This window comes from Lagopus leucura, unplaced genomic scaffold (assembly GCF_019238085.1).
Source record: "Lagopus leucura isolate 7727_CA_CO unplaced genomic scaffold, USGS_WTPT01 Super-Scaffold_100065, whole genome shotgun sequence".
Lineage (NCBI taxonomy): Eukaryota > Metazoa > Chordata > Aves > Galliformes > Phasianidae > Lagopus > Lagopus leucura.
Window position 1 is genome coordinate 66,447 of NW_024962309.1, and position 144,179 is coordinate 210,625.

At 41.9% G+C, this 144,179-nt stretch overlaps 1 long non-coding RNA gene across 2 annotated transcripts; it reads right to left on the minus strand.

The window, feature by feature from the left end:
- Nucleotides 1–24,238: 24,238 nt before the first annotated feature.
- Nucleotides 24,239–84,088, minus strand: LOC122188523. Of its 2 annotated transcripts, XR_006181600.1 has the most exons (6): nucleotides 83,934–84,088; nucleotides 81,599–82,013; nucleotides 46,407–46,530; nucleotides 45,518–45,567; nucleotides 36,677–36,831; nucleotides 24,239–24,302 (listed from the first exon to the last, which is right to left on the minus strand). It is a non-coding gene; the product is annotated as an uncharacterized LOC122188523 (long non-coding RNA). The 2 variants fall into 2 exon arrangements; XR_006181599.1 differs by lacking the exon at nucleotides 45,518–45,567.
- Nucleotides 84,089–144,179: the final 60,091 nt, after the last annotated feature.

Below are 144,179 nucleotides of genomic sequence, written 5' to 3' on the forward strand. Positions count from 1 at the left end.
ACCCTGGATGCTGACTGTGAGAAGCTGAATGCAGAGGGGTTTGACTATGAGGAAGCAGCAAGCATTCTCCATCTGCATACCAGCCCCTAAATTAGCGAGCTGACGGATGGCATGTCACTTTGATATCAATTTACATGAAATATACTCATTTTCTTTGTGGATTAAAATACCTGCAGCACCCAGCAGCAGAAACACGTGCAGTGTTGGGATTGCTGCTGTTTTTTTTTCTTTACTAACAAAGCAGCTCTCCGATGCAGAAAGCAGACTGGCAGCACAGTGGGCTTCACCACCATTCTCTGGCCACAAGAAATCTTTTTCCTAATTCCATGTCATCTTCCCCCTTCTAATGTTCTTTGACAGGTGCTAGCTAAATGCGGGAGCAGGAGAAAAGGCAGTTTTCACTGTTGGAAAGATCTGTTGTGAACATCTCAGCGTGCTCACGATGCGACTTCTCACACGCTGCTACTTGGTGCCTGGAGCCTTGGCAGCTCCATCCTGCCTGGTGCTGGGCCAGCAGCTCCCATTGACCGGGGGATGGACCACAGCAGCGTTTGACACTTGGCAGGATTGAGTCTTTACAGCCACACACTCACACCCAAGTATCACATCTCATTTGCTTGGATGTTTCGAACACATCAGAGCGCGAGGAGCTTTGCCAGCCTGTGTGAGCTTCAATATACTACTCAGGGTAGCACATTCGTGTGGCAGACTGGAGGCCGCTGTTCCCGGGATGGTTTGGGATTTGCTGGAGAATTATGTGCTCATTGGAAGTCCAAACTTTTCCTCTTCCCCAGCAGTGGATCACAGAATCGTGGAATCATGAAGGTTGGAAAAGATCACTAAGATCACTCAGTCCAACTCATCCAACATTGCCCACTAGCCATGTCCCTAAATAGAATCACAGTATCATTAAGGCTGGAAAAAACCTCTAGGATCACCAATTTCAACCCACCTCCACCATGCCCACCTCCCTGGACAGCCTATGCCAGTGAATTACCTCTATGGGTAGTGGCTGAGGGAACTGGGATGGTTTGGAGAAGAGGAAGCTCAGGGGAGACCTTAGTGCTCTCTGCCCTGAAAGGAGGTTGTGAGGAGGTGGGGGCTGGCCTCTTCTCCTGGGTAAAAGCAGTAGGATGAGAGATGATGGCTTCAAGTTGTGCCAGGAAAAGTTCAGGTTGGATGTTAGGAAAAATTTTTTTTCTCAGAAAGAGCAGCGATGCACTGGCATAGCAGTGGTGATGCCCAGGGAGGCGGTGGGGTCACTGTCCCAGGAGATGCCTGAGAACCTTGGGGATGTGGCACTGAGGGACGTGGGCATGGTAGGATGGGTTCGGTTTGGAGATCTTTTCCAGCCTTAATGATTCTATGATTGTATTCTATGATTCTAAGGAGACATTTTGCTTTGTGTGTCCTGATATCCCTTCTGCTCACAGCAGGTCTCCATGCCCCTCCTGTAAATGGCTCTTGGATCTCAAAACACTTGAGCTAGCTCAAAGGCAGAGAAACCAGTGAAGTACTTCAGGGCACTGTCAGCGCAGAATAATTATCCCACAAGTTACAGCAGGGCATCCTTCTTCCCCTGAATAATTAAGACACTTTCAATTTCTGGGAGTAGGACATGGGATCTGGGGAGAAACGTTTGGAGGTAGCACAGCAAATCCTCTCCTCATTCTCCTCCGTTATTGCAATCTCCTCTTGCTATCTATCTGGGGATGCTGCTAAATGAAAAGGTTTATGACAGCTCTTCAACACTCAATCATATAAAACACTCTCTAAAAATTTTTCAGTAAGTTAAAGGAACTGCCAGCACTTTTTATTTTATTTATTTATTTTTCAATCATAGATAGGGATTTTCACAGAAGTGAATAAAGTTTACATGCCTAAATTCGGTTGGATATCAATAGGATTTGGGTTCCTAGCTTCCTTAGCTTTCTGCAAAAATCCCTGTCTTATTCCGGATTTGCATTTCATCTGAGCAAGGAATGGCTTCTGGTTAATGCATGGAGATAAGGTTAGGAGTGCTTCTAAATGAGCATGGATTTTAAAGTCAATGAGTTGCTCCCAGTTTACACCAAAGCAGCTGAAACAAGAATTTACAGACCGCCATTTTTTTTTTCCTTCAAAAATAAAATGAAATTTCTGTTACAGAAGGAGAAAGCTAACGTTCATATTAAGCTTATTCTCTGGCAGTGACTGTTTTTTCTAAGCAAAAATAACTCTTCTGGACCAAATTCTACTCCCACGTCAGCTACCATGAAACTCCAGGGATTTCAGAGCAGCTCCTTTCTGGAGCCACAAGAAATCTCTGGATTTTGTTTCTCTGATCCTTGGTGATGAAGGGAGAAATTTACCGTTCCATGAAGCAAGACGCATGAGAGGATACTGATTCCAGCATCAAGAACTAAAAATAAAGAAGTAAATATATAAATAGAGTAGGGCTTCTGATTTGTTGTAAGCAAAAGAGAGAAATCACAATCTTTCTTCTCTCTATTACAGGCAGGTCTTTTGGAGGTGAATTCTCTCACGTTTGCACTTGTATAAACCCTGAGTAATTTAAGTTGCTGTTTAATCTGTAATTTTTTTTTCCAGGAAGAGAATCTGATCTACAGAAAATCTAAATCAATATCAGCTGGCTTTAGGTCAAAGAACTGGGGCCTCAAGCACTAAGAATACCTGTCAGCTAGATATAAACAGACATATATCACGGCCTGCATGAAAATCACCTCTTATTCCCCCAAGGCAACCAGAGGGTAAGTTAAACGTAATTAATTATTGTATCATTCTGGCCTTCGATAACAAAGACAATCAAGTCAAGCGTATTTTTGCTCTGCCTTATCAAAACTACTTGATTAAAAAAGCAAAATTCCTTTCTTCCCCTTTCTTCTTTGCCTGGTTGAGATCATTTGAACAGAAAGGGACATGCCAGAAATGGTTCCACTGAATGCAATCAACTGGAGTTGAGTCTCCTGGAGACAACCAGGAGTGGCACAAATCTGTAGAGCATCCTTCCTCCTGATCTGAGCCTCCACCCAGTTGCTCCCACCCCCAAACCCAACATATTTTCCTTGCTGGTGACAAGAGACAGTAAGTTAACTTCTTCATATTTGAAATGTGCACTGAGGGACACGGTCAGGGGGATGGTGAGGATATTGGGGATCTTAAAGCTCTTTTCCAGCCGTAATCATTCTGTGATTCCACAATATCCAGATACTGCTGCATGGCTGCAACTCTCACACCAACACAATTAAGCTCAGCATTCTTCCTGTAGAATAGATCTGGTATTTTTACAGGTTTAAATCACCATTATTCAATAACTATCTCAGAACTATGCTCTGAGGATTAATAACTACGCCCAGAACATGAGTAAGTTGAGGTTTGGTTGCTGTCATGCCAAGAACTTCCTCTGCCATTTCGGGAAAGTCTTCCAGTGGTATATAAATATGCAGTTGTCATTTGCCTTCAGTAGAGCCCCTCTGCTCTCCATCATGGGGGTAATAACATGTGCCTACGTCAGATGGTTCTTTGGAGGAAAATTCACACCGAAGCAAATGTGCTCTGCAAAGGACTGGCAGAAGATAATGGCCACATAAATATCCACGTCAGATTTTTTTTTTTACTTCTGCTCAGTGATTTGAACACGATCCACTGGATTATACCAGCACACAACTAACAGCCATGAATCTTTGTGGTCTAGCTTTGCCTCTGTCTGCTGCAGAGGTACATGAGGGATTCGGTTCGGCCTTTTATCTCTTCGTGTGCATAGCTGTATTTTATGGCTCTTGTTTCCCTTCCCAGTCGGGAGTGGGAGTCTGGGGGGGAATGGGAGTTAGCACCTGGTGTTGCCAAGTCCAGCACATCATGTGCCAAGAGGAAAAATTTATTTTGTTGACGATTGTTTCTGACTTTCACTTTCCCCAATTGGCTGGAGATGAAATTTTCAGATCTGCCCGAGGCTATCCTCTCTGTTCAGAGAAACAACAATAAAATCCCCAATACAAACTTAACTGCTATGTATGAGCATGTTGTGGGAGCTCACATTACTTGCAGCTAACACTGTTTTAGGGAGCTCATTGACTAATTATTTTCCAGCGAGCCAGCAAGGTTCATCAGATAAAACGACAACTCTACTAAAGTTTTGGAAGCTGCTTATGCAACATTTAGAAAGGGGAGAGCACATCTTAGATAACCACAGGGCTATTTCTGGATAGCTAGTGCAAAACTTGGATTTATTCTGACTTAATATGCTTTCAGATTGCATTGAGAGAGCTGCCTGAGGGCACGGGACTGGGTTTTCATGGGATCTCACAGGACGGCTGATATTGGAAGGGAATCTTCCAGCTGAAAGCAGGGTCAACCCTTTGAACACCTTTGTTCCCTTACGCTGCGTTTGCTCCACTATTTTCATGTATGTCTTGTAACTGGGAGCACAGATGGGTCCAGATGGGTCTCAGCAGCACAGGGGGAAGGGGAATAATCATCTATCACCCACCTATGCCTTTCTAATCAGGCTTCAGGGTGCAATGAGTGCAGCTGGCTTCCCCAGCAAGCAATCCTGAGGCAGTTTCTGTCATTAAGAGTAGCAGACTCATTTTCTGTGCATCAGGGCCAGGGAGCTCAATTTCACATCCTCTTAGCTACCACGTGGCCACAGTGAACAGGATGCTTAACCATCGCCAGTGGGGTGGGTCCCAAAGAAGATTCCAGAAAGATTACTGTCTGCTGGGCCATTTTCACTGTATGTTTCCACTTATACATTAGTCACAATTCTCATGCCTTTGTAGATATCCATATTTTAGCACATTATCTAATTCACAGAGGTCTATTGATTCCCAGCTTTGCTCTTGAAGGGCAGTGACTCATCTTTCAGTGCACACAATAGAAGAGCTGCTAATAAAAAAAACATTTAACATTTAGAGCCAGAGTATCTGGATGAGAAATGCTCCTACATTGCAGACATCCAGGCTTCGTGAGCTGGATTCAGAATCTGATGGCTTTTTTCCCCCTCTCTGATGCTGAAAACACAAATGCTCTGGATGTGCTCATTTCCTATGGAGCTGGATCTGCCCTGGGCGTGCAGAGCTCTGGATTAACATGGTCATTTGATGTAATGCATGACCTCAAACAGTTTATAGGAACTTTCTGTTTGTGTGCACACATTGGAGAGGGTGGAGAGAGTTTCTAGAGAAGGAAATTCACCCCTGCTCTCAAAAGGACACGACTGGAGCATTTTCATTCTCTCTAGGCCTTCAATTTGGGATCTGAACACAACTGAAGGAACACGCTGACCTCACACTGAACTGAATCTTACAGAATCAGTCCACTCTTAAACTCCCAGAACCGGTTTCTTTTTAAAGCTGAAAGGACGAGAAACTGGCTGGGGAGAGAAAAAACTGCAAAGGGAGATACCGCTGCTGGAAAACATACAAATCATCAATCAGTCACCAATCAATAGCACCTGAGCACTACCACTTGCAAAACTCACATTGATTTTAATAGGAATCCTATCCAAAGAGACTCAGAGCCACCTATTGTGATTTTCTCTTAGACTTGTGGTATTTTTTCTTAATAAGCATTAAAACATCTTTCATTTTTCAATGCCAGTCCTTAAGAACCATGAGACTGAGCGAGCATCTTGGCTTTTTATACATGCTTGTCTTGTGGCCTTGTGGTTGCAGAGGAAAACCCCACAGGGCTCTGAATAACATCACTCAGAGTTCAAAACCCAGAAGGCAAACTACAAAAGGGCTATAATGCCTTTTTTTTGGTACTCACCTCTGTTATCCTCTGCCATGATCTCATAGAATCGTAGAATCATAGAATGACTTGGGTTGGAAGGGACCCCAAAGATCAAGTTCCAACCCCCCTGCCACAGGCAGGGCCTCCTGATCTGGTACTAGACCAGGTTGCCCAGGGTTCCATCCAGCTTTGTCTTGAGCACCTCGAGGGACAGATCCAAGAGCTGTCAAACTTGGGATCCTGGGTTCTGGGGAACATAGTTCAATGCACACTGTGCTTAATTGGCATGGTTTATATGATCATAGAATCATTAAGGTTAGGAAAACCAATAATATCATCTAGTCCAACCACCAACCCATGCTCTAGATCATGTCACTCAGTGCCACATCTACTCTCTTATTGAACGACTCCAGCACCACCCTGGGCAGCCTCTGCCAATGAACACTCTTTCTGAGAATAAATTTTTCCTAATACCCAAATCTGAACCTCCCCTGGTGCAACTAGTGACGTGCATACATTCTGGAAAAGGCTATAAACCATTCATCCTGCTGCTTTCCTCATCTGGGGGAAAATAAACGCACCCAGTCAGAGCCAGGGAAACAATATTGCTTGCTTCTCCAAAGGACTGATGCACATGACTGAAAAAGCATGGCAGTGCTAATGCTTCTTCAAGGCAGTGCTACAGGTCTCCTTGTGCACCCTACGGGGTGGATAGGTTGGAACATCTTTTCCTCAGCTTTCTTTATCAAGTCCTTGATACAGAAATATACCAACAATAAACCTTCCAACAATTCATCTCCCACGTACCTGCATGAAGGTGTGCATCCTTCAGTCCACCTCTGTCCCAAGGCAGAATTTCACCACCCACCCTACGACGTGGCATTCCTCCCAAAGGACAGCAGCGCAGCATTCGTGGATCCAAAAGTCACCCCATGGAGCTAATTTTCCAGCCAGTGGAGCAACCTAAATATCCAAGCATTTTGAGTTTGACACTTTGTCGTACTTCACATGCTGTCAAATGGGAGCCTTTGTTACAAAGAAGCCCAGATTTGTTAGAGTAAACGAGCCTTGATATGTTGAATGTGCTGTCTTAATCCTTCAGATATTTCACCTCTTCTCTGTTTCCTTCACAGAATACTTGCTGCTCGGGTAGATTTTAGCTTCTTCTCGATCATAAAAGAGTGACTTTTTACAAATACCACTACAGCTACTGGAATAAAAGAAATGCTGCAATACTGACTAATGCTACTCATTCCAACAGAGGATTTTAAGTGAGCTTTTAAGAGTCAGATCAGCTTAGCAAACTGGGAACAATTATGCAAAATTTTCCCAATAGCTCCGCCTTATTTAATCAAATACTTAACTCCATGCCTATCCAGGCCAGCAATTAAGCATGGCAGGAAGAGAATTAAGCATAGGCTTCAATACATTCTTTAATGAAGATGTTTTCCAGGACTGGGGCCAAATGAGCTGAAATTCATCACTGCTCCAAGGTAAGTGCAGTACTGAAAAAGGGAAAGGAGAATCGTTAAGTTTCCTATTTGGACTAAACCCGACGCATTAATTAGGGCATTAATTTAATTTCTCTTCCTATGTCAGCTTTTAATTAAGCATTAAGTTACCGTACTTCGTTGGCTTTGGGCTGTGCACGGAATTGCCATGGGGTCCGTGGCATCCTACTGAGTGTTGCCAGCATGGAGCTGAGGTGGTGGCTGGGCTGAGCAAGAGAGGAATGGGAGATGGGCACTTCCATCACCAGGGCTCGTTGTTGGGCAGGAGGAGGATGGCAGTCTCTAGGGCTGCTACTTGGACTCCATTTCTGAATACAAATGTGCAGATCCTCTGCTAGTATCAGTCCCTGCAGATGCACAGGTTTACTCCCGTTTCATTTCTGGCTCTAAAGTTAATGCAGAGAAATTACTAATGGTGTCTTAGTTAAATTATCCCTCAGTTAAACTCAACTCTTTAAAGTGTAATATTAAACTAACAGTGTCTGGTGGCTCTTATTTCATTACTCCTCCATTTCAGTTTCTTTAAGACTTTCTTTTCATTTCAGGATATTAGATTTGATATAATAACAATGGCCTTAGTAGATAGAAAAAAAAAAACCCACAACTTTTTCCTAAATAATCTTGTACTGCTTTGGAAAGATAGCTCTTTATGATCTTCATTTTCATGGTACGCTTCGATTCCATTACCCATTTCTTTTATGCGCTGCAGTTCAAAGAAGGCACAGCTCTCAGAATACAGAAAAACTTCAGTTATCTTCCCATTGAGAAGCTTTTAGGCAGTTAGGACCTTGCTGTGGATATGGCACCAAATAGGGTTGGGTAATCCAGATTGTAAACCTCTTCCTGCCCCAGTCTCCCTGGATGACGTTGGTTGAACCATTTCACAGATTTCTTCTGAGATGGGAATAATGCTTTCTAGCTCCAAATGGTTGCTAAGAGGATCCATTCATAATCCTTGTGGAACGCTGGAAATACTTCTGCCTCCTACACAAAAGCATTTATTCAGTCAGGAAGCAGAAAAGACGCCGCATGATCGAACTGGAAAGGTTCGTGATCGGGGAAGGAACTGGGCGCACATTCCCTGTTCTCACAACGAGCGATGAACTGGAGGCGACTCCGGTCTTTTGCTGTGTTCCTATGCCAAAATTAATCATACATTTCAGTTCTACCAACCTTCTTCCCACAGTGAGTACCATGAGGAACCCGAGGATGGCGGGGACCTCTTGGGTGGGAATCACGGCGTGCGCAGAACAGCACAGTGGGGTCTGTGCTGAGCAATCTATGGGCTTAAATGCTGCTGCAGAAATTACTGCTTCCATCTGTAGCCCCAAGAGCAAATCCACAGGGAGAAACACGTGGCTTGAAAGACCTATTCTTTTCATCTCAGAAGAAATCAGTCGACCACCACTGGGGTTCTCTCCCAACCCATTTAAATCAGTGGGAATCTTCCAATGAATTTAATAGGGCTAGAATTTTTCTCATTGTATTTCCACTGTTACAGTAAAGAGATTATTAAAGAGCACAAGCATGATTCAGCAAATCCCACCCCCTCGTCACCCTCTTTGGCCAAGCACACACTTTGGCAAAGGAGTTCAGGAGGATATTCAAGTGAATTATATTTGGTCATATTAAATTAAGAGAGGAATCAGTTAAAAATCATTTTAATCAAGGAAACAAATGGAAAAAGAAATGGAATGATCCCTTGTAGACTGCTTTTGACATTTGTGGATTTGTTTTGTATTCCCTCTCACTCAATAAACTGAAGGATGACTGAGTTCATTTCACAGAAGATGGATTGCATTTTCTTCTCTCAGCTCTGCAATGTCCATCGAATTCAACCAGAAAAAAATTATTGTGCTTTAAAAACGCATGATTCCTACATTATTAGAGTCAAACTGCACACCTGGGGCAAGGGAGAGGAAATGAACACAGTCTCCACGTACAACAGCAGTGGTTACCTAATAAAGGGCGTTAATATTTAGGATGACTTTTAAAGCAAATATGCACTGGGAAATGCAGAATGAACAAAAATGGAAAAGCCCCGTTTACGAACAAGCCTTCATCCAAGCCAAATTTCTCCTGCTTTTTTTTTTTTGTGGGACAGTTTGAAAGACACAAGGGTCCATTCTGGTCAGTGGGAGGGGTGTTGTGTCCCCATCTAACTCAAAGATCTCTCTTTTACACCTTTGGGGTGAAAAGCCTTGTATCAGTTATATATATAACTGACCAGCTTTTCAGGACCATTCTACATCCTCTAGTGGCACAGCATAAGGGAAGTGGTCTGTCACTGCAGCTCCTACCAAAGCCAACGGCTCTGCAGTGACTCACATCAGCTGGGGTTTATTTCCACCATGAAGGGCAGCAGAGAAGGAACGGAAAAGAACAAAACAGGAGAAATAAATAAACATAAAAATGAAACCTGTCTGTTCCTGGCAGGGGCTGGAAACAGAGGGAGAACATGTTGTTACACTCAGAAGGAGGTCCTTATGTGTAATGGAGATGGGTGCCAGTTTAAGATACTGCAGCTGCAGCCCGGATGGGAGATCTGCAGTACAGACCACATAAAACAGATTTCTGTTGGAGGGTTTGGGTTTTTTGGTAGATGTGGGAGATACGCATTTGTCAGCAGAAGTGGAACGATTAGTTACATCATCTCCTGTTTGTAAGCTTTTGTGCTTACTTGTTTTGTTATTTGAAATCCTCAGGTGCTTAAGGACATCAGTGGTGCCACTGCTGTGAAGATAAACCAGAGCACGCTGCCAAACCTGAGTCCGGCTTCAAAGTCCTGTTCTGCAGCTCAGTGTCACTCAAATCTCTGCAGAATCAGGGCACAAAACACAGCCGAGAGCACCTCTCCCTGCCTTTTCAGCTGCACAAACCACCCACCTCCACACACACGCTGGTATTTTCCTTCAGCAAAGCTGTAATGTCAATGCAAGTACTTCCATTCAAGTTTTCCCACCAGGATTCCTTTATCATCTCACAGGTGGCAGGCGCAAATGGTGCAACGAGGGAGCTGCCCACAGGCTGGGGCATGCAAGCTTGTGCATGCAATCCCTCACTGAGGAATCTGCAAATCGGCTTCGCTGTTCAGCAGCAGAGAAGGCTGTCAAAGATTTAGCAGACCTATTGCCAAAGAGCTACTTTGGGAGATTGTTTTTTTTTTTTTTCCTTTTGATCAAGTCTGTCTTCCATAAAACCTCATCTGAATGCTGTTAACACACATCACAGACACTGACGACACTGAATTATTTAATGCTACACACCTATCTCAGATGAAATCTTGCAGATCAGAAGAAAATGTTTACTACAGTTGGACAGAGCTCCTACAGACACGCTCTAGGGTGATGAGACAGGAACTAGGAAACACTATGGGAACCATCTGATGGGAAATGAGTATGAATTCCTTCTGGCAATCCTTCTCTGCCTCTTACACACCCATTCCCATTTCTGTCCTCTGGTAACATTGCCTACCTGCTGCCACAGCAGCTCTCAATTCACAGACCGATGTCCTTAATATTATTTCTGCTCAAGTCCCCATGTGTTTTGGTGTTTACTTGTTCTGCAATAATAATAGATGATACGGTTATCCACAGAGCAAACAGAAGGGCTGTATTTTCTCCTCTTGTTCAGGTGAGCGGATCATTCAGAGAATTTATGAGACAGAACTTGGCCTGTGGGTAATTGGTGTTCATTCCCTCTGGCCTGACAACCACCATGTCACCAGCCCATGTCTAGTCCACGTGAAAGCAGCTTGCAGACTTTGCTCGCTGGCTGCTGAGACACTGAATTATGGTTGATCTGCAAGTTCAGCTGGCTCTTACTCCAGTATTTTATCCCCCCATCTCATTCATAAGGCAGATAAAGGACATGCCAACAAAGTCCAGGGAAAAAAATAAGTGGGAACCATGCCTTTGCCCCCATTTCCCAATGGTTTGGATATCACACAGCAAAAGGACCTTCTAAATGGGCAAAGCAATGGGGTAATGGAACAACAGTGAGGATGGAGCCAATCACACTTTTAGCAAGATGTCATTACTTCCAAAATTTGCCCTCTTACCTATGTATGAGCAACAAAAATACTGAAACCTTCCCTAGAAAAAAATCAAAACAGCTCAAAGGAGTCACTGGTGCCCTGGCCCTGCTGCAGCTCTCAGTATCTTGTGATCCAAAACTACACGAAGGCACGAGGAAAGATAAGGGATGATCAGATCAGATCAAAATGCTGCATTTGTCTGCTCTCTCAGCTTCATCGGTCTCCCATTTTCTTTCTGAAGAAATGCAGGGCATGAGTTCAATCTAAAAAGCTCTAGCCAGTCTGTTATCAAGCTGCCTTCTCCATCTACTACAGCAGAGGGGCAATTACGGACTTTGGAAGCATCTCTTTGACATGCAGTTTCAAATCCTCACACAGAGGAATTTCAGAAAGGATGCTAGAGCATGGGGAATCCGTTACCTTAAGGAATGCAGTTTTGAAACACATTTTGTCACACAACTCAAGAGAAGTAAGCTGTGAAGCTTTAAAAGGCCCTGCAACCGAAACCAGGACTTGCATATTCAGAACACTGTACTCTTTTGATTGGACAAAGAGACAGTTTTCAGATGTATTCAGCACACACTGAGCTGGTCAGAAACATTAAGCTTTTCTGTCAGTGCAAAATTAGGCTGGAGACCTTGGCTTAAATGTCTTTGTGAAGGCAGCTGCAAGACCAATGGACTCACAAGTACAGGAATTAATTTTAAGTGTTCTTCCTCATTGCCTAAAGTTGTTGAAAAGGAACTGTTGAGCATGCATTAGCACAAAGGCATTGCTTTTGGATGTTTTGAGAAAAACTCCTCCATCAGATCTATCTTTGGATGCCTTGTATCACCAAGTGGAATCCATGTAAAGCCAATTAAAACTTATTTGTCAAAGGGTAGAACTAACATCATAATACGCATGGCCTGCTCACAGCTCGCTAGCTGTTACTTGAAGCCACAAATCACAATAACTATTCTGCTGAAATTATAAAAGAGAAGCTAGAAATCCTGCTAAACCCAATGAGCCATTAAATAGTTGACAATATTCTTTATAGAAACCTAGAATAGTTAATTAGTCCCCAAATACGAATGGTGAGCGTGAATAATTGCCACCATAGATTCCAATCAAGATACCCAAGGCTAGATCTGCAACTAGCATAAACTGACATTGCTTCATCCACAGCGCCAGCTCATACCGGCTGTGAAACTGGCCCCAAAAGGTTGGGTTTGTGCTGAAAGCATGGAGGTCTTTATGTTCCTTCATCTTCCTCTCTACAACAGTTCCCCCAGTCACTCTCTACCTATTCCTGAACCTTTTACTCTAGGTGTTCCATTCCCTTCCTCAGTTTTTTAGCATTTCCAGGCTTTTCTCTCTAAACCAGCGAGGCTCTGCTTACTGAGAGACAGAAGATTCCCCCCAAGTTTTGTGCTGATGAGATGTGACATTCAGAAGTTATTGCGCTATACAAAAATAAACAGAGAAACGCCATCAAATTGAATGCAGGGAATTGCTCAGCCAATTAATATTTGCATATCCTTGGATGAAAAGATATCAGTAGTACAAAGTATTATTATTAATAAGAGCCCACAGAGAATCTTCTGTCAGGCAAACACCACTAATGATGTGCCTTGATTTCTGTCTTGGCACCCCACCAAGTTTCACAGGAGCTTCATGAAATACCAGTTTCTTGCTCGACCAAGAAAGTTTGGCAGAGTTCGAAGGGGTTTGGATGATCAAACTGGGAGATAAAGCCATGAACAGAGGAAAGAGACTGCACCTCTATCACTGCAAAAATGTCACGTTGTGACACCATGCACTGAGCGTAACAGCAGAATTGTCCCTTCCTTGAGACCTCTGCTTTCTTTTCCCTTACACAGCCTTCATTTGAAGGTGACATTGCTGAACCAAAGCACTCAAAGATAAGCAAAACTTGAGCTTTTTTTTTTTTTTATCAGGACCGCAGGGCTTCTCATGCTGTAGGAAATTCATTCTGAGTCCCTTTCAGCACAGCACAGAACCTCCCCAAAAGACAGCAAAATGGTGGCCCTTGTCCTGCAGACATCCATTAATGCTACCAGCATCCAGCTTCTAGCCAGTCTGACTTGTCTGGTTGGTGCCCACAAGCAGTCTGGATGGTAGATATTTGAAGCACAGTCTTAATCAACTGAAAAAAATGCCTTCTAGTTCATTGCAGAGGCAACATGACCCATCGTGTATCTGTCTTTTATAATGTGCCTGTGCATGGTATATTTGAGGGCTCTTAAGCAGTTTTGTCCTCTTTTGCTGCCGCAGTGTCCATGGAGAGCCAACTGCCAGAATGTGCTTGTACAAATACACTCACTACAGTAAACAGCCCTGGGCAATCTGTTGCACCCAGGGACCTCGTGTTGATTCTGCACCGTTCCTTGGAGGATTTGTTCCTCCTTGCAAACTTAAAGATGTGAAGCAGGGAGGGACCTGAATTGCTCCTGAATGTTAGCTGGCCTCAGGCCAGCCGTGCAAAATGTATTAATAGAAACGGACGATTTTATACGACTACATCAGAAAAAAAACCAAAACAAAACAAACAAAAAATAACAACAACCCAGAGTGATGAAAACATCCAAGTGAATAATACTTGATGAGAAAAAAAGGGTGAAATGTTATTTCTTTTCAGTGGTGTTGCCATAGCATTGAATTTCAAAAACAGTTTGCTAAACTTCCTGAATATTCAAGAAAGATAAGACATAGAGTAAAAAAAATCTGAAAAATCTATATTAGTAATGACTTACTGTCCTCAGCTCGAAGCACGTAGCTCTCAGTCATCTCAACAGGAGTGCTCTTCTGGTTCCAACAGAATACATCCTCAACTTCCTCATTCATGGCCTCAAGGACAATGATAATGGTCCTTGGCAGTGGGCAGGAGCCAACCTGCTGGCATGAACTGTGATCTTAGAACTCAGAACCTGCCCGCCAACTCCTGACAAAGTCATGGTGATAAATGGAGGCACTATGTTGGAGAGAGCAGCTAGATCCTGTTTTGATATGACTATTTGGCTCTCTTTCCTTGACAAGCAATTTAGGAGCTGGATTTTAGAATGATAACATTCCTCTCTCCTCTTTCAACCATTGCCTTCCACCTTACTTCCACCTCTCCTACTCCTTTTTGGCATCTGTAAGGAGGTGGCACTGCTCTGGAAACATCAACATTTCAGAAAGGGAGTGGGAAAATCCTGGTAGTGGAGTAGAGTTGTAGCACCGCAGAAAGGCCTCCAACAGATAACTCCATCTGGACTCCAATGGCCCACATTGGCCTAGCATCATTAACTTCAGTGGCAGCTTGCTCCAGCTGAGTGAAGTCCATGTGGAAGAATACTCTGATTTGCTAATAGGAGCAAGGACTGAATAGAGTTCTGTTTGTGCAAACTATTTTTTGCTATATCTGAACATCTCTGCTGACCAAGTTGTCAAGCCTTCTGTTGAGACTGGCAATGAGTAGGTGACTGAAGCGAGAGTTTCCTTGCAGGCACCTGACTTTGGTTTCTCTTTGTAAAGATCCTATCATTTTCCTTATTGAAATAACATCAGATAAGCAGTACGTAATGCTTTGGTAGCTTAAAAATACATCTATGTTTAAAAAAATATATATATATGCAAATAAATCTGGGGTGGCAATAGCAAGACAGGCTGAGCCAGAAACTAGTATTGCTTTGACATGAATACAATCAAAACTTTGAGTTGCACAGTCCTAAGTTCCTACTGAAGAGGAATAACAGTACTGAAATTCCAGCAATGAGACTTAAGCCAAGAGGTGGCATCAACCCTCCTTGTCTTTGAAATAATGCAGTGCTACTGACTGGGCCATGGTGGTTGCAAGCTTTGAGTATCACACATTTCAAAGCAATGGGACTTTCCCTAGAGAAGGGCCCCTGACAGAAGGAGGAAATTAGGATGACACTGTACCCACAATAGGCAGAGAGCACTGAGTGTTGTTAGATTAAAACAGCTACACAGAGACTGCAGCTTGGGAGAGCTTTCAAGAAAAATTTTAGAGCATTTAAAAGAACAAAGGTTTTCAAGAAGGACATTAAAATGCAAAATAATAATAATAATACCACCTCATCAGGATAACCCTTTTTTTCCCCCTGTCGTTCACAACAACCAGACCAGAACTGCAGCAAGAAATTCTCAAGTTCATGCCTACAATTTCTTTAATCTACAGCTCTTGACCTCAGTTGTAACTGGTTGTACTGAGCAATGAAGTGCTGTCTCAGACAAAGCCTAATTAGCTCTGAAAAAGCTGATATGTCCAAAAGAACAGCACATATCCATGTGGAAGATCCAGCTTCTGTCCCAGAAGCTCAGCAGCCACAGCACTGCAGCATCAGTTTGGAATAATTAGTGCAATGCTGTTCGCAGCAGGGAGGCCAAATCTGGAATCCCTGTACAGCCTGCATCAGACAGTATCAATATAGCTTAGTGATAGAGAATCTGTCAAGTTATTTCCAGGGTTAACCACTCAGACTGTTAAAAATATAAATTTAATGTCTAGCCTGAACTTGGCTGCTTTCAGGTTGTTACTCTTGGGTCTTGTTACGCTTTTGTCAGATAGATTAAATAGTCTGCTATGAGCAGAAACGGCCTCCCTACATGGAGGGTGATAAACCATGGTCAAGTTGCCTTTAGAAGGGTTTTCCTGCACAAATATAAGTAGCAGGAACTCAACCACACTATGGCTTCTTCCACCAAGAAGCTAACTCTACAGAGAATGGTTTCCAAGGATCACTTAAATGCTCATTTCCATGGAAGATCAAGGGCTCATGGGTGTCTTATTCCATTTGTTGAACTCTAAACATTTTCTCCCCTATCCATGGAAAATAATAATAATATCATTTAATTGTGGAGTCTCAGAGAGGTGATTCAATTACCAGCCCTAGCTGTCACAGTTGCCATTAAGCTAGAAAGAGAAGAAATACAAAATAATCCTTTTCCATTTCCTTCTACTGTGTCACAACGGTTCCTCCCTCTTTTGAGAACCTTTCCCATTAGTCTCTGCTAATTGCCAGGTGGAAAACTGCTCAGAAAAGAATGGGGGTGAAGAGAGACAGAGGCAAAACTGTCTGTATTAGCACTTCAGCAGTGCTTGGCAGGATGCAGAGACAATCTATTACGGGATGTCTGATCACGTTAGGCATCCAGCTGCAAACACATGTGGTACAGAGAAAGGAAGGCGAGGAGGAGAGTGCAACCCAGATCTCTTCGGTGCCTGCTGCTCCTAGGGGACAGCTGTCAAGAGCTGATAGTTCCTAGCAAACCCTGCAGAGGAGAAATGCACGTCACAGAGGCTTTAAAAACAAACAAACCATGAAAATGATACACCGCAGGTGTACAAACCAAACCAAACACTGATTATCGGGGGGGGACAAAAGCCCACCTGCCCAGCTACTGTGAGAGCTCTGCCTGCTCAGGTGCCTTGATGTCTTTCTGGATGCATCTCACTCCTTCCATAAAGCTGTTTCAGTGTTTTCCATGTTGCAAAGGTGAGAGGTTCAACTCTGAGGGAGGACTTTGAAATATGCATTCCAAACCTAGGACTGGACTTGGCTGAGAGGCTTTAGAGGAAGCCAGGAAGACACCAGTGCACGAGTGAGATGCAACACAGAAACCCATTTTGTGCATCCTTGGGTGAGTTACTGAGCTTCTGTATGCCATGACTCCCATCCACACCGGTGATTAAAAAGCATTTTCCCAATTGAAGACCAGATAGCAGGAGCCTCAGGACTGCCTAGGATGAATCCTGTATTTAAACCTCTCCCAGTTATGTTGATGGGTACTCAGGGTTTGATGGCAATTTCTGTAGAGATCCATAGATAGGAATAATCACACAGGTGAGGTACCTTCATGCCCTTCAGCTTAGTGTGCATCCAGCAAACCTTTCTGAACAAAGCACTAGGTTGCAAATGCCACTTCGTGGTGCTAGAGCTACAGACTGTGCTGCCTTGGATGACTGCCCTGCTCCCTGCAATAGAGCACAGAACTCTGCAGAGCCAGCTCCTCACTGTCCCTGCCCACAGAGCCCAAACTCATTAACTGTACAAAAATACAATTACCTCAAATCCTAAAATCAGTTTGAACAAGAGTTGTTTGCTCTGGGCCTTTTGTTTCAAAGAATGGACACGAATTGCAATAGCATGAAGAGGAGAACATGTACAGGTTTGATGCCGTTTCTCACAAGCTTTCTGACCTCATCTCTCAATCTCTCCTACTTATAAGAGTGGCTTTGCCCCTTTCCAGCTGATTATTACACCTTTCGGTTCCTGTTAGCTGCCCTCCATCAGGTACATGCTAGCAAAGCACTTGTGAACTTTCCAAAACCAGCTGTGCTCTCCTCCAAGGAAAAGGCCAGATTCTTAATGACTGCCTACAATTTTAATGAGAAGAGGAAGCCTCTCTTTCTAGGTTTTTTTTTTCTGCACAGGATGTGGGTACAGGCCCAGTGCTGGTTAACAGAGAAATGAAAAAGCCCTCCCACTCCACAAGAAAAATGCATTTAATTAGGAAGCACGGATCTAACGCCTCCAGCACTCTTTGGTTTAATCTTCGCAGTTGTCCAATTTTGATGGAAAATTTGTGCTGACTTCATGGTGGCTGCTTGGACAAAAGTTACCATGCTTCGTGATGATATCATAGCTTGGGGTGGGGGCAATGGTGATCAGTGATTTAATTGGGTTTCTGTAATAGCATCTCAATTTCCAAATGGCTGCCCATATATATTAGTATGGAAGAAACTCAATTGCTGTATTTCTTCTAATTCTATAGCTTTACTGTTGATGGAAACTGAGAGAAGATTGACATCGTAACCTAAAACAGACACTCCTTGTCTTCAGAAGGCATCTAACACTCATTAGAGATGTTCACTCTTCCACTCTCAGCAGCCCATCCATGTGTAACATCTGTGCCCATACCCAACCAGAACAAACACTGAGAGCAGCCACAATGCTGCTGGGTCAAGCCCACCTCAAGAAGAAAAACTCTGAAGAAAGGAGAATCATTAAAATAAACAGCATTACAGATGAGGGAAGAGGTGAACTGAACTGAGGTGAACTGAAAAGCTTAGGTCACCCCTCTCCCTCTTGACTTCAATCCACCATCACAACCTGTCTTCCAAAATCCTCTCTGTAAGATATGTGCATTCTGCCAACACACACTGCTCTGTAAAACAGACAGAGCATTTAGTCTGTGAATTTCACAAGATGGCGTGTATGCAACTGAACAAGTCTGGATGTTCTGTCTTGTCAATAGGATTGGGTAAGAGTGTTTATGGATGTGCTACCAGTGACATAAATAACAAGGAAAATAAAACATAACTAGACCCCAAATTAAAACCCAATCAGTAGTGTCTGCCTTCTAATTCCTCTTTAGATAGAATGTCAAAGCCTCAGCTAATCTCATCTTACTGTACAATCACTCCATCTGTTCCAGCCTCTAATTTCTCTATGAATCGAAACAAACGTAATTCCTGAAAATGTAAAAACATCTCAGATTTCCAGGCTCCTTTGTCTCATCACAAATTTTATAGCCTCCTGTTTGGCACAGAGAGCTTTTCAAGTGCTACCAAGCTGATTATATTAGAGAATACTACAAATTGGATAACTCAAAACCCTCCTAGAGAGCTCTCATAAAACTCCATGGTTGGATGGAAACTGGAGCAGATGGGCAAACTCCACCAAGCGCTACATTAACCCTGCTGTTCTCTGACTGGTGGCCAATAACACATTCAAAAAGTACGGACCTAAAAATAAGTCTCCAAAACAGAAGATGATCCAAAGCATTTAATACGCGTCGGCAAGACTGATGACCACTTGGTGACATACTTCTGCTATGATTGTAACCCATTTCCTCCCCAGACAGACAAATATTTCAGCTTCTCAGTGTTTAAAAGAGAGAAAGTATTTAAAAGGGAAAGGCATGTGTCAAGGCAAATTGGTTGCCACTCGTCCATTACAGCTGAAATACTTCAACCATCACCTCATTACATATAGAGTAATAGCAAAGCGCACGCAACAAGGGCCATAATTGGATTGGAGAAATGGAGCAGGAGTCCTGGGGATAGATTTGCAATGCTCCAGTCGGCGTTGCTCTATAAAAATATTACTATTTTTGTTGCTGAGTACACAAACTCCCATTGAATTCCAAAGGAGCTCTGGGTGTCCAGAGTCCTTCAATCTCTGCCCATTTGAAGATTTTAAATACCATCTTCCCCCTGTGCCGCCGGTGAGCTGAATGATGTTTTCACAGTTGGCCTGTGAGTTCTTGGATGCCATGGGGTGAGGGTTTCAGAGCTATTGGAGGAATTCAGCCTGCCCCAAGGTGCTACAAAGGAGTCTGATTTGGAAAATCTTCTCTATACGGCGAGGGCTCTCCTGTTGTGGAAATGGATTTCTTCACATGCATGGCAGCAGCCCCAGCCCAGCAGTGGACTACTGCAGATCCATCTCTCTCATTCCCATTCCAAGGGCATTATTCAACCAGCTAAAGCATTTCCTGCTGGGCAAGCACCTGAGTGCTTTACCCCAGCAGCACAGTACAAGCCATTCAGCACCATGTGCCTTTGGTACTGTCCCTAAAAGCCAGCCCTAAGGAGATAGCCCAGCCTTGAAAAAATAAATAACAAAATCCCTATCTAAAAATCTATTGTTTTTCTAGTATTGGGTATCAAAAAAAACCTAATCCTGCAGTCTGCTGCAAACAAGCAGATCCCTGCATTTGTTGTAGATGTAGTTTGTATGAGGATCATTCCTGCAAATAAACAAAACAAGCTCAATTCTTCATTCTTTATGCTGACAGGCATGAAGGCTAATTGTTTAGAATTGCATTTCAAATGTCCCAGTTGAGATAAGTGCCAGGAGGCAGAGGTAAATCACACAACTACCCACTCACTGCCTCAGAGTTTAAATAAATAGAAATTCAGGGCTAATTAATATTTAGGAAATGCAAAACTTGTCATCTTAAATCAGGCTGAAACACAATAATCACATTAAGTGCTTACTTCAGCAAAATACCGCAGAAATGCTAAGTGTTAGTGAACTACGTGTGTATTTATCCACTTAATTGACTCCTGGCTTCGACAGAACTCTATTACCCAGGAGTTAGAAGGAAATTTAATTCTGATCTGTGTGTTTGCACTCAAGGACTTCTGTTTGACTTCAGTTTATTTCAGTGGCAGAGCTGAAGAGCTACATTTTTCCAGATGTAATGGTACTAAGTTGAGCAACAAATATGACATTTAGCTTTTCATGTGATGACCTTCCCTTCATCACTGGGAAATTCTTCATCCTGTTCTCCTTCGGTTTCACTTTCAGACATCCTTTAAAGCTGCTGCTTGGTGTATTCGTGCACATACAGCCTGATAGGAAGCTCAGGTTGGGAATTGGGAAGAATTTTTTCTCAGAAGGAGTGGTGAGGTAGTGGAACAAGCTATCCAGGGTGGTGGTGGAGTATCTGTCCCTGGAGGTGCCTAAGGAAAGGACAGATGTGGTACTTAGGGACATGGTTTAGTGGGCAATATTGGTGGTGGGCGGACAGTTGGACTTGATTATCTTAGAGATCTCTTTGAACCTCAATGACTCTGTGATTCTACCAATGCAAACGGCCAACTGCAGCCAATCCTACAGGCAGCCCCAATTTATTTGGCACCTTTTATTTGCGATATGCTGCGCCACTGATGTGCAGACTTCAGCTGAGTTTTCCCTTGGTCAACACAACTTCCTCATGTAAGAGCAAAAAGGAAAGAGAAGAATGGAAATAGTGACAGCTCCATTCATCTGACCCACTGCCATCACTGCCCAGAAAGGACATAGCCATGAAAGCTCCACACCCCTCCATTTTTGCAGGGTGGATAGCAGCTCTTGTGCAGACACCTTCAAAAGCCACAGTCTGTGTGACAGATTGACACAGCAGATAGCTGCACAGTGCTTCTTAGAAGCCAGACTGAAAAAAAAAAAAACACACACTTTTAATAATCTCTGCCTCAACAGGATGAAGCACAATCACAGAGTTCGTCTGACAGCCTTGGAGTGCCGAAAGGCTTGCTGCAGGTTACAGGGCAAACTGGGACCTCTGGCTGCAGGCAGCAAAGGGCTGCACGTCACTGCTTGGAGCACTGGGCACTTCCAGGGGATTTCTCCTCTCTCTTCCAGCGCGTGAGCTGAAAACCAATTGGTTCCTTCCCAGAGGCACAGGTCTGGAATGGCTCTGCTGCTCCTTTCAGTTCTCCTTCAACACATGACACGTTCAAATAGTGAACGAGTTCTTAAGGGTATTTATCACTGCTGTGTTAATGCACTATGAAAATCTTCACATTTCCTGCTTGCCACCTTTCAATACCTAACAAGATAGCTAAGCTAATTGCACCTCTTAAATTGAAAACTGATTCCAACAGACGTCGTTCGAGATCCATCGCGGACAGATGGAGCAGAGGGATGTAAATACAGCTGGAGGGCTGACAGGGCACAGGACTTCGTGTATTGAAGATGGTGTCTTAATTCACATCAAGAAATAAAACAGAAACTTGTGGACAAGCAGCTTACAACACAAAATCTTCCAGAACTGAATAGGGCTCCCCTTGCAGATTCAGCAGTGCTTGAGCCAGCTCTTACTTGAGCATCTCCTGAATATTTCCAGGGAAATAACCTGGCCTAGGAAGAGAAGTTCAGAATTCACAACCCCCAGCCAAAGAATACTGTCAAGGGGTGTAACTCACTATAAGAGAAATACTTGCAGGTATTGGGAGCACGTGAGAGGGATCATATGGAGAGAGTGCACAGTCTGCACCAGACAGGGAGGAAAAACTGCCTCAGAGTTGGGCAACACAACACAGGGGCCTCCCGTCCAGCTTCAGTGCTGTGAGACAGGTCAGCTACAACAGAGCTGCTCTCCTTCTTTGCCTGAAGGGAATAAAAGAAAATAGAAGGAACCATTTTGCGGCTCAATGAGGAAATTGAGATAAGGATCACGCACAAAGCCAAAGTGACACTCCTGCTTCACTTGAAAACAGAGATCGAAGTTTCAGATCCCTTTTACAAAACATCAGATAAAGGCAGTGCCTTTGATTTTCACTCCATGAAGACAGGTACAGAACAAAGCTTCTGATGGGCACTACAGCCCATGCCTAAGCCTTTACTGGTGGGGCTTTGCTGGCACAACACCACTGTCCCCCTTCCAGTGGCAGGGGATGGCCCCAGCGTGGGCACCGTGCACGGTAATACACTGCAGTGCAATACAAGCTGCTTTGCCTACATTTGGGGTGACTTCAGCGAGTTGTAGACCTTAAAGTTGTTTATGTAGCAATGCAGGCACTAACACATCACTTCAATAATCCTGTTCAATGTGCTTGAACTTTATTTTTTATGAAAATCAGCCACAGAAAAGGTCCTCAATGAGTTGCAAATACAGCCTGGAAAAGCTCATTAAAGGCAGAGCCTGGCAAAGTCATTATTATGTATGTGTCAAGTTTAATTCTACAAAGAAGCAAATGCCATTAGTGCTCTCAGGAATCAATACACACTGCGCATCTGTCCACAACAGGGAGCAAAAAAGATGGGGGGGAACTGAACAAACCAGCATGCTCGTTTACAAAGTCTCAGTATTCAGACTTTTTTATTTCCATACTATCCCTGCTTGAGTCATTAGGAGACATCTTGTACTGTTTCCAACCACGAAGCCTTCCTGCAGGCCAGGATTAATGAGTCTGACTTCTATTGACTTGATTGCACCCAGATCACAAGCATTGGAGCTCCAGCTGGAGTTCCAGACAAAACACAAATAAAAACCCTTGGTAATGGAAGAGAAGACCAGATCCACCAGGAGCTACCAAGGGCCCCATCACTTACTTCTTTCACTGTCTATCTGCACATCCCTGTGCAAACAGCTCCCCAGACTTTCCTTCTACAACTTGGAATAATTCTCACAAAGATGAGCCAAAAAATTCCACACACAGGGAACTTTCTTGTACTCTGATACGTACACAAAAGCACAGAAATACACATTTCTCTTTGGAATTCAGTGTTGAGTTAAAGGCACATTATGGAAAGGAGGCCTTGAGCTTGTAGCAAGGTGAGGGTGTACAATCAATGAATGTACAGATGTTACAGTTATGAGGTATACCAGAGAGCTTGGCTACATAGCTATTGCACCAAAGCAGAAAAGATAGGACACTTACTTGTATCCTGGGCTCACTTATGAAATTCCAGTGAAGTGGACCTCCAAAAGAGATCCTCCCTCACTGGCAGTCAGCTCTTAAATGAATCTAGGAGAGGTGGAACCAGGCTTCAACCCTTCTGGCAGCACAGCTGAATTGCCTTCACCTGTGTTCCCGTGGCTGGCTCATTGCTCACCTCAGGTGATCAATCAGAGGTTCAGGCCGTGATTCAGCAGTTCCCATACAGAGGGTCAGCCTCATTTCCCAGCTCACAGCGTTGGAAAGAGAGGTGACAACTCCGAGTTGCACCAAGGGAAGTTCAGGTTGGATATTAGGAACAATTTCTTCTCTAAACATGTGGTAATGCATTGACACAAGCTTCCCAGGGAGGTGGTGGGGTCACCATCCCTGGAGATGTTCCAGAACTGTGGGGACGTGGCAATGAGGGACATGGTTACTGGGCATGGTGGGATGGGTTGGACTTGCAATTGGCCATCTTAGTGTTCTTTTCCAGCCTTAATGATACAATGATTCTACGTAGGGATGTGGTCAGTGGTCATGGTGGAATGGACTGTGGTTGGACTTGGTGATCTTAGTGGTCTTTTCCAACCTGTGATTCTGTTATGTTGATGATGAGAGATAACACAAAGTGTTTGTTCATTTTATAGCATTAATTAAAAAAAAAATTCAACAAATAAAAACACAAAAGAACATCAACTTAGTCAAGACGTCAACAAAGAGACATATTTTGCTCACTGTGGATCTCACCATACAAGGCAAAGAAAATAAGATTGCAGTTCCCAGGTTCTCCAGTTAGTGTCTGTGTGTCCAGTTAGCTCCTGGTCCATGTGATCATCTAAAAAGGTCAAAAGAGTGGCTGAAAGTTAAAAGCATTGACCTAGGACAAAGGATTAATTCCTTACAAAAATCTTCTGTGTCAACTCAGAGTTTCCAGTGATACTTTCCTACCATACACATTCAAATATCAAGGTAGGATCATAGAATCACGGTAGTTGCTATGAACAAGTAACATACAACACCCTTAACATATACTTCCAATAATCCTTGTTCATTTAACAATACGTGCCTGCATTGGAACAAGTGAATTTATTAGTTGCTTGTTCTGATATTTTCAGTTGAAAATCCACTTACTTTCAGCTCAGTTTATAGGTAAATAAAGGGAAGAATGGCTGCATCCCAATGGAAGTTCCAGCCAAACAAGTGAAGGAGCCTATTCACTGATACATACATCTCTTTTTTGAGTAAAAACTGCCTATAGAGATAATTCAGCTGAACAAGTTTGTTTATAAACATGACGTCATTGCACACCGGATCTCAGATGAGCCCAAGACAGAATTCCTTGCACAATAACTTCCTTGTTCCACACACCCGTGTGCTTTGTAAATGGCTCCATATGCTTAATCGAAAATAAATCTAATTGCCTTAATTTACTTCATCTCAAAAGTAGACGAGTAAACTATATGTTTAATTATAAACTTTCCACTTTGGGCAGCTATAATTAATGAGTCAAGGAATCATGCAATATGCCTAGAGCAACCTTTATTACTCCTGAGGTGCCCGAGCACCACTCACGCTTTAGAGCAAGTCACTTCCTATTAGTATTAGGAACCAAAGTGCCTACCTAAGGCATTAATCATGGAATGCCACCGCTCTAAGACTTTTAATTATGTACAGTGTGTATGCGATGCATGGATTGCACACACAGTACGATGTTAATAAACAGCCATCCTGGGGCTACCAAGGGCCTTGGTTTGCTTTGTTTCACATTGTTAACTTGACGTAGACAGGGGATGGGAGGTTAGAAAAATGAGACTGTGCTATAAGGAGAGCAATACAGAATCACAGGATCATTAAGCTTGGAAAAGACCACTAAGATCACCAAGTCCAACCCCAACCCATCCCACCATACCCACTGCCATGTCCCTCAGTGCCATATCTCCATGGTTCTCGAGCACTTTTGTGGACACTGACTCCACCACCTCCCTGGGCAGCCTATGCCAATAGTCAGCCAGTCTTTCTGAGAAAGAATTGTTCTTAATATCCAACCCAAACCTCCCCTGGCACTACTTAAGGCTGTCACCTCTCATCCCATCACTGTTACTGGGAGTAGAGGCTGCCCTCTATCATCACCACCTCCTTTCAGGCAGTTGTAGAGAACCATAAGGTCTCCCATGAGTCTCCTCTTCTCCAGGCTGAACCAACCCCATCCCCTCAGCTGCTCTCCATAAGACTTGTGCTCCAGACTCTTCATAGCTTCACTGCCCTTCTTTGGACATGCTCAGGGGCATCAATGATTCAAACACATCACTTCTTGCTCCTGAACGAACAGCTTTTCCTTGGAGTTATTTTCCTGCACAATGAGGAGAGCTACTGCTCTTCTGGAGTGCCACTGGGAAAGCTGACCTCCAGAGGACTCTGCACAGCCATTAGCATGAAGAAGGAATAGTCTTCAACAAAATCTAGATACAAACAGAACAGATAGGGAAAGGGAGAGGAGAGGTTATTTGGAGAATTGCATGGTTTGTGTTGGTGCCAAATGGGAAAATTCAGAGCGATAATAGCTAGGGTGATTGCTAGTCAAAGGAAACAGAGCATCAGTTGGGCTTATCTTTGAACATAAAAAACAAACACAATTCAAAAAATGACCTGCAAGAAAATGCAGTTCAATATTTTCCCTAAGCAAAATAAAAGTCTCTGAAGTATACCTCCCCCAAGACCCTCAGCTGATTTTTTCTCAGATTTCCCTTTCATGCTTTTATGTAATTTTCTCTTCTAACACTGCAGAAAATGGTGCAAGTGCTTTCCAGGCACAGCCTGTGTGCTGGCTCTGTGCAAAGCAAGCAGATTTGCTTTGGCCGGCCAAATGTTTGATTGCGTTGGTTACTATTAGCTGCACTGATTTTAACAGGGCTTCAAAGGACGATGACTGCAGTCCACGGTGCCTCTGCCAAGTGCTGAGAGCTGAGGCTCCAGAGCTGTGTTTTGGGGTGCAAGCTTTCTGCACCGCTCTCACTTTCCTTGCTGCAATTGTGGTTGCCGGAACAGCTTAGTAAAGATGAATGCTGTAACAGTGGCAGAATGAAGCAGGTATCTAACTGGGAGGCATTTACTATTCATGACTGCAGATGGTGGCATCAGTGGACTATGGGTTCCCAGCCTTGTAAGAACTACTGCTACCTACCCGCAGCTGGGCAGAAGCCACCTATGAACACAGACACAAGTTGTTAAAAAATTTAACCACGCATCCTTCCATCTCCTTGTAAAATGTTACAAATGTGTTATTAGTCCCTATTTATGTCTCTGCTTCTGGTGTAACGCTGCCTGTAATGCCAACCTAAGCACGCTTCAACCCACACTGTTTAAGACTTAATTAAAAAAAAAAATAAAATAAATTATCGATGTGTTTGAGAGCATCCTGGACTAATTCTCAAGTCTTGTTTCATCAGGGCATCACAACAAGAACTCAAAGGATCCCTTTGCAATATTTATACTCTGCTACACCTCCTTGCCCAGGGCTGCTGAAATTTTCATTCCGAGACGAGACAGTAAAAGCAAGCAGTTTTGTAAACCTGGAACGAGTGCACCGAAAAGGAAAGGAGAGACCTCATTCATCTCAGTTCTTGTTGGAGTCTCAGCATAGATTTATACATAATTCTTTTATTCTTAACAGGTTCATGAACAAGAAACCTGCGATGGAAAATTCAATCAGCCATTCACTCCGACACTATAATCTGCCTATAGACTACCCTACGAGCACCTGTAATTGTAAAACCTCTCCTTTGAAACTCTGTAGATGACTCCTTTTTGTTCTTCAAGTGCATCCTGCATTATTCCCAGGTTCACGACAAATATCTCTGAAGAAAAGATCTCCAGAAAGCCCTGTCGCACTGACTGCATTCTCAAGAGCTCTACAATGCTGTGAAGCATTTCTGAGGCTGCCTTCACGCATCTGTTACTTAAGGCCACCCATTTTGTTTCAAGCATATTAACAGTTCCTCATGTTCTAGGTGCAAGACTGCCTCTTGATTTCACGAGTGCTCATTATACACCCTCAAAATGAGGAGGGAATGGAAGGATCATCTCTACAACAAATTGGCATCAGCTATACTTGTCCCAGGTTGCTCACAGTGAATAAATTGGAATTTAAAATACTCTTCTGGTCCCAGATCCCCTGTGAAGAATGTTTTCAACCCTCTTTTAGGGCTTGCAAGAAAAACTCAGTGACTTATCCAATGTCACAAGAGAAATGTGCCAGTGATAGGATGAGGGGTGATGGCCTCAAGTTGTAACAGGGGAGGTCCAGATTGAATATCAGGAACAATTTCTTCTCTGAAAGAGTGATAATGCACTGGCACAGGCTGCCCAGGAAAGTGGTGGTGTCACCATCCCTGGAAGGGTTCAAGAGATGTGGCACTGATGGACGTTGTCAGTGGGCATGGTGGGATGGGTTGGGGTTGGACTGGGGGATCATAGAGGTCTTTTCCAACCTTCAAGATTTATGAAAGCTTGAAACATTCTCTCCAGTTTAGGCTGGTGCCTAAACACCTTTGCTTTCTAACAGACAAATACAGAAAGCAAATAAAAAGGAGACAGACTAAAGAATTTTTACAACTAGGGGCTAGAGATATGTTGGTACGCAATATCTAAGAACTACTTTCGTCCTGCTTGAGTGCCTGGACTCTTTTTGCTGAGCTTGGGCTCTATTGATGTTTCACCAGGAGCTCTCACACATCTCTCAGCAAGGGCAGATGCCTGCATTAGCAGCCCCCAAATCATCCCAAATCCTATTTTCCCTCTTTTTGTGCTCAGCCGTCTCTGCTCTCAGCTAATTGCTCTGGAGGCACCAGCAGTGTGCAGCTGTGTGAACTCTGCCATGATGAAGCAGCAAGACCCAGGTCCCATTTGCAGGATAGGTCCCTTTTACTGTGAGAGCATCCAGACAGGCAACTGGTTTATAGCTGCAATATACAGTAATTCAGATAATAACTCTCAGGAAAGACTCGGTGCCAGGAAAAATGAGTACCATTGGCAGAAAATAAAGTAATAAGCTAAAGCAGACGTTTCACAGGTGATCTTTACAAGATGGGTAGCCTAGAGAAGTCCATTAAAGAGAACATGAGTGTCTTTCTTCGCTAACATGCCTGAAATCCAGCTTTCCATCTCAGAGTCTTTTACTTGCTGGCAATTTCTTCAAAGTGCAGTCAAACCACACTGACCTTGGCTTGCCCTTTACGAGGAAAGCTTTGTGGGCTGTAATGCTATAGTATCAGCCCCACCGGACTTGCTTTGGTGCTCACCCCACTTGCTCCCTGCTCTTGGTCACACACGTTGTCACCGTTCTCATTCTGCAGCACACTTCTTGAGTGCAAAGAGACTGCATTACAATAATGGTCTTGGTCACCCACTGCGCTGCTGCTTTCCATGGGACATGCAGCAAGATCTTAGGGCTTTTGTAGCTTCTTTTTAAGGATGGGGAAGCTCGGGGCTGCTTCTGCTGTCAGCATGTTACTTCAGTGAGAAATCTCAGTTGGGATTGTGCACGAATCCAGGAGTGATCTCTGTGCTAGAAAACAGACATAAGTGAGATACTGAACGGTGTAGAACGGCTCAAAGAGGGATGAGAACATACGGGCAAAGTGGCAGTGAGTTGTGTGACAGAGCTAAGGGCACAGCTCAGACTCCACTGCTCCAGGAATCTGAATTTGCTGAGAAACACTGTGCTGACAAGGGGCTCAGGCCAAGCAACAAGCAAAATGGGCTCCTTTGGGGACAGAGCACTTCTGTGGACCCATTCACATAGAAGTTTAACAAACAGTCCGCTAGTTACTTCCAGTGAATGAGCAGGCCATAGTTCATATTTTTCACATGGGTTCACCAGCTGACACCTGGATGCCCAAAGGCTGGCATAGGAAAGCCATTGAGATCACAGAGTTCACTATCATTATGCTACAATCAGAACAATCCAGATTTTAATTTATTATGATCTGAATCAGAAAAGTTTCCAAATATTTCTTGACTCCACTATGGTTAAAAACCTGCCTTCGGTGCCTGGAGATACTACTGTAAGCCACTCCAGTTACGTGCTCAATGATTCCATGATTCTGACCAGCACTAAAGTTGGAAAAGACTTCTAAGATCACCAGGTCCAGCCACCAACTCATCACCTCCATGCCCACTGACCAAGTCCCCAAGTGCCACAGAGGGTCCTTACTTTTCCAACGTGCCACATTTTCAGTCAGTACAAATTTGTTTGACTCCTGTGAAATCAATCGGGCTACACGGATTTTCATTAGCTGTACTCCCTCCCACACTGCTTCCTCCAGTTTGAGGAACAGACTTACGTAATGAATATCTGTAAATGTAAATTAGCACTTAATCACTAATTATTACTATATTTGATCGCCTATAAGCAGCCACAGTTATATTTGTGCTTCTTGATGTAAAGGAAAAAGAACATCATATAGGGCATGGTCGTTCTTTGCTAAGTATATCAAAGCATTTAAATAAGTTATGTTTCTGAGAGAATATTGGGAATAGTGAAAAGTTGACTGTTCCTTGGATATCTGAGATTTTTTTCCTTTGTATCTTCACTATTTCTATTTATTATATTTAGCAGGGGGAAAAAAGTATGATGGCGGTTCGCCGAAATGTATTAAATGTGTCCTCTAACCTCAAAAAGAAAATGAAAAAAGAAAAAAGAAGAGGAAAAAAGGAAAAAGAACAAAAGGAAAAAGAAGAAAAGGAAAGAAAAAAAGCTGTCCTTACAACACTTGAGAATTCTCTTCCACTAGATTTGTCCATTCTGAGAAGGATCAGGACTTTATGACTGAGTTTCTAAGCTGAGTCATCTGTGAAATAAGATGCACTCAATCTTTAACACTCTCCATATCAGGAATTATCATAAAATCATTGAATATCCCAAGTTAGAAGGAACCATAAGGATCATCAAGTCCAACTCCTAGCTCCATTATTTGCATTCAATAGATGAATCAATGAGGCCAAAAGAAATAAAAAGATTTGCTTGTAGTCCTTAACTTATTCAGCAGTAAATTCTGTGTTTAAACTGCCTCTAAGCTTCAATGAAAGGGCAGAAAAAAAATAATCATTCTCCACAAACAACAGTTCATTACGTGGTCAGGTTCTCATTTTGATATTTCACAGCTGGTATTTAGTGCTATATGCAAAGAATATGAAAAGCATCACTGATGGTTCTTTGCTGTTTTCTCTCTCTCACTCTTGCTTGAAAAATCTAACTTAGCCAGATTTTTCATGGTCCATAAAATCTGTCTCAGCTGAACAAGTACATTTCCACCTAAGGAACCATCTCACGCACACTTAACTGATAAAAACTGCATAGTTGATAACTGATTATATGCCAATCACAGCATCATGGTTTGTTGGTTTGCAGAAGACAGGCATGTTTGTGAACCTTATTATACATGATCCCTAGAACTAGTTCTTTCAAAACAAGTTCCAAGCGCTGAGTTGCCTGCAAACTTTGGAGAAGCATTTCAGACAGAAAGACAAAGATGAAGTTGATATTTCCCTGCTCATTCAGCAACATTTCGAACAGAAGAATAAAGAGAAACCCCACAGAGGAGAGGAAAACGCATTAAGGGCTGAATAAAGAGAAGAGGACTCAGACCTGGTGGTGCAACGTGGAATGAGACAGGCTTTACCTCACTGCGCTACGCTAGAGTGTCTCACTTCATGGGTATCTATTCCATTCTCTCTATAATCCTGTGAATTATTTTGAATTAGAATCACAGAAATCACTAAAGGTTGGAAGAGACCACTGAGATCATCAAGTCCAACATCCAACCCATCAAACCTGGGTCGCAAGAATGGGAATCATGCTTGAGAATCAGTTTATTGGGTTCTTAGTTGAAAGTTCTGTACCTTTTGCTCATATCTGAGCTAAAGATGACATTCACAGCATTTATCGAGCACAGTATCTCTTTTTTAATGCATTTTTTAATGGTTAATCCTTGTGTGAGCACTGGGAACCTTTGTGCTAGTCTCTTCATGCTTGCATTCATTTAGCCAGGGCCAGAGATTAATTTCCTTTGCATTATCATTGCAGTGGTGACCTGCAGTAAATGTTGAGTTATGGCCAAACTTATCACAAGATACTGTTGCTGTTCATCATATCTGGCAATAACTCTCATTTTTACTCAATAGCTCAAAAAGGAGAAGCGGCAAGATTCCTGCAGTAAATCTTGCAAGATATTGTCTGTTAACATTTAATGCGTGTCACCATGGTACAGTAAATAATTCCTTCTGTACAACACCTAGAACTTGTCTCATTTTATTATTCATTGAACACTGGCAAAGACAAAATCAAAAACCCAGCTCTTCTTGTGTATCAAACGATATCACTGAGATCATAAAGAACTCCTTGATTATGCCAGATTAACACTGTCCATCTCACGTGGTGAGATGGCATTCAGCTAGTCCTGGCATTCAGCTACGAAACAGGCATTCCTCAGAGTTGGACACATAAGCTTCACCATACTGCTTCATACTAATGACCCCTGTGCTCTCCCCTCATTGGATCTGTCGCTTCTAACAGTGTCCCAGCACAGCTCTCCCCTATCATTTTTCTGGACCCCATCTTTCTGCACGTGCTGTGAATTCCACCTTCTACAATCACCTTTAATGCCTGGTGCTACATGCTGAAATGAAACTTATTACGATCAGACGACAAAAAGTCATCATTTTAATGACTTCACAGAGCATAATTGGTATTGTAACACGTACCTTAAATGGCTGTTTAAGTGAGATACGGGCTCATTATCTTCACCCTACAGTCAAATTGCCCCCTTCCCAAATAAAACAACACCATTTAATTCAAGTAATTATTTGCTTCTACAACAGCTTTTCCGTAACATATTCACACACGATTTAAGGAAATAAAAGCCAAGAAGAAAGAAACCAGCACATTTGTAGGGATCTACCAAGTTATTTGTACTTTGATATACTGCAGGCAGAAAAGCTTACAGAACACCCTCCAGGCTCAGAACATCCAAGTGAAGCCACTACCTTGGTTGCTTTGGTGCCAGGAATTCCCTGTCCTCAGAGTGAAGAAATATTATCTGTTGTAAGCCAACCTCCTACTTTTTACAGTTCTGGAGTTACTCCCAAAGTATTCAGACTGCAACTTGAGTTTTCTAGAAAGAAAGAATGCAGTGGCAGATTTGAGGCTTTGCTCCACACCAAGGCAGCTATGCTGCTTTTCTTTAATCATACCCAATATCCTGCAAACATTTAAGAAATGAACTACTGTTTTTCATGTTGTTACAGGCACGAGAATGAGAAGCAGTGGGAAAGCACATGGGTGGAACTCACGAGTGATGCAAACACAAACTGCAGAGTATGCACTGGAGAGGATTGAGAAAGAAAATACCAACAGGTAGAAGGAGTTTCAACGTGGGATTCAATAACTGAAGTCACAGAAAGTTGATACTTCACAAATTAAGTGAAGCTACACAGGGCAAGAGAGAACAGCATGTGATGGTAGCAAAACAAACACCAAACTCGTGTTCCAATACATATTAATGACGTGTGTCTGATTTTCTTTGGGCCTTTGTGCCTTTAAAAGCAGAGGATAAATATTTACTGTGCTAGATGCATACAAAATTACTATGTTGTGTGCTACTTTTAGCCAAATTTTGTCGTCTTAGTATAGTAGTCAGCAAGATACCATACTGGATTTGAGCATATGCTTGCTTCGCTAGCACTTACACTTGCAGGGGAGAGAGATTGAATGCAATTTCTGTGAATGCTACAAAAGAGGTATGCCAGTATGGATGGAAATATACTCATACCGTGCAGTGAGAAATTATTGAGTTATTTTAATCTCAGAGATCTTTATCAGAGATTGAAATAATCCAATTTTTCATGAAAGATACTCCAGCGTATCCAGATCTAATCATCATAATCGGAAATAATTTTGTTGGAAGAATGTGTTAAGACTGATCAATAAGAAACCCTCATGGTAGGCAGCATACAAACAAATCAGAAGCAGTAGCCAACTCCCATCTTAAATTATGACCAAAGTATGAAAATTTTAAGGGAAGGTTCAAAAGTAGAACCTTCAAAAGGAATAAAAGAAGCCCAAACTATGGCCCTGCCCAGGATCCAGGGGTGAGACTTCAGAAAGGAGTAAAACACAACACTGACAACATACAGAGTGGTTTCAAAGCTTTGGAATTTGGGAATTCCGCGCTTGATATCACCGCCCACCAATGAAACACCAAGGCAAACAAACCTGCAAAAAAAAAAGAATATAGGTGGGAAACTTTCCCTGTCCCTAAATGAAAGTCAAAGGCTCCTCCTGAAGTTGCTTACACGTTTCTGCAGGAATTGTCTAAAGTGCTGCCTGTTTGCTTCTGATCCCACGATGCAACTTCCAGCCTTCAAGTAAGCTTCCTAATCCTAATTCCTAATTCCTAATTCGTGGTTATGGCTGCATGCTGCCAGTGTCATTTTGTGTTTGATCCCCCTGCTCTCACAACATGCTGCCGTGCAACTCCAGATGAACTCTGGTAGCGCTGGCCATGAAATCACTCACTGCAATTTGTTTGCATATATATTGAAAAATGAAGTGATGTTAATTGAGATCGGGTGTGGGGAGAGAAAAGAAAAAAATCCAACTCTTGCTTGCAATCCACAACCTCAGCAACCTGCTGCTTAACACTGCAGGGGGCTCTTCTGTCCTGTCCATACCTTGTCTCTGTCCGTGGGTCACACAGCAATATCTAGTAAAACAGAATTAACTTGGAGTTTATGCAGCACCAAGTTTATTGCAGAGATAAACAGAGTGGTCATAGGTCAAAGAAACATAATGAATGGGATCAGTGTATTTCAGTCTGAAATCACGAGGAGCACATAAGAAGCTGAGGCTCTGATGCCTGACCCCTGTCAAGCTGCATCCCTTCCATTCACAAAGCCCAAGATGACTGCTGGAGGATATCAGTGAAGTTGCACTGACTTCTGCAGGACTGTGCCAGCTGAGGGTCTGGCACAAATATCACAGTGTGAGGTCAGAGCTAACAGACTCAAGTGGAAGAAAAGGATTCAATCTTAGGGAAAGTGAGAAAACAGTATTAAAAGCCCCACTAGCTGAATGTTCCAAAGTGATGGAGAACAAATCCTGGTCCTGTATTGCACATCCAGACTGATGACTGCACAGCACCCGGAAGCATTCATTATATATCTGGGAGTGGTCCCAGCAAAGGGCTGAAGTGCTGGGACTTAGCCACAGTGCTATATTGCCTATGTTTATAATTAAGCTCCAGCTCTCATAGTCCCTCATCATAATCACCATGATGCACTGACTGATCTCTGCCAGCTTGGCAATAACTGCCTTCCTCCTGGCTTCACCATGCAGCCCCTCAGCTGCCATTTGTCCCCAAAGCATTGGCACAGGCTGCCCATAGGGGTGGTGGGATCACCATCCCTGGAGGTGTTCCAGAACTGTGGGGACGTGGCACTGAGGGTCACGGTCAGTGGGCATGGTGGGATGGGCTGAGGTTGGATTTGGGGATCTTAGAGTCTTTCCAACCTTAATGATTCAATAATTTTGTCTTGGGGAATGCTTTGCCAGAAGGTATGTTTTCCTGCTGCCTTTTTTCACTGTGCTTCATCTGATCCTTATGCTACACTCAGAGTTAAAAAGCACTGTGGCTGTGAAGGTTAATAATTGACAATGGACAGTGCAGATATCTCAGCTGAAAGCTGAAAGTCAGCGATGCTCAACACATAATTGTCCAGTACAGCTATATTTGTTTCAGGTATAGTGCAGAACATTTTCTCATGCCCAAGATATTACTCTCTTACGATCGCAGGAGTATCTGAACCAGATCAGCCTGCAAATGCTTCTTGAGGAAATTGGGTTTCTCCGCTCTATTAGGAGCATTCCATTTTTATGATTAAAATCAGAAAACAATGTTCTTCCCAGTTAAAGTGAAATGTGCAAAATATGACTTTCCTATAACTAGATTTCCAAATACTTATCTAAAGTGCTCTGAAAAGGTATTAATAAATAAGGATGAAAAATGAAAGCTGCATAGCAAACGTTTCATAAAGTGTATTTGCTCTCTGAGTTATGGACAACATGATTTAGAGAAATAATAATAATACTTTACACTTCTGCTCCTTTCAATTGACACGCTTCCATAAATAAAATGCTGAGCCTTAATCAGAAAGGAAGGTATCATGTTCTCCATTACACAAAATTAGGCAAAAATCAAGGCGAAAACAAATAATCAGCCAACAGTTAAAGCCACAGCCAAGACATTTCTGCAAAGACCCTTACTGACTAAAATTTGTTGCTGTGTGCTCAAACCAAAGGGACACCAAACTATTGTTAAAATTAAGTGTGTTAAGTGTGGTATGGTTGGGATGGTTTGGATAGGTTGTCGTTCCGTGAATAAAAAAGAGCAATAAAAATAGGTGGATTAACCAAGATTGTATCTCATTCTGAGAAAACGTACCATTTTGGAAGGTCTTGATAGCAAAATGAGAAAAGACAACTGGAAGATTCTAAAAAAGGTATCTAGCCAACTGGATCCTGCCATCACAATAGATGTTAGGCAGCAAAACACTTATGATAGTCTGCATTGAAAGGATTTAACCTAGCATCACACAGGCAGGTTGGGGCTGAAGTCCCTGGGGCACCACAGTTGGCTGGACCTATCTGCATTTGTATCTCAGCAGCTAAGCCAGCTAACAGTCAAACTTTTTGGGTGGTTGGTGACTCACAGAACACACTGCAGGGGAGGAAAATTATGTTTTCACTCTCGGATGTGACCGCGGGTTATACAACAGCCGCCAAAAAGAATCCAACAATGAGGTACGTACAAAAAATGTGACAAGTGGAAATAACTGAGAGGCCTTTTCCTCAACACAATCAAAAACCCCTTGGTTCCAGATCTTTGCATCTTCCAGATCACAAAAACAAGGGAGCAGTAGGCTTTTGCAGGTTACAAAGGCCTGAAAACGTGCCATGTGGCTTGCGATGAAGGGCAGCTGGGAGGAAAAGAGGACAGTTGAATTCTGCTACCAAAAATAATCATAAAAGTCCTTGAGGCAAAAAGAAATTAAAAAAAAAAAAACAAGAGGGGATTACTTGGCATACAGGGGTATGCAGGAAGCTCTGAAGGACCAGAATAATACACCATCAAAACACAACTGTTTAAAGAGTACCTTTTCTTCTCTGCTCAGGTTGTTGTCTTTTGTTCCATCTCATTTCGGTGACCATCAATACATCTGTCTTTTCCCTTCTCAGCTGGAAGAGGTTGACAGTAATCCAATTGGATACAAGCCCAGATGCACTTCTTTCTTCGTTCCTTCTTTGTAGCCTGTATAAAAAAACAACAAAACCCAGACAAGACAAGCATTACTTACAATTCAAAGTCAACCTCTATTTCAAACAAACCCCCCAACCAAACATGAAAATAACACCAAAAATCTACTACAGAAATTAAGCTGATAAAAATTATTTCATTTCTCCACAATTTTTGTTCACTCTTAATATTGAGCAGAGCAATGTGACTTGAAAATCGACTCTGCTAAGTATAGAATCATGGGATCAATAAGGTAGGAAAAGACCTCCAAGATCATCAAGTCCAACCATCAACCCATCATCACCACGCCCACTAACCACATCCCTCAGCGCCACATACACCCTTTTCTATATATATAGTGCATAGAAGCATTCTGATCCATTTTTTAATTAGCTAATAACACTGAACTCTGCAGAAATAGGCAGCCAGGTCCATGGTTTCACATGCACACATAGACATGCTGGGCTTGGAAAGGACCCTTCAGAAATCATCTGGTCCAACCCCTCTTGGCTACAGAAGGTTGCACACACCTTTGTCTCTAAGGACAGAGAGTCCACAACTTCTTTCTGTGGATTACCTTCATAATAAAAATATCGTATCTTTTCATATCAAAACTCACAAGATTCCAGCTGTCAGGAAACATTTATTGTCAGAAAGAGAGGTCAGGCATTGGCACAGGCTGCCCAGGGAGGTGGCATAGTCACCATCCCTGGGGGTGTTTGAGAACCGTGGAGATGTGGCACTGAGGGACATGGTCAGTGGGCACAAGTCAATGCTTGGACTTGGTGATCTCAAAGGTCTTTTCCAACCTAAAAGATTCTTAAATCTTTTCTGAACTGGCTAAGCACAGATTCTGCTGCACCTCATTCAGTGCAATTGGGGGTACAGGTAAATTTTGAAGCACTAGGTCTGCTCAGCCTCCTTTTCTTCACCTCTGATGATGCACAGCTTGCTGATTTCCTCCTCATCAAGGTCTCTGATGCTCCATTGCTGCAGATTTGGGTTGCTTTGGACACACAACTGCTGTGCTTGCTGATGCCTTGCCCCAGGCCATAATGCATGTTGGGCTCTCCCTCCTACCTGCTGAAAAGCTGTGTGACCCTCACAGTGACCCCCACTTTGATTAATCGCCTTTGTAAAATCTTTCTTCCTAATACAGCGTTTCTTTGTTGGAGAGACAAAACTTCAATCTTGCAGGTTTAGAAAAGGACAAGCTGGCCTTTAAAGCAAACAGATCAGAAAAGGACTCCTGAGAGGCACTTTCTGAGCTCCTGCACAATTTCGGCCCTGCTTGCAGACGCTGAGAAGATGTGCTGAACTATCTGGGGGCAAAGGGCTGTTCTTGATTGCCTTCTGAGATCTCCTCAAACTCAGTAGCTGCCTTGCCAATTCAATACAGCCATGCTTTGGTGCCTAAGAAAGCATTCCTGAGGACTCGCCTTCCTTTCTTCTTTTCAGAAAGGCATTAGCCATGAAGTTAGCAGAGAAAAGGCTGAAAACATGATTTTAATGCACCTTGAAGTCTCAGAAACCAGGACAAAAACAACTCACCCTCCTAGCGCTCCTCTGTTTCACACAGCTGATTTCAGATTTCTGAATATTCAGGACTGATAACGCTGCTGGATGTTTTTCAGCCTGCACAACAATGCTCTTGGGGTTGATGTGCTCCTGCTAGATTTTAATAGCAACCAGCCACATCTGCACCTGCGGGAGCTCAGCAGGGCTGAAGGCTGCACAGAAGGAAGCAGCACCTTGCAGATTTGTCTGAGCATCTGCAGCACGGGAGCAGCCTGCTTGAGCTGCAGGAGCACAGACAGTGGTGCTCTGAGCCTGTGCTCGGCAACACCTGCAGAGCCATGGGGACCCAGTAAACACAGGTTTCCTGCCTTCTGGAGCTGCTTTCATTTTGTTTTCCTCAAGTCGATGTCAGTCGGTAGCAATGTGAATGCAGTAACGGGGAATTTAAAACCTCCAGCCCCTGTCTGCTGTCAGTTCCATCTCTGCTGCTTTGTAGCTGTCTGCAGGACATTCCTCTGGCCTCACAAACACCGGCTAGCTGCACAGACCCCATAAACACCTCCTCCTCTAGCATATGTATTACAAAACACACCACTTTGTGCTGCTCTCAGCCAGCCAGCAGCTCAGCTCCTTATGTAAGCTTGGGCAGAGATCAACATTTGTTGCTTCTATTCCTTTCCAGCAGCATGAATTGGCGAATAGGAGGTCCCAAGTTCTTCCCTTTCCAGTTGAGTCGCATTTCAGTTTACTCAGAACCAAGGGTGGCTGAAAGGCTCTCTGAGGGAAGGTTGGGTGAAACAAAGAGCTGGAAAAGAGCTGGGGAAACATTAGTTAAATTTCCTCATCTTGCACAGATATCCTCTCATGACACGGAAGGAACGGTACAATATTTTCAGCTCTTACATTCTCAGTAGCACAAGAGGTACAAGGAGATTTCCATCATTGCTCTTGCCTCCAGCACTCAGTGCTTATTCACAGGACCTCAGGATGTCACAGCTCTAAGCACAGTGAGAGAGCTCACTGCTCGCAGGGAACAAGCCAGGAAACACAACTATTACGATTTCACAATCAGAAGTTCACTGTTAATGGTAGCATTGGGGTCTGCATCCAGCAAGAAATATCCCGATTTTCCAGTATCTTTCAACAGCCACTAATGCACATGGAAGATCCAATTCCCAGAAACCAGCAATAAATAAATCCCCTCATTTTCCATTCTGAACTTTACCTGCCCCTGGACCACATTTAATACAAAATATTTTAATTAGAGATGGTTAAAAGTCAACCTGATTATTCACAAAGCAGGTATTTTCTCCTCTTCTGCTGCCTCCTTTGCTCTGCGTAATCACCGTGGTCATTAATTTTAAATAGCGCTAATTACTGTCTTTTGGACTTTCACTAGACATCTCACCCATCTGCACTGGCAAGACCTAAACATGAAGAAAACAGGGTTTGAGTCTTGTCAAAGCCAAGGAGGACAGCAAGGGAGAATGTGCTAAGATACACCCAAGCTGGTGAAGAGGAGGTGTGAAAGGCACCATCTGGATAGCCTGCATCACAGGGCTCAAAATGAGGATAGATAACATTGAAGTGGCAATATTATTACTCTCCTTAAGGGCAGCCACAGCAATTTGAAGTTTAGCATTTCAGTGAACCATTAAAGCGGCAGGCTTGGGTCAGACCAAGGGGTTCATCCAGCCCCACATTAGCACAGTAGGTCAGGACAGCTGTACAAGAAACCCATGGAGAAAAGCTTCTCCCACTGCTCGCTCCTGGCCACCAGCAGCAGTGCTTTCAAGTATTGCCACATCTTAGAAGATGCCCCACTTCTACCCACAGAGGTGGTGGAGTCACCATCCCTGGAGGTGTTCAAGGAACGTGGAGATGTGGCACAGAGGGACAGTGGGCACAGTGGGGATGGATAAGGGTTGAACTTGGGGATCTTAGAGGTCTTTTCTGACTGTAACAATTCTGTGATTCTTATAAAACCCTCCATGCATACAAGCATTTGCTTTCACAGCACTTCTAACGTTCTGGAAACCTGCTTACTTCCTGGAGGGAACACCTGAGCTAAGGAAGCCCACCTGTTGCTTCTCTATGGAGAAAGACGTGCTAGAATGAAGATATCACACAGAATGAGAAGCTAATGCAGGGTAAGAGACTGGTGATGTCCCATCTCTGTTATTCAAAGATAATGAGCCCAACATCTTTCAAGACAAAAACCCCTGTCCAAAATCAGCCAGACAGGCTCATGTTAAATTAATAGATTTTAGGACAAAAAGGAATTATTAGCTCTCCTCCCATGACAAGCTATGCTCAGTATTGAGGTCAAGCTAAACAAATCCATTCCAAGGCCCTGATGTCACAGCGCAACTGAAATGGACTCTTTTTGTTATCTCTGTATTTGCAGAAAACTTTTTTTCATCCCTGGTCATTTCTTTGTGACAATTAGTTGCAAATGAGGGAAGAGGTGGAAACTGCAGCATCTTCCGACAAAATCTGTCTGCTGTTAAATTTACAGCTCAGATTTACACACCTTAAAAAATTCTCACACTTCAGGGAAGCCAAGGACAAACTTGAATATGTGAAATGAACCACCAAACCTTTTGAATTTTTCCCGGCATATGCATGGAAGACAGCTGCCAATCTCAGTATACATCTACTTAGACTGCTCTTCAGAAATATGGAGTAGCTATTTTATAACAAAATCTTGCTATGATTCAACTGAAGCTTCAGTTTCTGCATTCGAAGACTAAATATTGGTTACACAAGGAGAATTTCGGCCCAGATTTTCCAGTGCTGATCACGGCACCGATTCGCTCCATTAACTGTGATGCCTTTGGTTTGTCATCTGCATCTGTTGAAGTGCTGAACATAAATATGGAATGCTGCTTGCAGAAGCTGGGATACATTTGATAAGCACCAAATCCAGCTGCCACTACCAATTATGATTTCCTACAGAAAAATCAACCCATGACACCAGTCAGGCCATGTGGGATGGGAGAGAAACTCCACAATCCAAATTTGAGGTTGGACTTGATGATTCTTGACGATCTTTTCCAACCTGATTAATTCTATGATTCTCATCATTTTTGGTCTTAGGGGTGTACATTTCAAACCTTGCTGATGTCTCAAATACTTCCTACTTTGAACACAGGAACGCTGATTTGTTGAGCTGCTACCAAATCGTGTTTGCAAGCTGGAATCCAAATAGGAAAAGTAAAGACAAAACAAGCCAAGAACACCTAGTTGTCATAGCTTTGCTGCTAAGCTTTCTCCAGTTAAATTCAAGCTCAGCTGAAGGAGAAATGCAGCTTTTCTCCTGTTTCCCTGCACAGGGCTCCTCTACAAGTAAACATTTAAGAAACAATCTCTCTCCCCCTCTCTTGCTTCCTACCATTGTGATTTACAAGGCGAAATTAAAGATATACACATCCTAGAACTTGGGGTTTTCCATCTTGGGTCTCTGATTTATAAAAGCTGCCAGTGGATTTTAAATGCTTCATTTTGATTTAGAAATTGTTGCTTCCAAGTTGCATTTATCTCAAATATTCAGCTGTATTGCGCACCGCTGAATATCTGATTTATGGACTGCAAAATGTATGCAGATAGACTACAAAACATTTATAGATCACTCCCCTAATAACAATACATGCAGCTCACCACCCCAAACATACACAAGTACTCACACACGTGTAAATGTATGTATGTGTATATCTCACATCTTTATATTAAATCCTTCTCCCCTTAATTGCCTTTCTGATGGTCAGATCAGGTACCATGTCAATATATAATGAGAGGCTCTGTGATGTCTTCCTTCCGCCCCCTCACCTTATCATTCCTGCTAACACGTATAAAATTCAGCTTTAAGCACTATTTCCAGCTCCCCAGGTGCTTTTTTCTCCTGCTGCTGCCATCAAAGGCAGAAGCTGAGCCCAGCACGAGAGCCTTGGAGCTGCACAGTTGCAAAAGTGGGCTGAGTAATTGGGGTGGGAGTGCTGCTGTTGTCCTCTGCCCTCGCCATGCTTACCTCTCCCTTCCAGAAGGAAATACTATAGCCTAAATGGAGCCATGAGAGCACTGCCTTCCTTAAATCTGAAAGGGGAAGACTTGCTTTTCCTTCTAGATTCGCACAAGGAACACTGGAAGAAAAAGAGAAAGAGCAAATCCTTCACAGGAGGAGGAGCAAGTTTTACCACAGCTTCACTTTCTTTTACCAACTTTGTGTCTTTGAAAGCTAACAGTTCCTTATCTTTCCCATACAAAGCACATCATCTGCTAACAGCATCACACCGCGCCTCATCACCTACTGGTTTTTATATTAAATAAGCCCAATGGTAGGAAGAAGCTGGGTCCCATTGTGTCAGATCTCTGGCCATCCAGCCGCCTTTTCCAAAGAGCTCAATCTAAATCACCAATTTTACAAGTAGCTGAGCTGGGGAAGTGATGAGATGGTTAACAAGTGCATGGAAGAGATGCACGCACTATTCAGTCAGTCGGCAGCTCTGGTTTCACATCTCCCTATCCATTTAGCAGTTTTGAGCTCCAAGTTCTTTACATGACTCATGGGCAGGACAGCCAACGTCTGGATGTTCTGCTGGACAGACAATTTGTTTTTGAAGGAAGGAGGCATAAGGTGGCTTTGGCCAGGTACAAAGCCAGCGACTTCCCCATACTTCCCTATTTGCTGGCTCCCTCATGACCTCCACCAATTCAGCTACTTGCTCCTGTATCCTCCTTCCTGGTTGTCATAAATAATTTAGTCATTTGAGTTGGAAGGAACCACTAACGGCCAATTCCCCTGCAATGAACAGGAACACCTACAGATCGGGTGCTCAGAGCCTCATTCAGGCTGACCTTGTACTCCTCCAGGGATGGGCATCCACCAGCTCTATGGGCTGCTTCACTATTCTCACTGTAAAAAACCTTTTCCTTCTATCCAGCAGCAGGATTGATGCCCCTTGATGCCCCTTGCCTCCTGGAAATACTCTGAAGATTGATTTCTCCCATAGAATGCCTTGAGACTGCTAGGCAAAAGGCGAGGAGAGGTGTGAAAAGGGTGCTTGGAGCATCTTGACACTGTGCAAAGGAGCAGAGCAAGGACAACCCAGGAAATTATTTTTGAAGCACACCCTGATGCTGACTGCTCCGTGCAGGTATTAACCATGTTCTCACAATGAAAATGTAGGTAGCCTAGTCACTGACAACAGTCTGTAGGCTGAAGGTTCACCATGCTATCTACTACACCAACCCAGACTTGTGCTGTTGAAGCTCCTCTCATCTGCCAGAGGGGTTTTCTTGATTTGTCAATGTGGCACACTGTGGTCTGTTCCATACAATCACAATACAGACTATCCTTCATACAGTCCAAAGGGATAGGACTTATCTAAGGATAAGATAGAGAAGTTCTCAAGGTTGGAAGTTCATCTCCTAAAAGCTGTCGAGAAGAGAAAACGCACACGTGGAGTGAAGGGAGGTGAAAGCACACAGGGGAGAACTATTTGCAACTTTCTGTATAACAAATTCCCTATGTACATTATGTTTAGAGAGTATTAATGGGTATTTATACAGCCAGAAGGCAGGTTTATGAAGACACTCCATAAAATATTGAGCAGAGATAAATAATAATAAAAATATAAGGGAATCCATTATCTGACTTAAACTAAGGTAATTAAAAGCTACGTATTTCAGCTGCCAAAGTGGTAATTCAAGTCAAACTGCAACTTTGCAGACATATTTCCATTAATGCCATCAGTTGTGAGTCATATAATTTCCTCTTCATTGAGCACTGCTTACCTAATTTCACCTTTTCCTTAATCATATACATTACCTAGTTCTCCAAACAGCTGTGCAATTTAACTAGGCGTGGTAAAACCACACTGATTAGCCTGCCTGCAATTTTGAACATGCAAAGCAAAGTACATAACACGATCCTTAAAATAAAATAAAATAAAATAAAAAAATTGAAATTTAGGACAGCAAAGGGATTTGGGGCAATGGCCTGAAAGGTTGCAATTATGATAATCTGCTAGGAAGGCTAAAGATGAAGCTCTTTATTATTCTGTAACAATTTTTTGGGTAGTATTTTATTGCCAATAATTACACAGGTTTCTGTTCTATTTTCATTGCCTCAACATCTCCGAGGTTAATTATGTTGTCAAGATTGCGTCAAAAAGCCACCACTAAAATTATGCTTCTCATTACATGATGATCTAATCAATTCCATGCAGTAATTTTGGTCCAGCCTGTTCTACCAACATACACATCTTGTACATGGAAAAATCTATTTCTCTGTCACACTGTATTATACTGGTTTCCTTGTGCCACTACAGCTAAGAGCCTGTCAGCAGCTCTGCTGCAACCTCTCAGATCATTTCTGGCTGACACTTGACAGGCATTTTCATTACAGAGCCCAATTATATTTACTTGGAATTTCGGTTCCATTTGAATAGACAGAATCAAGTCTCATCTGTTATCCCAAGAGCTGTTAAAATTAGAGCTTGATCCAGGAACCAGAGCCATTAATCTAAAACACTCCTGGAAAAGAAAAAAAACGCCTTGCTTGATAGTTAGCCCTGCAGATCAGGGCAACACCGCCTTTACACTCTGTCCATCACTTAACTAAGGGCTTAGAGAGCTGAACTACATCTTGTTACCCAAGCACACAATTATTTGAGGATCCATGCCCTAGCAAACCTCAGAAGATGAAACAGAAAAATCCCTAACGAGTAGCTAAAATAACCTTGTTCCATGTGAAACCCTCTTATTGTTGGTAAAGATCAACAGCTGCTGTTTAAATAAATGTATAAGGGGTGATGTATAAAAATGGAAAGCACACCTGAGTAGGCACGTCTGAGGATTGGCCATAGGTGAAAACATAAAATAAGAGTTCAGAAGTCTAGAGGTGGCCAACACAAAAGAGAAAAAGGCAACTGAACTTTCCATATTTTTCATTCCCATAGTTAACTAGCTGTGCTTCTGCCTGCAAGCCTTCATCTTATGTTTGCTATCTACAAACATTTCAGTGGCTGGCTTTCTACTGCCAAAAATATTTCAGGGAGGGGAATTTTAAAATGGCATATGTGAATATGCATAATGACAATGTTTTAAAACATATCTGCGCAGGAGTTTTTGCTCCAGAACAGCTCGCCTGATCAGTAGTCAAAAATAATGCTTTGTGGCTTACCAGGCATATCTCAGAATGAATGACAGAGATTGTGTCACAGACCTGCAGCTCTAGAAAAAAAAGAAAGAAAGATGGAAGCAACCAATCCATGGGAGAAAACTGTGATACGCTCATGAAACACAGCTGCTCCCAACAGCAGCGAGGCTGAGTTACGCTCATACGCAAAGGCCAAAATAAGGCTAAAAGCATTGCTCCAGTCCCACCTACGTTCCACCAAGACCCAAACAGTGCACAGAGCTTGGCGTAACGCACGCAGAATGCATTCCATTTGAACTGAATTATTCAGCACAAAAAATATTTTCGGAGATGTAATTACTTTGGCACGCTTTGTTCAAAGAGGAATACAGGTGGAGAGGGTGGTGAGATCCTAATCTCTTTGATCACGATGTGCTAGTCTCTTGCAATCCCTAAACAGCATGCATAATTTAAAACACATGTGATTTCAAAGTAGAATTCCATACATCTATACAAATACGAAATCGTGCAGTACCATTTACAAAAGGTGGGTCAGATCTGCATGGCGCAGCCTAGCTCAAATGAATTCAGACAAATTATCAAAGGATGCATTAAGCAAGGATCAGGCACGAGCAGTAGCTCTCCAGATCTACTGCTGGCAAGGTACAGATTTAAACAGGCTTTGCATCTGATAACAGTTTGAGCTCTCATATAAGAACAGAAGCATTCCCCTCTTGCACTCAGAACGAAAAGAAAAATAAAGAAGAAAAAACCAAAAAAAAACAGGTTTATTCAATACCTGCTCTGAATTCCTCTAAAATGCAGAGTGTTTATGTAAAAAATAGGAAAAACAAGCTGTTGGAAGCACTCATAACTTTTTTCCAGTCCATTTCTAACATTGTGTGTATGCTGTGAGCTGCCCTTTGCCCCATACCTCTACTGCATCTTGCTCCAATGTCTCGTCCCTTGGTACAACACTGCACTGCAATGGGAAGATGTGTTGCCTTAGAGCACTCTTGAAGAAGCCTGGGCCAACGAACAGACCACCTTCTCACCTCCTAAAAAAGAGGAAACCAAACTTAATATCTGCTGAGGTTTGACATGCGTGATAAATGTGCTTCATACAGAGAAGCAACTCACAGTTCTTTCTGTTTAGCCAATGCCTCCGTAATTTTACAGCTGATAGTCAATCACCACTGAAGGGTGAACAGTTTGCTGTGTGGATTGGCTAAGGTACCTATTAATCAACCAGATTAAAAAGACGTTGGCAAATCTCCAATAATTATGCAGCATAATTAAAAGGATGGGAAGCCTGATTTAGGACTTATTAGCCCTCTAAGTCCTTCATTAGCCATATTAGCTCTCTGCATTAGATTCCAAAGGGAAAATATTAATGTTGCACGGTGAGTCAGAAATATTTGACCAGTACTTTTAAATATTAAGCTTGCTCCTAAATTTAATGACCTTGGGAATATCAGTGCATAAAACCAAAGGTTTTTGCCCTGTAGTCTTGAAGTGGAGAGAAAAGCCATACATTTTACACATAGGAAATAGCTTTTTTCATAGGACTGAATTGGAAATCATGATGAACAGCCCATTTTATCCTAATTGGTGTTTCCCTGTACCTCCTTTCTTCTGTCTTTAAAGTGAACAAAAGATACTGATCTGGTGTAAGGAAACATTTTGATATATCCCTTCATCCTTTTTTTTTTTTTTTTCTCCACCATATGCACACTTACATTTTTCAGGTATATATTGACTTCCGAAAAGTATGAGAGAAAACAGGCAAATCAGTGAATCTGCCTTCAAAAAGGCAATCAGGACTCCAAGAGTATCATTACATAACCTTGCAATGTGTTTGTCCCCCTTCTACAAGAATCAGGCGATCTCTTCAGATATGCCACTAAAAATTAAGATGATGGAGGCAAATGTAGATGACAAGGGCACAGTTCACAGAAGCTGTCCTGTAAATTAATCTGCTTTCCTGTGTGCAAGAGCTATGAAAGAAAAAGATAGTTCACCCCAAATTTTTAATGCTAAACAGATGGGATCAATGCCCTGAGGTGATGATAACCGTGAAGACATGGAAATGATGTCAAGAATCTTCAGAGATCTCAGGTTGCACTCCATTTGTGGGTAGAGAGAGTGCAACCTGTGATCAGCCCAGTCACCTTCACATAGAGATCACCCAACTGGGTTCAGTTTCTGTTCTGCAGCAAGGGATTGTACCCTCCCAACATTTAAGAGGAAGAGCTGCAAATTGTAGGACACAGATGTCAACCCAGAGAAGCTATTACTGCACAAACAGCATCTGGCACCTTTTGACAGGCTGCATAAGCAGATGCCATTGCACAAATGCCAGTACTTCTCAAGTGGCTCACCCAGTGTGATACCAACTGGCTACCTTCCTGGTGTGCTCCCAGCTGCCAATGATTCTTCAGTGCAACCTTCTCACCTTTGAGCAAGAATTGACATACAGCTTTAAAGCTAAGGGAGATCTGTCATTTTTTTTTTCCCTTCAATAAAAATAGATGTCTGTTGGGTTAACAGCCACTGTGCTGTAGATCAGCAGCTCCCAAGTGTCACCTTCTCATTTTCCCTGCTGTTCTCCCAGACTGCACTGGAATCCCAATCTCTTACCTGGAGCACAACTGGATACCAATAAAGCCCCCAGGGGAATTTCTCACACTGCCATTTCAGGTATCCATCCACACTGCAGTCACATTAATTAAGCAAGCACAATAGATTTGTACATAGGGGTTCCCACCTAGACAGAGGCATATCCAGGCTCTACAGTTGATGCTGTAGTTGACTTTGTTTTTCTCTGTCATCCCACAACTCCGCTTTTTCTTTCATCTCTATTTAGACCACAAATTGTCTTGGACAGGTATTGGCACAGTCCCTATTTGCAAGGTTCTGTTCTTTAGTTCTTAATGAACTTATCATTGCAATCTATCTCACATTTGCTGAGAAAAGCTTCATTACACGATAAGATAGAGGTGTTCTTGTCTGTCAGGACCTGTTGGAACAGGAGCTGAAGACAGTCATCAAAGTGCACTCTGCCACTACTCCACCCATCACTGCAGCATTTAGGCTGCTGTACCCTGTTATGAAACAACTGCCTGTCCTCCAGAACATCTGTAAAATGAGAAACTCCTCCTGTCTTCCTCCTTGATGGAGCTTTCCAAGCCTGATGAATTAGTATTTTGGCTGGGCCAGCAGTAAGCTAATCAGAGCTGCTTGTTTCTAAAAGCCTCTAAAGCAAAATCCAGATTGCTGCTTGTCTCTGTTTCTCTGCGGTGTTGAGGCACCACTCTTCCTAGGATGACTCTTTTCTACAACACAACATCCCCGCTGCAAAACGTGAAGGGATCTGTTAATTAAGTCAGATTGCCAGTGGCTCCTGGTGGGGAGGCAGCTGCACTGCGTGTTCCAGTGTTTTAAAAGCATCCTGGTGTTCAAGAACATTTGCTGCTATTTTTCGTATGGTGTCTTCCCAAACACCATTAAACAGACTGAAACAGCACATTTGGTCTCATTACAGGTGATCAGGTTGTACTGGAAAACTATGGCTGCACAGCACACCTAGATTGTATGATGCTTCCTTCCCTTCCATTCTTCCAAGTGGGAAGCAACGGTCCTGGTTTTCAAGAGTTTACAGCCTAAATATACGCAGAATTTAGATAACAGCTAAAACCAATCAACAAATAGATGGGGTAAGAAGTACAAGGTGCAATTATTTTCAGTGTTTCAGATACAGCCAGCTGCTCTGCCATCAGTTGCACTTAGACTCTCACTACAGCTTCATCCCTTTTGCTGATGCATGAAAAGGTCAACCCCCGAAAGGCCCTGAGGCCAACAGTTCCAGCTGTAGAAGAACTGTTGCCTTTGTCACTGGGGAAAATCGCCATAGAGCACACAAAGAAAAACGTTTCACAGCTCTGGCCAAGCTTTAAGATGCAAGGGAGAGAGTCAGGCATCGCAATACTGCTTTGATTCTAAGCAGCAGCTGTCCCAGTTAGGTAGGTCAGAGCTTGCTCAGCAATGTCTCCCGAGCAAAGACAGGACAAAGTTGCCTTCACCCACCTTGGGACTTATGATGGAAGAGCAACAACACAGGTACTGTCACAGAGCTGGCACTGACAGTGGAAGGAAGAAGGCAAATTATCAGATCACTGCAAAGGGTCTTCACAGAGAGAAAGAAGGATTTTTTGGGGAGAAATTGGGCTGCTGGAAAGCGGTGGGAAGGGCATTGGTTGATAACTAGGTGCAGCAGAAGAGGTGATGTTGTAAGCTGTGATAACCTTCTGAAATAAGGTCATGTAGTTGCCTGCACAGGGCAGCTGCAGTCCAGAGCATAAGCTTGATCATTCTGTTCTGACTGCCTTATGTCAGTAGTGGCAAAACACGTTTGCTCAGCTGCTGGAAGGACAAAAAACAGGTTCACTTGATGTCTCCACAATCACAGAGATAAAAACAGATCTCTTACAGCGCCTCATTAGGATCCATTGCTTTCAGTTTGTCTGATGGAACTGACACCAGGGCACAGGCAATTCCAGTTCTTAGTGCAATTGCTGTGAATTTAAAATTACGTGTAGATATGATGGGAATAAATCTTTTTCATCTTCGAGTCAACAGAGGAAAAACCACGTATGTGAGTTAAAAAACACACTAACAGCTCAAGGAATCCTCAACCAACTAAGCCCCTCAAAACTTTAAATTTACAGTCACCTATACAAACTGAAAATTCCAGGTTCAGTTTGGTCCTGAAACAGACATGCTTTCTCGTTACTGGCAACACAATGTCAGAGAATCTCCAACATGATTGATTAATTATAGAATCATTAAGGTCAGAAGAGACCTCTATGATCATCTAGTCCTAATGTTCACCTACCGCCAATACTGCCTGATAACCATGTCCCTAGGTGCCATCCTCTCCATGGCTCTGGAAGGATCCTCCAAGGATGGTGACCCCACCGCCTCCCTGGGCAGCCTGTGTCAGTGTCTGACCACTCTTTTGGAGAAGAAGTTTAAAAAAATAAAGATCATGAAAGCCTTTGGCGCAGGAACACTCTTACATAAAGTTCACAGTGTTGAGTGTCCAACCTTTTGGCTGCCTGGGCTGCACTGAGTGAAGAGGAATTGTTTTAGGCAACATATAAAATATATTATATAGTTAATTTCTATAAGTAACAAAACTTCTATTACTTTTTTAATGTTTTTTTTTTAATTAATTATTATTTTATTATTAAAGCATAAGAAAAAGAAAGTGAGAAAAACATAAAACCAATGGGTTGGATCTACACCTTCCTTTCTCTGGAACCTTAAAGAGGAGGACACGGAGATGATTGAGCTTTTCACTTCTATGGTTCACGTGACAAGATCCTACCACATAGAGTCTCATTTTCATTCTGTTCCCAAAATATTAAGACGGGATAATGGAGAGTTAAACAGTCCTTAAGGAACACCACCACTGTGGAGGCAGACAACAGGGAATGTTGTGACGTTAGGCTAAATAGCTGAAGGCAGTGCACTTTGATACAAGTAGATCAGTGCTCCTCCTCGTATGCCATTCGCTAGAAGGGAAAGGCTTAATCAGCAAGGCAAGGGCAAATGAGATGCAGAATCTGAACATAGCCTTCTCTTTGCACTGAACAATAGGGAACCCTCCAGCTGAGGAGAGGATAAAGCAGAAAGAGCCAGTGATGCTGCTCTGAGCCCATCCTATTCCAGGCAGAGCACCTGGATTTTCAGTTAATAAAGTGCGGCCAGGAGATAACTGCTACTATTACAAATAATTGCCTGGAAAAAAATGCATTAGGGTAAGAAAATACAGAGCACATAAAAGCTCTCGTTAACATTCTTTATACATGCTTATCATGAATTTTATACAGGGTTAAATATATTTTCTGGTGACTAACACTGCAAGGCTGAGGATTAAAAAGGATAATGTACAATGTGATTTATGAAGTTTTAATGGAAAATCCCCATGGGTTGTGTATAAATCTTATTTATAGCTTTAAAAGTATGTAATATACTTATTGTATATTTTAAAAACTGTGGGAGTGCAGTCTCTGTCATAGCTAATCCATTAAAAAAAGCAACTCCTAGGGGGCTCCTAGGGATAAAGCATTTGATATTTTAGAGACTATCAGTGTGTTCAGTGTGAAATGTCCAATATGATTTAGTTAGTGGGGGAGAAAGGGGGAATAAAGAACACAAACTGTCTTGAAGAAGGGAACAAAATGGCAGTTTTACAAGTAAGCTTGATCCATTTGGATAAAGGAGACAAACACTGGGGGAAGGGGGAATTAAATCATTTGCTATGGGCTCTGTCCTGATGTCTCTGCAAGCTAAACTCTGCTGGAAGCCTAAACTTAGAGCTCCAGTTTTGTTTTTAGATTAGAAGAGCCTCTATGGGTCCCCTCATCTTAGTTTGTCAAATGATGCATGTTCCCCTACATGAAGTTAATCATGTTAAGTTGAACCCACAGAATCTAGTAGCTGTTTTTGGAGAAGGAAGCCATGGTGTTGTTCTGCAGCTGTATTTGCTAAGCTGCTTCCTCTTATCATTGTGAAGTTCATTTTTCATGGGATTAATTTTATATCAATTTGGGATATTAGCTCGTGGACTCTGTGCTTTGGCTTGACTTGAAGGGCAAAGAAAGAGAAAGTGAGCCCCATCTCCCAAAAAAGCCTTCTGTAGATAAGCCAATAGAAGGACTAACAAACAAACATTCTGCTTCAGACCACACAGATTTGTTCTTTTCAGTGGTGAAAGTTCACCCTTTGGGCATTGGCCCAAAATAGCCACATAGCTCCTAATGAAGAAGATTATCCTGGAAGATAAAACCAGGTTATATGAAATATCCTGACAAACATGGTGTAAGGTTGCTGTTTGGTTATCTTTAAAAATGAGGTAAAATCCCAAGGTCTAGCCAGGAAAACAAAATACTTAATCTCATCTGAGCTAGGCATAGAGGCTTAAATAAGGGTGCCTGAAAGTTAATTCTGCTTCCTTGTATTTATTACAGGGTCTTAGGAGGATGTAGCTACATTTGAATTCCTAGACTAGACAATCAGAGCCAACAATTCGCTTCCAGTGTGCCAAAATGAGACAGCACAGCACTTCGGATGAGAATACTGCATGAAATAAGATTTTTAATACCAAATCTCTGAGAAATAGTGATTCTTCTCTTCAAACATGCCCCCCTCAGACTTATCCCAATTATGCCATCTCACTCAACATTATTGCTGGGTGTCTTAAGAAGAATGTGTTTTCAGGCATACTTCACCCTACCCTTGGAAGAGACAGTGGGCTGCTGTACATGGGGAAAGAAACAGTCCCCTCTTGCATTAATCCTCAAGCTGAATCAAGAGAGTAAATAAAAAGAATGTTAACATCATGAACAATGGAAGGAGCACAAGTCCTACCAGTCTGAAAGCACTGCATCTTATCAGTCCATCACACCTTTGTTTCCCAAGATAAAACAACAATCTAAGCCCTCTGTCTTCCAAATTCACACATACAGATATAGATAGTCTCTTTTATGTTAAAAAAAAGGTATTTTTTCCACGGTCTGCAGCAAGAGAAGCACCCAGATATAGTAAATGTACTTTAAGGCTACAGGCACTTGTAGTGCAGTCCCCATCCTCCTCTTGGAGGAATGAACCAGTGCCTTGCAGAATAACGGAAGGGATTTTCATAGAGTTATTTCCCTTCTGAACAAACTCCCCACACATATTTCTACAACACCCCTTTCCATGGTGTCTTCATCTCCACTGCTTTTAACCTTGATACGTTGGCACATGCAGTCTGTTTCTTCCTCCTGCAGTAAATTATCTGCTTCAGCGATGGTGCCACATACCAGCTGCACTCAACATATGGCACGCAAGGACTGCCAGAGAGGCCCATTATGTCCTGATGTTCCATTCATGAAAAGATGTCATGCCATGTGAGCCCAAGCAGGACTGCTGCTCTCACTGGAGAAGGGTTTTTCATCATGGGTACTTTGTGCAACTAGGTTAGGTTAAACTCTGGATTTGAGCTCTCTTAACAGGTGAAGATACAGCTAAAGAGACAAGTCAGAGCATTCAGCATGAATGTAAGTAATGTAAGTCTAAATTGATCTTGCCGCCATTTTCCCCATCTCAGGGCAATTAGAAGCTTGAAAAGCCCTTTGCTACCAGAAGAGAAGGGACTAAAAAGCACTCCAACCATAGCAGAGAAACAGCAAGGAGAAATAGGAAGTGTCAACATACACCATTTCTTTCACCACCGGTGAAAACACCTCTTGAAAGGGATCCTTCAGGCCACTGCTCAAAAGGAACAAACACAAAATAAAGGAAGTCGCCTTCAGGTGCCATGCATGCCTCAGGAGCAGGAAGGCAGAGCAGGGAATGCCAAAGCAGTGCGCTGGTACAAATGACAGCATTTTATCAGCCAGGTCTGAAAGGTTCTAGAGGACTTCAGGAAGTGCTAATTTATTGGAAAGCCAAATCATCACCTATAAAATATTTACACTTCTGACAGCCTTACCATCTGAAATTCAGCAAGAGAGATCTCACCAGCATTTTTCAGAATGGAAAAGACAGCTGAGAAATTAAAGAAGGGTGATAAAGTTTTAGCAGATAATTGCAAAAAGCAAGGGTGAAAACATCCCAGCTAAAGACACATTACCCAGCAAAATGGTCTCTTGCTTTTATCAGAATAATCCTTAGGGGCATCTTCAGTCCTATAGAATTTAATAGGAATGAAACCCAAGAGGATTTTGTAGAAAGTGCATTAGAAGTCTGTCTTTGTTATAGAAAATGATAACCTTTCTATAGGTTTTTAGAAGCAATCCAGAAGAATTATATAGCATAGGCAGCATTTCCTATCATGTTTTATAGGATGATTTAAAGACTTTTCTTAATACCAATACTACAGGTACTGAAAAGATCACTACTGTTTATCTTAGAGTGTAAGAAAATATGGAGTATTAGAGGAAAAGTATGATGAAATAAACCCTAGAGAAAAGAGAATGAAAATTCCTTACATTCTTTTGTAAGCTGCTGGGGCAAAAATAGTTTAGTTCAACATCGTATTCATGCATCATAGAAAACAAGAGCTCAGCTCTTTTCAGAAAGAAGAGTAAATAGTAAATGTCACTGAGAGTTACAGGATTAGGGTTGGATTTGGATTTCAACATAAATATTTTGTCGTAAATGAATCTGACAAAGTTGTACAGGAATAGGCACCACCAGCCACACCTCACAATCAAATATTGAATCAATAAGAAGAAATCATTAAAACATCAAGCCAAAGGCCTTCTATTTTGCTGAAGGGAAACAGGGTGGCTTTGCAGAAAATGAGAGAGAATGCTTCTATTTTCTCATTGCCAGCTCAATGCACCTCAAATATAGTTCAACCGAGAGGGTTAAATGCTTGCCAGATTCTAAACCATTTGCATGAATTAAAAGAACAACAAAAATACAAGTGCCAAAATCCCCCTTTCATAGTGCTGTATTGCTAGTACATCATTAGCTCCCGGGGACTTATTTCTGATTTGTAGCAGAGAATGGGAGAAGTGAGACCTATTTATCTCTCTGTTGGAAAGTCTCTGCTACATTAAAGAAATCTTCTTAGCCCTTCGCTTTTCTATTGAGCGTTCAAAAGCAGAAAATCTAGCATTACACTTATAACTAATTTTTTTCTTTTAGTATTCTGTCTCTCACAAGGCTGCCAATGCACAAGTCATATTAAAAGCAGCACCAAATTAGGTTAGAGGATTAAGGAACAGCAAAGCTTTTAGAGGTGTGCTGTGCATCTGATTTTCTCAGCTTTTCACCTCAGGTAGAGATTGCATGTGCTTGTGCAGAATGAGTGCACAACCTTGGGAAAGTAGCAGAGTTAAGCCTGCAGACTGTAGTTCTTCATTTTCCTCCAACATCTATGGGAAAAATATCATGAAGGGGAAAAAGCAGTGTTGATTCATAGAATCACAGAATCATTAAGGTTAGAAAAGACCTCTAACATCATCTAGTCCAACCGTCTGCCTACCACCATTACTGCCCACTAACCATGCCCTACGTACTACATCTATGCTTTCCTTAAACACTTCCAGGGATGGTGACTGCACCACCTCTCTAGGCACCCTGCTCCAATGCATTACCACTCTTTCAGAGAAGTTCTTCCTAATATCCAATCTGAACCTTCCCTGACGCAACTGGAGACCATTCCCTCTTACCCTATCGCTAGTTTCCCTCTAGTGGGGAGATTCAGGAAGGCAAAAGAGGGAAAGAGCTTGATCAAACTCTATAAAATCTAGGATCTGCTTCATAAAAACAAATTCCAATTTTCCTTTAGCACCGACTGCTCCTAAGCAGAACTGAGAACCCAAAGAAGCAGTTTTCCATATGCACAGTTATCTGCAGCGTGTAGATTTTAGGGAAGATTACCTTTGCATTCTAACTCCAGAGCAAGAGCACAATTTTGAGCCCAGCTGAAGGGCAGCAGTGTGTGTGTGTCTACGTGAGCACACACAGTATTGCATCCACAACCTGGTCCAAAATACTTGAAAGTCAGAACAACAACAGAAGCCAATTAATACTACTTAATTCTGAATTAGGTGGTCTAAGCAGAAGTTCAATATAGTTTAACTTTGGTCAAGTTAAACTAGGTCGACTTCAATTTACACTTTCATGAGCGTTCCACATAAACAAACTCATCGACTAATTGAGCTATCAAAGAGGTGACTTTCTGCCAGCAGGTTTAGAACAGGATATTGCTGTAAATCCCCCATGGGATTGGCTGTTTGTGGCAACATGCTGAAATATGAAGGACTGTTTTCTTTAGATGCAAGTTTGTGAGATACGTTCAGCTACACTTGCATAGTCCCTGTGGCTCAAGAGTCATTCCACTTTGTTCTTTTACTCCCCTGGCGATGCTCTGTGAAGTCCAACAGAGCTCTTTCCACTGTAAGGCAGGGAAAAAGGCAGGAGGAAGCTAGCTGGAATACTGGTACTATTTCCATGGTGAAACAGTCACACCAGCCATGAAAAGTCTGTGTGTGGCACGCACAGATTACATCCTAAATGGAACATTCAGAAAATGGTCTCTTACCAGCTAATGGTGCCACATGCCTCCTTCCTCTGGCTGGGATTAACGCTTTGTCATTGCCCAACTCATGCAGCGAAAGGCTGGTAAGACTGAGCTCTTATTAAAGCAGGTGTAGAATTGGTTCATGTCTACAGAACACAAGCATCTCTTACCATGGGCAAGGTCTGATGTAGCCAGTGAAGTGCCTTTCAGCTGAAAAAGGAAGCAGACGAACAGATCACAAGGCGCAGCTACCAGCTGTCTCCCAGACATGCTATAAAAGTCAACTGGACACTGGCTGCCAACTGCAAGTTGGGAGGAAACTCTTCAGGAAGAACTGAAGACACCCACTTGTGCAGAAGGATCGGGACTGAAACGCATGTGTTTGTGCATTTCGGGAGCAACATGCTTTTCATTGACTCTTGAGAGAAATACATCCCAATAGTTTGTACCAGATGTCCTCCAATCTGCACACACAACCCCTACTGCCATTTCGTTTTGGATGGGGTGCAGAACTGGCCGCCTGAGCTCCTGTGATCATTAAGAGCTCGGATGGCATTTAACAGCCCCAGAATCCTTGCCAAACTCCAATTTGCTTTATCACCTCCCGCCTAACTAGAATCTCCTCGTGTAAAATCAGTGTATGGTTTTTGACACCAAGCCAAGCAAAACCCGAACTGCAAACTTTCACTAACTTTGGACTGTTCTCAGAAAAATAAAATGAAATGAGAATGGGGAAATCCCAGTCTCCAGCACCATATTAAATACATATATCTATATATAAAGAGAGAGAGGGAGAGAGAGAGACAATGCAGACAACTAAGGAAGAGCTATTTCTCTCCAAAGTAAAATAGAGGATGAGATAAAGAGATTTTAATATACTTATCAAGGCTACAATTCCACAGTAGGCACCAGAAGTGGAGCCAGATGTTCAGAATCTGTTGCTTCAACCACACAGCCAGTCACCTGCAATTAGTGCTGTAAACATCAACAACTCAGTGCACAGGAGGTCAAGCCATGCTGTCCCAATCTCAGGGATGATCCAAACAGGACAACATGCTTGCACAAGCTTCCTCCACGGCAGTGGTTCTCCAGATGGAATCTCCTGCCTGGTGACCTAGTTCAGCAATCTGATGCAAGCCCAAAGGAGTTGGGCTTCACCCTGCAATGAAGCTGTGCAGCATGGTTAGTGCTCAGCATGATGCACAGGCAGGCACCGCGTCGCTGAGTCAGCAGAGTGTGGCAACCAGCCTAATTACCCATGTTAAGAAGATAATTAGCCCAGGCAAAGTACCATAATGATGCTGCTTCTGGGACTGGAGCTAATATCTCTGTGTAGGCACAGCAGCTTGCGGAGATGGTGCTGCATTTTGTGTTGGGCTCTGCTAATAGGGGAGGGGGAGGTAGGGATAGTGCTCTCAACCCTGAATCCAAAGGATCAATAACATGCCAGGGAGGGAGACAGATGTTGAAAGTTCAAGCAAGCTCTCCAGTAGAGCTCCTGGATTTCCATTTGCCACTCATCGACTGGTAGCATGGGTTTCCTTTTCTGGCCAGTTCCCAAGTGAAACTAAGGAGAACAGCAGCTTTAAAAAAGAAAACAGCAGCAGCATGCCTCTATCTGTGCATTAGTTAATGTTCCAGAACCAGCAGAGAGACCTGTGTTTGCCTGGCTGCGCCCATTAGCGTTTGCTTTATGGTTTCTCTCTCCTCGTTGCCTTCTTCTGAAATCTCAACCGAAGGCTTTTAAACATCTTTTTATTTTTTTTAAGCAGATCAGTAACTTACGGCAAGCATCACGCCCAAGAATTCATTGAGAGGAACAAAAGCGTTTTGAAAGGAGAATGCGTGGGGGTGGAGAAGAGAAAGAAAACTATGATGCTTTGTGGGCAGCTTTTATCTTGGGAAAGAAAGTGGGTCACAGTGGCACCGTATGCAGCAGAACTGAGCAGCAGTGGGAATTCATGGAGCATGTTAACCAGGCACCCTTAGAACCGGGGGGCAAAGGCAACAGAACCCCCCTGGTACCCCATCACAAACAGCCTGGGAGCATGCACACAGCCAGTGATCCGGGATGTGACAATAAGCACTGCCCTGCTGGCAGGGCTTGACATCAGCAGTGCTCAGACCTCTTGGTTCCCTTTGCTCTAGTTGTTAGCCCCAGCTGCTTTCCAACCACAACATCGTACAATCTGGGCATGGCTTTTTGCTGCATCCTTCAGGTGACGGGTAAAGCAGAACTGCAGCTGTTCCTCCAAATGTTTTCTCACTTGTAGGATTTTTTTTTTTTTTTCCTAGGCAACTTCCAGCTATTTCAAATTGTTATTCCATTATCTCTCAGAATAAGAAGCCCTTTATTATCACATAACTTCTCCTTGTGGGGATAGACTGCGATCAATTTTCCTTTTAGCAGTATTTTGATTAACTTAATAAATGGAACTCCTTAATACCTTTGTTCTAAGGGATATTGCCACCCCTTCCCTCTCAACCTGATCTTCGTGATATCCCTGAAGAATAAAAGCCTGTTCTGCTTTCAGAGGTGGGACTGCAGTGACAAAGGAAAACCTGTTACAATTAGCAGGGCACATTTTGTTGATGTTAGACAGAAACTCAAAAACTGCAGCTGCCATTAGAAACAAACAAAACAAAACAAAAAAACAGAGATGCTCCTTATAAAACTTTTTTTTTTTTTTTTTTTTTTTTTTTTTAAATATATTTAAAGTAGGGAATTTTGTTCTACAAAGTAGCAGCTTCTCCATATCTGATCTGCTCACCCTATAATCCTCAGGTGCTGCTGATGCCATGCGTCAGCAACGCAGAGCCACTGCAGGAATCAAGGGCCAGAAGTGCAAAGGCCAAACGCTGACATGAAAACATGTTCAAGCACCTGAGTTCGCAAGAACATGAGTGGGGATCCAAAGAAATGTTGTGGCTTTTATTTCTTTTTTAATGTTTGTGCCCTTCTGCTAACCCCAGAGCAGCTCATTCACGGCTCCTCCAATGACAGTAGATTTATTCTGTGCAGTTGCAGAGATATTCTTTGTTGCTATTGTAAGGACAGAAATCATTAGGAATTGCAACATTCAAATTCAAGTTCACTGCTCGTTAATGACATGAACAGAACTGGAATAACTACAGAGAGACTTGTAACTCTACCTCACCCAGCCTCCATTCTGACTCAGTATTTCTCCTCCTCTTGGTGCAGTGAGCTTCTCATGCCCTCCATGACATTGTAGTGGGTTTCTTTTTTCCCCTCATGTATAGAATTTCCTTTAGCTGACTTGGTGAAGTTCTGGGATGCGCTGCCTTCTGCTCTCCCCTGTGACTCACAACTCATTTGGGTAATACGGGCTCTGCAGCATAGCCAGGAAATCCAGGAAAGCGTTAACCCAAAATGGAAAGGCATATAAAGATAAAAGGAAGAAGCATGGTAAGAATTTCAAGTCGCTAGAAAGCTGTCCAAGAAAACAAGCAATTACTAACATTATTATTGCAGTAGTAGAGTCTCATCTGACACCTGCTGGGGGTTGAGAGTTCCAGGAACAAGGGAGGCTCCTTGTTTCCAAACACACTTTTTGGTCTAAGGGTGCGTGATGTTCAGTGATAACCACGGCAGTAACTGCTGCACGAATACAGAACAGAGGTTTTCAATTCAGTCTTCGGACTGAACTGAGCCCAAGGAGAGCCCGTCTGTCCAAGGACACCAGCCCAAACGCTGCTGTTGGCCCGTGCTATTCCACTCTAGACGCAACCGCTGGCTCTCAAAAGACACACCAAGCAATCTTCCTTTGCCTTGAAAAGTCATCATCCCCCAAATGCAAATTGCAACCCCGAAATGCAAATTAAGACAACGCAAACAAAAACCAACAAAAAACCCCACCAACATTAAAAACTAGCATTCCTATAAGTTTCTATTCTAAGTATGGAAACACTGATGTAAGAGTTGGATAAAATTAAATACTTGAGCGACAGCAGAGGATCCAGTCCCTTTTACCCTCAGCTGAGACATGTTTCAACAGAACTTTGTTAGTAAAATAGCATCAGTGCTGTGATCGACAGCAGCCTGAATGCTAGAAAGAATAAAGAATGGCAGAGATCACTGAGCAGGAGGAATGAGTTCACCTGATTTTTTTCTAACTTCTATCTGTGTGATGAGTGCAGACCCTGTGCTGCTGCTGCTCTGTCAGCAGAGGAGCCACAACACCCCAAATCTATCAGAATTGGCTTCTCTTTTGACAGACACATCCTATGCATTTTCCAGTTCATAGTGGGGGTGCTCAGACTGCTGCAATTTATCCCCCAGGGCCTCATTACACTGAATATTCAAGCCTTCAGCAACCTGTCTTTGGGCATCCTCCACAAAAATGAAATCAAAATAATTTTCTACCCCTATAAAATGCCATTAAAAACCACTTTTCTGGAAATAGACTTGATAATTAGTATGTTTGGTTGCACAGGGAAAACTGTTGAATCTGTTAGAATACATTTTAAATGCCAGCTTTCACTTCCAATGCAGCGCGAGAAAACTGAAATTCCCAGCACACCGCCCACACAATCCCAGGGACCACTAAAAAATTAATGATTTTTCCAGGCCACCTGATGCTAAAAAGAATGGAGAGAGGTTTTCAACACCCGTAGCTTTGCCTTTTTCAGGCAGAACAGGCCTGCTATAAATGAACACGGGTAGAAAAACACATCTTGAGGGCTATTATTTGCTTTAAAGCATTCACATGATGATCCTATCCAGACACGTCATTTAGGATTGAGCACCAGGAGACACTCTGAAGGAAAAGGAGTGTCTTTCCCTTTGGGCATGCAGTCAACAAGGAGGTCATAAACTAGTCTGGTATGCGAAGTCTGTAAAAGGAATCAATGAAGAGTTTGTAAAGCAAGAGGCAGATGCAATGTAGGAAATAAGTCATCAATAGCTGGATTGCTACAAACACTGTTTTGATGTTCAGATTTTCTGTAGGTGGGATGACCTAAAGCAATTGCAGTCTGCTAGAGATCCCCAGCAAGGTGGGTTACAGAACCATTCCTTTGCATCTCCCAGGGGTTTTATCAACAGGGAGGAACTCAGTGACACAGTCATTGACCCTTGAAGCAGAATCGGGAATCAAAGCCGCATCTGATGAATTTCTGTTTCATGACTCGCATGAAATTTTTTGTCCTGTAAACTTCTATAATGAGAACAGTGGCTTCAAAGGTACTCAACAAAGGCTCCGCAGATCTTTCCAACAGCAGCACGGTCATCAACTCATTAAGTGAAACAAAAGAGTCAGAGTGATGAACACTGTTCAGATAAACCCAAGATAACCTTGCAACAGATGGGCAGGAACTTCAGTACCCTCTGTTCAACATATCCTAATTACTGCTGTAATTTCCTCTTCTCTGGCCCTTTAAGTGACCACACAGAAACAGTGGTGCTTGTGATACATATTCAAGACAGAAGACGATTGCTGGCAATTTAGCAGGTTTTCAGAACAGAAGGCTGAAACATGCAACAGCCATAACTATACTGGCAAGACAGGCCCAACAGCCATTAAATACGAATGCACTACAGGACACACAATATTTAGCAACTAGCTATACTGACAATGTCATCTTCTTCTTTGTGGCATATAAGCCACCTAACATTGTTGTACCCAAAAATGGGAGACAGAAAGGGCTGTTTCTGATGCCACATTTTTGGCACCAAAATTTGGAATTAGTAAAGATTGTTGACATCACGCTTTCCATCATTGCAAGATGTGTGTATAGGAAGTCTGAGCATACCATTACATCCATAAAGTCTATGGGTCCTGGTGAGATGCATCCCAGAGTCCTGATGGAACTGGCTGATGTAGCTGCCAAGCCACTCTTGATGATATCTGAAAAGTCATGGTGGTCAGGTGAACTCTCCAGTGACTGAAAAAAGACAATGTCACACCCATTCTTAAGAAGAGTAGAAAGAACAGCCCTGGGAACTGCTAACATGCCTGTCTCACCTCTGTGCTGGGGAAGATCATGGAGCACATCGGCCTAGAGCTGTGCTAAGGCACGTGGGATAACAGCATAGCTTCACCAAGGGCAGGCCCTGCCTGATCAGTCTCATAGTTTTTCATGATGGAATACCTGCCTCAGTAGACAAGGGATGAGCCACTGATATCATCTATCTGGAATTCAGTAAGGCCTTTGACACGGTCCCCCATAACATCTCCAAATTGGAAAGATATGGATTTGATGAGTGGACTTGTCAATAGATGAGAAACTGTGAGATCATACCCAGAGAGTGGTGGTCAATGGCTCGACATCCAAATGGAGATCAGTGGTGAGTGGTGTCCCCCAGCAGCCAGTGCTGGGACAAATGGTCTTTAACCATCAGCAACCTACTTAATGGTCTTGTCATTCATCAGTGACATTAACATTGGGATTGAGGGCACCCTCAGCATTTTGTGGATGACACCAAGCTGTGTGGTGCAGTCAGTGTGCCCAAGGGACTGGATGCCAACAGAAAGACCTGGATGGGCTGAGCAGTGGGCCCAGGGGAACCTCATGAGGTTCTTATGGATGAAAAGGCATTTGGGTAGATGCTGCTTCTGAGGCTGTGGCATCTCTGAGGATTTTACAAAGGCTCCCTTAGACATACCCACCCCAAGTTGAAATTGAGGAGAACAAGCCAATGTCTGCAAGATGGTCCTACCAAAATTTAGCCAAAAGATACGGTTTCTGAAGGCAATCAGTTACTAAAAAATGTAGTTAGGAAAATGGCAAATTCTGTGTAACTTGGAGACCATAAATCAAGGCTCTCTATCTTTCTGAAAGTGATCCAAAGGCTCTCAGAGGCATTAAGCATGTGTAATGCAGGTGTTAGGAAAGGACAGCTTTCTATCCCATGCTTCACAGGGTATAAAAGTTGATTATCAAATGATTTCTGGCCTTAACAAAAGAGTATCTCTGAATAAGAAGCTGCCGAGGAAAAAATTCAGATGAGAGCTTTCTTTCATGAATTTGCAACAGATGGCATCAAAATTCATGTCTTGAAATAAATTACAGCGTCACTCAAAGTCCATGAAGAAACCATTAACTTGCAAGCAAGAAAAAAATAAGATCACAAAATGCCAATCCTTCAGGCAGAAGGATGCAGCCAAGACTAACTGAATTTCTTTAAATTCACAAAACATGGAGGTTAAGGTTTTAGTTTCTCTCCCTCTCCATTTCAGAAGGATCTTGGCAGCATCTTTGGGATGCTACCTTAAGCTCCACAAGTGAGACAGGGGGAACACGTCACCTAAGGCTCTCAATTACCACACCATGGAGGAAGTGTACTAATAGAGCTCTTTTATAAGTAATAAGCATACTGTGTACTTAATATTTTGCTTCATTTCTTGCTGCCACTTGTTTCCCAACAACATCCCAGCTGTCAACATGCATGCATAGAAGTACTCATTAGCAGTATTGAAGGATGCTTTATAGAAGGTCAAATAATGGGCCATGACAAAGCAATTATGTTTCCAGCTATAAAGGTCACTTTTACTCATCATACTAATTATCTTGACAGGACTACATTTTCTTCCACTGATTTCAATGCAGAAACTTCTCCAGCACCTTTGCCTTTCTGATTTCAACATTGCGTTTGCCCTTATTGCTCTCACTAGAGCATACTTCTTGATGCACAACAGAAGCCAAAGCTAGTCCCTCTAGGGAAAAACCAGACAAACAAACAAGACCAACCGCCACCACCAGGAAGCACTGCAATTAAAAGTTAAGTGAAAACTTAGCTTGCACTTTCCAGGCCAGATTTTCACGTACTTAACCTTTACCATCGCATCACTATGGCACAAAAGGTGAGATTTTCAAAATAGCTCAGAATCACACACAATTTTGAAGATCTGCACGCTTCCACTTTCCGGATCTAGAGGATCGTAACAGAAAGACTTTCAGAACTTCCTGAATGCCAGAAAGAATGGTCAGCATTGGCACAGCCTGTCCAGGGAGGAGTGGAGTCACTGTCCCTGTACGTGTTCCAGGACCATGGAGATGTGACATTGAGGGACACGGTCAGTGGGCACGGTGGGATGGGTTGGAATTGGACTTGGGACCTTAGAAGTCTTCTCCAACCTCAGTGATTCTGTGATTCTCTGAAATTCGCACTAAGTTTCAGTTGCGCTCCAGATGTCATTCCCTCTGAAAACAATGCTTTTCACCTCTCATCTGTTAATTTTAGGGTCACTCAAGCTAACATTGGTGGCTGTAGTCCAGGCATCCTGCAGTGCACTGCACGTGGATGCCCTGTTGCCATAATGAATGACCAAGTCCCTGTTTTTGCAGGCAGAACGCCACACTCGCTGTAGGATGTGATAAGCTGGGTGGCTGCAGACAAGTTACTTTATGTAATCTGGCAATTATAATATTCTTGTTCTTTTGCAAAGTGCTTTGAGGCCACATGTGAAATGAAAAATATTGTTAATGAGACAGCACCATCTCTTTTAGGCAATAACCCTTTTCTCTCAATTGGCAGTTGACTTGCCCTTATTAAAAACCAAGCATTCATTTTCAGAGGACCAGCAGGTCTCACCCAGTGAGCAGAGCAACACAGCAGAATGAACAAAATGTAAACAGCCCCCATGTACACAGAGATAGTGGGAGCAGCACAGCTGTCACCCTCCTCTCAAAGCTGCCAGGAAATACAGGATCAATCAAATCTAGCAGCCCTCAGGTCAGTGGTTGCATGCTCACAGAAAGGTCAATGATTTGTTTACGGCCTTCCTGGCACCCCACCATAAGATGAAGGGAGAAAATAGTTATATGTATGGCTCATATAAATCATCTTAACTAAATTACTGGCCTGCTTTATTCCATACATCATGAAGTATACATTACTGAAAACAGTGCCTACTCTCATTTACCAAGGAAAAAAATGAAGGAAGCCAACTCCTTCTCATATCAGAGTAGTACGGTCATGATCTCATAAATATGTCATATTTCAGATTGTTTTTAAAGTAATCTTTATAGGAGGTTCACATCCTGATTTATGGCCAGTGAGAAAATATTGCACTGAAATGGCTGTAAGTGCCAAAGGAAAGAGAAGGCAACTTTTCCTCTTCAACCCTAACTTCCTATAGCAAGAGAACTGGGTCAGAGCACGACAAGCAGGTTATTTAGAAGAAACAAGACTATCAGAAATAGATTGTCTTGTGCAGTTGAAATAAAACCATCTAAAAAGTCAGTTCTCCATTAGGTTTTACAATGGTCAAATGAAAAAATGAATAAAAATTGAATTCAACCAAATAAGAACTGAGGAATCTGAAAATGTGGCCATAGATGTCACAGCAGGAAGTTTCACAGTCTGATCTTTGACAACCTATTGCCAACGTAATTTTGCAATCCAAAGCTGTTAAACCCGTGGTGCAGGGGTCACCCTTGGTCACTGGGATGGGCACACACCACCCATATTCCTTTGGAGGCACGGAGGTAAGGGTGCAATGCCTGAAAAAACCCAAAGCCTTTCCTAGAAGCAAATTAGGCAGTGTGAAGTCTATCTAGCAGGGACAGAGAACTTTTTAATAAAAGCAGCATGTGAAGGGAAAAACATTCACTTTTGATTTTTAAATGAGTTCTGATAAAAAAAAAAAAAAAAAAACCAACAAAAAAAACCACCAAACAACTTCAAGTAGACATGAAAGGGAAAAAACTGTTAATAAATACTGCTTTCAACACAAAACTCTGACACCCATTTCATCCCAGTGCTGTTTTTCCTGAACTATTATTGCTGTGCTGAACACGCATAACCATTCCATAGAAAACTCTCCCCCCAGCAGAGGTATTTTTAGGTGAGATGGAAGAAAATATTTCTGATTTCCATTATATTTTTCTGGGCCTCTATCAATCAGCATTTAATGCTAACTATAAAAGGAACCCGAGGAACATGGAAGGTTGTTTAGTCATCAGTTTAGCTCTGGATTCCTTCTTTCATTTCATACAAAGTTGGTGCTTTAATCAGAAGCAAACGTAGGACAGTTACCTACTAAAATTAACACACTTTACTGTTAATTTCATTGAAACAGTGTGGCCCTCAAGTATTAATTAATCTTAAACTGCTTTCTGGGGCAGAATCACTGGTCTACTTTTTCTGGTCACAGGAGCATTACCACAAACAGACTCTGTGACATGCACAGCGACATACAGCAAGTCAAGGCAAGAGTGAGAAGAAGCCACAAAGAACTGAAAGAGACAAAGCCTCAATTTTCCCCGCCAAGCACTTGACTGCACTCCAAGCCTTGAAATGAAATGACTGATGCAGCCTGAAGCAGCCGGAGAGAGGAAAGCGAGGACGAGACAAAAGCTCAAAGCACACATCAAGAGGGCAAATTCTTGTTTGTCCAATTATTTGAACCCAGGGAAAATTAGATGGGGACTTAGTATGAAGAGGATGAGAATGATAACAGATAATGAGGTTGTTTTTCATTTATACCGAGGTCTCCTTGTAACACTCAGCCTTAAAATGGTAGAAAAATAGGCCCTAATAATTTCTTTTTTGCAGTGACTCTTAGCTCTGCAGCTAATGTAAGGACTTGGCTCTTGGTTCCACTCCCACATCCGAGGTGAAGTGAGGAGCAAAATCAAGGACTCTTTGAGGAACCAACTGCAAAGGATGGAGTGCATGTCATTGGTCTTTAGAGGCCAAAATTACTCTGAATTCATCAAAAAACTCCATGGCCCTGAATCATGGGAAGCACAAAGTTGCCTTGAAATTGTGTTTGCTTCCTACTCCCTCTTTCTAAATCAGAGTTAGAACAGTAGTTGAAGATCAGGCCAAAGATGTTGCCAAAAAAGAGATCAGCCTCCAAGAAACAGACAGGGAATGTGCTGTGAGGCAGATGTCTGGCAGATATGTTTCTCTTTTGTTTGAACAAACAAGCTTTCCTAACACTGAAGAACACAGTTATATTCTCCCATGGATAATAGATTCATATTTATGTGCTAATTATCATAGAGCTATAGAAACGCAGTATGCTTTGGGTTGGAAGAGACTGTAAAGACCATAGACCTGTAGAACTGTTGTGTTGAAAAGGATCTTAAAGACCATAGAACTGTAGAATGGTTATGTTGGAAGGGACCTTAAAAATCAGAAAATGATGGAATCACAGCATGTTTGGGTTGGAAGAGGTCTTAAAGGTTACAGAATATGGCTTGGAAGGGAAGCTTGGATGTGGCTCAGCTTGCCACATCCTCAGGCCTACAGCAGTCTCGTCACCGTAATATTCCTAGTCCAAGTTTATTTTACAGGTCATCAATTCAATTTCTCAACTTCTTATAATTTTTGGTACAGTCTGTTAAAATAATGTGGTGTCAATCATTCTCTCTCTATCTCTGGGGCTTCAATTTTCCTTTCAAGCCTCTTTTCTATTTAAAAACTCAAGTTTTTGTTCACAGTTCCTTATTCCTTGCCTTCAATTCACCTACTTCAGTTACTCAGTATCCTCAATTGTCACCTTCCTGATTTTATTTCATCTCTGCATGCTTGGTTGACAGAGATGAATACATGCAGGTCAGGACTCAATAAATCTTACCTGCCTCTCTGGGCATTCTGTTTCAGTGTGATGACTTATTACAGGATCACAAAAAAAAAAAAAAAAAAAGTATTCAAAATAATTATTTCTTTTGAAACAAACAGAAATGCTTGGTTCAAAACTTGATGTGTAGAGAAAGAGAGTAGAGGATATGCCTGAACTATAAAAACTTCCTTAAATTCCACCATCCTGCAAAAATAGGACTCGACCGAACTCAGCTCTCACATGCAGGCTTCAAAGTACTTCAAAGTGAGACTCCTCAAGACTACATGGAGGAATTTTCAAAGCCTCTGGAAAACACATTCAAAGTTCTCAACTACGAAGAAGTCCTTAAGTGCAATCTACTCCGAGCAACTGTATTTGCAAGCTTCTTTCAGCTATCAGAGGACAGAAATCTCAGCGTTCACTCAAAGGACAACAAACAAGAAAAAAAAAAAACAAAGAAGCCCCGGGTGAGGCTGTCATGCTTTCACACAGCTCCAAAATCAGTGGGGCTAAGGAAAACATAGCAGAAGTTTGCAACTTAAAGGTGCGCATGCTGTTCAGAAAGATCTGCTTTGAAAAATTGCACGTGCAGTGCATTTTAAGGGCTGCAAGGGGATGCATTTCAGTCTTCCACTAGAGATTCCAAAATCTGAGTCAGTAGAGCAACCCAGATGTGCTTGTTGAAAATTCCACTTACAAATTTAGATTTTAAGCAGCTGTAAGAGTAATCAATAAAACATGTGTTGAAAGAAACGCATCGTTAGAACAGAGAATAATTGGGTGATAAGACCAATGGCAGCAGACTGCCATTTAGCGATGTCTGAGATAATTAATATATTGGTAATACTTATAGGCTTTTTGTGTAATTGCACTTCCAGCACATATCTGGCCTTCTCCTCCTATGAACTGTTATTTTATGTGATGTACATCACCTGATGCTAGTGTTTTTGCCTGGCGTCACATATAAATCTCAGCCTAGCTGCCTGCTATTGCTTATTTGTCACTGATGCACCACTGTGTCACACCTCTGTAAGTTCCCACAGGAGCGGGGAACACATGCAGAAAACGACATGCAGCTCTGCTGAGCAATAAGCATTCATCCAATACGGGGTTACTTTGCATTTCCTTGGAGTTTAGCCAGCATATAATTGAAGCCTGCCCACGGCCATGCAGCAGGGGGCTGCAAGATGCTGCATGCAGTGAGAGATCCATGCAGTACCAACAGCCAGCAGCACCCAATTGGAGTCCTTTTAGGAAATCTGAGCTCCAAGTTTGTAAAGGATTAAAAATCAGCTTGCTGATGCTGCCTGTTTGATGTGAGCATATAGAAAATCTTTTGTCAGGAGTTGTTACAGATTCTTTAGGCAAGAAAACATTAATAAGCTTCTTCAGCAACCCAAAGCAATACAGCAGCTGAAGTTACAGAGGAAAGAAAACAAAGAGACCCAGCAATTCTCTCCCCTTTTCCCACCTTTTTCTCCCCAGGTAACACTGACTCTAACTCAGTGTTTTCAGCAGACCCTGAAAGCAAGTATTAAGGTAACTTGCCTGGGTTAGATTGAAACGCACAACCTTTAAACAAATATTTTTTGTTCACTACATGGCAAGGGCTTTATACAAACTTAGAGTTGTTACAGATTCCTCTAAACACAGGCTTTGCACTCACCTATTCAAAGATCCTGGAAGATTTGGGGGTTGACAACCCTTGCAGAGCTAGTTAGAAAGAAACCTGCAATGATATAACATATTTCTAAGGCTAAAATGAGACTTGAGTATTTAATTGGCTACACACTGTTTGAAACATGATGGATTTACATCCGTTCTTCTGAGCTGCTGCTTTCCTCTATTCTGCAAGAGAGATGAATTACACAAGGAAGAACCTGGACATCTTCCAGAGCAGCACAAGGCAAACACAAAGTTCACTTATTTATTAGTGAGCTGCTGCCATTATGTTTCAAGTTGATTAGTAGTGAAAATTAACATTTCATTAAGCCTTCTGATAGAAGACAGGACCCTTTCACTAAACACAAAAGATACGGTTAGCAATAATACATGTGGGCTCTTTGTGAGCTGTTCTTTATTTTTGTGATGCAATGGGAACACGAGATTCGCAGCCCTCATTGCGAGCTGGAAGACAACAGTGCCTTAAAAACCACAACTTCAGAATTGGTACTGATCTTCACTTTATCAGCATTAAGCTTACACAGCAATGAAAATTAATCGCTGTTGCAAAGAGTGAAGTCTGAGCAGCGTATATTTTAGGTAATCAGGCAAGTAGTTTGGGTCAGAAGTTGTCTCTTTACCTTGTGAAATTGGTAATTCAAAAAGGAAAATCTGTTTGTGTTTCCTAAGAGAAAAACCATGCTACCTTCACACGTAACCAATGAGGTCCCTGCCTGTACTCTGCAGCCCCTAAGGAATTCCAAAACCTCATTGCACAGGCCAGATGCCAGCAGGTAGAGTCTCAGCAATTTAGTGCATCGCCAGACATCCAGGGGTTGAAGGGCTCCTTCCATTTCTTGATGCAAATGATCTCTGAATGATGTTTCAGGAATGGGGATGTCAAGGAGACATGTTTTATATCTGCCCAGTTCAAAACAAGTGTGCATTAGCAGGTGGCTCTCTTTTATCCAATTCTTCCCCGCAAGGGCTTATCAATTTTGTACCAGGTTCAGTCACAGTCCATTTCTGTCACAGACTTATCAACATGGTAATTCAAATTTTGCAGGTGCGATTACACCTACACGAATACTGATGAGCTCAAAGTCTGACAGGCCTCTGAAAAATGTGGATGGATTGCAAGCTGCTATAAGTACTCATACAGCCTGGCAATGCTAACATGTGACAGGCATGGCATCAGAAATGGAGAAAAGGAAAAAAAAACGACACATCAAATGTGAACTTATATTTAAGACACAGACCTAATTTTTGCTAGATGGAAAATAATAGAACAATTGTAACTTCTATTCATTTGAGGTGACAGAATGCTCAAAGTTGGAGGAAATCCTGCCAGAAGATTTTATTTAGGGCAATGTCAATTTCAGAAAGCGGTAAATAAAAGGAGGACCTTGGTCCTAAGTTTTAATGAGTCCCAGAGAACATACATTACTCAGTGTTTGCAATTCATCAATCATCTATGATCCCTGATAAACAAAAAGGATACAGGGCCAGAATTCAAATTACTCAGAAAACTTGGAGATCTGAGATTGGAAAGTTATTAATTTTCAGAATTTAATAACTTTCCATGCCTGACAACTTCCTGGAAGAAAACTATTATAAGAAAATCTCAGATGGCATGAGAGTGAGATAGAATGATTAAGCTTGGAAAAGACCTCTAAGATCATCCAGTCCAACCATCCACCTACCACAAATATTGCCCACAAACCATAGTCCCTAATTATCACACTGACCACTTCCTTAAACATCTCCAAGCTGATTGCTTGTCCAGATACTAAAGATAAACAAATGATGTCAACAAGGCAGATAGAACAACCAATTCTGATACCTAACTAGATATTTAATCACACCTTCCAATAAGCAGGACAGAAACAACGTGGAGGAACATTTCAAGTGGCCTGAATTGCCACTGCCGCAAGTGAACCGACTTCAAAGGCGGTAATGAGAGCCCTGTCCTCCTCTCCTTCTCCCCTTTCCTTACTTTTGTTGTGCAAATTTATTCCACTGCTTTATCATCTGCAATAATTGAGTCAGACAGGCCAGTTGCTCCAGTGCATTCACTGGAGCTGCATCATTTAACATCAGTGTTTTGGCCCATGCTGTACTTGAGCAGAAGAAAGAAATTGAAAATAATCTAATGTAGACACTAAAGAAATGCATATTTTAAAACATATTTGATGTAATGTCTCTGTGCACATACTATGTTTATGCCTTCCAAGGGTCCTCTTTGACATTAGCAAGTAACATACATTACCTAATCTAACATACATTACCTAATCTCTTTTTCCCTTGCCTTAGGGATGAAGGTCAAATGTGTAAACACTGACAATGCATGGTGCTTGCCCAAGTAGCAGCATGGCCATCCACGCACTGTTCTCTGAATTCTTGCAAGACTGTCACAAACTTGTCAGAAAAGTGAATGTATGAAGACAAAAAGACAAAGAGGTGTGGGGAAGATTTGCTCCCTGAGCTCTTGCTTGCTAACAGTGCTTCCACTCTGCAGCGTGGCAGAACAAACACACAACAGAGTCAGAAATCTGACAGACAGGAACATGTGCAACTCAGAAGGGGAAAAACCCTGCTGAACCTCTGACCAACGCAGACCTCAATAACCTGAAAAATGCGAACTCAGATGCAGAGGGGAGAATGTTGGCCCTCATCCAGGAGAGTCCATCTCCCTCACTTCTGCCCTCCACATCTACGAGGCCATCTAGAAAGGTTTGGCCCCCTATGTTATCATCAGTCAGAGCTCTCAGGAAAGCATAAATAAGAGATAAAGTGAAAACACACTCCTGTATCAATTTTATTTTTCTTAATTTGTATTTAAAATTATAGCTTTTAAGGATGCACCCCCTTTCAAACAATGCAGGACAGAAGCATATGTAAAAACAGGGATCCTTGTGCAAGGCTACCTATCAAGATAAGAGGTGATAGCCTTAAGCTGAGCCAAAGCTGGTTCAGATTGAAATTAGGAAAAATTTATTCTCTGAAAGAGTGGTGATGCATTGGCAAAGGCTGCTTAAGGAGGTGGTGGTGGAATCATTGTCCTTGGAGGTGTTCAAGGATTGTGGAGAAGTGGCACAGAGGGACATGGTCAATGAGCATGGTGGGATGGGTTGGGGTTGGACTTGGAGATTGAAGAGGCCTTTTCCAACCTTAATGTTACCACGATTCCATGATGAGACTTGGAACAAGGCCATATGACAATAAGAGCTAGCAACACCTCGCTTAGCCTGTGGCCTTGACCTCAGCTGAAGGATTGAAATGCTTCTGTAATAGAATAAACTGACAACACTGAAGTAGCTGGAATGTGCTGGCCCAGATTCTGGGCTGTGTGAAATGTCTCAAGCTCAGCCAAAACAGTGACAAAGGAAGTTTCTGGGCATCTCAAACCAGCTTCTATAATCTCCAACATAGAAGTAGTAAAAGCTCAAAAAATTCCCACTGCTGCACAACCTCCTCTGTGTTCAATGACTGAGCTTTCCAGCTCGCTTTTCTTGGTAACCAACTGAGATTTTAATCTTTAAATGAGTGGCCATATTCATATGACTTCTGAACAATAACACTTTGTCAGAAACACGGTTTGTTTGCCCAGGTGAAATGTAAAGCTTTCATGTCTTGTTTGTTCAGTAGGTTTGGGTCTTATTTCTTTCTGTCTAGAAATTCCCTCTCAAAGAAAAATTAATAAAAAAAAGCAGAGGTAAAAAAAAGCAGGCAGAGAACAAAAATAAGACACCTGCCTTCTGTGCCCTTTGTGTTCATAATGTAGGGTTGAATCAGATTTCTCCAAACAAGTCTCCCATGGACAAGACCCATGAAATCATTAGCACTGTAGCCATTATGTGTGGCTAGAAACAAAGCTCCATGATACATCTGCCTTTTATGACCTGTCTACAACTAGAATTTGTGGCAAGTTAACTTCAATTAGTTCAAAAGACCATTTTACAAATTGTCTAGTTCCTCAGAGCGTTAAACCATTTGGAAGTGGATTTGCAGACTAACACAATAAAGCTCCTGCAGATTCCCAGCAATGCCTCAAACTCTCAGCCCTGCTTTTGTGAGGCCTTGGACTCCTGTCAAGAGGAACATATCCCAGGCCTACCTTGAAGACAGTTAATTAACACAGTGCATAGCAGAAAGCAGCATTTTTCTTTTTCTTGCTGCAGGTTCATGCTGATCCCAGGGAGCACTACCAACGCAACCGTTATCTTGCTATTCAGAAGCACCACCTTGTAACAAAGCTGTTCCCCAGCAGTTAGTACAAACGCTGGTTATTCTTCACATCCCATACATAGAAACTCAAATGGTGGCCACAGGAGAAGCTTACGACCTTCAACCAGTCCAATCCAGAAGTGTTTGCCATCCATCTTCTGACAGCAATGTATCTCTTTTCCTCACAACACACTTGCAGTGGTTGAACTTAAAATTGGTTCTCCCTCCCTAAAATATTTAAAACCCGAATAAATTCAAAATACCAAGGACTGTGAGATGGTAGAGACAGTGGCCTATCTGAAAGGAGTGCTGAGGGTGTTAGCCTAGGGAAAATACCACTGAGATTTCTAGCAAAGTCAGCTTTGACATCCTTCACTACTTTATCCTTTGCAACTGCATGCTCCCAGAAAGTGAGAAGTACCACAAAAACCTAGGAGGAACCTTCCCTTGACTCCAGTGTTTTCCTCCCTGGCTTGTTTAAGGATTCACTGCATAACTTCAGCTGCCCTTGCAGAAACCCTCTCAGCAACAAGGCAGTGGCTGGGCCTGCCAGTATGTTTTCTGTGCAGACTGACAGCTTTCCAAGCTCACAAAAGACAGATGATGGGAATGGTTTACAAAAATCCCAGGACTTCTCTTGTTTCATCCTAAATCCCATTGATATGCAGCGCCAGCGGTCTCAAAACACACACAGCAAAGCAACAGATCCATGGGAGGGGAGTACTGATTTCAAAACATGGCTGCAGCGATAATGGACAAAAAAAAAACCCACGACAATGGAATAAAAACAGCAAATGGATGTAGCATTCAAACGATAGGCCTCTAGCTGTGGATACACAAAGCTCACATCAAGCTCAATGCCAACCAGGTCTTGGAAATACTTGAGTGTATTTCATAGCTATAGAAGACACTGTTGCAAACCCGACACATAAAGAAATTCCCCTCTGATTTCTTTATGACAGAAGCCCGCCTGAAGTCTAATTATGCCCTCTTTTGTCTAACGAGTATAAAGAAATGCAAAGTGTCATGTCCTTAGAGCCACAAACCCTCAGCAGTCTCTCAGTCCCCTTTTCGACAAAATAGGCACACTGCTTTTGTGTCAGATCAACAGGGTATCAATAGACACTAATTCAAATTAAAAAAAAAACAAAAACCCACAGAGTTGAGCATTATGATTGAAGCATATGGGAACATGGTGGGAGTATACAGGGTAAACAGTGGGGACAGTTTTACCAGGCTGGAGAGCAAAGAAAACTCCACTGACCTGTGAGATGTCAGAGCTGTCTTCCTTTCAGACTAACCCATCTTTTGTTTTAGGAAGACAAAATGACAGGGAACACAATCCCAAAGAGCAGTCACTTATCAAGACAATCTGAGCAGTGGGGTTGATTTCAGACTAGTTGGAGAAAAACAATTGCCCTAGAATAGATGTGGTGATGCCACTCAGCAAGGCTGCCTCCTGGGGAAGAAGAAGAGAGGGTGTTTGGGGTAAATTACTGGCTGAAGAAACTATAGACTGTAACAAATCTGACTCCAAAGGAAGCCTGACCTCACAATTGCTTTCTTCTCTGAATGCAAATAACTGATTAGACCAGAAATTCCAGTTAATAGCTCATGTCAAGCAGAATAAATATAAGTTTTAATTTATCTTGACAAATAACTTACACTTAGATGATCATTTACGAATGTGCATCATTTTGATTTCACTTCATACAGTCACAAAAACACGCCCTTAAAGCAAATTTCCCCCGGTGCATGGATTATACCTGCAGGGAAACTCAACAGATTTTCACACCTGCCCAAAATTCTAATCTTTCATGCTAACATATTATAAGGAGTAAACTGCTGAAATAATCTCATCACATGGGATGGTTCCATCCAACAATTTTCTTTTCATTAAGTGTTCCATAGATACCTCTAATGGGCATCACTCAGATGCTAGCAGAGAAAGAAAAGCAAGCTCTTCTGAAAACTAACTCCAAACTCATTGTGCGTTAACTTAAAACATCTCTGTAATAGGCAATTACCAAAAGATCATTATCTAACATCAACTGTATTTTCACCGTTGAAAAAATAACTAAGTAAAAATGATACTGTCACTAATATTTATCTCTGGAAGTTTCACTGATTACGATTCATCTTCTACATGGTCTCCTTCCTTTTGGAGCAACTCAGGCTATGGAAAAGAGAAGCAGCAAAGAAATAACAGCTTAGCTCTGAGCTTTTCTACAGGCATTGCAAGCACACAGAGAACAAATGCTCTTGCTTTCTAGGCATCCATTTTAGAATCCACATAGAAGTATGACTTCTGCAAAAACAGTCTGCCCTGTGACATTGCTTCCACATCCAGTCCCACCTAAATATGAGTAAGGTTGTTACCCAGCTGCCATGCAACTTCCCCTTAGCCTTAGAAGACGAAGTTAAAAGAGCAGCTGCAAGGGTTCCTGGGTGGGAGGACCCACCAATCAATCCCTAAGTCTGTTGTTCTCTCAGTGATGTGATACATAAAGCTCTAAAAGATTCACATGTCTAGTTTCACGTTTGTTTTCATGTTTCTTCTGTCTAAGGAAAACATTCAGTATAGGTGTAACTGCAAAATCCTACTGAACTGGATGGAGCTAGAGCAGAAATACTCTTCTAGCTCTAAATAGCTTTGATATTATGAATAATCTATTGAGCTCTAAGATCTTATTAAACCACAAAATGAGGCCTTACTGCTTTGACTGAAGTGCCACCAAGAAATTCCAGCCACAGGTCGCTGACCTGTAAATGAAAGGTCCCACGCAAACAAGAACAAAAAATAAAGAAAAATCTCTCAAAGAAACAAAATGAAGGCCAGCTCAGTTTTTATTTTTATCCCAGCCTTTAACAAAGGGCTGCTCTAACAAGGACCCTCTCCCACCAGGTTTAATGCAGCGGTTGTGTTTTGTACCAGAAGTGGCGACTCGAAAATCCTTCACACAATTGTACTTCCCTCTGTTATTTGAGAGGATCTGGCAGATAAATAAAAGGTTCTCTTCCCTGATGAGTTTTTCAAAGCTGTTTAGATACATGTAAGCACCCGGCAGGTTTGATGGCTTGCAGCAGCTTTTCACATGGACAAGAATTAAGATCCCCACTTGTATAGCTCAGTGGTGCTCCATCAAAACACACAGTACAAGCATCAGGAGCAAGACCGTGCCTTGCTGACCTACTTACTGCTGTCTCAGGGCAAACTGCGTTGCCCTTCGTTGTTCTTTATTCTCTGCACCACCAGGCAAAACCTATTCCATATTCTCAGGAAATATGGAAGCAGAGTTGCTCAGTTATCATTTCAGAGTACTGCTGTCACACACCCAACTGCTCTTCTTGCAGTGGAGTACAATGAGATCAGTACAAAAGTGCCTTGGTATTCTAAACCACTGTACTAACTTAAATTAACTTAATCTAAACCATGCCTGCTCTAAAATATCTTCCCTTTCTTAGTAATACTAATAAGGAGCCAAACTGCACAGACACTGTGGAGACAGCTTTAGATTTAATACAGTGCATTTAAATTAAATGGACCTAACACACTGCTTTCTTTCCCTTTTCAGGTCTCATCTTTCATCTGCGGGTTCCGTGGTTGTTTCAGCCTTGATAGAGTTAGAAACATTGACAGCTCAAATAAATAAATATTTTAAACATGCAAGGCAAGCCTACATCCCAAGGGAAATATCTGAGCTTTTCCAGCGTTCAGATTTGATTATTTATGCAGTTAAGTAAGAAAGGAAATTGCCAACAAATCTTTGCATTGGTTTGGCATCCTGTTCCAACCTGTCTTTTCCTGCTCTAGCCCCATAATGGCTAGCTGATTAGGCGTGAGGAAGAATAGCTTCGTTTTACGCACTGCGCACAAGTGGGACTTGAAACCAGCTTCCCAAATTCACAGTTCTGCCAGAGACATCAGACAAAAGCACAGACAAGTCTATTCCTCAGCATGAATCTCTATTCCCCTCCATAAAAAATGGGAAACAGAGATCCTTCCTTTCACTTTTGTCAGAACATTTTAAAGGCATGGTCTTTGATGCAGTGGCTACTTCACATTGCAAAACTCTTCTCACAGACATACACACCACCCCATTGGAAGCTTGTTTATGTTTTGTTCGTTTTTAATCTCTCATACAGAGATCTGGTTCCTTGGTGCACTGCACACTTGCTCTTCTGACACAGTTGACAGAACAGGAGGTTAAAAAAAAAAAAAAAACAAACAAAAAAGAGAACCATTCTGATACAGGTTTGATAGGACAAGTGGTAATGACTTTCAGCTGCACTAGGGAAGGTTCAGGTTGTATATTAAGAAAAAATTTCTTCTTGGAAAGAGTGGTGATGCATTGGCACAGAATGTCCAGGGAGGTGGAGGAGTCTCCATCCCTGGAGGTGTTCAAGAACCTTGGAAACGCAGCACTGAAAGACTGATCAGTAGGCATGGTGGGATGGCCTGGGGTTTGACTTAGTGATCATAGAAGTCTTCTTCAATCCTAATGATTCTAATAAAGCCATTCTACACCATTTACTGTTCACACTCTAAAGCAGCATCAGGCCTCATACTTGGACAAATCCCATCTGTTAGAATCAAAAACCAATACTGATTATCACAGACTGTTGTCTGCAGTCTTCCTTCTCACTTCCTGATGGCCGTCTGCTTTACCCCCACTGACTGTTGTAGGATGAGGGAACAATCCTTTAAGCTAGCTTCCAGCACTGTATTCTTGTCCTTTGTACAAGGCACAGACCTAGCTGAGAGCTATAAAGAAGGCCTGTGAGCCACTGAGACTCACCTTTATTAACCCTAGGAAATGTGCAGATCAGCCTAAATGCCTCTGTTAAAATAAAACACGTGTTGGCCGTGTGCATTGGATTGTTCCATTGCCATTAAATTTGTCTCAGCTCCTTCTCTACCAAACAGCACTTTACCCTTATCACTAGATTTGCCTAGGAGCCCTGTGTGTATTTTGTGCTAAGAAATTTTGCCTCCATCACTTAAAAATTAGTCCTTTCTTCCCCTTGAATACTTATCTGCTCATGTTTATGAATAAGTCACAGCCATGAAGAATTTACTGGCATCAGTGAGCGCCTTCTGCTTATGTTGTTATTCTTTTCGGATCTTAGAATTCTCTCTGTTTGAAACATTTGTTCCGTAGTTTTGCAACTTGCAGGGAAATAAATTGGAGGGAATGTAAGCAGATGAATGTATGCCCATATTAATCCCAGAAACACAATGGCACTTTGGTGCTTATATCGAGATTGCTTCTAGACATCATCTTGAAAATAGTCCTGGAGCAGCTTATGCTGTTATCGTCCCCTGCTGCTTATTACCACCGAACAGTGAGAAGCTTTCACACTGATAGCAGAAGCAACCTGAAAGTGCTACTTACACAGCTTAATGAGAAGCCAGTTCTCTTTGTTTAACCTATTGCTGAAAAATCTATTTAATTTAAAATTCCCTAACCATGCACTGATGTAGACAACATACCCACACGTGGCTCCTGCTCTCAAGTCTACATATTATGGTATCTTTGCAAGACTGGAGTAGTGACATCTCAAACAGCCTTAACTACCATAAACACAACCACTTCTTTCCAGCTTCATAGCTCATATTTTTCAGCTCAGAACTTCTGCGCACACTTTTCAGCTATAAGGTACTTAGCCTTGCTAACGTGCTTGGACCAACATGTGCAAAACAATGCACACATACAAATTCTTAACATGGAAGACCCATCTCCAATGTCAGTATGCCAACTCTATCACTTCCAACAGAGACCCACAAGTTTAAAGCAACCAATGATGTAGCAACCAGTGTATTTAGGAAAATGATATTTGAGTAAACAAATTCAGACAGGTACGAGGACAATTTTCATCTATTGACTTCAATCATTTGGAATTTAAACCTAGTTAAAAGTAACTGAGATGTCAACCTCAGGTTTGGTTTTTCACTTATCTTGTATTCTGACAGAAACATAAAAATAAAGCCAAGAAAAGAATGGAATCAGCTCAGTAGTTTTAGGAGTTACAATCATTTCTATTTGCCACTTTCCATGATATTTTTGGGCATGTTCCATAATTTTTAATAATGTATATTTTTTGGCTGTGCGTATCAGGGTGTCAGAAGGTAACAGGCTGAATTTGTTATAATGCAAATCTGACACCTGAATAGGAACACTGAAGGATTCTGCCCTTTAAAATTTCAGGAAAATAGCAGCAAATTAGAACTGACAGGATGTTACTTTGATCTGACAATCATGACTGTAACTCACATTGAATATTGAATACCGGTTCTTTTTTAGTTCCAAAAAGAGTGGATGCACAAACTGCATAGTGTGTATCTCATCATGTAACAACTGACACCACCAATAAGCCTCCTGAAAGTAAAGCTGTTTGGAAGAACTACGTATTATTTTGCTTTATTTTGACACCCACATGCTCAACCGAATATTTCTGAAGATATATTAAGAATTCACGTGCACGGGCAAAGATGGTAATCTGTCACTCACCGTAAGAACTGTATCTTCCATACAAATATTTCCCTTCCTGGTGCAACAAAAGGAAGTGGGTTGAAGCAAGAAGAATTTTCCATTTGCAGTTTCTATATTCTGTGTGCTTGATACCAGGTTGTTTTCAGTTGATAAGTGATAACTCTATGCAGCGTTACATTACTGAAGACTGAAATGCCATTTTCTTTTCATTAAACATCCTGAAATCTGCCCTCCTCCTCAGCTGAGTGGGGGGGAAATATTACCAAAAGAACTACTACAATGTCAGAGACTACAGCAAGCTCCAGGTTTTTGAGTTCCTCACAAGTAGGATGTAGATGAAATTCTGGAAATGACATTTTGTGTTTGCAAAGTACATACAAAGGCAAAGATTGCTGTTTGTTTTTAAGGGAATTTAAGTCACAACATACAAGTGTGAAAACTCAGATTATACATTCCAGCCCTGGTATTTGTGCATCATCACACCTTACAATACATGATCAAACACTCCAAGTTTGTCTCTTGCTGCCATTACAAGGATACTGTTGCTTCCCATTCCCTCCAAAGGTTTGATCCATGAACGCAGATAACTGGAAATCCACCAACAAGCCTTCCTACAGCAACACTCCAACTTGCAGAAAGAATGGGTCGCATGCAACAACAGTAGCAGAAATTAACAGGACATCACAAGAGGCTGATATGCTCAGTCCAGTTGCCTCCAAAACCTTGAGCATATTTGAATTTAGTAAAACCCAGAAACCCACAGGAAAAATAAATCTACACGGCCATAACGCTTCAACCAAGTCATAGTAAATGCCTGTAATTCAATGCAATTTTACTCAGCCAGCAATAAAGTGGTTTAACTTTACTTTATCCTCCATCTCACAGTGTCATTCTTACCAGCACAACATTGCAATGAACTGCCACAGAGATGATCTGCTACAATTTTATGCTTTCAGCCACCATGCAAACCTTCTTTTGGGAGAACTCCCACAACCAGCATCAGTATCTACACAGAATGTTTTCTCTCTTTAAATCTATGCTGTCATACTTTCACACAGGAACAGAAAAACACCAAAAAAAAAAAAAAAAAAAAAAAAAAATCACAAATATGAAGTTGTACACTTACCACTTTGACTCATGCTTATAACAGGCTGATGATATTCAGCATATGGACAGATGGCAGAGCAGCTTCTGGGATTCCAATGGAATGGCAATGCCAGGTAGAACTACCAGGGTTCTTGCTATTTGAAACCTTGGGATATGTCCACAATAATTCTGGAGCTCTCACTCCAGCTGAGGCAGTGACGCTCCTGCCATCATCACCTCTCTGTGTGACACAGTAATTCTTACTGTCATCTTCTCACTTCTTATGAAGATAGAGGTAATTACTCTCGATGAATAAAAGTCCTTATCGTTGCATGAAGCAACCTCTAATAGTTTTCCCAAGGTAATAGCACTGTGTGTCTATACCTCCATATATTTCTGGAGAATGGAGAAGCCATAACCATTACAATTGCTTTGATAATCTTTCTATACAGCTCCTGAAAGACAGAGAACAAAGAAGAAATTCAGTATGGTACTTCAACTGGCAGACATCACCATTAAAGCTTTCCCACTTATTTACAATTGTATCAGGAAAGAGCCTTCATTAGTCAAAATCTGCTTGTCATCCTGGAGGATAACCTTGTCACGTTCGACTACAGAGCAAAAAGCCTTCGGTGAGAAAAATGCCCTAATAAAGACCGATGCAACTTTTGGATCTTCCAGTGTTTTTTCTCCTCTGCAGAACACTTCCCAAAGAAAAGCTAGCATCCTCCATTTGCAACATATGACAGCCAGCTATCCACATGGTGCAGTTTATGTCATTATCTCTTATTTCTCGATGGATTACATTCTTACAAGGCACATCAAGAAGTTTTATCAGGTAATGGCAAGAGTAGTGTGGTAGTTTCTTGCAGTCCATGAGGCCATTTAAAATAAATCCTTTGTTTTCAAGCCTTAAAAGCACTGTATCTCCCTCTAGTGACTGCTAAACTTACAGGATTATGATCTGCTACTGCTGCCAAGTGATGGATCCCCTTTACACCTGATGCTTTGGAAGGGGCAGGATTCAGAACTTCTGGTAGCAAATAACTCAAGATAACACAATAACTCCATGGGACAGGAGCAGTTTTCTCCTATGAGAAAACTATGTATTCACCAAAAAGTCAATTTCAGAAGTGAAGATCTCAAAACTGACAGAGAATATCTTTTTGACACTGTCTGGTACATCCTTACATTCGCTGCATTGCACTGGTGCCAATCAGTCCCATCTCCCATGACTGTACCCTTCTTTCACCTCTTCTGTGCTCTCTCCAAATGTAGAGACCATGATGAACAAAGTAAGCTCTCCTCTCTCGACCAAGAGCTGTTCAGTACTTTATCACCTCCCCCGTGGATCAGTGTGAGGTCCTACACCTTATTTACAGCATATTACTCTAAACCTTCCCCGAAGACACAATTAAGCTCCTCACAGGGATTTTTATTGCTCTCAGCACTCTATTTTTGAGTTTTTCAGAAACAATTTATTTTTTCAGAAACAATTTATTTTTCACAGCATCTCTAAGAGATAAAAGACATAATGTCCAGATGACTGGCAGCAAACTGAGAGAAAGAGGTCCTTTGTGGTCAAGGGAGACCACTAACTTCAAGTGTTTAATTTCCAGTGCCTGGGATCTGAGCAGTTAACACTTGCTCAGACCAGGGTTTTACACTGTTTTCAAGAGCAACTCTGACTGCTCAGCAGTTCTCCGCTAGAATATGCAAACCAATAACATTTTTACTGTGTGAATGAAGCTGCACGTGCCAGGAGAGAAATCTTTTGTAATGTAAGTTCTCACGCAGTCAGTATGCATGTTTACAAGCACGTTAACTCCCCAGAGCAGTTTATTTCAATCAGTACGGGCACTGCCATAAGATAAAATTTATCCCTATGAAGAGATACAAGACTCATTCAGTTCCTATAAGCAAAGTAGACCTTCTTTTTGAGGTTTTAAATGGTACTAACCCATGTGATGACATTTAAGACAGTTTTATTTGTGCACTTGATTAGGCTACTCTCCATTCAATCTTTGCATCTCCTGTTCTATATACAAAATGTAAACGTTCTTAAACTGTTGCTAATTTGAGTGCATATTTAAACAATATCCTGCTGAATTGTTTGTTCTCCCAGTGAATATATTGAGCTGAGACCAACTTGCATCTGCAAATGCAGGTATACAGATAGCACTGCACCTGAAAGACAAGGAAAGCACTAAAACTGATCACAAACAGTTACTAATAGAAATCGAGAGAGGCTGGAGAAACCAAGCAGATTTTAGCCAAATTATTTGGTAAACCTACATAATTAGTAAGTCTGCTTAAGAAAATAACTATTTCTGTGTCCAAGGCAGCTGGCAAGGAACACTTCTTTGCCTTCCTACCTTATTCAAGATATCGCTGCACACAGAGATCCAGCTTTTCAGAATGAAGACACAAAGACTTCCAAGACAACAGAATGGCTATTTCCAGCATTTGCTCACTTCTCAGTCACAGCAGCTGCCCCTAAAATCCAGAAGCTGTTGTGCATGACGACACGTGTGCACGAGGCAGGTATAAGCTCCTTATCTGAACTAAACCAGGCAGAGATATGACCCTATTTTGCAGAAAAGAGGTCAGAAGATTGAATAATTTGCCCTGAATAACAATGGAGCGTGTGGGTGGCTGAGGTCAAGTTTCAGACCCTTGCATCAAGCCCTTGAACTCTGCTATTCCTGTGTGACTTTCAGTTGAGTTCAGTTTGTTATGGTACAACTATCAACACTAAGGAGCACTGGAGGAAAAGTATCACTGAGAAATATTAACAGAGAAAGCTAAATCAGCATGGATTACTAAAGCAATTAGGCAGATCAATATAATGAAAAACACATTAAAACAGAGGTGTGATGACAGAAGGACCAGCACGACTGAAAGGTGCTATAAAGGAAGGGAAGAAGATTGCTGACCTGTATCAGAAGATACCAGCTTCATAAGGGAAAACTTCCAGATTCTTCTATAAAGAAATCCTTCCCCTGTGGCAATCAGCCCTTAAATGAGGTCTAAGAGAGCCAGGTTCCACCCCTTCTGGTCACACAGCTAAATTGCCTTCACCTAAGTTCTCAGGGCTGACCTGGTCCTTTCCCCAGGTGATCAATCAATGGTTCAGGCCATGACTCAACATTTCCCATACAATTCCTACTGCATGGAATACATTTTTGTCAGTGGGGAAGAGTTACTTGTGTGCAGCTCACTTTTGGTTCTGTTTAGATTCATTGTTCACGTCCATTTTAATTGCAAAGAACTCGCATAAAAGAGAGCAGCAGCCCTGGGTTCCAACTCTAACCAACTTCTGCTGTGGAATCATCTCCCTTCACAGAACTTTCTACAATTGTCTATGCCCCTTCCTAAATACAGAGTTTGTTCAGTGGTGAACGAGCCTCCTCCAATCTAGTGCTCCACTGAGCTATAACCAGGAAGCACAGGCCTAATGCTCTACCTAACCTAACAGGATTTCAGTTATTTATAGCTTTTTTGCCTTCCAACTTGCAGGCCCTGATGTATGATACTAAGCAGCACTCCGCTCACCCAGCATCCTCAAAACCCATATCGTCATCACCTTGAAGATGATGATTCTGTCTCATGGACTCTAGCAGCATTCTAATATCCTTTCCCCCACTTCATGCAACATCATGAGAATAGCGTGAAATCTATTGACATGGGAACAAAGTGAAGAAACCAAAGACCACCATTTATCAGTGTATTCCATATTTCAATATAAAACTACAAGAAAGCAGCTGGCCAAAAATCATGACCAGATAGCCAACATTCACAAACAGAAGTTAAGATGGTTCCATGCCTCAATCTTCTGCCTTCTTTTTTTTTCTGTAACTTGCCCACCCAGGAGGAAGAAGCTGGTCTGTCGTCAACCTCTGCTCTCCAGACTTCCTCAGGTCTAAGCTAACAGCACAGTTGGAACTCACAGCTCAAAAATACCAAGCTCTGCTCACGTTTGTAAAGCTGAATTAACATCTCATTCATAGCACCACAGGAGAGACATGAAAACGGCATTCAGAGCTGTAATCACATCTGTAGAGCAAGCACTAAGGGAATGCTGGACAAAACCACTCCTCACACCTAATGCAAGGACAGCTACATTTCTCCTGTTATGTTGCATCACATTGGAGCTACGTTAAATTCAAGATGTTTTCACATTTGGGGAACTCTGGCTTGCAGACCAAGGATTTGGTTGCCAATTTTAGTTTGGTACAAAAATGAACAAACTCTGCTGCGACAAGTGGCCTGAAACCATGCTCACTGAGGAATCATTAATGTGCTCCTGAAACATTTCTTCAAATCTTCATCCTCTTGGGCCTCCAAGACCACGGGTGCAGCGGAAGGAGCCTTCATGTCTATGCTGTGTTCCCAATCTCCTGTCTCACTCCCCTCTGCCAAAATGAATCAGTCAGCTGAGAAAGCAGCAAAGGACGAGGACAAAAGAGAAGAGCCGCATTCCTCTTTGTAACAGCCTTCTGGTGGAAGTAATTTGTGCACAGGCAAACTGGAACAGGTCACAGTAAATCACATCTTAAGCTCATTTCTTCTGGCCCAGATCTATCCCATTACGTTCTGCATCTCAGCATCAAAACCTTATCAACAGCATGTTGTAACCCAACAGACTACGAGCTGTGAGCCCTTTGCTAGCATGGCCTCGTACCTCCACTTAATTTGCACAGTCACTCACAGCTCTGAGTTCACGTGGTTTGAATAACAGATTTGAGAGCTGCTTGGAGACCAGGTAGGTTTGGCCTCCTCTGTAATGAGCACTGCAATCATCTCCTCAGAGCAAAACTTTGCACTCAAAGCTCGTGTGCTAACCAGCTACTGGAATTTCACAGCCCATGCAGATGGGGTTTTCTCACCTGCTTTTTCATCCTATGCAGACCCACACGTGTGCTGCCAAATTGATACAGCAATGGCATAGCAGAGAAGCTGAAGCATTTCTTCACCCTTAAAAGCAGCTGTAATTCACACTGCTCTGCTAGGGGGGAAGAACATGGCTTTGAGGGCTTTTCCTACCCTCTCCACCTGCTATCACCTTCCCCTCTGCCCCAGGTGAGACCAATACCTCTGGGCCTTTACACAGCAGGAGTTGCTTCAGCCAAGTTCACCAAAAGTGAGGATGAAAGCTTAATTCTGATGTTTCTTCTGCATTCTCTCAGCCCTCAGCTGTTGTTCTCCTCTCCCCAAACCACTCCTACCCAGCTCCCACCACTTTCCTCTTTCAGCAGTTCTACTGATAAAAAAACAACTGTTTATACCAAGTTCATCAGCTGAGAGCTTGAAACCATTAACTGTGGGGGTGGGAGGGACTGTGGAATTTGTGAGGCAGATTGTTCAGCTGGCAGCCTGGGGGAAGGGTTGTTTTCTCCATGTTCTGCCTCCCCAGCCAGCATGGGGATGGCTCGGCTTCTCCTGGAAACTGAATGTAGCACAAAAACGTCTTTTCCACACAGTTGTGCACAGGAAAATGCTGCACACAAAGGATCCAGGAGTGAGAAAATATATATATAAAAAAAAGACTGAAAGCAGAGTCTGTTGGCTGCCGTCAATGGCCAGGCCTGATTGAATTTCCCTCCTGTTTATATCAAGCACTTCAAGCACTGGAAGGTCATAATGAGTTCTTCCTGCAGCCTTCCCTTCTCCAAACTGAATACACCAAGCTCCGTCAGCCTGTCTTCGTAGGAGAGGTGCCTACAGTCCTCTGAGCATTTTTATGGCCTTCCACTGGACACTCTCCAACAGCTTGCCAACTTTCCTTTGTTGGGTAACCCAGGCCAGGATGCAGTACGCCAGATGGATCCTCACAAGGGCAGAGCAGAGGGGGATAGTCCCTTCCCTACATTGCTGCCATCCCCCTGTTGCTGCAGTCCAGGATGCTATTGATCACTGAGGCCCCAAGAGCACACTGCTGCCTCATGTCCAGCTTTTGTCCACCAGGATCCTCAAATCCTTTTCTGCAAGGCTGTTTTCATTGAGTTCTTCCCCATCTGGGATTGCCCTGACCCAAGTGCAAACAGCTTGCGCTTGGTTTTGTTGAACCTCATTAGGCTTACATGGGCCCACCTCTTGAGTTTGTCAAGGTCACTTTGGATACCATCCCTTCCTTCTGTTGCACTGACTGCATCACACAAATTGGTGTCATCTGCAAACTTGCTTGTTTTGAGAGACTAGCTGAGACTCATTGCTGTGATCAGCACCTGCCTTGCAATCAGTAGCTTTGATCTCCACATGCCAAGGCAGGGCACGGAGAATACTCATGAATACACAACAATACTTGTCTTTCTAAATAAAAACAACAACATTGCAAAATAGCTGGGACACGAGCAAATATCAAAGCACAAATTCAAGAGTCCTAGGGCTCTCAAGGGAGACAACTCAATCTGAAGTGTCCTTTAGATAGAGCCCAATGTCTTTGATAGTTCACCACATTTGATCAAATAAAGCTATTGATCCTTAGCATGAGAGTTCAATACTGACTATCAGTGCTGTAAGAGCAGTACAATAAAACCCTCAGACTTTTTGATCTCTGTTGAAGCATTTCATCTTGACATTTGTTAAATGTATCAGTAGATTGCTTAAAATGAGAATAGAGTTTTAAAAGCTTACCGGAAAAGCAAAGCTCACATTAAAAATTCAACTTTTACATTTGGTTAAGTTTTACTTTCAATGCTTTTCATTAACTGTATTGCCCAGTCAGGTATTATTATCCAATTCCCTTTTTAAGCAAGATGGTGAGACCTAAATGGATTTCTAAATATACATTCTAGTATTCATTCTTACAACTATTTTTTTTATGACAGTTTATCTGCTTCTGCACCTTTCTTCATACCACCTCCTGACCCCAATCCAGCAACAGAAACAGGGAGTTCCTACCAGAATATCCCAGAGCAGGACAGAAGCCAAATGGCAATGTTAGCAGGCAAATAAAGGGGAGCAAGGAACAAAAAGAACATTTTCCATTATCCAAGCCTCTGTAAGAGTTAGAACAGATTGCCATCTCAGTGACATCAGTGCAAACCAAAAGTAAATAGCAAAAAAACCCAGATACAATTACCATTACTCTGGGCATGACCTTGCGAAATGGGGTGTGCACATATAGCCCTACATAGCGCACAGGGCATGCAGGCAACACATTCTGAATCATAAAGGCTTCACTATTTTGTTGGTAAGCTCTAGAACAGGTTGTGCATTGAAGTTACTGCAATCTGCCTCTCCTTGGATGCGACTTTCAAATCAACCCGGCTTTAAATAAGGCTCTGGTTTGAGGAGAAAGTTGTTTCTGCAATTTTCTATCATCTTGTGACTTACAATTCTGAACACACAATGGCCACAGTGCAGAATTAAGTCTTCTCACTTCTTACTTCAGCACCTGTCAAAGAGCCAGAGAAAAAGTCAACTCTCAGATATCTGGCCTGGAGTGGGCCGGACTTGAAATCTGGTAGCCTGAGGTAAAAGGAGAGATGAAGATAAGGCCAAGCTGCTAGGAAATACGAAAACAAGTCTAGCAGTTACCATCTCTTCTATAAACACAAATGGATCTTCAATTACATAGGCATAGGAGCAGCAGTATGCACTTGGTATACCTGTCGTACTCTTCCTATAAGTTATTCTCTGCTGAGCTGCTCTTAAGTGTTCTGAACCTATTTTGTTATCCACAGATGCACGTGCTTTACTTCATCCTTCCATGATTCCATTTAGGCACAGACCAACATAAACAGGTCGGAGCATCACACTCAACTGGTTTTCAGCTCTGCCCTGGAATATCAAACCTTAAATCTGCCATATCTCATGAATCCTAAAGGCTGGAAATATAAAAGCTCAGGGTTAGATTCTCAGCTGGAGTAAACTGATGTAGTCCACACAGGTTTATTAATTTTGCAGTCTTTAAGGCGCTGATGCCTCATCTGCATCTTTTGAGAGAACTAAGATTTCAGAAAAATCTTTTTGTTTGAATTTAAATCCAGTCAAAGCCCCGGTGTCTGACATTTTGATCCTGGCTGTTGTCAGTGCTGCTTTGTAAAATGGAGAGTGAGGAGGCTGAGAAAAGCAGGGTGGAAGTTTATGGAAGTAAGGAGAACTTGAAAAAGAAATGGAAATGTGGATAAATAGCAGACAACGATGGATATTCTCTTGAGAAATCAGTATTACTAACATGATTCTTCCCCTCTCATGCAACCGTAGGTCCCTATCAAAGTATGCTGGAGGTGGAAGAGATTTCACCTGTGGCTTTCTATGATGGAGTGACAGCATCGATGGACAAAGGGAAGGCAACTGATGTCTACCTGGACTTCTTTAAGGCCTTTGACGTGGTCCTGCACCACACCTTAGAGATATGTGTTCAAAGGGTGGACTATTTGGTGGGTAAAGAACTTGTTGGGTGGTTACAGTCAGAGTTGTTGTTGTTGACAAAGGCACTATGTCCAGGTGGAGGTAGTCATGAGTGGTATCCCCCAGGGATCTGTCTTGGGACCAGTCCTCTTTAATATCTTCATCAATGACACAGATGATGGGATTGAGTGTACCTTCAGCAAGTTTGCAGATGACACAAAATCAAAGCAACAGAAGGAAAAGACGGCATCCAGAGTGACCTTGAGAAATTCAAAACGTGGGCCCATGTATACCTAATGAGGTTCAACAAAGCCAAGTGCAAAGCACTCGGGCCTCCAACAACAGGAAAGTTGCAGAGGTGTTGAAGTGGGTTCAGAAAAGGCCAAAAGGATGCTCAGAATGCTGGAGTACCACTCCAACAACAAAAGGAGGGGGGAGCTTGGTGTGTTCACTCTGGAGAAGAGAAAGCTCTGGGGAGATTTCACTGAGGCCTTCCAGTTATTAAAAGGAGTTGCAACCAGGAAGAAAATCAACGTTTTACACAGGTATATAGTGATAGGGGAAGGAAATGGTTTTAAACCAAAAGAGGGGAGATCAAATTAGATGTCAGGGGAAGTTTTTCACAGAGAAGACTGTGAGGCCCTGGCACTGCTGCCCAGAGAGGCCCTGGGTGTCCCATTCTCAACCTGATCTGGTGGATGAAAACCCTGACCAAGGCAGGGGGGTTGGAATGAGATGATCTTTGAAGTCCCTTTCCAACCCAAGCTGTTCTATGATTGCCATGTCTACTGCCCTGAGTTGCTCCATATACAACATGGGGTAGTAACCAACAGGCTGCTTTGCTTGTGGACACCATACAAGCCTAGTGACCCCTAAAGCTGCTTCCTGTGTTCAAAGCAGCAAGAAAGAACTTAGAAGGCTTACATGCATGGTGCTGCTGTCATCCTTGACAGGAGTCACCTTTGGAAGCAAACGGTTTAGAATTATCAGTAGGTCTGTGTGGATAAGTCTGTGTGATTTCAAACAGATTTTCAAAGCCTGGAAAAATAGTCAAAGCTGTATGTACATGGCCTTGAACTCCTGATGGTCCCCCACCATTAGGAAATTTTCTGAGGCAAGAGGAAAAAAGTTTGCAAGTAACTTCAGCTCAAAGCATTTATTTCCCTTCTTTGTGGTCAAGCATCCAAGAAGCCCTGCTGAAGAGAGATCAGGCTGAGTGATTGAAAACAGAAGCACTCAGGGGAGCAGAGAAGAAAAGCAAAAGGAAAGCTCTTTTCTCCTTTCCTTTAAGCTAAGTTTATAATGGTGTTGGAAAGAATAATCAAGATGATTCCTTTAGAGATAAGAGGGCAGGGAACTAGCAGAGAAAGAGGCCAGAGGTGGTATTTTTTTTTTTTCCTTTTCGTAATACTAGTATCAAAGAAACAATTGGTGGATTTGCTTCGCAAATGCTGGGGACTGGACTAGAATTTGCTACTAGGCAGAAAGTCAAAACAAGGCCTGCAGATAAGCTGCAGAGAAAGAATTCTGCAGTTAATGCAATTTATCCTTACGTAAGAGTCCAGTAAAACTTGACAACTGGATATATAAAATCTATAAAGTATTCCATAAACAGCCCCATTTTCCTCCTGAGATAATTTGGCAAGTCATAGAATCATTAAGGCTGGAAAGACCATCTTGTCCAAACAACAATCCATGCCTGTGACTGCTTTGGACTGTGTCACATCTACCCTTTTATTAAACACCTCCAGTCCTGTAATAGTAGGGCAGTTTTCAGGCTAACTATACTCTCCAGGTTTGATCTTGTCCATGGAATGTAAGGGCAATGAGCCTGTGGTGGGTAGTGAGGTGTTACAGCGTCTTCACAGGTTGGGGAATTTGCTACGCAGAAAACCTGCCCATCTATAGAGCTTAAAGCAGCACAGTAGAGAAGCAGTGGGACAATAAATGGTTCCACTGAATGGTTCAGATCTACTGAAAGGCAGCAAGCACACTGCAAAGTGCTCACATCCTATCAGAAGACAGACCTCAGCAAAACACAGTAAGGGTGGTGAGGCACTGGCACAGGTTGCCCACAGATGTGGTAGATGCTTATCCTTGGAAACACTCAAGGTCAGGCTGGACCAGGCTCTGAGCAACCTGATAGAGCTGTAGGTGTCCCTGTTCACTGCAGGGGAGTTGGGCTGGATGACCTTTTAGGGTCCCTTCCATCTCAAACGATTGTGTGATTTAACAAAAACTGGTACCTGGATACTGGGTAGTCTTTCCCAGTGACTCAAAGCAAGGACACAGCCTTAGTCCAACAAACAAGGTGAACTCAGGGGTGGCCAGGAAAACACACATTGCACCAGCTAAAGCATCCAAGTCTTCTTCAAAGAAAGCCTGGAGGGGAGTGCAATGCGGTAATATTGCCTGGAGGTAACACAGGCTGCACAGTTGGGAAAAAAATCACAGTAAGACTAGCTGAAGCAGAACAACAAACCTACAAAAAAAAAAATCTGCTTTGCTTTGTTTTACAGTGCTTTTGTGCAGTAGAGAAAGCAAGCCTCACTGCAGCCCTAGTTATACCTGGAGCACAGGATCTCAGCTTTGAGATGAAGTGGACATAATGTGAATTTTGAAGGGCCTCACATACAGCTAGAGCACTGCTTTGCAGGATTCCATAAGCTCTGCTAGCTGTATTAATATTATATTATTACCTAGAGACGACAACCAAGATTCTTACAGGAGATGTTGTAAAAAGAACAATTGAAAAGATTACCTGCATTCCCCAAACTTCAGATAGGTGACAGTAGCAAAAGGGGAATAAATTTCCCAGAGTGCCTATAAAATGCAGCGGCGAGGCAATGATTATACCCCTAGAAGGGACCCCTGCCCATTGCCTCTCATGTAACACTGCCTTTAACAATTGCTTTTGTGGGAGAATAAGTTGAACCAAACTAAATGTGCTTTTCGACAGCTTTAACCTCTTCCCATTGTTGCCTGGCTAGTTTTGAAAAGCTTAATCAGAGATGATACTTTAAATCTCTTCTTGGTAACGTTACTAATCTGTTTATTATTTTCCTGCAAGAGCACAGCCTCGATATGAAGCCTAACATAACCAAAATGCTTAACTGCATTCTTTCCCTTGGGATGAGGAAACATTTCAGCCTACGTGAAGGCTTGAGTAGTCTTAGAGGAGAATGCTTTTATTAGAGAAGATAGAACGGCACATTACAGGAGAAGAAAAGGAATGCCAGCTTTAATCAAATGATACCATTACCATCATCCCTCAAATCCAGGTGCTGTATGAATGATCACGTCCTCGTGTAACACACAATGGACTTAAATGTTGGTTTTGACTGTGAGTTTCCTACATTCCAGCTATTTAATGAGTCCTCTCCTTGTTTTCCTTCAACAACTAAAGTAAAGCAAATGCACTGCAGAATTAATAATTGTAATAGGTTTCTTCACAAGGAAGATAAAGAATAGATATTATGCTGACTATCAAGGCAGCAGAACTCAAGAGCAAAGAGATCAATGTGATATTCAACCAAGGGCCTGTGCTGAGGCTGGGGAAGGCATCCTCGCTGTCCCACATTCTGTGGAACTGTGTAACTATGGACAGAAAGCAGATGGCATCCCCAGATGGTTGATCACCTCCAGCTGGAAGAGTTGGTCTGAGGATCTGTCTGTCTTTCTGATGACCACAGATGGACCTCGGGGGAATTTTAGTGCTTAAAATGGGAAACAGCAAATCTGTGGCAAGTTATGTACATCTAGTCATGCAGGAAAAACATAGCAGTACAGAGAATTAAGTCCAGGCATCCCAAATGAGTATCTTAACCACCTGCTCTGACTACCCAGTATAGCCTTATATAGTTTAATGGGTGATGATCTGCTTCAGAGGTGTAAATCTCAATAACGCCTCTGAAGACAGTGGGCTTTGAGTGGAACAAGAATCAGCTGCAGTTGATCGCTGAAAGTGGACAAATCAAAAAGCAACATTTTGTATTTGGTTATGCTGGCTTAAATCTAACAGCACAAAATGTGTCTATTGTTTGGAGAGGGCTTGAAAGGCATTAAATCATGCTCGAGGAAACTCCTCTGATCCTTGCAGCTAGATGGAATTGCTCAGCTCAAAAGAATGACTGCGTGATATATAGCTGAGAGGCTGCTCTGCCTGTGTCCTTGCTCTTCTGTAATGCGCTGCCACACAATGCTTAGTGCTAAAATACCTGCAAACCACAGGTAGGTCATTGCTGGAATTTCTGAGTAGTAAATGCAAGTGACTAATTCTCAACTGCAATTTTTTTTCAAGTGGTACATTGTCAATAGATTTAATACCACTGAGCATCATTGTGAAAACAAACATATGATCCTTCTCATCTCAAAGTGCTGCTAATTTGGTGGTAGACTCCAGTGCATCTGGACAGCTGGGCATTAAAAACAGACTCCTTCTTCTTCTGTTGCTTTAAGTGTAACACACTCAGTGGAAAGTTATCACTTAGCATTCAAAATAAGTGCTCAGAGTAAATTTCTTTACCCAAAGTCTCATGCTTTACATTGATGCAAGCCATGGAGCATCATCAGGTCCTACCCAGATTTGTAATGTAACATTGATTTTGTTTGAGGAGGTGGGGGAAACACCCCAAAAGATATCTTAACTCAATATTCTGAAAGTGAATTTCAAACTTAGCAATGAAATATTAAACTCGAGCTAGTAAGAGTTCCTTCGGATAGCTTTGAACATGCTTTGATCAAGTAAAACTCAAAAAGCATCAGAAACATTTTTCAGAGCAGTTTGAGAATGTTCATGCCCCCATACCAGGAAATTTTGGAAAACCACCTGAAGCCCCAGTATTCCCTTCCACCCTCTGACCAACAGGAAAACTCAAAAGCAGGTGCTGCAGGCTCTCCAAAAGTTATTGCCTCAATGACCAGCCCAAGGTCAGTGACAGGACTGGAATCATCTCAAAAAATGACAGCAACAGAATCCAGTAACAGAACACATCCTTGTTTATCGGGTCCTGCAGCAACATCACTCCCAACAAAATTATGAGTCTGTTTATTAGCTGATACATTCAGGAGAAAAAATATGACATCCAGCTACCGAGAGAAATGGCATCAGTTATCTTCGCTGTCATCTGTAAACACCAACATGCAGCTGCACATTAGACTAAAATGGAGTGAGGTCAGACCATGGAAAGGTGCTGGCATTTATCACATAGTTCAGTTGTGCTCGGTTATCACTTGCACCTGTTACCAGGATGCTGTTTGGCTCTGTTCTGAAGGCAGAGCTAAGCTTGTTACAACAGACATTGCAAAAAACAAAACAAAACAAAACCCAACCCTAAAACTAATAGCAACAGCAATAACAAAGCAAAGCAAAACAAAACCATTCCAAGCCCAACCCCACAGAAATGGTGTTGCTTCCTTCCCTGTCTTCCAGAGATCCTGGTGTCCTGAGTCACCCCTGGGAGACAGATCTCTGCCAAATAGTCCCTGTGTTTTTTATATTCCTCCTTTCCTTTGTAACAAGGAATGCCCTGAGGTCAGTTCTGCCTTAAAAGCACAGTATACTCCAAGCCACTCTCTTATTTACTTCAAGTATTAAGCGGATTAACAAGCCAAGAGGATATTAACTGTATCTACATACCTGTTATAACTATTAATCTGTATGCCATTGTGCAGTGTAGAACAAGCTGATATTAAATAAAATGAGGAGCTAATCTCCCCAAGGGCACAAACCATTGCAAGTCCTGCTCCCTTTCCTGGAAATATGCCATGCACATAACTAATTTCTTCTTTCAGGTGTCACAGTTTTGCCAGGTTCAGCTAGGAAAACTGCTTTGCTTCAACCTATTTCTATATGGCTCGAGGGATGAAGGAAGGCAGATTCTGATCAGCAGGCTCAGATTAATTGTGGAACAGGCAGCAACGTGCTCCCATAATGGAATGATTCCTTTTCCACGGGCTGGAGGGTGGGGAGGAGGTGTGAAAGGACTGGGGAATGAGCAAGACTCCTGCTCTCAGGTCTGAAAAATACGAGCTGGGCTCTGGACCTTTGAAGGCATATATCAGAAAAAGGCAGGGAATGGCCCTGAACAGATACAAGAGCACCTTAGGGACCACAGAAGGCCCACTGAGGCTGCTCTGCTGACAGAATAGGGCGAAAAGATATAGGACATCCAGCATACTCTTAAGGAGATACAGCTATGCTCCTCACCAGCCCTCAGGTACCATCAACATCACTCATTACCAAAGCGGCAGGGAAGCTGATGGAGGAGAACAAGGACCTCATTCACACTCGCAAAATCCAGGAATGAGAGCACAATTATACCAAAGTCAATGAAGTTAAGATGGGAACAGATCTGGTCTCACTGAAGCAAGCATTCGGGTATATTATGCAGCAACCTTTACAATGTACCATTTGGCCTTGGAGATGACATTGCTATTTCATCAGGTAATTAAAAGACAGAACCAAATACTGCTTTAGCAGACACTAAAAAGATCCCCCCTGCACCTAAATAATACTAATATGTTATAACTGAAATAACATGAAAGGGGAAGACTAATTTTGACCTTACTTTAGCTAATTGAGAAAACATTCATCAGACAGTTTTATTAGGCAACCAAAGGTAGAAATTGTAACATCAGCTCTCCCTATATAATGTAATTAAACAATGCACACAGCGCCAATGCAGTCTCTGGGGAGAGGAACCGGGGAGGAAAAGGCCATGAATAACAAAGGTTAATCACATTGCCTAATGCACTCAGATGCTCCAGTGGCCAGGACAGTAGCAAAACCAAATAAAATCCCTGACAGCATATAGATGTGGAAGGTCAATGCAGGACAGATACGATTAAATAAGTCAAATGCTAACAACTGCTTTGTGGTTTCCATACGGAACCACTGGAAGGCCTTCTAAAAGACATTAATGTCCTTAATGAGATACTGGGACTCCAGGAAGATAATTTAGACAAGCAATTGAGTTTATGGAGCAGAAAGATTGTTTATGATGAACTGCAACCAGGAATAAATCAGGACAAGAAAGTCAAGATTAAGACCAAGAATGAATATGGGTAAAATCAGATTCTTATAAGTATGGACTGTTATGATCATTTTAGTGGCCACTTAGCGCCATCTGAAAGCAAAATGAAGGGGATTGCAACTGGGGGTGCAATTCTTGGAACTGACCCCTCACCCCCAGCAAGGAGGGCTGTAATTACAAGCACTAATTTTGGGTCAGGAAGAGCATTTCTCTCGTCCTCTACATATCAACATTTTCATTCTTGTGAAGATAGGCATCTATACTGGATTGCCCTACTTCATCAGAAGTCTTTATTTCAAAAACACCTTGCTGCTAAACTTGAGACATACAGGTCAAATACGTCATCCTTGAAGGATTTCAAAGAGGAATAAAACAGAAGGAAACCTGGGGACTGAAGATGATAAAGAAGGTATGTCTTTCCAGCTGGTATCTGAATATTTAGGAACATACTTCCAATCTACTGTGTCTACATAGTTATAGGCACATCGATCCATTGACCCAAGTGCTAGAGCAGTTATAAATGATACTTGCACTGTGTAATTGATGCCATTAACCAAATGAACAGTTCCTTTGTTAGGCCGCAGGATAAGATCATCTATAGATCATCTATAGATCTTTAGCTAGGATTCTGTTAGAAGAGAGATCCAAGATGACAACAAAATCCTCAGTGTAGGGTCTTGTATTAAGGTTCTACATTCAGACTCACCAGAAAGACATTTATTTTCCAAATCATTCATAAAAATGCTAGATAAAATGTTATTTATGGCGTTGTAGCCAGCCTTCAGTTTACATCACGGTCCTTTTCTAAAACAGTCTGAATGCATTCCCCAGTTTCATTTCAAATGGTACTTGAGACATTGTTGAAGTGCAGATATTACTACAGTAATTCGTAAAGGTTCCCCTGCTTCTACCATGGTTGTCCAATAAAAACCATCCTTTATTTATTCAAGTGCTGTCTACTGGATCTCTGCCTGACCTGAACAATCATCATCTCAACACAGCTGTGCCCTTCCAATTTTGTTAAGCCCAGGTCTGCTGTACTTACAAAGTGGTAACAATCAGATCCGCTTTCTTCTCTCCTTTCAAAATCCATTCTCAGGGCTGAAAAGAAACAGATGCTGCAATAATATGACCTTTAAGAATAAGGACAATGAAGATTAGGATATGGTATAGTTCCACAAAGATCAAAATGAAAGCTCCTCAATATTAAGTGGTATTTTTGAAGATGGCATATTAGTTAACTTATTTCCAGTCAAAATGCCCACAAACAAATAATAGAATTACAAAATCATCAAGTTTGGAAAAGAACCTCTAGGATCCCCAAGTTCAACCCCAACCCATCCCACCGTGGCCACTGGCAATGTCCCTCAATGCCACATCTCCATGGTTCTGAAACACCTCCAGGGACAGTGACCCCAACACCTCGTTGGACTGCCTGTTCCAATTCATCATCATTCTTTCTGAGAAGAAATTTTTCCTAGTATCCAACCTGAATTAATCAAACCCATCACAAAGAACTTGCTGAATGCTCCCAAAGCACAGCATCACACCTGAAAACAAAGCACAGCTTGCCTTTTCTCCAGCAATATACTATTCAAGATGGACTCTATGCTCAGTCTCACAGAAGTGCTAAAGACTGAACATTTTAAAAACTTTCCAGAGTTTGAAATATACCCCACTAACCCTAATGGGCCCAATTTTCCACTTCTTATAGCCACACATAGTAAGACATGTGAAAAGTAACATCTAAGTGGCTGAAAAGCTATTACTGTGATTTGGGGGCATTTTACATTCACTTAGCACTAACTCTGCACAGGCTTAAATGTGCAAGGCAGGAAAAAAAGAATCAACCACACTGAAGTCAATATGGTTATTTCTGACTCAGGATTATTGTGATCTGAATAAAACTGCTGCCTCCTTGCTCAGACGGTAGAACTATTCCTAGCTTCCCATCCACCCCCTTCAAAAGCTTGGAGGCAGGGAGCTATGGGCAAAACACTATCCAACAATAAATCCTTATCAGTATTAGACACGTTTCCTTAGCAACAGGTGGAGATCTTCATTCAGTGACAAATAATTGCTTTCTTCTCCCCACTGAATTTAATATGCATCATTTATATGAGGCAACTGAGATCTCATGAGGAGAGACCCACATCTCTCCCAAGGATAAAACAGAACAAGCCCCCATAACATACCATGGGGGGATGGCAACCTTCTACCTTCTGTGGTATGGCAAACCCAGGTCCTTAAAACATGAATGAGATCCTGAGTCATTTAGCTATTGCTGCCCCGAAGCCAAAAACAGTCAGGGATTCTCTGTCACCTACTGTTACTCAAAAATGAATATATGAGAAGCAAAGAGATGAAAAGAGCTCATCCCAGCCTGGATATTCCAGGCATATATATATATATATATATATATTTGTGAGATGCAGCATTCTGCAGAGTGGCTACAATACCAAATGAGGAGTGTGCAGGTGCGTACAGGCTCCCCATATAGAGATGGGATGCATATTACCTAGTAAAGTTATATAGGATTGCAGGAAATGAGTTACAGCTCTGAATAAAGTTTCAACTTATGACCCTTATTCTTTGCTGCACTTTATGAAGTAATTTATGTGAAAGCAAAAGGAGTGCTAAATGCTACCAAGTCAGCATGGTGGCTTTTTGTTCTAATGGATGAATGTTACCCTGGAGAAGCAAAAGACGCGACTCTGGCACGTCTCTGAGGTGCTCTGGACTAACATCACCCTTTTTAAGCAAAGAATGTGAATAAATAGGAAAGAATTTGACTCGTCATTTCTCTGAAAAATGAAGAGCACGGGAAGGTGTGACATAGCAAGGTGCATAGAAAATTAAGTCCAGGACATGTTTTCTATGGGTTCTGCTTGTCAGAAACATTAAATATCCCCTTGTCCTGTTGGAATGACTCTCATTTCATAGTTATACGCATTTCTGATGTCAAGGACTCCTTCATTAATGATTTCTGTAGGTCTTCAGGACTTTGGAATCCAGCCACGTTCAGCCTGTGATCACACTGAGCTGCACTACAGAAGTAACCAGCCAGATCAGTGTAATTTCAGATAATCTGGACTAAGTACACCAAAATAAGCAGTTCCACCACGTGTACAGCTGTGCATCTGGTGTTCGTGGAGCAGAGTATGTTTACTTTAAAACTAAAAATGTTCGCCTTAAGCAGATGATTATTATTAAGTATCTGAAGATATATGGTCCCTTTGAAGCATTCTGAATGATTCTAATTTAAGAAAAGAATTAGTCACAACAGCTCAGCAGATGTGACACGGTTAGCAGGGGTCATCCTCATGTATTGATACAGTGATAAATTCAAGACAGCCAGTGCAGGGAAAATCTCTAAACTGAACCATCATCACTCTTCCTAAAAGGAAAACTATCATGGAAGCAACAGTGGCTGCACAGAATAGTAAGATGCTATTGCTGTGTTGTAAATAGGGACATCTGGAAGAACAGCACTTGCTGCTTTATAAGCAGGCTTTCTACCAGCTCTGAAAGATTTCTGAATTGTTTACTCTCACAACATGGTTTCAGGGAGAAAAAAAGTCTCCCTGAAGCCAGAGCAGCAGACAAGGCAACTTGTCTTCCATAAGGGAACACATTGCTGCGCCCAGGAATGCATTCTGACATACACACATCCCCTCCTGATCCTCTCCCTATTGGCAAAACGGGATTGAATGCTATAAAAAGCTGCTGCAAGAACAACCAGCAGCTAAAGCAAGGGGTGTGAGCATACAGGAGAGTGTGTTTGTTCAGGGATACAACATCTGAGGTGAATGGGATGAGGTTCAACAAGGCCAAGTGTCGGATCCTGCACTTTGGCCACCAACCCCATGCAACGTTATAGGCTTGGAAATGAGTGGCTGGATGATTGTGAAGAAGAGAAGGACCTGGGGGTGTTGGTTGATACTCGGCTGAATGTGAGCCGACAGTGTGCCCAGGTGGTCAAGAGGGCCAACGGCATCCTGGCCTGCATTAGAAATAGTGTGGCCAGCAGGAGCAGGGAGGTGATCATCCCCCTCTACTCAGCACTGGTAAGGCCGCACCTCAAGTACTGTGATCAGTTTTGGGCCTCTCACTACAGGAAAGATGTTGAAGTCCTGGAGTCTGTCCAGAGAAGGGCAACGAAACTGGTGAGGGGTCTGGAGCACAAGTCTTATGAGGAGCGGCTGAGGGAGCTGGGGTTGCTCAGTCTGGAGAAGAGGAGGCTCAGGGGAGACCTCACTGCACTCTGCAACTTCCTGAAGGGAGGTTGTGGTGAAGAGGGATTTGGCCTCTTCTCCCAGGCAACGAGCAGGACATGGGGAAATGGCCACAAGTTGTAGCAGAGGAGGTTTAGGTTGGACATAAGGAAGAACCATTTCTCTCAGAGAGTGGTCAGGCACTGCAATGGCTGCCCAGGGAGGTGGTGGAGTCGCCGTCCCTGGCGGCGTTCAAGAGGCGTCTGGACGACGTGCTACGTGATGTGGTTTAGTGCTTGTGGTGGCAATGGTGATGAGGAGACGGTTGGACTAGATGATCTTACAGGTCGTTTCCAACCTTGTGATTCTATGATTCTATGATCAGGCTCCTCTGCAGTGTGGCTTGGCTTCTTCCGCCATGATGAGGTACAAAAATATTTGAGAATTTGAGTTCCTCAAGCAAACACATTGCAAATGCAATACTTCTACTGCAGATGGCTGTTCCCAGACACAGAGACCTGAATTATACTTTTTAGCTAGGTATATGTGCCATCAAATGTTTTGATTTGTGGGTGGTGCTGTGTGGAGCCAAGAGTTGGAATCAATGATCCTACGGGCCCATTCCAACTTTGAATATTCTATGATTCTGTGATCACACAAAGCACCAGTCCAATCAGAGTCCCCATCCTAAAAGAAATGTATCAGTGCTCTGCAGAAGGCCTTTAGCTGCTGTGATTGCTTATACACAGGAGATGCTTGGAAATAAAGCAACACAAAGCCTTGAGATTGAGGAAAGTGCATGCATGGGCACAACTGACAATACCATTTCCCATTCCTTTCACAGCTATTTTATATGATCCATTTTCTCTTCCGTTTTTATGCCACTGCAGTAAACAGAACTCAGATATACACGCACAGAGAGCTACACTTGCTCTGCACACATCCAAAGGCAATCTATTTTACAATGAGATGCTCCACAGTTGACTCAACTTATACTCCATGTGAGCGGTCATAGGCAATTATTTTGTTTTAACTTCTCTTTCATTGAAGTGCCTTGTGCATCTGCTAGCATCAAGTTCAAGCAGTGTTTTAAAGTGTTTTCTATTCATGCTCCCCGGTGAGTACAAGAAGTAGTTGGCTCATTATACGGAGTGCAACATATTGAAGATGTCTGAATAGGTAAAAACTGAGTTTAAATTAAAAATAATAACAATAAAACAGCCAAAGAGGCCATCAGATATTGAGAACTCAAGGGAAAAATAAGGTAATAAGACACTGTTTAAGGAGAACAGAAAGAATAGTCTAAATACCCTAGAGAAATAATTCAAAAATGTCTATATCAACACAGTCTAAAAAGAACACTCCTTTATTATTTAAATTCAAACCAATCTTTTCTCCTTGTTTTTAACATATCTCTTGGCTTCTGGGCAAAGATCTGAAGATGGGGTCTAATGTTTTTGGCTAGGCTGCTGTCTGACCCACCAGTGGCATCTTCAATTTGCCAGCATGTAAAAGGTGGCCCTGTCGGATCCTCAAGAAGAAATCTGAAAAACTGAGTCCCCTTGCACATAAGAATCTCAGCAAGTTCAAGCCTTCACAAGCACATCAGGATTTGAGAGCAATAAAAGTAATAAACGCTCATTTAAGCCTTGATCCAGCAGCATTTGAATAGAAACCTTGAGAATTACATCCATATCTGCAAGACCAAATAATAACCGTGGGTGTAATTCTGCTCTATCCCAGTCCCACAGGCATTCAGCATTCCAGCACAGCTCCAGCAAAGCCGAAAAGTGCATTTACCCCGAGGATTAAATGCTTCCTCAGGGAGCAGTCAGTGCTCCTGCAGGATTGAGCTCTATCAGGAGAGAATGAGATGGTTTATGGGCTCGGATACCCTTCTGCTAATAGACTAATGACTATGGGAAACGCCCGATAGTGAGGATGAACAGCGGTGGAACTGGCCAAATCTGAGTACTACTCACAGTCCACCCTGGCTTCAAGGCCTTTTCTTTTTTTTCAGATTTGTCTAATTTCAGAGTAACGAATTTTCTAAGCTATCAAACCTCTATTCTGGTGATTGCTGCAGTTTTGAAAGATGGGGAAAATTAACACAAAGTTACAGGAAAAAAAAACAAGGTTCAAATAAACGTCTAGTAACTTTTAATATTTGCTGTAATAGGATTTGGTGCAGTAATTTATAATTTTTGTACGAGCAACAGTTAAGATTAATGTTGGTAGTTATTATATGCAATAATTATAGGCTTTTTAGAAGCTGCCTGGCTGGAGGGACACTGCCTGTTTGTACAAAAGATAATTACGGGACAAATTTAATTTTCCCATTCCTCTAGTTAGGCAGCTGCTGCAGATAAACACATACCTCATTTTCAAGTGCTTGTTCCTTATCACTGTCTTTGAAGTGTCACAACTCTTATCGAATATGCTCTTTCATTCGCTGCCCAACTACAGCAGAGTTTATCTAAGTCCTTACACAGCTCTGCCGTTACTTCGGTACTTCATAGCCTGGTGATTGCTGGCTAGAGAATTTGCTCCCTAAAAGTGGGATGCTCCTAATCCTTGTTAGAAACCATGGTCCAGATTCATCTTTCTTAACCCTATGCAGGGAATGGCTCTATTTTGAGCCTTGTGCTGCATCCTGCTGCTCGATGGTGACAGTCCCAAGAGGTGAAATGCAACCTCTCTTGGGACCCCAATGTGATCCTACACTTAGGTGGGCATTCAAAACATCTTTCTCCCCAAAACCAACACACCCAACTTCACTAATATGTGGAAGACTGTGAGTTTTATCAACACCAGCAATTTGCTTTGGAGCAGCAGAATGGATTTTGAAGCCATTCCCAATTGCTTTCATTTGCAATATGTTGGTTCAGTCTGCAGAGCACTTTTGGCACGAGCAAAACAACTTTCTTCCCGTCTGGCTTTGAAAGCCCTGTTCCAAAGACTGCAGCCGTAACAGGGTTGTGACCTCAGAGCTGCATCCCAACACCCCCAGCACGCACCAAACTCTTTTTACTCACTGCAAACCTCAAGTCCTGCTTGTTGTGAGAAGCGCTGCCCCAGAGATAAGAGTAGATGTCACCTGAAGTGACCTTTCTTGCATCACTTAAGGAGCTACAGTGCCAACTATTCCAATGGATGATCTGCTCCTCCTGGGCTCACGCAGCCTTTAGGACCAAACCACAGTCACCTCAAAAGCAATACAAGAAAAAAACATGCAGTTGTGAGGGTTCCCACACCTGAGTAAGCCAGGAAGATACCACTCTTAATTAACTCAAGAGGAACACAGAGCACCTGCAGTATTTGGGTCTCTACTTAAGACTTACCCCAAATATGAGGGACTTGCACCTGTAAAACACTGCCCAAAATCCAGAATTATCTCAAAGGCAAGGAGTTGCTGCACAGTTTACTCAGCCTGTTTAATCATGCAATACATCTCCTGCATTATCCCTTACATGACTCCATTCTCTCATCTCAAGCCAAAGAGTTTTGCCATTAATTTCCTGGATTAAAAGCCGGATGAGGCTTTCAGCCCAGACCTCTGCTGGCTGCTACCTGCTAGAAGCAAAGCCTTCAAACATCCCTCTTGCTGCTACACAATTAATTTCTTTTCCCTCAGGCTTTCAGAGTCTATTGAATTTTACTTTTTTTTCGCCTCTGCTGGCTCTTCCACCCTTTCCAGAAAGTGTTGCTTAGAAGTTAACAGGCAGAAAGAGAATTAATGAGATGAACACAAAGGGACTCCAAACACTTTCCTCATTCAGAGCAAACTTCATCCTGTACAGGGTTGCTCATTTCCTGTAGTCAAAATCAATTAATAAAAACACAGGTTTCAAAACCATCCATTTTTTGCTATCTTCCCTTTTTCTTTGGGTCAAAATATTTACTTTTTTTTTTTTTCTTCTCCCTTCACTGTCACCCCTAATTCTGCTCTTCAGAACTTGCATCGAGGAGCACCTCTCTGGAATCCACTGGTGTAAAGCCAGGATGTGCCAATAACTTCTGGTTTCAACCTCAAGACATTTCATCCCATGGTCCAGGTACACCCTCTGCTCTGTAAAACAAGCACAATTTGTCTGTGATTCTTTCTTATCCTTTATTAACTTTGATTACTGAGTTCCCGTGCCAACAGGCATTTCTCACCAACTACCTACAACACCAACACGCTAAGACGTCGACTTGAAATAAAGGGTTCAAAATTACAATCTGATTAATTCTCAGAATACAAATATAAATAACTCAGAGGACCGTTCAGTATAGCGGGTTGCAGAAGAGTTAATTACTGCTTTCTCTCCACGGCTCTCCTTCCCGGAACATCTGTTGCTAGGAAGTGCGTGCAGCCTTGGAACCAGTTTTCCTGTGTGTTCCTGTTTGTTTGTTTGCTTTTGCAGGCATCTGACAGCAAAGAAGAGCTGTACCACACTCACCCTTCTGAAGAGTTTTATGTGCATTTTATCCTTGAATTTATTTTAAATAATATACATTTGGAGCTATGTTCTAAATTTGTCCTTCAAGTTAAGAAATCTATAATTTGGCTCTTGTTCAGAGAAAGATAAAGAACATTAAAGCAGCTGGCAAGTACAAAAATTCAAGAACAAAACTAGTCTTGATACCAAAAACACATTTCAGTATAATGGACCATATAATTAATCCATGAATGAGATGACAAAGTCCCTAATCATAGAGAGAGTCAGCTGTTCCTTTGTCGATTTGGTTACTAACTCAACTGTTTCATTTAATACTCTGATTTAATGAGGGGTCTCATATCCTAACAAGCTGAACATGAGTGGATTTCTACACGAAATGGAAGAACCTCCGAAGGCTTAGTAGCAAACTGAAGCAGTAATTAGTAAAATTAAAAGGTGACAAGGATGTTTGGAGTTCACATGAACTTCACAGTGGGTTTACAATGGCAGCCATTACCTTGGAAAGTTGTTTTACTTTACTTATTGAGAGCATGAAACTTGTTAAAAACCAATTTCAGCACAGAGAAAGAAAACTGACGGGACTGTAGGACTGCATGGGGAAAAACCCCTTCCAGTAAGTAATTCATATGAAACATTAACATCTGTAAACAATTTTCAGCAAAGGTCTTGGCGTGCTCTATTTCTAAGCCCATAATAAGTCTTTTGATACAGCTGACTCCCACAGATTAATGACCTGGCATTATTAAAATGTTGTTTAGCATTCCCAATTAAAAGGCCTTTTTGTAATATCAATTTGCATAATTACATTGGATATTACAGGGCCCAATTCCCCTATACCCCAGAGTCTCTTTACATAGTCTGGATAGCACTGAGCTTCACACTAAAGCATTACACCTGAATTGCTTTTCATTTAAACTCTAGCCTTTATTTGCCTGATCTCCTCCTCACTGCCAGTCCTGAGCTGGGGGCAGCTTGTGCTGTCTATGATGCAGAAAAACCAATAATGTACACTCCCATTTGCAAGAAAAACACACCAACAGAATGTGCAGCAGTGCAGAGTGTAAACCTCAATAAGGGATGGACAGCTGTCCCTGTGATGTGCTGTTATTTAGGATGTTCTAAAACATCATTAGTTTAATTGAATATACATTCAAATGGGGTGTTTCAGTGGTTATTCTGAATGTACAGCTAGTTGGAGAAAATTAACACAATCTATTTACTTCAAAAGGCTTTGGAATGAGTAAATCAACATCATTTACAAATTATATTATAGCACTTCTAACAATTTATGTCATTGAATTCACGAGTGCTGTAGGGAGCAGTTTGGTTGCAAATGTTTTGGGAAAGAGCTGGCGTAGGACTTTGGGAGTTGAGAATGCGGCATAAATTCTCACAACAGCTCCAGCCGATGGCCTTCCCTTGCTCAAAACACATTGTTACCTAGAGCTTTGTGGGCTTACACTTTAAATAAGGCTCTGTCTTCAGAAAAGAATGCTAAAAAGCCTCATGCACACACCCCTTGCATAAACGTGTATTTTTTTAGTGTATTCTGAATTACCTTGGCGTGAAAGAAGGCACAGTCAGAGCTGCTATGTATCAGTGCTCTCCCATTCTGTCAGTGAGAATGTCTGCTTTCATCCCAGCAATGAACCGAACCATGGAGCCTGAAGCAGAGCTCTGCAAAGCCCCAAGGAATCTCTCCGAGCAGGCAAAATTGCTGCAGAGACAGAGCATGATGGTACAGAGCTTGGAGAGAGCAAAACAACACTGCACCTCTTCCACACCCCTCATCCTTTGGTTAGTTCAAGGCAACTGAAGAGCAAACCCACCTATAAATGCGCAAAATATGAAGCTGAAGAACCATCATCTCTGTATTTTTCTTAATCTGTCTCAGTGCTTGGAATGTGGGACTCACTGCTACCTTATTTTCTGCCCATAGGTGGGATAAACCCAACCTTCCAGTGAACAAGAGTCTTAAAAAACACAAAGAGCTTCATTACCACAAATGAACTACCACCTTACATCACAGCCACAAGTCATTATTGGCATTTCTGGTTTCTGATGCATTTCTCCAAAAGCAACCAAGAGAATCCCAATTTACACATTCCTTCCTATGTGAATAATTACAGTATGCTTTGTGGCCATCGCTTCTTATCAGAAGCTGCTAGGTTTAGGCACCAAGGGCAGGTTGGGTTGGCATGAATTTCTGATAAGACTTGTCCAACACCAGACAGCATGGTAGGGTTTGTTAATGTGCACAACTATTGGCCCCTCTCAACACCTGCAGGAAGAGAGCAGAGTTCTATTAGCAAAAAGAGGGCTCTATTAGGACACCAAAATCCTGTCAGTGCATTGAGGACAAGACTACAGCAAATGGCTCCTAAGATTTAGTCTGATGGATATCTTATTTTACATCCTTTAGCATCCCTAATGGTTTGTGAAACAAGAGTAAACAACATAATGGATCAAAGCTGGGATAAGCTACCCTCCAGAGACTTGATATAGATAATAAGATGAAATACACTATGACGATCCAAAAAACTGGTACAAAAACAAGATAGTTATTTGCCAAAAAGGGGCTGACGAAGACACAGCAAATACTTCCCCCTCTGGCATCCCACTGTCAATAGTGATCCAATCTCAAGTCTTAATTATCCTTGACTAGCTGCAGGGGGCAACTGAAATCAATGGGATTATTAGTGGCATTAGAGCGCAGCCATACGGCTGAGGTGTTTTGTTGGACTGGAACTGTCCACAGAGGTAAACTGCACTGTTTTTCTGTGCAGTTACTCAGGATAAGACAATTAGGAACGTTCTGTACAGTGTCACCAAACATCTACCTTAAATAAATATAGAATTTGTTTGTCTTGCAAATGACTTGGTATAACTGAAACTATTTTGAATTCATTGAAGTGGAAGAATGATCCTCCTACCAAAATAATGAGCTACTGAAAATGCACAAATAGATCCTTGGTTCAAAACAGTTGTAGGCTCCCTGTGTTGAACTTAAAGAGTTATCTTTTGGAGTTCCTGGGAACATTATGGGAAATGGGGTTTTAATGCTGTCCTACAATGGTCATCCACTTACATGGTAGGAAAATGTGTAGTAATTCAGCTTTTTTTTTTTTTTTGGTTGTTGCCATCATTTCAGAGAAAGGTAATTTATTATTCCAATGATTTACTTACTTTCACAGAAAATATAGGTAACATTAATAGATGTGCACTTAATGGTTTGGGAGGAAAATGCTGATACAAAGCCCAGCAGAACCACCGAGAAAATATTTCAGATGATTTGGACCATGCCCAAACCCAATAAAACTCACTTGAAGGAGACACTGTAAAGAGGAAAGAAAGCAGGTAAAGCCTTTTTAAATAAAAATAAATACAGAAATATCTGCCTGACTATATTCCATTCATCACTTCCCTTCGGTTCATTAGGAACCACAATAAATCAATAAAACTGCATCCACATTTTATATGCAAAGCTGAAAATTGGGTCTAGGGTTTTTTTCTGAGGAATTGAACAGTCTTCCCGGTGACCCAAGTTCATGAAAAATCTCAAATTAATGAAAAATACAAAACTGTAACATCCCCAGTGAAGATCTGCCAGTTGGCATCTGCTGAGGACCCCATCCCTTTGTATGTGAGGAGTAAGGTCTCTACACAGAAGAGTTAATATAGGGGCCATTAAAAAGTCAGCATGTGCCAACTGTTGCCATGCTACGGTAGCAGAGATAACCATAATCTGTCTCTGCATTAGCCTAAGAAATGACAATGATGGTTGTGTGATCTGATGATTTATATTAAATAGCCACTGCATCAGCACAAAAGGCAAATTTCTTGCTTAGTTTTTCAAGTAATAGGCAAAGAGGGGGCAGGGAAAGAAAACTTTTTTTGTTTAATAGCAGTAAAATGTCATCATATTAATTCTCGCAGGGCTGACCCTGTGGGCATAACCTTTAGGATTACTTAATTCCTGAAAGCAATAACAACTCTGCATTTGCCAGATAGCCCTAGAATGAAATCTCCATTTACACATGTAGTATCAAGATTTGGCTTGCACACCACTCTGCCCAAACTTCTTCGCCAACATATCCAAGAAGCAAGAGAAATGACTGTGGCAAAGTGTACCCCAAAATTGGGCTGGATGAAGGAGTCATGACTTTGCTGCTGCAGGATGGGGACCATGGAATCTCCACTGAAGTTTTTGTGACATGCACTGCCCCAAGAGCATCACGGTGCAGTTCTTGCTTTCCAGCGTACATCAGTGTCAGCTATCATCACTCTGATCCCAGCTGATGGAGCCAAGATCCCTGGTTTACCTCTCATGTTCAGGCCAGCTCAACTAGACTCTACACTGTGCATAGGATGTCAGAATGGCTTGAAAAGCCCATGGCAAGCAGCAGAAGGGATTAACAGAAATTGCTCTCTAAAGTTTGCTTGTTTAATAGTTTGCTCCTCAACAGGCTCCAGGGAGGAAATGAACCAGATGCTCAACTAATGGTAAATTAGATCTTTTATACAGCCAAACACTACGCTTTAATATTTCTTCAGGTGGAGTATGCTGAAAAAGGTCATTACTGACCTGAGCATCACATCCTGACCGTGTATAAATCAACAGCCAAGGTATCTTTCTGCTGGCACAGGTCTGTGATGGTTAACACCAATTACATACTTAACCCAACAGCAATTAGCAGCTGAGTCAAGTGATATTCCTATCTTACAGATCTTCAACAAACACCAAACTAAGCACACCATATTTTGGGCTTTTCAAACCACAAGTTAGTGCAGATATTGAGCAGAACAGGCAACTACAGTACAACTGATTTTCCAGCTGTTCTCTTTTCAGACCACTGATGAGGTCTTTTTCTGCACCTCCATTTACAACATTGGTTCCTTAGAAACAATACAAAAAAGCGCAATTCAAGTTGAGCCAAAGTTATCAAGCTCCCCTCATCCTTCCTGCAATGAAGATATGCTTGTTGCTTTGACCATAACATTTCTTTTATAGCAATTAGTGTAGCCTAAATTTTTGAATAGGTAAAAATTACTTCAGAGGAAATTGTATTATGGAACTCTTTCTCAATCTCATATCAACACATAGCTATTGTTATTGGTTATTGTTATTGTTATCTGAAGGACAGGAGAGCAGTGGGAACCACATCCATCAAGCTGTGCAACTTACAAACACATTGTGCCCATGACACATCTAGTTTAGTGAAAGTTAAAAATGCTGCCACCTGAAATGGTTTTGCTACCATATCAGGCTAGATCAAGGGACAAACTGAAGAGACCAGGTAAGGAAAACACCTGAACAGGGCAACAGTATTCTCGTTTAGAAGCTGAAGATATGAAGATATCTCAATGAATGGACTGTCAGGTAGTGGAAGATTGGATGAAGCAGCAGGCTGAGACTTGTGCCAGCTTGAAAATGCACATTTTCTATAAATTATTTCCAGCCTTCCAAGACAGTAAGAGCTAAGGATTTCACCATTAACCCTTCCCTACACTCTAATTTGCATCAATAGAGACACTTGAAAACATCCTGTATTGATCCAAAACCAACATGCGACTCATAAAACAGATGAAATCTAGCTCAGGTGACAGAATCTATCTACATCAGAATTCTAAATACCAGAGGAATCAAGCAGTCTATTACTATCCACTCTAAAACATTATTAGAGCAATCCAGTATGCTTCATAAAAGCACCATGACAATATTCAACAAAGAATTTGCATACAGTTCTGAAACCTAAAATGCGCACGTGGCCTTGCAGCAATCTTCCCCATTTAATGGGAAGCAGTGGGAATACTGAACTTTGAGCTAGATCATGGAACAATACCCTTCTCTGCTGTAGAATTAAGTAGAAAAAGAGTACGTCCCAAAGATCATTAATAAAAAGGAAAACATGAGCTTAAAACTGGAATGATATTAATCAACTAAAAAATGTGATTCTTTTATATTGGATTTTTCATCTAGATGACACCATCAGTTTTTATGTGCTCTGAACTGAATAAGATGAAGGAAAGTGATAGCACAGATCTATGCAGAGAACATAGGGGAAGCTGAGCTCCAGCTCAGTTTCCACACCACATTTAGGGGCATACCCTGTGAACCATCTCACTAGACGCCCAGTTGGTCCAAAGGGGTTAAAAAAATAAAAAAAGAGAGATTAGACCCATTTTTGCCTTTTTCCTGGTGGCACTGAATTACTCCAGGGCATAACAGATGCACAGCTGCTGTTACTGCACAACTCTACGCCATTACAGCACTGCCCCAGAGGGAAGGCATGATTTATTACTATCACTCACTGGTATAAGAGGAGTCTAGATTTAATCCTAAACTAAAATTAAGGAATGGCAGATCTCAGCCAGATCTACCTTCTGCTAAAACAGATATGATCTACAACATAATGCCTACTTTAGAAGAATTTTATGCAGTAACCCCACATGCACACCTCCTCCTCCAGCCTATGGAGCTGTATATTTGCACATTTCCTAATAACACATTGTATTTGCCCAACTCTCACTTGAGTTGTAAGCACGTCAGGCAACCACATGTGGAAGTTTCAATGGGGTTCTGATTTTTGTGAGGGTTTTTTTTTTTTTTAAATTCATTCTGGTAATGCAGTCAATTGATTTACTGCAAACAGACTGCAGTGTTAAGATACCATTTGATTTTCTAATTCCAGAGCTTCTTGCAAAGGAGCTGCTTCCACAATTTTGTTGATTACTGTTATGAAATAGAAACATTTGATCTATTATAAATACTATACAGAAGACAGGTTTTTCTTTCACGCTATTTTTTTTGCATGCTAAATGACTGATTCAGGGACTTCTTGTGAAGTGGCTGTCTGTCCCATCTTTTTGATTTATTGCTCTTATACGACAAGATTGAAATCTCTGAATGTTTTCATGACTCAAAGATTCTCATTAGGAATTATCAACAGAAAACTTGAAAAGGTGGGTTATTTCGTACTCGGTGTTTGAAAGACAGATCAGTGTTTAGCAATGACTGTTTTTTTTCCAATTCTCTTTGGGGAAATGTGTTTCCTTTATCACAGACAGCGTATCTATATTCATTCATAACTGTTTGGAGAATCAGCATAATATTCCCTTCTCTCCATTATCTTTTCTTAATAACTTTTTTCTGCTTAGTGATTTTTTATTTTTTCCCTTCTTCGGCAGTGCTTTAATATTCTCTTTGGACAGTAAGAAATATTATCCCTGAATAACAAATGTGATTTAGTAACCTTGTGCTTTTATCCTTGACTCAATTATTATTTCTCCTGGATTTTACTCCTACTGCTCTCACCAACCTATGTAGTTTCTGGGGAAAGTTCCACCACTCTTGGGCTGCTAAGCTCAGCTCTCCTTTCACCAAGTTGTGCTTTCTGTGGTACTGAAATAGGGCACAATGGCAGAGCCAAACTTGGACTCCAACACTTGGCTCTCCATCTTGCACACGACCTTGAGCAAGGTCTGACACCCGTTTCTTATTACCCTGCAATTAACAGTGGCAACACCATCGCTTGATTCACATTTTAAAGCACTGGGAGATCTGCAGATTGCTTTATATAAGTAAGTATGTAAGGGATTTTCTGTTAGTAACTATTTTAGTAACTTGCGCTGCAGCAAGGGGAAAATGTGCAGGCAGATTCAGAATTTTAAGACCAGAGTGGAATATCATCTCTGAACTCCTGCAGAGCATAGGCCATCAAATTTCCTCCTGTTACTCCTCTCCTGGGAGCCTTCAAGTTACATCCCCTGGATCCTTGCTGGCACACTCCCAGGCTAGCACATCTGAGGAAAAACTTGACTGTATGAGTATTTGGGTTCTGCTACGTAGAGCTGATATTTGTACAGTATCTGATGGAGAACCCTTCCTGGAATAAAGGATAACAAGTTCCTATGATGGAAGCAATAAATATGGTAGACTTTCTACTGTAAAAATCAGCAGATGTTCTAATACAGAGAACTCAGTTTAAGAAATCAAACGAGAGGTCAGTAGAAAAGGAAGCCTTTAACATGGAGATGAGCAGAGGAATGAGTTTATAGGACTCAAAGGCCCGATGCCTGAGTTCTTGCACAGGACTGGGACCAAGTAGGATACCCCAAGGCATTAAGTTGAGTCTCACTGAACCCACACATCTGTACTTCTACTCACTGCCCTCTATGCCACATTTACTGTCCCTGTGCCATCTCCTGGCACTGCACTTCGGGGACAAGGACACACAGTTCTAATTGGAAAGAGATGGAAGAAGCAGAAGTGCAGCTGCATTGTTTATTATAGCTTTTTTTTTGCCCCACTTTTTTCACATTTCAAAGTCAACCTCACAGCTTCTTTTCTATACATGCATGAATTTATCACTAGTCTTTTTACAGCACAAAAATGACTATTTCTCATTCAACCATCCAGCTTCAAGGTGGATGATACTGGTCCAGAAGCTCAAATATGCAATCACCAGAAGACGTTTTCAATTTCTATTCAAGCCAGAGACTTCTAGACTGATAACAGGTAAAGCTAATCAAGGACAGGCTAAAAACTGGATGGCAGCCTCCCAGCTTCATGCCTTGGGAAGCAGCTTGCCTGTGATTTAACTAATCTACAAAAAGGAATCAGTATCCCATTTTCAGCTGGTGCTTTGTCTGGGTTTTCTATTTAGACTTAGGGTCCTTCAAGAAAGAATAGATTCACCTTTTTTTTGTACTGTAATCCAAATTTATCAGGTTGCGGTTGACCGCTGCCATGAGCTTGGGAGCAGTGAAGCAACACTCTGGGAAGTAGTTAAGGGCATATTTTGGTATGCATGAGCTGCACATCAGCAAGTGTTATCAGCTGCATCCTTGCATCTTTTTTCCATTCACTTCAAGTAACTTCAACCTCCCACATCCTGAATCTCCCCTGAGATTTAGTCAGAGGTTTAGGGTTCTTTATAGGACGTTAAAAAAGTCTGCATTTTTGAAATTACCTTTCACCTACAACGGGACACCTTTCTGGACAGGGCAAACAAAAATGAACACATTTTGTGCTCAGATACTAAAAGTAGTGGAGTTTTTTTAAAGAATGAAGGATTGGTCCATCTGAACAAAACAACCTCAGTGGTTGGCATGGATCCTCCCTTGAGACCAGTAACACTCTTCTGTAAGAGAGTAAGGTGCAGACAAATTACATGATTCCATGATACTTAACTAGTTACACAGAGGAAACTCAATGGAAAAAATATACCAAAGTAAATATATTCAGAGAGGAGATGAGATGCACACAGTGTAGCTGTTGAGCCAAGACTATAAGGCATAGCTAAATGTGGCTACTGAAGAAATTCAATGTGATACATTTCAAGAATATGTCTAAGAAAAAATAAACTGTAAAGTATGAGAATATTTGCTGTTCTCATGCTACATCAGATTTCGAAACAGCAGTGCCAAATTATCGGAAGAGAAAAGCAAAAAGGAAAATATGGCATTTCCAGCATGCCTCCCCTGACTCAAGACAAGCTCTAAGCTGAAGGGATCCACTCTGGCTGTCCGATGCTGTCAAGGACTACAGTTTATGAGAAAATAGCTGATAGCCAAAACATTACAGCTCCAAGAGCAGATGTCAGAATAGCTAAAGACAAGCTGTAAGACTAAATAGAAGTAATGGCACAGAAGATATTTAAACATCTTCCTTGGATTGAGCACAGCATAATTCCCTCCAGTGGGGGATAGTCCTTCTCTATCCAGTGACACATTGTTAAAGGCACCAATTCTCAAAGAGAGAGTGTAATGAAAAGGATAAAAAATTAATGCATTGAATAAGTCAGCAAAGAACTGTCTACGACTACTTACAGTATTAATGATGAAGTCTTCTAAGAAAGAATCATTTATAGAACTGATGGCACTCTCATCACTTCTCCAGAATATGAGGGAACAAACAATAGCATTATAATCTCATTAATCCCAGTATATTTATATTTCCAACTTTTAGTAAAGACCAAGGAGAATATGCTCTCCAACCTAATTACCCTAATTAACTTCTTCTAATAGGCCCGATTAACCTTAAGGAAAAAGGTTAAACATCTCTTTAAACACAAGAGCAGAAGCTATTTTTTTAATATTCTGCACTGATACGGAAAATGATAGGACAGTTAACTTCCAAGGTTTGGTAAAGGAAGGTTACATGTAAGAGTCCCTATGGGCCATAAAAGGGAAAAAGAGCTGGCATTTGTTAACACCTTCCCATGAAACTTGGGTGTCTGCAACAGAAGCTATCCTGAAACAGTTGTTCATGTGTACTATTCCCAGTTAAGTCTGGATTTAACAAATCTGCATAATCCCATATCTAATTCAGACCATGCCTTCATTTGAGTTAGTTCGTCTGTGTGCATAATTGGAGCCAACCAGATGGCTATATTGCAGACATCAGTTGGGCCCTGGAAAGCATGAAATACTCCAGCAGGTCGGCGGAGGCATTCCCTGAGCCAAGTATCCTGTGTCTGAAAGACTCCAGTACATCTTCTGGTACATGACAGAAAGGCTTTTTCCCCAGAGGAAAACAAATAGCCAAGCAAAAATAAATGGCACAGCCCAGAAGAAGCCATCAGTCCTGTGCTCAGTAATAAAGCAGAACTTTGAGGAGACAGTAATGTAGGAGCCTTCACGTCTGCAAGCAGTGAAATCAATATTTAAGAACATGGCTGAGGCCAAGAATATCCTTTACAGTTGCAGCTTGGTTTATAGGATGAAAGAAAGCAGACAGAAATTAGAAATATACAATTTGTCTGCTTTAAGACAAAACTGGTAGATAGGAGCTTTCGAGTAATGTGGCTCCAATACTAATTAACCCGCAACACCAGCATCTGAGAACAAGAATAACCCAAACAAAACAAAGATCTTAGCCTGCCTCACTATTAAATAAACACAGTTCTTGTCAGAGCCTGATATGTTTATCAGCTGAAGCCTATGTATCCTTGCTGCTTCCATCAGAAATTGAGTAGATGCTTATGAACATTTACATCTATCTATGGAGCAACAGGATTGGAAACTATTTTATGTTTTCAAGCTTTTTTAGTCTTATCTTTTTCTATTTTAATTGCACTTATTATTTACTAAAATCCCCAATTCTAAAGACATGTGATGATGTCAGAAGCACAACATTTTTAAGCCTCCTAGCTATAAGGAATGAAAAGCATAAAAATATTTCCTAAAGGGCTCCACATTTATTTTTCATGATTTCTGGGGGGTGGAAGAAAGGAAAAATGATTTATGATTTTTCAATGCTTAAGTTGTCACAGCTGCTTCACTTCCCTCTGTTATTTGGTAACAAAATAGAGCGATCCATTCTTAACGCATGAATAGAACAAGAATTTCCATGCTCTCCTGTGTAATACAAGGAGACAGGCTCAGTAAAGGAACCAAAACTTCCCCCAAACGCTTAAGGTTTCTGACCTCTTTGTCAACATTCCTTTTTTGTATAAAGGGGAGGACCAAAGGCAGACTGTGTAACCTGAGCACCATGCTGCCATCGTGCCCAACTACCATTATGCCCAATTCTAGTTTCCTCTGCCTATGGTGGCAAAGCAGATCTGCCCTGAATAAAGAACTCTGCTTTTAACATCACATTGGGCAATTTCATTTGGCTTGTGGAGCTAGCTACTGGTAACAGCTTTCTTGCACATTATTTCCTTACATCCAAGCTGAAAGCCTAAACAAGGCTCTTTTCAGCGCAGAGCACAAGAAGCGAATTCACCCTTGGTAATGTCAGGTCTGAGTAGGGAAAAAGGAGAAACCTCTCCACAAAGAGGGCAAACTCATTATACACGCTGCCTGCTCCTTTATAACATAACCCAGGCACGGATGAAGAACAGCACTGGACATGGAATACGACAGACACTTCCCAATGCTATTGTAAGGTCAATGGGGTACAGCCCTAAGGATTTCCTGCTGAAAAGTCTGCACCAATATAAAACTTAACCAGCAATCAGAAAAGGAATTACATACACATGGTCTCTGTTGAGCTGGTGTAGGAGGTCAGGGCAGGAGAGCATAACAAGGTACCTTGAAGTCAGTTAAAGCCAGACAGCAACCCCTTTCCCTAATGGGGAAATGGACAGTAACCCCAATGGGACAGGAAAACTGCATTTACAGCTGCTCCAGCAAAGCACTCCATCACCCATCCCTATACCAACTGGACTTGCAGTACTTGCAAGTGAGTGACACCATTTTCCTAGATAGTTTTGTGTGCTTAGGAACACACAACCTTTGGCAGGAAATCACAAGGAAGTTTCTGTTCTTTTATTTTTTGTAAAATTAACAGCATAGGCGGCTGCTTGCAAAGCCCAGTGAAAATGGAAAAACTGGCCAGTTCTAGGCCAAAAAGATATTTCTAGCTATACAAGATCAAAAGCTCTCTTTCTGAGAAAAGTTTCTTTTTTGGAAGTACATGATGCTTGTTGCTATTAAAAATCAGATACAAGAGCATGGTCTGTTAATGCTGTGGTCTGAGTGCCATAGCAACCCGGCTGATCCCATCCATGGAAATTCAGGCACAACACAGATCCAAAGAAAGGATGAAAGAACAGTTTCCAATGTAATTTCACATAGTCTGCAGTATTGGCAATCTGCACAGACATCTTTTGGATCTGTAAGCAGAGAAAATTTGATCTGGGAGTCTTGGAGAGAGCAAGCAAAATTTATGGCATTCTGCAGGTCATTTATTTTTCATAGCATCATTTTTCTGACCATAACTACATTTTAAATGGCAACAGGAGAGAGCCAGAGAGGTTTCTAAATTAAAATGAAAAAGCCCCATGGTTTCTTTCTCCTTCAGTGAATAAACATATTTAAAAGTAGAAGAACTGAACTAGAAAGAAATCACACGGAATTTTTATAAGAGCATATCTGTGGTAGCCTCCAAACAATACGATACCATCTGCACTTCTGATTTCAGAAAGCAGCAGTGAGTAATAGCATTTGATTGTCTGTAGGAGTTGGGGTAGGAGGAGGGTTGATCACTACTCTAACCCAACCTCATTGTTTTATGAAGATCAAGGAGAATCATTCTGATCCTGTTTGCACACCAGCATAAACTGACTCCCAGTGCAAGCAATTTTAGTCTCATGGCTTCTATGCTTTGCTCCACAGGAGAAAGATATTGGTAAGAATTGATCTAAATCTTCACTGACAACTGAGAGATCTACTACTGCATGTAAGCCATTCCCCTCTCTGTCTTGCAGATCCTCTACAATTAATCGTCACATATATTACTGATTGCAGTTTTGCTAGTAATTTATCTTCAAAAACCTTGACAAAAACCTGGAAGTGAAGCAGCTCTCATTTTTGTTCCATTTCCTTCCAGAGCTCCAAGGGTTTCCAGCTCCCTAGCCCTCCTCTATGCATTCAGCCAGCACTGTTTCCATTAATACCAGCTTTTTGTTTAAGAACCTTATCTTTTATGATAACTATCCAGCCCCAGAATTCTTTCTCAATCAGCCAACAGAGCATTCCTATTCTCTGTTGCCTCTCCTTTTGTCATGAAGCAGCATCAGTCCCTGTGCGAGAACCTGGAGCAGAGCCTACACAGAAAAGCAACAAAGCCACATAATGATGCATCCCATTCTTCTGGGAGCACATGCAAACCATTGAGATCTGTGCAAAAGAACCAAAAAAGAAAAAAAAAAAAAGCAAAAAAAAGAAAAGCAAAAAAAGCTAGAAACAGATTGTCTTTGCAGCAAGTGCTCAGGTTGAGACATAGGGAAGGACTGCTTGCTCCCATTCCAGACACAGCAGAGGTACAGGCTCCTCTTCATGGTGCACAGGTGGTCCTTGAGGTCCCTTCCAACCCAAGCCATCTTATGGTTCTGTAAAATTCCATTGGTGGCTGAGCCAAAGCCTCCAACAAGCCTGAGAAATTACGTCCAATGCAACTGGCTAACAGTCAGCAGTGGTGTTCCCCAGGGGACAGTATTGAGGCCAACCCTGTTTAATATCTTTACTGATGATCTGAATGAGGGGATTGAGTGCACCTTCAGTGAATTTGCAGATGACACTAAGCTGGGAGGAAGTGCTCATCTGTCTGAAGGTAGGAAGGCCTTACAGAGGGACCTGGACAGGCTGATCGATGGGCTGAGGCCAATGGGGTGACCTTTTCGAGTGCCAAAGCCTGAGAAGGGCTACGAAGCTGTGAAGGTTCTGGAGCACAAATGTTATGGGGAGCAGCTGAGGGAACTGGGATGGTTCAGTCTGGATAAGAGGAGGCTCAAGGGAGATGTTACTACTCCCCACAGCTACCTGAAAGGAGGTTGTGATGAAATAAGGTTGGCCTCTTCTCCCAGGTAACAGCAATAGGATGAGACAAAATGACCTTAAGCTGTGCCAGGGGAAGTTCAGGTTGGCTTTTAGGAAAATCTTATTCTCCAGAATGGTGGTCAAGCTCTTCTGGTCAGGCAGCCTAGGAAAGCAGTGGAGTCACTGTCCCTGAAAGTGTTCAAGAAACATGGAGATGTGGCACTGTGGGATGTGGTTAGCAGGCATGGTGGGAGTGGGTTGGGGTTGCACTAGATGATCCTAGTAGTGTTTTCCAACCTTAATGATTCTGTGATTCTATTTATGGATCTCTCAATATAAACACAGGAATAGCTAGCTGGGAAGGATGCAACGAATTCTAAAAGTAATAGAGTCAAATTCACCCAGTGGTACAACAGAGGCAGCTGCCACATTGCCTTTAGGCAAGGAAGCAGTCAGACCTAACTGGACTTTAAATGGCCAGTGCTGAAATGCAGCACTGCTGCTGATTTAGAAGCATGTTCTCCTACCTACCTAAACGCAGAGTCATTTAACCTCCCTGTATAAATCAATTTAGAGAAGGATGGGCACAGGCAAAGCAGCAGCTGTAAATCAACTGATGGAGTGAAGGAATCCAGGCTGTACATGGACAAAGGCACTGCATATGCAGCCTCTCCCTGGGGAATTATGATACCAGATCAGTATGTTGAGTAATAGCTTGCATTTATACACTGCCTTTCATTTTGTAAAAACACAGAGTGCTTTGCTGATTATATATAGACAGAGGTCAGTCATCTCCAAGGAAAAACAGCCACTGACGCAGCAGAACATGGCAGCAGCTAGCTGCAAGGCAAGCCAACACTTTCCACAAAGGAAAACAAAGAATAAATTCTCTGAAAATACGTACCTTTATGTTTGGAGATGCAGAGCAAAATCAGCTTGGGAAATGTTTAATGATCCCTGCTTTTAAGGAGCAGTTGAGATGTCTTAAGAGATACAGCATGGGTCAGGGAGGAACGCACTCACCTCAGCTTCACACAGCCGTCCAAATTCTCTGGGTCAAGAAAATCAACAGGAAACAAAAATGAATATATATAGAAAAGAACAGATTCATGTGATCGAAGTCCCTTTAAACAGTTTGGAGAACCTCAACAGTCAAAGCCTGCAGAAGAGCTCTGAGCTTTGAGCTGCCAGCCCTGGTGTCGGGCAGCAGATGGAAAGTACCAGCATCACATCTTCAGAGGCACTCGATATTTCACAGGCACAGAAGGGGCGAACAGAGCACAGACCACAGGAGATACCACTTTATCAAGCAGTCTAGCTTGCTTCCCTTCGGTTGCTGCCACTTGTCATGCTCCTGTGATGCATCCTTTCCTTCCCCAAAACCAATCTCTACAGTAACACAGAAAAAAAAAAAAGAAAAAATCAACTAAAGGAGTATCAAGAAAAAGAAAAAAAAAAAAAAAAAGACTGCTACAAGGTTGACTGGCTCCTGGTATGGTCTGTGGCAGGAGTCGTATATTTTGCCTAATTAAGATAAGGCTGTTGCTTCTTTGCAGATTTCACTAATACAGAATTTATTGATGCAGCATTACACAGCATTTTAAAGTGATAAAATACAGCTGACGCAGGAGCCAAAGGCACCCTGAACTGCAGACTGGAGAACACACTAATTGAGACAGATCTCCAGGCTTTGGCTGAGCATGAGTGCTTCCACTGCATCCATTGTCTGGTCCCAACTCAAGGAAGCAAGTAGTTCAAGCGCTGATTGAAAATTCATTCCTGTCTGCTTTAACGTATGCACAAGTGCTTGCACTTAGCCCAGGTGTGCAGTCACATTCCTGCTCATCCCAAGCAGTTCTGCAAACCACAGATTCAAAGCGGGAGCCATAAAAACACTGAGTGTACTGGGCATTTCTGGAGCCCAGGTCCAACACATGCCAGATGACCTGGACCCTTCCCTTACTACAGATTAGGGAATCTTGGGGTTCTGGTCCCTTCTGGCTCAGGGCAGTGAGCCTTTGTAACATAAGTGACAGGTGGAAGCAGCAGTGAGATCTGAATCTTCAGTAGTTTCAGGGCTGTGCATGGCATTAATGCATCATTAGCTCCTTCCAACCAAAGCCTTTCTATCATTCTATGATCACGAAGAGGTTTTGCTCCAAAGAACTTGAAATGCATAGCGCAGTTCCGCACACCTTACTGAAATTAGCAGAAAAGGTAACAATTTTCAGGCAGAAAGAACTTTTTTTTCTGAGCAAAATCATAAGTTTCCCAAGTAAGGTTTAATAATGGAAACGATTTGCCATTTCTGTTGCAAGAAGGCAATGATTGCTCCATAATGACGACTGCATAAGAATCACCTGCAACCAGCAATTGGAAGCTTTGCAGAAGCACATGTTGCATTCAGATGTCAAAGCAGTGAGCAGAAGCAGATGCAAACAGGCTTACTAACAGAGTTATTAGGACACAACACTTCAAAACGCTCTTTCCAATGTTTGCCCCTGTTGTGTTGCATCACACTGTTGAAAACATGTCCAGTTAAAGCCTGACGTGCTGTGATACAAGATGCAGCTTAGCAGAACAACATGCTAGCTCATGTTTAATCCAGGCTCCATTTGCCATCGATGCTGATTATCTCTGAGATTTATAAAAACAACTGTGATAAATTACTTGACAAACAAGATTAAAATCCCCTAAGTTCTTCCTTCTTTCCACTCGCTCCCTGGCATTAGAACTGCTATGTCCCATTAACTGAAATCCCTTTTAACTCTTTTAGACTTACAATGTTGAGTATATCTTGTTCCAATTATTTTCCAATAGGAATATTATTCTATAGATGCACACTGCACAATCCCTGAAACTGCTCCTTTCCAAGCTAACAAACTATTTGGCACCCCAGTATCTGCTCTGCAAGTTTGCAGCATTAGGAGCAGGCTGAATGTCTACAACCATGCACAAATAAAAGCTTAATAACCTTAAAGAGCTCCTGTCAACTTGGCAAGGGAAAAATTAATTAATTAATTAATTAATATGTAAATAAAGCATGTTCCCACTAAGTATTTTAAACAGAATATTCATATTTATATTTAGAATACGTCTTGTCTTTCATATTTAACGTGTTTTAACAGCAGTCTGATGGCTAGAGAACACAGATCCCCATCCTGACACGCGCTGTGTGCTATTGTTTCTAAATAAGTGCCTGAATCAAGATGCAAAATGCAACACGAGAAGTGTCAGACTTTTTGGCCCTGTTGAGATAAATGCCCTGCAATGCCCACGCTTCCAGCAATGCTTTATCTGAGCATCCCTCCTGTTCCTGCCAACTGGACAGGAAAAGCTTTATCAGCACAGGTTTTCCAAATCTGCCAGCGACCTCTTCGGTTTTGATCATGCTGAAAATATTGCACTGAGCTGCCCTCGTGTTAGCGCTGCTCTAGGCAGAAAATGGACATAATTCCCCATAGTGAGGTTATTACTCCAACTATTTACTGATTAGAAGGGAAAAAAAATGCTAATGAAAGATTTTTTTATGCAAAATGTTAAATTAAAAAAAAAAAAGCTATACTGTTGACATAAAGTAAAGGAAAAAAATTAGGGCATTCATTAGCCTTGTAAATAAGTTAATAGCTTGGAGAATTTGGGGAACAAGCGAGAAATCAGCTAGGGATTCAAACTCTAATGCCATTCTGAATAAATTCATAACCCTAGATATTTTTCATGCAAAACACACCTAACAATGACATGAACAAAGATAATACTGCTGAAGATGCCCAACATACATGTGTATGTGTATATATTAGGTTAAAGCATGCTATGAAAATAATAGAATTTGTTCAATTCCACTCCTGGTCCCTGAAGTCATGGGAGAAAAAAAAGGATATGCACAAATAAAGCAGAAATGTATTGCCAAGTGTGCCCTGTTCCAAAACCGCAAGAATCTAGTCCAAAAAAAATCCACATGCCATTGAGTCTACAGGAAGATCTTTTAAGATCAGGGCATCTTACAGCAGTGTTATCATTTCAAGCAGACTTTTCTTGACAACATTTTTCAGAATTTTGACATTATCGTACACACACCTTAATTTTCATCTTGCTTTTTAGTTGGTCAGGTCTCTGGGTCTGATCACAGTCTATTCTCTGTGATTGGGTTCCTCACCTGTACTTACAAATTTCAATGGAAATCAAATCAATCATCTCCGCCAAGAGCGAACATCAGCTATTAGGAACAAAAGTTAAGCAGCATAATCAAGATATTCTTGTTCACCTGACACTTTACAACTAGTGTATTGTAATCTAAACAAAGGAAAATGTACCTTGCCATCAGGTATTTAACACTGAGAGAGATGAGTCATGGGATGAGTTGAAGTTTTGCTATTACAAAATGTAGTTTATGATTAAAACTGTCTAAAAATTGTTCCGAGGCTGGGAGAGAGAGGCAAAGTTGAACATATCCTCATTCTGAGCCTTCTGGAACCTATAGGAGTACTAATCCACTGGTGAACCTGCAGTTTATTCATAGAATCATAGAATGGCTTCGGTTGGAAGGGACCCCAAGGATCATCAAGTTCCAACCCCCTGCCACATATTCCTTGTACAGTAGCTAACAAAACAGGTGCCTATTTTTGGTAGCTGCAATAAAAGCAGTGAACTACAGTTTGGAGGCTCAGTATTTACTGCCATATGTCTGAAAATACCCCGGAGGTCTCCCAGACAATTTCCACAAACTCATGACCCAGCTCAGCCCCATCAAACAGCATCGCTGGAGGCCACGCTGTGCTCTGACCCAAGAGAAAGTGATATTGTGGCCAAAACTGTGGTTTTATTCAAGAGAAATAGGCCTGGCATGAGTTTGAAGGCAAGGAAATGCAGAAGAAGGAAAAAAATGAAAAATGAGTTATATGAATCTGAAGACAAGACAAAAGTTTTCATTATATATAATTCATACTGTGTTTCTAACAGTATTTTAGTCACCAACATCTTGTTGGATAGTATCATATCGTACATGAGGATTTCTGGACTGTCACAGTGGGGTATGAAGAACTGCAAAACAATCTCTGCCAAGGGGAGGAGTCATCACACAAACACCAAATTCAAAAAGGGAAGAAGAAAACCCTTACTCAAGGATTAACAGATATATAGCTCAGCTGCTCATGGAATCCCCCTTTGTGCCATTTCCTCCTGGCCGTGTACACCAGCCCATAAGCCCTTCCACACCATCAATGATGGTGCACCCTTTCTACTTCTTCAACTCTTGCTTTGTGTCGGTTCACTGGACACTCAAATGTGAAAGGAAAGTGGAGATCATACGTAATAATGTTAATATGTAATATCAGTGTGGCACTGTGTCCTCTCCTCACCTCATTACCCCAGGTATTCTGAGGATTACTCCAGAGCACATCTCCGATTGCTGGATCAAAGCCACGTAGCAGACAGGGTATTTTCCTGCAGCACTCAGGATAAAGAAAAGGGAAAGCTCTAGATTAAGGAAACAGGAAATACAGAGACACAAACTGGACCCCAGACTGCAGTACACGGTTGGAGGTGTTGCTGTCACAGGCTGGGGAGAGAGATCCCCAGGTTCATCTGCACACATTTGCAGACGGTTCTGTCTTCCTCAGGAATTTATTTTTATCCATTGCTGCCCCTCTAATGGGCTGGATCCTGGGCAGATGGGGAGCAGCACTGCTCTGCTGACGTCAATGCTTACAGCTTGCAGAGAGATGCAGAGACAAGGGTTTATCCCCAGCCCATCTCCTCCCCTTGTTTGCATTTAGTCACACTGAGAGCAGAGCTCAGGGCTGTGCTATGGAAACACTTCAACAAAACAGCCTTAAGCAAAAAGTGTACACCCCAAAGAGCAGGGCACTCTCTAAAGGTGGGAGGCAGGGATCTGCAGACCTGGTGAATGCTGTGCTAACACAGGGCTGGGTGTTGCAGATGTCTATAAGGAGCTAAAAGCTTGCCCTGTAGGGACCCTATAATATATGTCCATATGTACATGTATTACGACTACAAAGTGACAGTCAAAACACACCAAAAATTATAAATAAGCAATGTAATTTAAAAAACAGACCAAAATAAACAGACAAACAAAAAAATGTCATATAGCTAGTAACATTTGAGTGCTTTTCACTTCTAATTAGTAATGCAATACACTTAGTGGTTACATACCCATAAGAGCTATACATATCAGCTTTAAGTAGCAAGCTAAGGTCCCTGTACATTTATGAGGCTCTTCAAGACTTATCTGTAAGAAGAGGCCAAGGACAGGTGGTGGGGCTGCCAAGAAGCTTAGTATGGGTGAAAAATGGGGTAACAGAAGATCACAGAATCATTAAGGTTGGAAGAGACCTCCAAGATCACCAAGTCTACCCATCCCCACCATGCCCACAGACCACATCCCTTAATGCCACATCCCCACAGTTCTTGGATGCCTACAAGGATAGTGAGTCACCACTTACCTGGGCAGTCTACACCAATGAATTACCACTCTTTCAGAGAGTAATCCAACCTGGACCTTCCCTGGCGCAACTGAAGGCCATTGCTCCTTGTCCTGGATGATGTACCCAGGCTCATGTGTCTCATGCTTTCTAGTCTAATCTCAGTTTTGAAGTCACTTTTCAATCAATGGACCTAGAACATTGAAAACTGGTGAAAAGATTTAACAAGGCATCAGCTGCAGTTACAGCCACTGCTGACGTTTTCAGGACACATCATTTCTGAATGAACACCTATAATACATCTACGAGATTTCCGTGAATTATCACGATTCCAGGATGTGAATCCATTGCCATGCAATAAAGAATATTTAACAGCCTGGAGAATTGGTGGTAACCAGCATGAAAATCATTCAGTTTCATTTTGGAGCAAAAAGCCCTATCTATAAAAGCTTGTGGTATTAACAATTTTTGTTTAACTACCGTAGTGCAACCATCAAGGTGTCACTTAAAGAATGAGTAATGGGTAGGGAAGGATTTTAAACGATTCCCAACAAGACCCTGACCCTCTCCTTTCCAGCCATTAGCAAGTTTCTGAAGCATTCAGAGCAGTTTCATTTGTTCTCAATCACCAGGAGTTTTAACTGTGGAATTTCAATTGTTCTCTATTGGACAGATCTAATTTTAGGAGCCATTCAGGTGACATCCTTCTGAGCTACAGCACATCGGGGCAGCACCCCACAGCATCCACAGCTCTGCTCCAGTAGAGCAGAGCAGACAAATAAGACTTATCAGAAGTGGTACATGATCTAGGGATTGAGCTGAGCAGCAGCGAGCAAAGGACGAGACATTAAAAACCCCCCCAAAATCTAGCACTCGAGTTTGCAGCAAGAAATCTCAATAGAGACAGGCTGTGTTCCCGTGATACTGAGTCCTTCTCGCCTCCAATGACTCCACATAAATGTGAAATCTTTATTTCTAAAAGATCCATGAGATGTGGGGCTGTCTAAGAGAGCATTTGCACTGAGCGATGAAAACATCTGTGAGCCAGCAGCCATCTTGGGTCGCAGTCCAAGCCAGAATTTAGTTTACAGAAGCCAAGACATCCTCTCGTAAAGCCTTGTGGATGCAAGACAACCAATAAAGAACAATTAATAAAGTTGGCAGAGTTCAAAGTGTGCAAACCTTGCGCTAAGCACATGAGCCTGCCTTCTTTGTCAGAATCTGTTGCAAACTCCTGGCAGAAAGGATAAAAAGACTCTTTGAAGTGCTGACGCTGCTGTATGCAGACATCTTCCATTTAAGAGATCTGTCTTGTTCCAAAACATTTTATTTTAGCCATAGCAGCAAATTACTGCAGATGTTGAAGCTGTCAAAAAACAACAAACAGAAGCCGGGAACAAGTTGATCAGTAATTGCATGCATGCTCAGCTGAAGCCTGAGGTCTTGCACCACCCCATTCTCCTGCAAGCATCGTTCAGGATCCACACAGCCCAGTAGGAAAATTAGACTTTGCAAGCTTTAAGCCACTGCAAAGTTGCTCTGACATCACAGTTTCATACAGATGTCAGAGCAGCACATCATTACCTTGCTCTCAGCTTTCTGCTGCTGTGTTTTACACACTGAACATACTTTAAGCATCCGCAGCAAATACATCAAGGAACTCGTTGCCTGCACAGCATTGCTGATTTACTCCCTCACCTGCTCCTACTTCTGCTCTCCTCATTGCAAAGCAGGCTGAGTGCATCCAAACTGGGCAACTATTTCATGCAAGCTACTCCAGAAGATTCAATGGGAGCTCTTGGCTAGGCTTCCATTTTGGCAACAGAAATTCTGCCCTTTTTACAAGAGTGGCCTGGATTCTGCCCAAGACTTGAAGCTTCCTGGTAGATTTTACTCCCTCTACATGCTGAGAAAAAGACGTTTATGCAAGAACTTTGCTCAAAGAGGAATTTAAAGCTGTACTCATAGCCCTCATAATGCTATCACATTCTGATCTGCACACAGCAGATGAGTTGCTTTTGCTATGGCTGAATATGGGAGCACAATACATACATAATTCTCTGATAAGAAGTAAATCAAATGCTTGGAGCAGAGTACAGCATGCCAGCTCCAGATGTTAAGAAAGAGAACACGCAGCTGGAGTTACACAAGGGGCCAACAAATCTCTCTGTGCTGATAGAGACCTGGAGCTGTTCACTAAAGTCAGGATTCCTGATAGGAACTGTGGATGGTGGGAGCAGAATAAGGTGAGGAAGGAGCAAAGAGGGCAGCAGTGCTGCTTCCTTTCCCTTCTGCAGGTTTCTGCTCCTGCTGTACCATCACAGCATCAAGTACTGCGGGCCCCGGATGGAATTCAGACCCGACCAAAGTGTTTCCCATATAAAAATTCAGTAAGAGAGCTTCAGACTGTTTAGCATGAACAAAGCATAAGCGCTTATAGATGCTGTGGTGCTTGGCTATGGACGTGAACTCCATATACAACAGCTCTTTCCTGCTGCAGTCTTTAATCTTATTAGACTTGACTGCAGATACTTAGTTGGCCCTTGTCATTATGCATAATATTATAAATTGCTTTCTTATTAGAGAGGAAAAAAGTTCTTTCCATTCCCAAGGCAGCCAAAATATGGCGTGCTTGCTGGCAAGCCCACCTGAGTGAGTCAACCTGCTCAGCAGCATCCCTTCCTCCCATCCTTGAGACTCATAGGCAAATACAATGAAGAGCAAGAGATGATGGCCTCAAGTTGCACCAGGGGAAGTTCAGGTTGGATATCAGGAAAAAATTCTTCTCAGAAAGTGGTCGATGACAGAGGCTGCTCAGGGAGTCACTGTCCCTGGAACTGTTGAAGAAATGTGGAGATGTGGCACTGGGGGGATGGTTTGGGATTCGACTTGGGGATCTTAAACATCTTTTCTGACCTTAAAGATTCTATTGTTCCATGCTGTGAAGGAGCAGCATAGGAGTAAAAAATAACATCAACTATTTTAAATAGCAGCTGATTATGACATCCCCAGAATATCTATTAGAACGTGATGGTAATATATCAATTTATGAAGTGGATGCACTTCTAGGAGGTGCATGCTGGTGTGTTCCAATGGCCAACACACAAAGGCCAGGGTTTGCAAAAGAGCTAAAATACATAATGCCTCTCCTTTCTGCCTCAGAAAAAGCTAGGAACTAAAAATATGGAGCATTGGTTGAGACAGAAGAAGCATTCCTTTGTTGAAAATAAAAGGAACGGTAGGTGAGGGAAACCTTGCACAAATGGACAACACCAAAAACTAGTTTGGGGAGCAAGGATGTACTTAGTTCTCAAAAGAGTTCACAATGCTTACCATGTGGGGTATGTTTGGTGTTTTGATCTCAGTTAAATGCAGTTTTTGATAGGTGAACATGAGAAAGGTCCACGTTCTGTGGTTTAGCTTATCTCACAGTGAGAGCCCCAGACTGTAGGGGAACCTCTCTAGGTGGCTAACTGTGCTGCCAGTACTGCTGGTGGAACCAAGGCAGTACAAATGAGGCAGTGTTTTCCCATCTGAGTCAACATTCTGTCCACAGGGGACCACAGCAGTCACCTACTTAACACTCCATCAGTGGAAACCACTAAGCACTAAAGGAATTATTAGGCAAACACCTATTCAATTAGTCAACAAACCAACACTGATTTCAGGGGAAAAACGATCAATCCTGAGTCTTACCTATTTGCAGGTTCAACGGTGACAGCTAAGCTCATAGCTGTTGAAACAAGGGAAGTTTAACGAGGCACTATTCTGGATTTTAATTATTTTTGGTCATCTTAATCCATACACTTGAGTTTTGAGAGTTTGATAGATTGCAATGGATCTCCATCTGCTATTACACAACGCTTCTTATTGCATTAGTGGTGAAAAGATGTTTGCAGTGTAACACTTTACAATTTTCCCTATATGATTTTCCCTCCTTATCATCATTCTCTGAGCAGTGTTTCGAAGCAAGAAGATACGCCGCACAAAATCTCCCTGAATATGAAATTTTCTGAGTAATTCTGTCACAAGTCTCCCAGGACATCCTAGTCAAGGATGAACAATTCAGAAAGAGCCCTGCAGAGCTGGAGAGAAATTAATCATGCATTTTTAAGTGTTTTGAACCTTCTTATAGGATTTAATGAAGAATTCTGTCGAGCTTTTAAAATGTATAGGGGAAAAAAAGCCTCATCTAGTCTATAAATCAAGTTCTTGGTACATATTAAGTTGATTAACATGAGAGAGAAGATCCTGCGCTACCTGAAGGCGATTCTGAGGGAACCTCAGACTTCTTTCTGGACATTGTGATTTTTTATTGCCTACCTGACTGCATCCATTTCCACAGAAGTCAACAGCAAAGGTGTCATTAACTCTGGCCCAAATCACCTCCAAATACTCATTCAATTTTTAATGTTCCAAGAGCGGAAGTCATCTGCCGGCTACTACAGAAGCCGGGCATTTTTAGCATCATTAAAAAATAAATGGTTTTCCTACATAAAGCAGTGAGGAGCTTGCTTCTGAAATAAACCCTTTTATTTTCTTTCATTTAACACACAGAATTGAAAGCAGGTATCAAACACCTTCACACCTTCCCCAGCAAGTGCAGCGGGTGCAGACTGTTAAGGACTCCATCAAGTGGTTCAGAAAAAGCCTTCACTGAGATGAAGGTGATTTGCTTTAAAATACTCCTGGTACCACCACACGATACTTAGTAAGTTACAGCAAACACCACTGCTTTAGGGTATTGTTCTGGTACAAGGGTTTAGCCAAAGTCACAAAAGAAGAAGTGGGCATTCATAGGGATAATAAAACTGCCCAGAACAGTCACACATTAAAATAATAACAAAAAACCCACCAACCTAACAAGACTTTCAGAAATCATAAACGCTTTCATACTTCACAGCATAACCCAGCCTCTAATTAATTGATGCCAAGAAGAAATTGTCCCTGGAGGGCATGTTATTCTGGCTGCGTAACGGGGGTTATTTTTGCTGGCACTGACTGCTGTCAAAAAGAGGATGTTGCAACAACATCTATGACTCAGGGCAGTGCTCCAAGTATTCAGGAAGACGACAGTACTGAGAGCTGCTACCAGCAGCCCAGGTGAAAATTCTGGATGTTGAATCACGATCTTAATTTTTTTTAATAGCATGCAAAGACTATGTCAGTAGCACTTTTCATTATCCACTTCAGCAGTCCAGAACTACTTGGTAATTATGCCCATCCACTCTCCTTTGACAGAGCTAACTAACAGAACAAGAGCTTCTGATAATACACAAGCTTCTTGTAAAGAATTCATGTAAGAAGGCAATAATCTAAATAGCAAAGCTGATGAGTTTGCACAGTGCTTTGCTCTAGGGAATATGCATTTTCTCCAGTCTGGAGGTAGGATCACTTACCTGGGGAGCAAATAGAGAAGGACTGGGGCGTAGGTTCCGTAAAAGCTATTAAAGGACAGATCCTACAGCCCTGTTCTTGCCAAACAAGTAAACAGGAGTGAAGAAGCATCCTCAGATCAATTATTTGTTTCTTGTCAATCCCAAACAAGATCTCCAAAGACTAGAAAAAAAATTCTGTTGCTCCCATGGATACAGTACTAACAGACATAGCAATCACATTTCATCACGAAAAGCCAGGAGTGTTCCCTGAACGTACAACCAGGTGTAAATAAAAAGCTCTGACAGCGAGGCCTGATTAAACTTCAGCTAAACAAAATCCTTCCCACTCTAGCAGCTATTGGATGGAGTCTATAATAGCAGTTCCACGGTCGTTTCACTCCGTGCTAAAGTTCAGTTTAGAGCAAAGGAGGAAAGATCTTCCAGTGCCTCAGCCACAGCACAGCCCTATCTTGGGACCTACATGCAGTTATGCATTCAACACTAATTTGCTTACAAAGTCTACAGCACAACACGCTAATGATGTGTCTGATTGAGAGGTTGGTACAGGGCTGCCCTTACCCTGCATGCCCTGCACCAAGGCAAGGTTCCTGCCCTCCCAGCTCTAGTCCTTTCAGCAACCCAATTTGCGCTACAATGAAAGGGCAAAGGGCTTTGGAAGCATAACTCCCTAACTGCAGACTCAATGAGATCTCCAACGATGTGGAAATGGATCACTGAATTACCTGAAAGTAACAAACATGTCTGTGTACTCCTAACCAAACCCACATTTATTTTCAATGTCCCTGGATAATCCTTACACAAACAACTGGATTCCAAATCAGTCACCCCTGCAGCATCAATCTCACTGATAGTAGCTCAAAAACTCATCTGCTCACCTTTTCCCAACCCATTAATACAGAAAACATATTACAAGATGCAATTAAAAACATGTCAAGATAATCTTAAGAGAAAGTCCACAAAGTCTCAAATATGGTATTCCCCACTGGCAATAAAATGAATTTAAAACATGAAAAAGACTCTTAAAGCCTTCATTTGTTTCATCATAATCTAAGGCACTCCTTTAGGATTAGCAAAAAATCTATACCGGTTTTAAACCATCTGCTGAATTTCTAGGGTACAGCTTCAATAAATTAATTGCACTTATCAGCTCAGAGATCATCTCCATAGTAGCATGAAAGACAAGAGTTACAGCCAGACAAACTGACGCAGCAATCAATTTCACTCCTTGTAAGCTATTTGAAGATTAAGATTCTCAGCTAGATCAAATATGCTAGATTAACAATAATGCCATTTTTTAGGCTTTTGCAACCTATACTCACAGACCAATCCTCTCAATGCTGCAGATAAAGTTGCCTCATTAGACAGTTCTCCATGCAGAAGCTTATGGTATTTCAATTTGTCATCTTCCTCATACCTTTAAGTCAAAAAAGAGATACACCTTATTAAAAAAAGAGAAGGAAAAAAAAAATAGATATCTCAGCTATTCACCATGACACTGAAAGGATTTTTCCATGTAGAACTTAAAGAAAACAAAGGATTTTAAGAACAAGCAATTGGGTAAAGTGAGCTTCTTGAAACCATTTCTTTATGAGCCAAATTTCAATTTTTAGTTTTTATACTGAAATGCTTCAGATAACTTATTTCCTAACCTGTTCACCTGCAAATTAAAAAAACAAACAAACAAACCAACCTGCTTTACTCAAAGAACAACTTTTTGGGTCATCTACATTTTGTCATCATCTCCAACAACAATCCTCCAGCATTCCACTATTTTACAAAGCCCGGTTAATCCCAGAGGTCTGTCAGACCCTACATCGTGGCAAAAGACATTTTGTTTCATTAAGAAATGGTACTTTTCAGAGACCAGGGGGCACATAACCTGATGGGTGTTGTCTGTTTGTCTGTCCATCCTAGGGAAGCAGCCTCAAGACCCCAACCTTATCCAAAGTAGCATCTCTCACAAGAATGGAAATGTGGGGAGGGAATTCTCCCTATCTATATTAGCAGAGTTTGCTGCTCTGGGGGATAGAGGTGGTGAAACAGAGGAAATAATTAATGTTCCCAGAAGCACACAGCAGAACTGGGAGTAGAAATGGGGAAAGAGAATTAAAATCCAAGAGCAGCTTGGAATCACTTTCAGAGATGCCCCTAGAGACTTTCCATCAGGTGCGAGCATCCTGCTCATCAGCTGCCTTATTGCAATTGTGATTTACCTCCAGGGATGCAGGCTTCACTTAAAACTATATCCAAGTTAGTCATCCAAGTATTTATATCCCCCTTGTACTTTTTATTCCATTAGGAGAGTTATAAAGAAATAAATTAGAATCACAACACATCTACAGCTTGTTCTGAAAAAGACTGCTAGCACTTGACTCACCTACTTAGATGTCAATTTAGCACTCTTAGCTGGATTTAAATTGAGTCAAGACCAGTGTGATGAAGACAGAATCTGCACCTGCCCCCCCCACAACACTTTAAATAATTGGAATCAAACATAAAAGTCAAGCATTGCTACAATTTGGGAACATCCAAGAACTCAGAGCGTGGCAGGTTTGTTCTCCTGCCTCATTCACCAAATGTGCATGCTACCCAAACAACTGAGCAAGACGATTTAGCGCTGTGAATCTCAGCCGCTGGCACGCATCCTTGCTGTGGTTCTCTAGGAAAAGGCAGGACCAAAGGCATTCCTTGTTACCACTTTGGGATATCCAGCACCTTCCACCACCAGCACTTAATCCTGCATATCATTTTCAGGGCAGATAAGGGTCTCTTATCTGTTGTACCTATCTTGATTTTCTGTGCGGGGATCTTCTGTTGCTCCTAAAGGCAGTGACTTAGAGACCCCCCTGTTCTGATACCAACATGACCACTAGTACAGATTGTCTATTTAATTTAGGCAGTAATATCTGTTCTCTAAAATTATGGGTGCCTGAAGTTCAGGTAAGCATAACAGGAGCAAGATTTTCAAAAGCTGATAAAAGTTACTTTTTTGTTTGTTTAATATAAAATAGTAGAAGAGTAGAAACTTTAAAGAAAGTTATTTTTCAAGTGTATCCACCTGTACCCCACACCAAGCTCTTGCTCTAATTCAGACACACTGTAATTTCAGAAAGATGGTCTGGATGGTAAATTATGTGGAAAAAAAAAATAGAGAACAACAACAGTAACAACAAACCCCACAAACCTGAGCAAATTCAATCCCACCTACCTGCTACAAACCAGAATTTCTTTGCTGATATCACCACCTGTGACCACTCTCCCACACATGCCTGAAGTAATAAAACCATCACAGCCCTCTAATCCCATCCCTGCCCATTTGAAGCAGATCTCTTAAAGCACATGAGCTGGCACCCAGCTGACCAAGGTGACGTTCGGAGCCCTCAGGATCACAGTAGCATTCCACAATTTTATCACAGATACTTTGCTTTATTTAATATCAAAGCAGAATGTTAAGTAATAAACCTAATAGCAAAACAGATGGAAGAAACACGCGTGGAGCCGCAAGCAATCACTGCAAGCTCAGCCATGGAACATCTAAGGAAAAAAAGCTGCTGCCCCATCTTCTCAGAATACATCAGTTCAGTAATTAGGTGTATTAAGAGCTGCGTCTGTCGCATTTCACTCATTTCCACAGACATAAGAAGTCACATTTATAAGTCATTAAGCTGAAATAAAATCTTTGCAGGGCTTAATTAATTTAAATATTCATGGAAACAGGATAGCAGGGGGAAGTGTTATTCTTAATCAAAACAGGCATTGCTGTTCTATAATGCAAATTACTATTTCTTATGTGGACATTGCCAAGCACCTACAATCAAAGGCAGCATAACATTAATGATGACCATACAGAAAATGCAGCTAAAAGGGATCTGCATTGTCCTTCACCTCTCAAACAGAAATGGGCATTTGCTGAGCCAAACACATGCTTAATAATTGTGTCACGCCTAAAATAGTAGTCACTTCCAGGTAATTAATCACAATTTACTCAAGCTGAATGCAACATCCACCTGCCTCTTCATCCTTAAAAAAAATAATAAATTAATAAAAATAACACCATGCATCTATAGACACATGCTCTCTCCTTGAGATCCACAGTGGCCAAAACTTTCCTTTAAAGATAAGGTGTTAGCTGCCACAATTGCTCCTCTTCACTAAATCTTTGCAATATGGGCACATGTCTACAAAGTGGGACATCAAAACTCCCTTTCATTGTCTGCAGAAGGAAACCCATAGAGCTCAGCTCTTACATGTGGCCTGTGCTGTTTAGCAGAAAAAATTACACAAGATTGGTTGCGCTGAGACGTGACACGACAAATCACTACGATATGTGGAAAATTACTTTGAAAAGAGCAGGAAGAAAATACAATTTCCAATTTTTATCTGTTAATAGCAGCTTTGGTTTCATTATCCACCATCCCCGTATCAGGCTTTGGATACAATTAACATCACAGAAATAAAACACTTGATGGAAGTAGCGACGCGTTTGCTGGTAATGAAATGTTTATGGATCAGTTTGGTACACTAGTAAAGAGTGAATGCATTTCCTTCAGGATGAGAGGAAACAAAGCGTAGATAAGCACTGAAAATCACTTTGACTCGAGACATTCACATAATGTTATTATTATCTCCCCTTCTACTCCCCTCCCCCCCCCCAAAAAAAGATAATATCGATTGTTGAGGATCATTTGGACAACTCCAACAATGAGTTTTCCTGATAAAAGCTGACAGCTCACCTAACAGAGAAAACAGCACTGACCCAAACATAGCTCTGTGTCAGAAGGCTGACGGACATCTGGGAAAGAAAATCTCCTCCTTGCTCCCCAGTTCTCCTGTGCCTGGGACGTGTCACCATCCCAGTGTCCAATGGACCAAGGGAGAGTTCTGCCATGGCTTTTGCTTGTCAGTTTAGCTGTTGCTCCTTCAATTCCTACTTTTAAGGAAGGGAGAAATACTGTTTGCAAATTTATATCCCTTCTCCCCCCCCCCGCCCCCCCCCCCAAAAAAAAATATCAAGATCCTAAGGGCAGGAACAGATTTAGACAGTACCTAGAACAAGAAAAGCATCAGCTATGATGGAAGGAAAAATAAATACCTTCACTGCACCAAACATTTCAAAGTTTTGATATAATGTATGATGATATAATGCATACTTTTGAGGGGAGGAAAAATTCTCAGAGAATTTCGAGCTTTCAACAAAGATTAAATACTCTATGCTCTTCTTGGGATCAGCCATTATTAGGAACAGCATCACAGTAGTATCCTGCACACAAATTACAAGGATTTGTGTGGAAACAGTGGGATTCCCTCACTGCTATTTTTACAGTGGTTGGCTGGCAGAAGAAGAAACAGCTCTTCCTCTAATGTGATGGAAAACAAGAGTTGCATGCAAATCACCAGGATAGACTCAATTTTTCTATAAGTTTTTGGATGATTTGCAGCATCACCTCTTCTGTACGTTTTCCCCTTTGCCCTGATAGTGAAGGAGAGTTGCAGCTCAGAGCAAAAACAGAGCAAGGAGAGAAAGAAAGAGAAACAAAACACAGCTGGAAATGCAGGAAAGCTGAACAGGCTTTGAGCACTCTGACAGAGCTGTTGATGTACCTGTTCATTGCAGGAGAGTTGGAGTAGATGACCTTTAAGGACCACTTCCAACTCAAATGATTCTACGATAAACTTCATCCATCTCAACAGAAGAAAGGATGGGGAATAACAAGCACCTGATGAGACCCCAGCATTACAGGAGGTACCAGATTCATGGAATTTCTCTGGATTGCCCCAGCCCAGCAGCTTTGCAGTGGGCTTATGTGCAGGCTCAAGGAGTGCATTCATCATGTCACTTCTGTTGGCCAAGCTGTTGTGTTAACCCAGAGCCAAATGTTTTCAGCCATCACATTTAATCCAAATCTGTGGTTCTGGCCATCATACCCAGCATGAGGAACTAAATAAATGTCATCTGTATGCAGAATCTGCTTTTTTCTCCCCTGAAGCATAATAAAGTTGAAAAGTCACGATTCAAGCTAACCAGAGACACTTCAGTCTAAGAGCCAACTCCTCCATGAATTCTGACAAGCAACAAATGAACATGACATAAAATATGCAAAGAAAAACTCCTCTTGCCTAAGGACTGGAAAAGTTGCTGAATCCCAGCCCACATCTAAAAGAAGCCTTTTCATTTTTTAAAGAAGTGCACATGCTGAGAATCAGTGCTCCAGTTCTGTGACTATACAGACCCCACATAGTCTAAAGCATAACATACCAAAATGAGACACCAACCCACCAACCAGGATTAGTCCATTAATTTGGTACTCACTTAAAAGCTTGGCTAATCTTCCAGTTCCAGGAGAACTTTTTTCAGAAGATCCCAGAATCAGAAGACTTCAGAGCTTGCATGCTTGAGCATCCAATGTGAAATGCTTTGATTATACTAAGGCTACCAAAAATACCCTGCTATTCACGTCCTTAACACAGGCATCTCTTTTAAGGTGTTGTAAATTCAACTCAGCCAGAAGTCCACAGCAACCAAATATTTCTGACTTCATCTGTACTGCTGAATCACATGGTACTGCTTTGGCTCCTTACAGATTGTAAGCTGGGAAACGAGGTATAAAAATGTTTCAGGTTATAATTCATGAAATGTGTCTTTATGCACAACCTTTTATTATTATTTTTAAGGATATCTGGTCCTATAAAAATTTTTAAAAATAGCATTTTTAAAATTTATTTTTTAGAGAGAATTAAACAACTGTCAATGCAAGAAATAGCATTCAACCTTCCTCCATCAAATTCATTTCATAAATGTTCAATATAATGTAGACTTTCACTGACTGAATTGAATGACATGCCCATAGAACTTGTTCCATGGATTCAACAGAAAGCTTCATTTTGCCCCTGTCAATTTCTCTACCCTCAATTTATTTTCAATTTGCTCAATTGCCTCCAGGATAACAAGTTTTATCTTACGAAGAGCAGTGTGCCTCTCAAAGAATCTACCAGCCTGTTTATTTACCACTCAATTGATTTGACCTTTACAGGGTCACCTGCCACTTGAAGTCATCTTAAAGAAATCTAATTAGTCACCACACAGAAGAAAATTCTTACACCAGGTTACAACACAGTCCCTAGCTTCCAGAAGTGCTAAGTACCTTCACTTCCCAATGATTATAGAAGAATTTGAAAGCACCCAAGATATTCAAAGCAATCCAGTTCGAGGTACGTTGCTGCTTCCAGATCATCTGCAAAATTCACCTGAAAAAAACATCAGAGGAAAACATGCAACAGAGAAACACAATGAAAAGACAAATGCTCAAAAAAAAAAAAAAAAAGCTAAAAATTTCAAAGTATGTTTTAACATTTTTGATTTCCTATTTTAAAAGGTAATTCCAGCAGCACGACACAAGTCACCTCTGCATATAATGAACAAAGATTTCCATTAAACATCAGCAGAATTTCAAAGAGGTGCAAGTTGCATCAATTTGATAGAAATCAAATATTTTATTTTTACTTTGTTTCATTTTGTTTTTCCAGCTTGATGCTATTTAGCCAAAAGGACTGGACCAAAAACACACTTAGTTGTGATGAACTCTGAAACCTGCATCAGTTTCTGCAGTGGCAGGAATGCAGACACTGGCATGTGGGCAGAGGAAGAAGAAAAACAGGTATGTATATTTTAGGTGGCCTGAGCTTTTTCTTTCTAAAATCATTCCTGGTTTGAGACATCTACCTACTGAAACACACCAGTGGGTTCCATTGCAGGTAATACACATTTCATTTACCTGATTTCACTGAGCCTACTGGATCTGTTTCCCATCAGACCCCATCTGTTGAGGTTCCTCAAACAGGCAGCAATTTTTAAACTTCTATGCAATGGCTTGTTCAAGCAAGACAGTGAATAATTAGCTACCATCTCAGAAACAGGAGCAAGTCAACCCGTCTCAGGTAAAATAATGCAGAGATGTGCTACTGAAATCAATAAAGCCACAACACTTTTACCAGAAGAGGGTATGATTTCTTAACGAGGACCATAATTACTGAAAGAAATTCCCAATCAATTGCTTCTTCCCACCCACTCAGCTCACTAAAGGGTATAAAATCATCTCTTCAATTACTGACATCTTGTCATCGGAGCTGAAAACACACATCCTGGCCATTACTGTCTCTGCTTTGTTGCAGAGTTTATGAACGGAACAAACTGCAAGGATGAGCTTCCCCTTATCTGCAGAGATTCTGTGTCATGGATGATGGCATCTGGTAGAAGAAACATAATATGAAGCTGATCAGCTAACATATGAAGAGCACTTAGAGACAGTTTCAGAAAATCTATCGCTTCTGGAAAAATCTTGGTTTAAACATTTATTCTACTGAAAAAAAAAAAAAAACACCATATAAATGTTTTATTTCAACTTTCTTTCCTCTTATTTTCAAGATTACAAAATTGACTACATTACAACAAAGCATTTTTATACATTTCTCTGCTTGTGATTACCTAACTCGAAGCAGTGCTACCTCAGTTGCAAAGACTTCAATTGTCAATGAATTTCAGCAGCACAACACAACACTTGAAGCTGCATATGGCATTTTGGGGATTGCTCAGACTACAGAAATCTATATCTAAGATAAGACTGGTCCCATCCTACGCAGTGCTGAGAAGCTTTTCTGGGAGGCGAAGGTATTCTGCAATTCTCACAGATTTTTCCATTTTCATTATTTATAAGAGAACTAAAAAGCTGTGTGGGGATGCAGGAATGAAAAGAGGGATGGAGCAATGAAAAGCAAAAGGAAAGGAGACCATCCTGCCCTACCTGGTATAACAGTGGATTTGCTGATGATTCCAATAGCAGCAAGCAATCTAAAAAATGGGAATTCATTTCCAGGGCAACATTGGTAGGAGGTGAAACATAAAAGTGAGTGATGGGTTAATGAAAATAAATGATCTGAAATAACAGTGGTTCAGTAAAGCACATATTTATCGTATTATCCAAGTTGGCTACATGAGAGTTATTAAGCTAAATCAGCCCTCATAGTAGCTGAATAAATGAAGGCAATTCTGATGATCCCAAAGCTTTAATCTCCCCATTCACACTATATTAGTCAGGGACAGAAAGAGCAAGAAATTGGCGTAGTGAAACACCTTAATTTTTAATGTAAACCTTTTGCAGGAAAGTCACTTTGAAACAGGCATACCCCTTCCATTTCTAATTATGAAACATTAAAGTTATTGTGAAAGGAACCATTTCATACTTCCAGAACCTACTTGTTTCCTTTACAGACAACTGAATTGTGTGGGCAAAGAGGCAAGCACAGAACCATATCACCAAGAAATTCTACAAAACAACTTTCTTGCTGTTGACTTCCAAGGAGATGGATTCTCTGTTAACAACGCTGTTAAGCATAAAAAGAAATAATTTCATCAGCAACAGTGAAAAGTTGATGGCTGTACAAGGGAATAATGGCTGGAACTCTGGATCTGGGAGATTCATCTTGTGATTTGCACCAGAATAAATGAATCCCATCTCCATTTCAGCTCACATTTTTATGAGGGCATCTTATAGTTCTGCTCATCTTCTGACTCTGCTACAATATCCAGGTGGAGGGGAGACTATCATTTGGAAGGTTATCAGTCACTGTGCCTTCTCAAGAAACCCTCAAATCCACAAAAAAGAAACTTGCCCCTTTTTATCACCTCCCAGCTCACTCAAAGCTCAAGGATATTAAAAAAAAAAAAAAGTTTGTACTGAGTTTTGCAGAAGGATTTCAGATGAGTCACCTCTACTCCCCAAATGAGATCATTTCAGTTCCATGGTACCACCACATTTCATGCAGCTGAAACTAAACACTGACTTTAACAAAAATAAGAAATCTCATTCAGATAACATTACAAAGAAAAAAAAAAAAAAGTTATTTCCTTTTAACTTTCCCCTTTCCTGAAAAAATATAGCATTATGCAAACCTGAGTTTTCCTCGTTCTGAATCTTCTATGTTTGCATTAAATGCTTCACTTATCGCTCACGGCAGCAAAACAGAGGAAGGGCTGGGCTGTCACTCTCACTATAAAGAAGTTCTTCCACACATTTGTAACTTCCTATGTTCTAGCTTTTGGCCATTGCTCCTTGTCTTGTCACTTCACACCACTGAAAAGAGACTGGCCTTGTCCAACGGCCAACTGTCCAACTGAAAGCTTCTTCCCATTTTCTACAGAACCATCAACTTGTAGATTTTCCAAGCCAGAAAAACCTGTGTTTTGATCTTCTAGTGTTCTTTGTGAATATCCCTTGTTTTTCCTCTGAACTCATTCACTGATAACTTTGCCCTCTAACACACCCTGTGGCAATGAGTTCCACCACAGAGTAATATGTTCTGGGAGAGGTAAAAAAACAACCAACCAACCAAAAAAAAAAAACTTCTTGTTTTCTTAAGCCCGCTGTTTTAAAAGATCACTGCAAAAAATCCTACAGATGCTTTTTCATTTGAAAGAGCCATTTATTAGTGGCAAATAATCATTTCTACCTGTAGGCTGAATGTGCGTTGCTTCAGTTCCAACTTAATGTCCAGCTCTTTCACACAAGTGCACCTATATAATTTTCCCCAAGCAGCATGTCCATAAGGAAGGAAGAGCTGATAATGCTCCAATTTGCACTATTACCTCAATGTAAGTCCAAAGCAATTTCATTTTGTTGAGTCATAAATTTAACCAAGTACTGGCTTTACTAAACGCAGGATTTTGCCTAGAAATTCACTAGATTTTCCTTCCAAAAAACCCTCCGTGTTCTACATAACAATGTACCAAGTGCACCTACTGCCTTGTAGATAGATCAGATTATAATCCACAGGCAAGGCATTGAAGTCTGAGCACCTCTCAGCAGTTTAATGTAAATAAACATAGGGTAAGACCATGGGCGAACTGAAACTAGTCTTTGAAATACTACTTACAGGTTGACTGTTGATGGCACAAATACATCAATTATGGAGGGATTTTAAAGAGACTGAACACTATCCACAATGTTTTTGCTGCCCTTGGCTCCAAACCCACTTCTTCCTGAAGACGTCCAAGAAAAGAACCTTACCTTAATGAATCAAGTTGCTGGGCTCTAGTTTGTGGGCATGTCTGAGCATCTTTAATACCCTCAACAAACTCTAAGACACAGATGCTTCCCTGCCTTTATGTCTACTGCCAGTCATTTTGCAGTCTTGCAAAGGGCATAATATCAGCTGTTACAATAAAGATGAAACTAGAACAGAAATCTCTTGCCCCTGTAAATCAAAAAGGAACCAAATGTGAATCGATGCACCTCACATCCAGGGGAACTGCAAAGCACCTATAAGGATCATCAGCCTTATTCATTTAAGAGTTCATTGAGTCTATTTATATCCAAAATACATCACTGGGGAGGTATGTTGGCTCTCAGACTTAAAAAGTCATTTTAGTGGCAATTCTGCCACAAAATATAATGGCCATTACAGAGGTCATGAGAAGTATTTTCATAAAATATTACCTTCTGCTGACACTGTCCTTGGTCAGTGCCTTGGTCAAGTGCTTGGGACTGATCTCAGCATTTCCTCTAAAGGCCTCCTCCTTCGATGGCTGCCTCTGCAGTGACATGACAACCTAATAAAATTTCTAAAGGTCAGACTTGAGCTTCAATGAACACATCAGCAAGAAGTAAAGTAAAACCTGAGCTAAACTGCATCTGGCTGCACAAACAAATGGAGTGCACAAACACTAAATATAAAATTAATGGTTAACAGCTGTTTCCACCTAAACTCACAAAGCAAAACCAAATCAAGGTGAACTGGTATGGTGACAAACACCTCGTCTTGCTCTTTCCCCTTCATTAATGGCCGCTTTCTGGAGACAATGCTGTTGCAGTGAATGGAAGCAGACAATATCTACAAGACAACTAAGCTTTACTAATTCTGTATTAATTGGGCTAGAGGACACTGTTGATCTCCTTCAGATCTGAAATTCCATCCTAACGCAGGTTCAAGTAAAGCTTGCATTTTGTTGCTGGGAAGGCAAGCAGTCAAAGCATCCTAACTAACTCTGCAGCACAATGTTGCATCTGATCCAACTTTCAGCCTCTATATGCATCAGAATGCTTCACGCTCACTGCACGACTTCGTATTTCAGCCACATCTCCACCTTTGCTCTGTTAACACCTGATCCTCCGTCAACGGCCCCATGAGCACAAGCCACCTGCTGCTGATGAGAAGGATGTGATAATAGGGCAAGTCTCATTATCACACCTCCACCCGCATCTCCTGCCCTCCACAGCTCCTGAGGTCAGCCAGGTTCTCCAGCACACTTGGATAAGTCTGGGATGAGCACAAAAAGCCACAGAAAGGCCTAAGATGGGCGTTTCACATGCTGGCTCTCTTCTGAGCTCTGAGTACCTTTCAGAACAGTAGCTTTCAGGTTCTCTCTGTAGTGGCCTCTTCAAGGCCCCTTGTCAAGGCTTTTCATCCAAGTCGC